A 144,179-nucleotide genomic window follows, 5' to 3' on the forward strand; every position below is an offset into this window, starting at 1 on the left:
ACACACACACACACACACACACACACACACACACACACACACACACACACACACACACACACACATTCACACAATGACACATCAAGTCATTCAGCTCACTGCGCCACAGGGGGGTGAGATTTCAGAAGACACAAACAACTTTGGTTGAAAGCACGGACCGAATTACAAGGAAATAAGGTACAGAAGAGGAAATACGGAATACATATACTGTAATATACAAAAAAAAATTACATTACATTTTAAATTGTTTAATTTTATGTAGCCAGAACCATATAAATTGTGCTTCCTCTAGGGCTCACACTAAGAAATCCCTTTATGAATCCACACATTGGTTATTTATTGTGCTTTATGCTATTTTATGAAGGCCTCCCCTAAAGAGTTCTCAAGTGCTACTAATTCAAACCCAGATGACACCCCAAACTATTTATAAAAGTGCACTAACCGAATTAATGGTTCATCGAATGTAGAGTAAAACATTTAAGTGCAAATAAACGTGCAAGTGTGACCTGCTAATGCTCTCAATGAGCCCAATGCCGTCTGATCCATTTTATCCCGTGTATTAAGGAGATGGTGAACTTGCCTTTTACAGGGACGACAATTAATTGCTTTTGAGTGATCTACCAGTTACATTTAGTGTTAAGTAGTTCTAAAATTGAAAAAGGCTATTCTGCTGGAGATGAGTCATTATCTGCCTCAGTAGAACGCTTGAGACCTGGTGCGTGAAGAAAGGAGTAAAAGAAGGGTTTAGATGGGAACTAACCCACTTTGCTAATAAGATAAAGATGACTAATGAGACACTAATACTGGAATTCTGTCTGATAATGTCTTAGATGAAGATTTTTTTATTTACCTTCTGTGCTGTGTTGTGCTGTGCAAAGTGTAGTCCAAACTAAAAAAATAAACCTACATTCATGATAGTGAAAAGCAAACTGCCCTCTTAAAGTGCCCCTATTATGTATTTTTGAAAATGAACTTTAATGTGTGTAACAGTTCTAACTGAATGAAAACATCCTGCAACATTTTAAATCTGAAAGTGCAGCAAAGTTGTCTCTTAAAAGTAAGAGTCGACTCTGAGTCAATTAAATGAATCACAAGCCGTTTCGTTATGATGTCAAGATGAAACATTAGCATATTGCCCGTCCACTTAATGCACGCGCATTGTGTTTTATATTGTGTACTGGCTAACCGGCTAGCGTTATTACAGTCTGTAAATCAGCTGTGGGCTTCAGTATTACCTAAAACTGTGTCTATTAACACAGATTATCTGTTATTCTTACTTTGAGTAAAGATAAAGGATGGAGCCAGATTTGTTGCACAAACTTTAATGTTCTATCATTATTCACGTTAGTGCTCGGCTAACTTATGTGCTGTTATTGATACAGTTCCTTCATGTGCAACACAATCAATTAGAAACACACAAACACACACACACACACACACACACACACACACACACACACACACACACACACACACACACACACACACACACACACACACACACACATACACACACACACTCACACACACACACACACACACACACACACACACACACACTCACACTCACACTCACACTCAACAAACTCCATATGTTTCCTCATCGTTGATTCAGACTCGTGCTGGGATTGGTTTAAAATCAATGTCATTGTTACAGTCTTAAGTGTCTTTACAGTGTGTAGTCTACTATCACTGAGCTTTAGGAAGTCTCTGCACAAAGCTGAAGTTCAGTTATGGTAATGAGCTGACCACCACAGACCAATCACAACAGACTAGGCCATCTGACCAATCAGAGCAGAGTAGGCTTGTGGAAAGAGGGATTCAGAGAGACTGATTCATCTATCGAGTGGTTTGAGAATCATTGAACATTGTGGTGATGTGCAATGTATATGAGAAAATGAAACTGTTTTTGGACATTTGATGCATGTAAACCTGTTGTAGAAGACCTCCAAAAGAAAATCAGGAAACTTTTAAATAGCATAATAGGGGGGAAAACTTCAAAATAGCTTAATAAGGGCACTTTAAAAACATTGGCTGAGATCGATGTGATTAAAACATTGGAGAATTTATCCAAAAATGAAAATTCTGTCATTATTTACTCACCCTTGCATTGTTCCAAGACTTGTATGACTCTTCTGTAGGATACAAAAGATATTTAGTAAATGCCTCAGTACTTTAATTGTGTGTCAATACAAAACATACATTTTTGTACAAGACATTTTTTCATAAAATTATTACTCCATCAGAACTACTGCAGCATTGTAAAATAATTTAAAATACATTTTAATAACTAAAAAAAGGAACATGAAATTCTAAAATATATATTTGAAATAAAATGGGAGCTAAGTATTGTATAATAAGTTTGGTTAACCATAACTTGAACTTGTTCTAAAGACCCAGGACTTCAGAGAATGTAGGGTAGTAAACAGATTCTCAGGAGGGACAAGCCCAAAGTTGCCTTCTTTGCACATTGTCAGGAATCGGATCTACACACTTCCTTCTCTCTTTCTACACACACATATCAGGCCCTCGTGATGTCTCTCACAGAGACATAACCGGCGTCGAGGGAGCATAAGACCTGTGAAAGGCCATTACCACAGTGTGGCCCAGGCCATCAGCACACTAAGACCCAGGAGAGTGACCCTGCTCTCACACTGAGAAATAAATTGGGTGGACTCACTGACAAAAAGCCATCAGGGCCCAACTGCACACATTAGCACTTCACAGATGACGCCAAGCACACCCATGCCACCAGTCGAACTTTGTTCCCATGGCACATCAGGGACGCCACAAAACATACAGTACCGCTCAAGAGACACAGTAGTTTAGCATGAAATGACCAGGAAAGTTGGTCTACACTGCATTCAACTCTTTAAAGTCTGCAGCTCAAGATGAGCAAAATGCATTTGGTTAGATCGAGGGTCATACAACGCTTCCCTTGAGAGTCACCATCTTTATAGAGTAGCACTCAAAAAATGAGATTATAATGTAAAAAAGAGAAACACTTGTTAATATTTAGGGCCAGATTTACTAAACAGGGAAAATTAGCTCGAGATCGCAATTCCAAAAAGCACCAATGGGAGTGTTTGCACCAAAGTTCTGCATGTGATGACGACCTGCAAATTAATGAACATTATGGATCATTGCTAGCCTGACAAGCCAGACCCACATCAAGATGTTTGGTCTGGAAACTCACCATTGACAGGGCTCAATCTGAGGGGCGGGATAAACGGTTGTCTTTCAAACTCCCTCTGCACGCGATAGGATAGCGCTACAACCAACCAGAGCAACAAAGGTGAAACGGAGCTTGTTGACAGATTAAACATTCGCAGTATCCGGTCGGCTAAACTCCGAACACATCTTCCCTTTTTAAGAATGACTTCAGTGCCGTTCTTTGTTCTATTCTCAGAGGAAAGCTTAACTCCAAGTCTTCCAGAATCGCAGTCAAAGCTGATTCGAAAGACCGCCGCCGTTCGCCAGTTTCTGTGTTTACTAGAAGCACGCAAACGCAACTCGGCCGTCGTCATCGGCCTCTATACACGATGTGATTGGCCCGTCCAGAGTGAGAGGAATACAGTTTAGAAGGGTATTGAGAGTTCCTAGACGACACTTGCGGGCAGATTAAATTTGCTGCGGCTAGGGTGCGTCTAGATTTCTAGGCTAGATCATTTGCCATAATGACCAACACAATCAAACAATTTGTGTCTGGTTCAAGAAATGCTTTTTTGGGGTAAAAACTTGAAAAAAAAACAGTAAATTGAGAAGCGAAAAACTTAGTAAATCACCTTGCGTGATTCATTTAAATACTATTTTCCCATGGAGTTTGTGTCTAAAAGGGAAATGCGTATGCAATAAGGTCAGCCACAATAATAACTTTACGCCTTTTCAGAGCAAATTTTTAATTAGGCCCTGGCCTAAAGAGGCACATTAGCTAGCGACTAACGTCAGAGGCTGCGTTCTTTGTTGCCGCAAAATGTACTCTGCAAATAATTTGCTTTGAACTAGTCATTTGGGGGTGGGGGGGTGCTTTTTCATGCATTCTGACTTATTTACACTGTTAAAGAGTTGGATTCTCATGTTAAACTTGGATACAATTTGAATTCAACGTATGACTGTATTTCTGTGCCGAAAATCTCCTTCAGGATTCGAATACGTTTTTTCTTTGTATGGCCCTGTATGACATCATAAAGGTGGAATTCCATGTATGGCGCTTCTCCTGGGTGAACCCATGTGCACATCAACCAGAACTAGAGCGAGCACCTCATCAACGAGCTTCATTGGGGTTACGGGACTCGTCTGCAGCGCTGTCATTCTGTTTTTAGACCACAAAATCAACAATGTCACCAAAGAAGTGTGTTTCTGGTTGTGAGGAAAAGATAACCTTATTCAGCTTTCCAAATAACCCAGCGTTAAGGAAACAGTGGATGCAGTTTGTTTGCAGGTCATGGGTCGAAACTGCAAGTGGTGAGCCTGTTTTGTTGGCAATCGGTGCACGACATAAGTGCGTATAATGTAAACAACACTAACAGACAGTAAATCAAAAGTTATCCAGGGAGTGTGTGTGCAAGAGATTATTTAGCTCCGCCCACTGCACGCCGTCACAAGTTATTGTAAGGCTATTTTTGGAAAGAATCGGTACAATCAGTATCTGTCATAAATATGATCAAACTAAAGACTCTTCAGACATGTGAAGGATCCAATCCTACTCTATAGGTACTCAAGATTAACATGAGATTGGCAGAAACTGTGTGTGGTATGCTTTTAATCTGCCGCCATAAAATGTCATGTCTTACTTGTCTTGTGATGCCAAGTGAGCGAGGACTGCCACTGGTGACCCCTTTAAAAAAATGAAGAAAGAAGAAAGTGGATGACACCCCTGACTATATACCTCTGCCACACCTTTTTTTTATGTCAGTTCATACGGTTACCAGAAAGCATTACTATTACTACAGAGGTCATTTCAAACAGACTTATCAAGATCAGCAGTTTAACTAATATGTCTAGAATAGATCAATTAATTTAAAATGAGCTTAACTTTGAACTAAAGCTTTATGGGGAACATCAAAATTCCCAATTGGACTATAAGACACTTTCTCGCTCGGGTTCCAAATTGCACCAACGGGATGATCCATAAATTGACATAATGGAGAAATACAAATAGTCCAGCATATCAGCGCATATTCCTCGGGTTAGCTTATACCGGGGTCCAACCTCAGTGAGAACCCAATTACAGCAGCTCCACATTGCAGCCGTATAACATGGGAGAGCGGAAAGAGTTAAAAGAGCCATTACAAATGCCATGGAGCACTTTTAGCGTCTCGCAAGGTTAATGATAACGGTACTTGGCAGCTGAAATGCTCAAGTAGCTTTTATTGTATCATAATAATGAATCAATGGCGTAAAGATAAAATAAAATAAATGAACTCCGAAGTCAATGAGTAAAATGTATGTGCCGCAGCGCAAATAATAAAAAAAAAAAAAGTGGGGGGAAAAATCCTCCGCCAACGGGGCCCTCTTTAAGTAATATCTTATGATGTCATCTTCTTGAAAAATATTTGCCTGCAGGTCACTGCTCTCTGTTTTAAAGCCTTAAACGCTTTTGCTACAGAACATTAAATGTCTCCCCACATTATATGATACATATTAGCGGCAGATGATTTTACACACACAATGCTATCTTACTGTATAGAGCTATATTATCTTTTTTTCAAGTCTGTCCTGGACAGCCTTATTTTTTTGTTTCCTTTGACAATATTATTATTTAGTTGGGTGAAAAAAAATAATGGTTGCTATTTGGGTACCCTAAGTGCTAGTATGTGTATCTTTTGCTCCTCATTTGGGCCGCTGTGTGTTATAGGAGAGACAGAGTGGATGTGGGCAGACCGTGAGGCTGTGCTGATGTTAGGAACGTTGTCTTACATCAATGTGTCTGCTCTAAAGCCTCAGGGCATAGCGGCTGATTACCCTCTGAGTGGACATGCCTCAAACGCTGCATCAAGTTGTCAAGAACTTTCAGCTCATCCACCATTTTTCTTACCCTTTCCGACGCAATAATATTGTAACCGCGACAGAATGAAGAGTGGCCGTGTGAAGATGCCATCGTGGGGGGGGGGGGGGGAGGGCTGGTGGGGGGATGACAAACTGCTCTTGAGAAGAAAAGAAAAAAAGTAAAGTAGCCGAGCAGACGCACTAATGTCTGGATACTGCATTCTGCTCATCAATTGTTTGTTTTTTTTCCTTGGGAAAGTATTTTTGTCAGTACTTAAATAAATACATTTATTTTATTTCAAATTAAAAATGAATAAGACGTACAATGTTTGGACAAGACTGTGACCAAGAGTGTAACAGTGTTTTGTAACAGTTCATATCAGCTTGAAAACTCTCATTCGACCATTATGATATAAAAGGGTCAAAATGGAAGCTAAAGGTTAAAGGAGCTGTATGTAAGAAATGTATTTCAATTAATCATAAAATGGCCCTGATATGTCACTAGACATTAAGAAATCATGTTCATTTCAAATACTTCTATCACTGACAACAGTAGTCCGAACAAGATATTGTCATTTAAATGTTGTTGTTGCAGCCCTTAACTGATGCTGACATGTTGTGTTTTGGCCTGAAGCTCCGCCCTCCACCTATCGACCAATCACGAAGTCAGTAGTGTTTGGGCATCCGGGTTGCCAGATCTGCTCTAGTTACCACAGCTGCAGCTACAAACACTCCTGCTGGATCCTGCAGCCTATCTCGCAACCTCGAGTCAGGGGGAGGGGGAGAGGGGATACACCGCTCTACAGTCATTTGAAAGTGATTGCAGTACCAGTTTTGGCCACAATCTTACATACACTTCCTTTAAAGGTAGAATATTTTTGTCTGATTTATATTGATACAGTGTATTTTTAACACACAACTAATTTGAAGTCAGTACGTTTTCATTTTTTTTTTAATGAAGCAGCCCTGCTTTTATTTAATGATAAAATAATTGAAAACAGTCGTATTTAAATCATATTGCGAGACATTCACAGCCTACTTAATTGCTATGATGGCAAAGCGGCCTACTCGACTATTCAGTTACATAGACACTTCAGAAATCATTTGTTACTTGGTGTTTAAGAAACATTTCTCATTATTATCATTATCATATCTCATTATCTGAGTTCACAGGTGGGAAGTCACGGGTTTGATGGCTGTTCCAGTGTACTTTCACAGGTAGAGGTTGGAAAAACACAGAGTTGCCTGGAATGCGTGCCGCCATGTTCCATGCAGTTTTTTGAGCCTGTAACCCAGCTAACAGGGAACGTTCTCTGAAAGTTCTCTTAAAGATATCAAAAAACGTTCTTGCAGTATTAGCTTTAAAACGTTATTCTTACATTGTTAGTAGAACGTTTTAAAAACGTTACTACATTAAAAAAGTATTAGTCATTACAAATTAGTCATACAGCTTTTTCTTAAACTTCAGATACATAATTTGTCTATCCAGTGACAACTTAATGACACTTAAATGCTATTTTTCATAAATATTATATATATTATATATCAAGTCTCGACTAGTTGAGCGACGAATGCTATGCTAAGTGATGAACTGTGACTTGGAATCTCATATGGTCCGTTTTTTTTCTGGAAGAAAGCAAGGAACGCAGTAGAAAAAAAAAATGTCCATGTAATTAAATTTCACACACTTAATTCCTTTCGATCAGCTCACTTAGCACAGCGTTCGTGGCTTGACTCGTCGAGACTGTTTTCCAAGATGGCGCCTGACCGTAAACCCGTAATGTGTCTTTATAAAGTATCTTCTTATAAACTGTTTGTACACTTACAAAGTTCTCAATGCTTCGGTTTGCATGGAGGGACCCTCATTATGCGACTGTGTTAGTGTGAGGCTATTTTGAGCCTTTTTAGTGGTATTAACTAGCGATTTAATTTCACTTGCCCGGTGCCCCATAGACAAGCATTATAAGCTCATCTGTTTTAGAGATAAAACTCTTTACATTCGATTTTCATGAAAACGCATCCCAGAGAACGATCTACTCAGTAACCTTCTGTTAATTACCCCAAGGGTCATTTCTCACCGGAGTTGTCCTTTAAAGAGTGGGATTAAAGGTGCCAACAAAAACTAAATATGGACCCAAATTACGAGTTCTGTTAATAGTGTGGGGTTGAGAAGCGCACTCCAGCAGTATAAATCGCTTTTTGGATGAGAAATGACCTATCACAATGCATTATTTTACAGCACATGTTTTGAAACAATTAGCATTTAATTTCCTGTCACGTCACATGTATTGGGGTGTACAATAGTGGTGATGATGTGATGTGGAGTAGCATTCATTCACATCAATAATTGCATGACAAATTATTATTATGATTTTTATTTATTAATGACGCTTATTATTAAGGAGAAGAATGTCTTTATTATTATTATTATTTAAAAGAAGAAAAATGTCATTTTTATTATTTTGTCAGTCTGAATTATTCAGTTCCAGTCTGTGCGCAGCTGCCGGGCCTAATCCTGAAATGTCAAGTAAAGCGCACAGGCTCGCAACTGGAGGAATACATGCCTACAAATCAAATGCTTTGGTAAAGTCACACAAATTAAACATTGAAGTCCATGTTGCACAAAAATAAACACTGAAGTTCATAATTACTATGTTGTTGTTGTTTTTTACAGTGGGTCATAATATATCATATCTTTGTCAGTCTGTTTTGTGGTGTTTGGAATTGTTTTTCTGCGTACACCACCTCCTGAGCTGGCGTAGGATTTGAGCGTGCCGTACGCCAACGTCCATATTGATAAATCCCGAAGTCACTGTGACTTTAGGTGTACGCCAGGTGTATGCTGGAATTTTGGTGAACGCACTTTAGATAAATGAGGGCCATTGTGTGTTTGAATAAAGTGCGTAGCCTACAAATCGGTTTATTTCATCCTTCAATTTTACACTAATGTAGTAGGTAGCTGTGCGTACTGTAACCGATACGGTAATCGGAATCGAAGTTTGTGTCAATACCATAGACTGTAAAAAAATAGGTCAATACCCAGCCCTAGTTGAATGTCAAGAGAATAGGCGAATTAATGTAGGCTACTCCTGATATGAACAACAGTCTCTTAATGTAAATGGCCTTGACGTTTACATTCACTACAGTCTACAGAACACTACAGCAAAAAAACACAATGCGTCAAAACGTTCTCACACAGGAAAACACAGCCCGAGTCAAAACTGGAAGCATGTTTAATATTGCTCTACTATTATCCTGAAAGGCATAATTGGAGTTACACATCTGAACTGATCGTAGTTACAGAATCATAGGTCTCTCTTTTTGCATTGAACAATATATACAATGTAAAATAAATACATTTACACAAATGGACATATTGTTTGGAGCACACTGTAATGATGCACATCACAAAAATATACAGTTAATAGTTTTACCGATGTGGAGCACATCTAAAAACTACAGACATGATTCTCACTACAGGTTGTTTCAGCAACTGCTGGGTTGAAATATAATCATTATCATATTGATCATAGAAGCTTCTCAAATGCTCTTTTATTCTTTCCCCTTCCTTTCTCTGGATCTTGTCCTTTCCCTCACTGGTTTCTGTGTTAGACTGCCAGGAAGCCTAGATGCGTTTGGCAGACGCGTCGATGCATGAATAAATACAACCAACACCTAGAATCTCTTCAACATTGAAAAATAGCAGTTGTTTGTACATTTTTTCATCCTTAATCCTATAATCCTATAATTTGCACAATATTCCAATAGATACAGCATTTGATCACTAATTGAATCTCATTGTACAACAACTTTACGTCGTACTGTCATATTGCTTTAAATAAGAAAATATCTCTAAAAAAAAAGAAAAAAAAAGTTGTGGGTACGGATTAATCACGCGTTGATTTCTATGCTGGATAAGTCAGTGTTAAAAGACAGTAAAATTGTCTTTAAATGGTTCGAGAGGTCCAAAATTACACAGTATGTGTCATAAAAGTATTTTGTTTTTCATTTTGTACACTAAAAGCAACTTGGAAAAAATGCATATCTGAAAGACTGAGTGTAGATCAGGATCGCTCGCTCTCGATTTGAACGGAATCTTACAAAACGGACCAGAATTAGAAAGTTTAGCTCGTTATACATCACTTCATTTCCACCGTGATCACCTCAGAGTAAAGACAACACAAAAAAAGGACAGAAAAAAAAACAGAAGGAGGAAAAAAACCGCACCTCATCTGCCAGGAGTTGATCACGTGAAAAAATTGAAAGTGCCAACGTCCTCTTAACAGCAAGACCCCCACCCCCAACCCCATGTTCTGACCATCTGATGAGTTGCCATGAGTGGTGAGATCTAGTCACGTTACACTAACCTTTCCCAAGCACAATCTATTAAGAGTTTTGAATAGCTAATGATAGATACAGTGTATTTATAGAACAAGAAAGCAACTGAAAACCCTCGCTCCCCGTTCGACTTCAAAAATGATCTGTTCTTTCATCTTTTTTTTCGTCATTTTTATTAAGCACACAAAGTCAAAGTGATAGTTTTGAAAACCGAATCTTACACCAAAACAAACAAAAATGTTTCTTCCCTTTGCAACTTTAAAGAGTCAAGATATATACCAATGGAGTTCAGCATGAAGGCCTTATGTACAGCATTTTGTTAAAAGAGAAGGAAAATCAGAAAAAGAGGGGAAAGAAAGAAAAAAGGTACCATCTCAAAGCATATTTTTCATCGCAACCTATGATATACAGTGTTAGTCTACAAGATCGGAGTTACACAGATGGTCTCTTGTACATATAATGCACCTCCTTTTAAATATTATCTTATATATCAGCTTAGATTATATTGATCGTTGATCGGTTGATCTAGCGGTAACTAGGAAGAGTCTTTTTCAGAAGGTTATTTGAGAACCCATCATCTTGCTCTTGAGGATTCTTACATCCAGTATTGTCTCTAATTCTACCCTGTCTCTAAAAAAAAAAAAATGAAGTAAAACAAGAAAAGAAAAAAGAAAGATAGAAGATAAACTGCGATCTCCACGGGTAGTACACTACATCTTTTGCGTGTGACAGAGGAAAGGGGAAAAAAACTGAGATGTTTGAGAAAAAACACAGCAGACATGAAACACCAAGAAGCTGAACTACATTTTTTTTGTTCATTTTTCATTCTTTTTTTTCTTCTTTGATCTGTTCCAATAAAATGTCTTAGGTTAGATTTTAAATCTGTTCATTTACAATATACAATGCTTAAGAATATTCAGAAAATACCCCATACTAATACTGACATATTTCTGATGAAGGCTGTGGATCGCTTGCTTTTGATACTCGAGCCTCTCTGCTAAAAATGTCATTTGGAAGAAGATTACATCACGTGAATGATATTTATGGCGGGCAAAAAAAAGAAGAGAAAAGGACAAAAAAAAGTCAGGACCATCGTGAAGCTAAATCTACGATGTTTCTCCGTCTTCCCTAAGTGCTATTTTGCTTAACAAAGTTCAAATACTGCTTCAGTATGAAAGAATGTCAATAGAATTTCGAGGCTGAAGTTAATATATAATATGCATATATACTTGACTTGAGATAATGGTTATGGTCTTCCTGGCCACATCATGTATGTAATCTATCATCTTATGACAAGCACAGACAGAAACGCGAAAGCTTCTGGAAATTCATAAATGTGGCACTAAGAAAAAAAAAGCAAACAGAATTGCATACATATACATCTCCACTTTTTTTAAACATCTATTGCTTAGAGAAGATAGCAGGTTTTCATCTTCATGGTTCGCAAATCGCGCAACACGGTGGTCGGTAGAAAAACATAACGATCTATTATTAACATTATATGAAGAAACATTGTTTTTGATGACCATACCATATATTTACATCCTTCAGTACAGTAAAAATACACTCGAATAAAACATAATAAAATAAAGTCAATAAATAAATGAGTCTGTTTCCTTGACCGCTGCGATTCATCTTTGCTCGGTATTGCATGAGAGACTAAAGCTTCGGCTATTCCCTGAAAAGATCGAAATGAACTTATTAAAAGAGGCTAGGCGTGTTTGGAAGACTTGAAAGAAAAGGACAAGGGAGTGACAGACACATGATCAATCCGCATGGCTACATAATGGTGAGGAGCAGCTTCTTCAAAGACGTGAAAATCTCCGTTTGGCTATCGCGTTGTTAAACTGCTCCGAGGACCTCTAATGTAATACTGCACATTGTCACTACGCCGCGCTCTTGTGGTAAAGAGGGTCGATTCCTAGATTCCTTCAGCAACATGGGAGCTGGACGGTACAGTTTGGGGAAAGTTTCTCTTGCTGGTGTCCATCTGGTGGACCTCCTTCCTTTGGCAGGGCTGGTCTTTCTCGGCTCCAGTAATTCTCTTTTGAAAATCAACAAAATGTTTCAAAAGCACAAAAAAACTCAGCATCAGATTTTCGAGAAGAACAAGTCAACGGCTGGTTCAAAGTCCCACTGCTGAATAATGAGAGCAGTCTTTTTTTTTTTCACTTCATATTTTTCTCAATAATCACATTTTAAATCATTCTTATATTTATGTATCATTGTCAGTAATTAGAAGTACCGTTACGGTTATGTTTTTAGTTATTATTTGATAAAGTTTATAGACAAAGTTTTCGTGAACAGCGGCAGAGAGTTAGTCAGTGTCTGCCCGGTGAAGGGGCGGGAGTCAGTGACGTACCCCCTCCAGCTCTCTGTTGGTATGCCGTGGGGCCGGGGACGGGGACGGGGGCGGAGTTAGACCTTGGCCTCCAGCAGCTCCAGAAACAGTTTGTGCATGGGCACTTTGCCGTCCTGTTTGATGCTGTAGAAGTGCTGCACTGCCTTGGTGGACGTTTGCCGGAGCAGCGGTAGGGTCATGAGCAGCTTGCCGGCCCGGCGCGGGTCCTCTGCATGCTGGCCCGCCTCGTAGTCCTGCAGGGCCTCGTGCAACACGTCCTGGAGCTTCTGCACAGCTTCCACATCCTCTATATGCATTGAATCTGGAAAAACAATGATTCACCGGACAATGATGAGCAACTTTAGAAATAACTTCAGGGAAACACAAATTCAGGTTTCACATATTCCGCCAGAGCCAATAAAACAATGAATCGCACATCATGTGAATTTATTTTGACCACGCGATCAAAGGGGGAAAAAGTTACCTTTTGTAGCTATTAAAGTTTTAGCAATATATAAAGGTTTAAAACATTAGTGTCTAGAGGTAAAGTTCACATTTATTGCATCATTAAAACTATATTTCAAAATTGTGACGTTTTTGGGGGATTTTGAAAAAAGTCTCATGCTCACTAAGGCTGCATTTATTTGATCAAAAACAGTAATATTGCAAAATAATCGTTTCAAATTTTGTGGAAACTGTCATGCACTTTTTTAGGGATACTACTATAAGTACGGCGTTCAAAAGACCGGGATTTTTTTTTAAAAACAGAAATGTTTTGTAACATGTCTTTGCTGTCAGTTTTGATCAGTTTAATGCATCCTTAGTGAATAAAAGTATTATTTAAAAAAAAAAAAAAAAACATTTTAATGGAATTTTAAGGTAATATAATCAAATATATTATTATTATTGTTTTAATGTAATATATATATATATATATATATATATATATATATATATATATATATATATATATATATATATATATATAAATCTAAGTAGGCCCCCTTCAGTTTAAATAGGCATGACACTTCAGGATGCTAGTCCTGTACTTTTCTTTCTTTCTTTTTTTTAAAAAAAATTCATTTTCAGGCAAAAACCTGAGGATGAAGCCCTGGCAAAAGGAAAGGGATTAAAAGAATGTGACTCATCCTTTTTTTTGCCAGCCCTAAGCTCATTCTCCAGTGATTAAAGGCACACTTGAGTGTTAAACGCTGAGACTGTCCTCGGCACGTGTTTACAAGCCTCTCTATGGGACTGATGAATGGCACGGGCGACAGAAACAGTGTTTGGAGGAGAGCTGATATGGCACTTGTCTAAGCGAGAGAAACAGAGGCTAGAGTCAGGAAACAATACCTCAGCCTGACTGGCATTGTCTGCCAGAAATGTCAAACAGGCTGCATTTGCATTTGCACTCGTTAGTACGGCATTCACGCCCGTTCACCGCGGCAGACATGCCTCTGAGAACGCAATTAGTCTCAGGCAGCTACTATCTTTGCTGTGTTGTGTTCCAGTGGCTAATATAGTTGCACTTTTCCAGCTAATCCAAGCCTTGGATGCTACTACATAGTGATACGATGGTTTTATCACATCACAATGCTAAAGAAAGAGCTTTGTCTGACTTGCTCTTTATAGACTGACTCCACCAACAGTATTGACTTGGTTTTCTACTGTGGCGTGTCAATCCGATCCCGTTCCCTCCGGATAAAATGTCCAAATGCACGCTAGCTTTTGGCAAAGATGTCACAATCAATGCATTGCCTCGAATCAATTGATACATGCACGTTAAATAATAATTGTACGGTCAAGTATTGATAAAAGCGAGACCTCGTGAGGTTCCTCTATTAGTAGAGAGCGTCTGTCCTTTGGGCTGGCCAGCGGGACAAACGTCAGCCTGCTTCAGGCTACGATTCCAAATCCTAACCCTTCAGTGTCTGGAGCCCATCTAGAATTCAGACAGCGAGGTCTCGTCCATCAGTCACATGGGCTTTGACCATCTGAAAAGTGACCTGTGATCCGACAGAAATCCCTGGCAGGAAAGTGCTTACCTGCACCTTTCCACACAAAGCTGCTCTATCAATCTCTCCATCAGTGCTGGAGGCGGCAGAAAAACTCTGGAAAACACACATTTTCCGCACGCTATTTGTGCCTTAAAATTTACTATCAAAAAGACACTTCTCTAGACTCGAATTTGTTAGGATTTCCCAGTAATTGTCAGTAAATGTGTGAATTGGTGTAAGATCTGAGAGGTCATGGACCTGATCCATTTACTTAGATTTTTACCACATGTCCTTTAAGAAGAAACAAAGCTTTCAAATAAATAGGAAAACAATGTCACTCTGACATCGATTGCTTAAGCAATACTGAGTCTATTAAAAGACTGTGAAATACATCAGATCTGAGTGGAAATACCCAGCACCTCCGGGCTTTAGAAAATGGTGGAGTGTATCATTTTTTTTTAGCAGCTGTCTGAAACACTCTGCTCTCCACCAAAAAAAGAAGTGACAAAATGGCTCACCTTTGAAATCGGACATGATGCATGTCTCTCCTGAGAGAAGAGTGCGGAGAGAAGCCGCAGAGAGAAAGTCTCGATACATACAGAGAATGACACTCGAGAACGAGAGGAAAAAAAGCTAGCGATTAGCCTATACATCGGGCAACAGGAAGTCTCATTGTGTATGCTTCAGGAAAAAATGCAGACGTGGACAGAAGACGACATCGGTTTGAATAAATCTACCTCTCATCGATCACTTTTACCTGTTTTTGGCGGGTTGACACGCACGTCAACAAAGCGAGATGAACTGCTAATCGTCGAATCAATTAAAAAAGAATTTCTCAAAATAGTCACGCGCTCACTCGCTCTCTCAGGGGTGCACTTTGGGCAGAACGGCCCCCGGTGTCGGCAGGCCGGGGCCAAACTCACGAGCCGTCATCCGCAAGCGAGCAAGAGCAATCTGCTTTTTCATTTTTCAGCATGGCCAGGCCCAGCCGGAGATTGATCGTCACATATGGCCCCAGAAAACAAACTGTCAATACCTTGAGCGCAGGAGAATTTGAACAAATAGCCGCCCTCCCATTCAAGCTGCTCATTGCGTCCCATTTAACAGATTTTATTGACAGTTTCCTTCTTGTAATTAAAGGGAAAACTACTGGCCAGCAACCAAGATAAAGTTCAAAGATGGGGTCAACACAAAGGGAGCCAGAGGGCCACGGCGCGACTGTCGATGGTGGACAACATCAGAGCCTGTTATTGACATGCAGGTGCATAGTGATGGGCTCCTTACTTAAGAGGCATCTGAGCAGAGACTTATGCTAATTTGCAGACGTGCTTTTGAAGGATTTCAAACAGGGCGGGGAGGGGAGGGGAGGGGTGGGAACAATGTTTAGCGGGGTGTTGTGTGTGCACGTGAACAGAGGAAAACACGAGATAAAGAAAGACTGCGATATTAAGATATCTCCTGCAAAGCACCTGAATAACTCAGTCTTTAACATTCCAAAGCAGGGAGTTTAACTCTTTCTACACTGATAAAAGATCCACTGCCCATCATATTAAGAGGACGAAAAAATAAACATTGTGCTTATGATAGGAAATTCAAGAAGTGCAATTCAAGCTAAGCATGGCGTCTCATTTATTTGCAATATTGCTGTGAATGGTTTTGTTTAATAATCTTGTTTAGGAAAACCTTGGAGAGTATAAATGATCATAAATTGTAGACTTCAATCAGAGCAGACACCATATTTAAGTTGATGCGAATGAAAACAATTTTTTTTTTTTTTTAGTTGGCCAAATTGAATTTCTGTTCATTAATTGCATCAAGTCACAGAAATTCAATTTGGTCAAATGAAAAATTTAGATGTGATCAGCCACTAGAACATTTTCAAATGGAGACCTGAATATTTTTTTAACAGTGAAGGTAATGACAGATAGAAGTGGGTTAGTGACAAAAACAATCTTATTTCTTAGAAATTCTTAGAAATACTCTTATTAATGCTGTTTTTTATATGTTTTTGAAAAACGTTTATACTGTTTTAAAAAAATGAAATAACTTGTTTGCATGTATGCATAGCATCCATAGCATCTGCTCATTTTACCTGAGTTAGCCAGGGCTATAGCTTTAAGAGTGACGAACTCCTCCTTCTCCAGCTTCATGCTCTTGTATTTCTTCACCAGCTGAAGAATGGCGTTATTCAGGTCGAGCAGGCCGGCCAGTTTGGACTGATCCTCATCCATAATGTAGTCTTCAGCGTATACCAGCTTGTCCTCAAAAGACAGCGAACGGTAGACGACACGCAGGATCAGGATCTCCATCCATGCGCTCTGCAGAAGACTCATCTGGTCCGCCAGCGAGAGTGTGGAAAACCCTGAGAAAAAAAGGGAGAGAAAGAGCTTTGTTCAACTCAACAGCGAACACTTCAAATCAACATTCAACGCAGTATACCATATTAAAGCTCAGTTCATTTTCAGAAGTTTTGGTTGTGTTAGTGGGGAAGCATTGACATTCTAGAGGTGTAATACAGAGGAAAACTCCAGTGGGAGTGAGCTAATGCACCTAGCACGAGCCTTGGCTCTCATCTCCTGCTGCGCTGCAGGCCAGGGGGCATCCTGAGGGAGGGCACTCCTTATCTCCCCCAACATGCAGCATGGATCAATTCTTCCCATCACACCAACTGAAAGACTAATTGCTTGCCTCAAACTCCTTCCTCCTCCCCCCACTCTGCACACACTTTTTTCAGTTTCCCGTCTTTTCGCTGGAAGTGAAGGAAGTTGTGAAGTTCATGTTCACGAATGCCTTTTGAAACATGGCTTTTGTCTGTCCATGAGACAAGGAGGTTAACCCTCATGTTCAGTTTGAGAAACATACTTAAAGCTACACTGTGTAACTTTTTTAGTTTATGCTTAGCTAAAAACACTTAGTTCTTTCAAAAATATATGTGCTCATTAATGTATATTAACTTCTTTTAAGTAATAAAGTATTCTCATAAGTTTATAATATGCCTTTGAAAATACATACGGGTGAGGGGTTCGAATGCCGGTCGCCATGTTGCTCCTCCATCTTGAAAGTACGTTAGTCAAAGAGGGACATACCCATAAATTCAAGTTTCGCCTTTCGTATTTTAACACTCGATGACACTCATGGACGAGGTCGAACTGGAAGCCATGTTAATCTTGGACTAAATCGGCCACCGTAGGAGTTAAAACGAAATCGGAATTGAGAGGAACAGAAACTAATATTTAATGGATGATTATATACCTTTTCACCGCTAGATGGGGGAAAATATCACACAGTGTAGCTTTAATATTGAGGTACCACAAGATAGCTGAAGATGTTTTTTAATACTATTATGTAATATATTATAAATGTAATGATGTTTTTCACATGCTAAGTTCAATGTGCACACTATTCAGAGACCTCAAACTGGGGTTCAAAATTTCAATAACGTCTAGCTACTGAATTTGTGTTTTAAGATGGATGTTTTAAGTGAAGTGAAATAAGAGGTTAATTTCAAAATCCCCCCAACTATTACTGGAATATATACATATTATTATATCAATAGAACACAAGGGATAAAACATGGTGAACAAAAGTGCAAGAATTCTTTCCAAAACCAAGGCAGATAGAAAGTAGCTTTTAAAGGGCAAGTCAATAATCTGCATAGGGGTTTGAGAGCTATTCATCAGCTCTGAAGGAGAGGGACAGGGAAAACAGCACCTGTTGGTGTTGGACGTTTTCGTCTCACCTCACTCGTTCTGCTCTTCCAAGAACAGATGAAGCGTCTCTTTTTGCGACAGCGAGGGGGCTAATCTGGGTGGCGGGGAACGGGAGGAAAGAGATGCTCACCAACATCTGTTGTGGAGAGATGCCTTCAGAGAAAGCAAGCAATTTTGCTCATTTTTTTCTCCTCGTTTTTGAAATCTCTTTTCGTGAGTTAATCGCTAATGGCACGGAGCTCATTAGGTATAGGTTTCAGGCTATTGTTTATACCAAGCGCTAATTTATTATCCCTAACTGTTAACATCTCTGATCTCATTAGAGACAGACTAAGAGCTGGTGAGCAGTTGGTGCCTCCCCTGGCCTGCTGGTGCTAGTGTGCTCAATGCCAGTTGGCAGGGCCATCTTCTACTACTTAATAAAATCATCAAAAGGGATTAAGCCAAGAATTTCTTAAGGGGGTCTAATGCAACACCGCTGCATTCTTACGAAGACACTGGCCTCAATGAAAGGTGGCATTAGCTAAAAATAAGAGCACACTCTCTCTGCCTCCTTAGAGGCACATTGAATCCTGTAATGTTGCTGATCATTTGGAAAAATGTCCACTGACATACTTCGGATCTATGAAAATCAGAGAATTTCAAACTGCAACACTCATTCCAAATAATCGAATCATAAGCATAATTTTGACTAAAAAGTATATTGTATTGAGTAACTGATTGGCTATTTAAAAAGCTTCTCATGTTTACGTTTTTCCTCTATTATGAGATTCATTTTAGAAAATTTTTGAACGTTGTGGTGCTGTCTGACCAGCCTCCCGCTGGCTCATTTAAAAGGGCTATCATCGGTACAGTTGATCATGAAAAGAAACGAATCATACTTGAGTCAAGTGAATGATGGAAGACTGAAGACATTGTATATCAAGATAGATCGAGAGATGCAGAGGGACAAAGAGAATGAGAGTGCGAGGGACAAACAGAGAGACCAAATAAAGGCGGGGGGGGGTTGTGGAGTGGAGTGGCAGATGGACGGAGCGCATCGCCTTGAGCTCCCCCTGTGCCACTCCCAGCCCTCCCTCTCAGCCACTGCTGTTAGTAAATAATTAGATTTACACATTCCCCAATCTCCACACATCTCTCCGCAGAATAATTAAAAGCCGGATGATTAGTTTATTGAGTGGAAGGAAGAACTTTTTTTCCCTCTTTATTGAGGTCCATCAATGATTTTATCAGGGGCTCGCGCTTTTACGGTTGTCATGCCAGTGCAGGCATCCAATTTTTCTTATCTCCCTGATTAATACAAATGCTGTTTCAGGACGCATTAATTAACAGATACAAATCTACGTTCTCATGGCCGGATCGATAGAGAGAAGAAAAGAGCCATCAATGTGAATTTACTGCTGATGATGGAAAAGGTTCTCTATTGACATTTACGCGAGGGCAAACTTTAAAGATGCATTTTTTCCCCTTCTTTTCATCTGTTATTTCATTTGACAAAAGAGCTCAGTGGCGACCGTGATTACGGTTCACCTTTGGATGCTTTGCTGCGTGAGAAAGGATCCAAAGAACCAAATTAAAGCGCGTCACTGTCATTTCAGCCGTGGTTAATGCGTACAACTCTTTCCCCAAAGGACATCCTGTAACAAGAGGAAGTTTATTGACTCAGTGCAGGCATGACACAAGACAAGGCATGACAGTCTAAATACACACACGCGCACACACACATTTATATACAAAAGGTATATTCAGATATTTAATAATTTGCCTCATTTCTTTTGTGCTGGGAAAAGCAAGCCATGTATCTCTGGATAACGGTCTCTTTTATTTGGCAGACACAAAGCAGACTGCCCCATCCTGATGACACACAGGCATTATCTGATCCAGCGTTCAATCTCCAGTAAGGTCCTCTCAATTTAACTCTCTTAGCCCGGAGACCAGCTTCAGAGCTCAGACTCCCTCTCTCTCCAGCAGGACTGAAGGGGCTTTTCCACCGGCACAATCTCTCTTCTCTTCTCCTCTTTCTCTATCTCTCTCTTTTCTCTCAGTAAACTGATGCACTTTGTGCTAGATGGGGAGGAAAGGCTAAGTATGTGGATCTGTGAAGGTTACACCAGTAGAAGGTATCTGATGGCCTAGACCTTGTGAAACCTGCAGTGGCTTTTCAGAAGAAATAAGCATTGGAGCAGCGCGTAGCACAGGCTGACAGAAAGAGGCTGCGGTGCAGCCATGCGAAGTTAACCCCTGCCGGGCAGGACTGCTCACCACCAGGCCTCACAGCAACCACCGGCCGTCCGTCTGCCAAATCTTTTCTGACTGCACGTTTACACACTGAGAGGGCCCGCCGAGACAAACACACACACACACACACATACGCAGTCGTTCCTCCTCCTCGTCTACCTCAAGGCAGACTTCACCTAAGCAACGCTGCTTAGCCATCCTATAAACACACGTGCGCTCAGCTCCTCCGTCTCACTCTAAGCAACACCCCTGCTTATTTTCTCATGGTTGCAGGGTAAATGAACACGCTTGAGCAATGAGAATCAGTTTTATTCTGCGTGCCCAGTGCACTGGATGCTTATTTGACGTATCCTGGCTCCCTCCTGAGCTCCTGTGTGAATATACACTCTATTTGCTTTCACACTTTGTCAAGACGATAATGACAGAGTGACTAATCTACTTGTAAAAATAGTACTGGAGAGACCGAAGGTGAGACTTAGTAATATTACTAGTCCAAGTTGTCATATCAGCTTAAGAGAACAGCATTGGATGATAAACAACAAAAACAAACTTACAATCTATAATAGATGCATTAACATCTCACATTGTCTGGAAAACAACACAACTGCAAGAATAATTTTGCTTTTATACTGAAATTACTATTGTTGATTAACTACATTTTATACAATATTACCAGTTCCAATGTGTAGATTTGGACCACCAACAGAAAATGTTCCAAACGAATATAAAAGCAGCAGAACCGTTGTGTGTCTCGGTGCAACACATAACAGTGAGCTTTTTTTCTTTCCTTAAATGAATCAGCGCTTTCGAACAAACTGACTGAATGATTCAATGACTAAGAAATTCACTTATTCAAAAGACATTTTGCCACCTACTGGCATAGCAATACATATATATGATGATGCATACAATGTGAAACTGCTTTTTCTATTTATTATTTCATTTAATAATATATTAGTTCATGTTTAACCGTGTTTGATCTAAATGCCTCTCCTGTACCTGACTTTCCTGTAGCTCAACCAGTAGAGCGTGGTGTTAACAACGCCAAGGGGTTCATGGGTTCGATTCCCAGGGAAAGCAAGAATTGAAAAACATGTAAAATGTCTACCTTAAAATGCAATGTAAGTTGCTTTGGATAAAAGTGTCTGGCAAATGCATTCAAAAATGCATTTTTTATTATACATATTTAGTAATAATAGTCCCCCACCCATATCTTTTCACCTCTGAGCTATTGTGTTTTTTGAGAAAAGGATGTTTCTTTGGAATACATTCAGCCGATTGGTGATTACTCTAAGCTTACAGATATGCCTGTGGTGAGGCTAATGATGCCAAAGTCCATGGTGAGACGGGAACAACCACCATGCCAGTCTCTGTCTGTCCATTTACTGCCCCAGTGAGGCGCTGAGACGCTACACCCTCACCAGCTAAACCAGTCTTCTGCAAAACTCTCCCACCAAAAGCAATGGCAAATATTAGCCTACTGAAGTCTTGCACAAATCAAAAACAACATAAAAAGGCAAACAAGAGTGTTCTGTGTGTGTGTAAACAGTCGGGTCTTTAGTCTCCCTTCCCCCCTCAGCAAGGAGGGGGGACACAGGGGAAGTGATGACAGGAGCCGCATACACACGAACCGCCGCAGCGCTCCTCTTTGCTTTTATCACCGGCCGCCTTTCATCTCTACTAAACAACACCAGTCAGAGAGAGAAAGAGAGAAAAATCACACTTTTTAGGAAGGAAAACACATTAACACCGCCATAGCTGTCCACATCCATTTAGCGGCTAAGCAAATATTCACCTGTCAGTATGAGGCATGCTGCCGTACAGCGTTTACCGTGATCACATGCGCACCGCTACAGTGTTAAACAGCTGCTGGCTTCTGCTCTACCATTCAATAGAGTTAAACAGAATTGAGTGATTTTCCCTCAGGCTTTTCTTTGGGGAAAAAAAATAGAATGGTATTTTGTGGCGTTTGTAATTTTGTTTCTGTTTTGAAAGGGGTTCTTAAAAACCGGCAGCAATCAGCCAAAGGCTAATTCTGTAGGAGGGTGAAGCAATGGGGTCAAAGGTTATCAATTACTGTCTTAATACAAGTATTGTGCACAATCAATCGGTGCATATTAGTACATTTTATAAAAATCTTTCAGTAAAACATCAACTAGCTCCAACCATCTGCCTCCATTTTGGATCCATTTCCCGTTTAATCAGTTGCCTACTGATTATTGCATTAAAAAAGCGCAATACTCCAACAATAAAGAAAAATGTAATTCTATCTTGCTCCATATTATTAGGACACAACTAATAACACAACTAATTTGCTGTTGTCTTGCAGGATTTGCTCCACCCAAAGCAGAGAAGATGCTGCATCGTCATGTTAGCACGGCTTCTTGATTCTAATGCAGCTAATTAGCAATCGGCAGACTTTTTATTGCATACATTAAGGCCGATTGGTGGTGGAGATTAATTCTAAATATACCCAGACAGCTGGTTAAGATAGCATGGATTACTGTTCGGACTGTACTTTTCCACTTAATTGCGTATGGAAACGAGGCAGCAACAAGCACATGTGCCCTGGTGGCGGCCGCGGAGAAGGGCGGCAGCTCCCCGGACTGTAATAAAGCATCCATGGCAGAGGCTCCACAGATGGAGTGACATTAACCACAGCGCCGAAAAGCCATTTCCAACAATGAAATATCAATATTTACATTTTAATTACACCTTTTTCCTATTTCTCCCCAGAGTCTCTTAAGGTTGGTGAATGTAGAGGTGTCTCATAAGGGTTTCAGGAGAAGGTTGATATTATTAATCTCAGGATTGACATGGATTTGGAGGTTTTATTGTTTTCAGAAAAGTTATGTTGAACTAATGAGATTAATAATGTTGCAAAAAGATAAAATAAACATGTCTCCTCTTTCTAATGGGGTTCAGTTTGGCTCATCCCTGTACTTCCTGGTTTTTGTGCGAATGTTTGCGGGAATGACAGCAGTTTTGTCCTATTCCTATTAGGGGGTATTAGTGTAGTTTACACAGAGCTCTAGAGCTCTCCGCCTCACTCCTGCGCCAGTTGGATGCCTTTGATGTGCGACTCCCCTGCGGGGGTCGAATCGGCTCCTGCTGGCAAGGTCCGCCGAACGCAACAGCCGTCGTTCCATCAGGCACAAAAGGATATGTTAGCAAAGGCCACGAGATGCACCAGGCAAGGGCTTAAGTCTGAGCCTCAGACGCCCCCTTAGTTTGCCACGGCGTATAGTCAGGAGCGTGAGAGCGTGTGTGTGCGCATATGGGAGGGGTGTGGGGCAAATACTTATACGGATTCATTTGTTTTCCCATGCTGATCGATAAAGCCCCTTACGAGGCTGTATTGACAAACCCTATCTCATCTGGACGTTGAGGAAAAAAAATAACACAAGAAAGAAATCTTTGATGATACATTCTTCTGCGAAACATGGAATAACTGTGATTACCGCAGCATTTTATTTATATGCTTATCATTGGAGATTAAATTTGGAGAAAAAATCATCCAGATCCTTCTGATAGAGGCCTGACTGCATGGATTAATTTCATACTGGAGGATTAGCGTCTCTCTCAAACATGATCCGGCCAGACAAACAGAAGCAGAGGAATGTCCTGCATTTCCACAAACACTCTGGCGTCAACGACGCACGCAGACAGACAGGGAGTCTCGCGCTTAAAGCGCACCTTAATGCTTCCGAGACAAGACATTACCCCATTCCACGGCAATGAGCACCTTTTAATTTCTGCAAAAGCCACGGCTGAAAATCTTAATTAATTGTTCCATACTGCTTCAGGGTCATTATGCAATGTAATAAAGGCCGTGTAATTATGAAATTTTACAGCCATTACTGAGGCTGATAGCTCGTATTTCATCATCAGGCGGGCCGATGGCTTTCCGGGCGCACGGCTCCAAGTGATGGACTGCACACAGATCTATCAGGCCCAAACAATAAGCTGGCCCGGCTGGCGTAATAGCTACCCACAGATGAAGCAACAGATAAAGATAAACTATAAATCCACAGCACAAACCCAAATGTTGTTTAGTGTCCAGCGCGAGCGACCATCGAAGCTGCATTTTGATTACGCAATTGGAAATAAAGCAGCGATGCGTGTGAAGGAAGTAGTCAGGTGCTGGGAATTTGTAAATGTGTGTGTGTGTGTGAACAGTGAGACAATGAGGTAGGATGGCCATTTATGCACTTAAAGGGATGTTTTTGTCGTTTTGGACCCCATTGACTTTCACTGTATGGACAAAAAAAAACCTCTTCACAAAATATTTTTGACAAAAAAAGAAAGTCTTACGAGTTTGGAACTGGATAAACTGTCCCTTTAACGCACGCACGCACGCACGCACGCGCACACACACACACACACACACACACACACACACACACACACACACACACACACACAGAAATTTAAATATAATAAAAGATGCGAGAGAACCTGCACTGTGACGTATAGCCATTTCAGAACAGAGAGAATAATATAACAGAGTAATGCATGAAAGCATCGATCATGATAAACACAAGGGCTTATTTGAGGAGGGCCACATTTTATGTGCAAAATATGCAGGGAGGAAAGAATGAGGCAAAAAGGAATACGCTGATGCCAGTTTTGCAAGACACAATGGCTCTTCGGCCTTAGAAGTACAGAAGAGGTTCTGTGGAGGGAAACTCTCTATACCTGAGGGACTGCAACAAAAGAGACAGAGGGAAATTCAGAAGAGGAAAAAATGGAAGGGAGAACATTTTGGACACACTGAAGGTAGAAGACATTTAAATGTGAATTTACATTCAAATATGAAATATGGTGATGAGGTGGAGGACACTTAGATGTTGAGACGTCCATGCGTGAGGTTGGTGTGTGAGCGAGAGTACTGTATTTGAACCAGTATTGCTTTTCAATCTCTTTGAATATGGACTCAATCTCTCTCTCTCTCTCTCTCTCTCTCTCTCTCTCTCTCTCTCTCTCTCTCTCTCTCTCTCTCTCTCTCTCTCTCTCTCTCTCTCTCTCTCTCTATATATATATATATAAAATGCATTATTATGCTTTTTTCTTCAAATAATTAATAATAAAATATCAAATAAAAATAAATTAAAAATAAATAAAATAAATATTATTCTAGTGTTACCTTATTTTCTTTAAAATATTATTTATATTTGTATACTATATATATATATATATATATATATATATATATATATATATATATATATATATATTCATATATATATGAATAATAATTAAAAAAATCACTACTTTAGAGTTTCTTTAACATTAATATTAAAGATCATATAAGATCATTATCATAAAAGAGGTCTAAAAAAGTGTCAGTCACTGACTCATTCTCATTCTGTAAATCTGCTGGTGATCTGTTCTGCTTTTTTACTATGTGAAGAGGACACGTTCTCGGTTAAAAACATTGCCAATCACATTATTCATAAGCAACACACTGGGCAATACCATATACGGGCCGTGTCGCCTTGCCACAGCATCGATAATAATTTGCATCATGATTAGGCTCTCATACACGACTGAGGAAATATGTGGCACATCTTCAAGAGCCCCCTGTTTAACTCACATTCTCGTTTGGATGGTTACACGCGAGGTCATAATACCTCAGAGCCGGCCGACAGCTCAAGTCCAGTCCCATTTTCCTGCCAGCTTACTCTCTGATGGAGATGATGCACCCCTGAACTGATACTTTGGGCTGGGGTTTCAGGGGAGGGCCATTTCGAGCCTGCCTGTGAACTTTGCATGAACCGCTAGACAAAAAAAAAAAAAACATAATATGATGACAGGCCTGTTCTACCTCCCAGCAAATTTGCTGTTGGAGATGAGGGGACTGAAATAGAGTTTGGTTTGTATAATTACGTCCATCTATCTTTATATTCCACTAGCATATCACAAATTGAAAATACTAAAAATTGACTGTTCATTCTGATGGTTAATGATTGGCGTAGACACAGCGATGATTTATTGGTTACTTACTGATGTGACACATTTGCATCTTATTAGATGGAGATTACTAGGAGGCCCTTTCAGATTGCAGGACGCAGCCCTTCACAAACCGCCTGATGGATTGATTTGATTTGCAAATGTAATCAAACTAATAAGAGGGAAAAATGAGCAATAATGCCTTGTTTTTTCAACGGGCAATCACACAAGGCCGCCCCCCGCTGGCTGTGGGGCAGACACAGGGCCTGATGGGTTGGTAAGAATGCAGCGCTAGTGAGAGGCCAGAAGGTTACTGTCACACCTAGTCAGCTCTCTTACAGCTTTTATAAAAGCAAACGTGTCCTTTATAAAGGCTGACATGAGAGGGGACAGATAAACACACGCATAATGAAGAGCTTTGTCATGCGAAAACAAATGCGAGTGCGAGCGCAAAGGATGATGCAAATCTGACTTCTGTCAGTTGCATTTCCAACAGGCTAAGACAGATGTGTTTATGTGAAGTGTGGTGTAGGCTGGGCATTGTGTGTGATGGACAGTCAGTCCATATTCTATGATGCATTATCTATTAGTAAAAATGAAGAAAAAAAAGGACAACATCTATATTAATTTCAAGAAGAAAATCAATGCTTAAATATGGTGAGCAATAATCACATGAAGACATCCATCATTTGTTCCTAACATGATCAATTCCTCCTGAATTTGAAAAATATGTAATTAAAAAAAATACACACGCATTCTTGACTATATGTTTTATGGAGACTCTCCATAGACGCAATGATTTTTATACTGTACACACTGTATATTCTATCCCCTACACTAACCATACCCCTACCCATGACAGAAAACTTTCTAGATTTTTTAAATAAAAAAACTACAACAGTTTAGTATGTTTTTTTTTAAAAGACATTTGGTTTACAAGGACACCAGTAATATTCTCATAAACCATGTTTAAGTTGTAATACCTATGTCATTATACACGTGTCCTCACAAAACACAAACACATTTTGAGGCTCTTTTTCATTTAGCCACAATTAAAAGTCTATCATCATCTATCATCAAAGCCTCTATGGCACCATATGTATATATATTTACAGGTGAGGTGAAGATTGTCAGTCACTATTCACTTAAATTGAATCGCACAAAGCTATTTTAGAACTTCCTAGAAATATAGCACACATACCAAAATTACCACAAAAAAAATCTCATTTGCAGCAAGGGTAGTCTAGCAGCTCTCTGTTGGATTGTGAGCTGGAAAAACCAAACTCTGGTCAGGCCAATCACATCGTGTATACAGTCGGTGGGCAGGTTTAACATAATGACGGCAAAGCTGCGACGGTTCTGTGTACTTTTTTTAAACAAAGAAGCTGGCGAACAGAGGTCTTTCAAATCAGCTTTGGCTGCGACTCTGGAAGACTTGTTAAGCTTTTCTTTGAGAAAAGAACAAAGAACGGAACTGAAGTCATTCTTAAGAAAGGAACATGTGTTCGGAATTTTGACAACCGGATACGGCAAATCTATCAGCTAGCTCCGCTTCACCTTCTTCATTGCTCTGGTTGGTTGAAGCACTATCCTATCGCGTGCTGAGAGAATTTGAAAGACAGCCGTTTATCCCGCCTCTCGGATTAAGCTCTGCCAACAGTGAGTTCCAAGACCAAACATCTTCATGTGGGTCTTGCTTTTCAGGCTAGGTCACTATGTCACAATAAGGACAATCTGCTACAAAATTCCAGATTTTGTAAATATACAATACAACATTTGGGGGGAAAAACATGAGGGAGTGTGTAAATGTCAGAATTGTCCATTTAGCATAAACTATCCCTAGGCCTAGTCCTAAACTATACACACGTATTAACACCATCTTCAGACTAATGCGACTTTCGGTAATTCATATCCTCAAATATAGGTTAAGAGGAAAGACACATACACCAATAAAATAGAGTGAGAGATCAGTGTATAGAAAAAGAAGCACATAGTCCACGTATTGACATGCGCACAAAGGAAAAATCTGGGGTAAAATGGGGTAAAAGTAGACTCGGGCATCATTCAGACACCTGAGTTAATAATGTCACAGACTGTAGGCAGCACATCAGTATGAAGATGAGGAACCCATCCAGTATTCTGTGCTGTGGTTATTTGTGAGCTGACACGGCCTTCCCCCCAACAAAATCTCAAACACAACCTTGAGAAAACAACTGCTCATTTCACCAGCAACTAGAATCCTGCTTTGTATAAAATGACCAATTTACAGATTTATATCACTTCAAAGTAATAACGAGAAACGCAATTGAAGAGAGCTTACGCGATCATGACCTTTGAACTATGTTAACACACCAATATATATAAAACGCACATCCCTCTGACACACATTTCTCCCATCTTTGCTCTGTCTGTACAGCCTTTTCTCCGAGTGTCAGACTTAATTTAGTGTGTCTCACTTTGCTGAATGTATCAGGAGTGAAACCCCTGCTAAAAGTGAAAATTTGATTTGCTAAAAGGAGCTTAGGGCATCTATTAATCAATATTTGCAGTGTGTCAGGCTGAGGGTGGTGACAGACAAGGCCTCATTTAGAGATTGGTTGGAGTGGGAATATCGGGTGGGGGTGGGGGTGTCACCAATGGGTTTTCTCCTCTCATCCAGGGCAGAGAAGAGGAGGAGGGTCCCAAAAATCACATCTGGGAAAGCACTGGCAGGCACACCAGCATCGGCGAGGAGGAATAAGAGGGCTTACTCCAGTTTGCAGATAATTATGTTTACATATGATTAGCTCTTCCTCCAGTGGGTTCACGGAGCTAATGAGACAAAACTAGCAAGCACGTTCAGTAAAAATGAGACTGGAGTGAGAAAGAGGGCGGGACTACACAGAGGAAAAGAGTCGAATGGAGCCATGACTCTGTTTTCATGAATAGAACTTGTGAGTTAGCAATAGGATTTGAATGTTATAAGCAGACCATACACTGTGAGATGATGTCACCGCACTGTTTGCACTGAAAAAAAGTCATGAACAAATGACTTTTAATAAATCACTCAAAACGCTCACAAGTTATCAGTTTGGATCAGTCTGACAAATCTGCTAGCTGAATTGGTCAATGAATTAACATATGACTCACTTAATGAACTGTCAGCCTTTATTTTCTGTCACATCAAACTATGTTTTGGGTACTTAAATGTGCATTCAGTGATTTTTTTTATTGTTGTTGACATTTTGTTGGCAAAAAATAGTTATCATGGACTTTGTATTCTGCTGGTCATGTTAAGTAAAAACTGGCGGCCCGAATGTGATTAAAAAACAACAACAAAAACTTTAATTTGGCCACTGATGTCCATAGTATATAATAATAAATAAAAAAATCCCCAAAAGTACTAATTATTTATAGGTTATTAAGTCGAAATTGTTTACTTAAATATACATATTTACAGTTTTATTAATGTTGATTAAAAATCATTGAACCATGAAATTACATATTTTAAATATAAATAATAATAAAAAACATTTTACATATATTAACATTGTATTATATGTATATAATATTTATATATTATATGTATATTAAATGTTTGTATACATATAAACACTTTTTATTTTGGCAATATATTTTATTGTTACTTTCTATCTTATTTAATTTCATGGTTTATTGTATTATTATTATTATCACTATAGAAACACTGGTGTGAAATTTGGATTATTTCAGCACTGCATTACAATGCCAAGAGTGACTGTAAGACCTCTATCTCCACTGTGTTTTTTTCCATCCTGAAGATTAGAGGCTGGGAAAGGGCTCATGGAGAAAGCAAACCTATGCTTTAGATAAATCCCTCGCTCAGCTCCTGATTAAGACATCTCACCGTCTGCCCAGTGCCTGAGACAGGGCCAGAATGAAATAAATAAAGCATAAAAAAACATCCACACATGTTGCATTCACGGCTGCAGCCTTGGGGCAGTTGTGCACGCTTTGCCAGGGTAACTTTAATTGCTATTGTTCGTATCCAGAACAGGCCACTAAGCCCCATATACACAGGTCAACCAATAATGATGACACCTCAATCACGTCTACAGATTGCACTGAGTAAGCACCTCCTGTTTTTTTTCCTAACAAGGTTTCTGTGCGAATATGCTAATCCCACAGCGCATCTGTCCGGCAAGCACGTAATCGTTTTATTATACCCAGAGAAACCTCGCTGCGATATTTGAGTAGGAGTCGGGCTTCCATGACTCTCTCCTTCTCCTGAACCTATTACGAATGCACTGGCCCTGACAATCGAGAGAGCGAGAGAGAGGCCAGGCAAGGGGAGAGAGGGACGGGAAGGTGTGGAAAGCAAGTGAGGGAAAAAAGATGGAGGTGGGGGCGGCAGAGGAATGAAGTGGAGTGTGGCAGTACCTCGGTATCTACATAAAAGAGATTAGAGTCGACAGGGTTCCATTTTACAGCTCAATCATATTGTGTTAGCACACGCTTATCCGCGTGCCAGTGAAAATTGAAAGGGAAATAAAGAAAGAGAGAAAGTCCCTGAGATAGGACCAAGAATGGGTGAAGCCAGAGCAATTTCAGCCTGCATAAAGGGCCTGTAATAGTGAGGGTCCTGTCATGCTAAAAAGCCAGCGACGGTCCGTTCACCGGCCATTCTTGTAGCTCGCTCGTCAAGTCAAGTGCGACCGCCCTCCATTGTGTGCCGCTGTGTCACGATAAGGCATGTCACAACCGTATGACAGCACAGTTTCATTTATTTTGGTTCCTACCGGTTGCCGTGAGGGGACTCTAATTCTATTTACAGATAAAGGTACAGGTTTTTGGTTCCTGTCTTTCTCCACTACAAACATTCGCTCTTTGCAATCCCCATGCAGATTGAAAGCAAAAATAAAAATTACAACCTGAATACAGCATGTTTTCATTTATTTTGATTCCTCCTGGTTGCCACGAGGGGACTAATTCTATTTACAGACAAAAGTACAGGTTTTTGATTCCCGCCTTTTTTCACTACAAACGTGCGCTTTTTCCCCTCCCTAAGCAGATTAAAAAATAATATTAGGGATGCATGATATGAATTTTTTTTAACCAATATGTTAACCGATAATTAAGACCTGCTCATAACCGATACTGATAATTAAGTCCTTCTCGGGGCCGATTCCGATATCATATCGATAACCGATAATTAAGTTCCTCTCGTAGCCGATTTCTATACGATAATTAAGTCCTTCTCGTAGCTGATAATAATACAGATAATTAAGTCCTTCTCGTAGCCGATAACAATACAGATAATTATGACCTTCTCGTAGCCGATTTCGATACGATAATTAAGTCCTTCTCGTAGCCGATAACAATACAGATAATTAAGTCCTTCTCGTAGCCGATTCCTATACGATAATTAAGTCCTTCTCATAGGCGATAACAATACAGATAATTAAGTCCTTCTCGTAGCCGATAACGATGCAGATAATTAAGTTCCTCTCGTAGCCGATTCCCATACGATAATTAAGTCCTTCTAGTATCCGATAACGATACAGATAATTAAGTTCCTCCCGTAGCCGATTCCTATACGATAATTAAGTCCTTCTCGTAGCCGATTCCGATACGATAATTAAGTCCTTCTCGTAGCCGATAACAATACAGATAATTAAGTTCTTCTCATAGCCGATAACAATACAGATAATTAAGTCCTTCTCGTCGCCGATTCCTATACGATAATTACGTCCTTCTCGTAGCCGATAACGATACAGATAATTAAGTTCCTCTCGTAGCCGATTCCCATACGATAATTAAGTCCTTCTCGTAGCCGATAACGATACAGATAATTAAGTTCCTCTCGTAGCCGATTCCTATACGATAATTAAGTCCTTCTCGTAGCCGATAACAATACAGATAATTAAGTTCTTCTCGTGGTCGATTCGGATACGATAACCAAAGATTAAGTCCTTCTCTAGCCGATTCCGATAATTAAGTCCTTCTCGTGGCCGATTCTGATACCGATACGATAACCGACAATTAAGTCCTTCCCGTAGCTGATACAGATAACCGATAATTAAGTCCTTCTCGTAGCCTAATCCGATACCAATAACCAATAAATTCATATTTTTATATTATAATTTCCATATAATCTATGGTTCGTGAACCAAAGAAGATGCACTGATGAAACTGATATTTTAGTAGCTCTGGCCCTAAATATAATGGTAAAAATCCAAAAATCTCAGGGTGCGTCTCAATCAACTCCCTAGTTCAGGAATCAGGGCACTTATCAGGGAATCAGTCTATGGGTTGACTCCCTGATCAGTGTCTTTACTAGGGAGCTGATTGAGACGCATCCTCAGATAAATCAGACTGACTGACTGATTAACCAGCAAGTGTAATTTATCGGATCTAGTTATCGGATTTCTTATATTTATCGGAGCAATAAAAATGATGTAATTTTCACCCATATCACCCGATAATTTATCAGTCCGATAAATCTAGTGCAACCCTAAATAATATAGACTGAATACAGCACCGTTTCTGTTGTCTTTTTTTGGACTGATTTTTTACCAGTGTGAGGGACACTAATTTTATTTACAAATAAAAGTACAGGTTTTCTGTTCCCGCCCTTTTCAAACTTTGCTCTTTCCACTCCCACATGCAGATTGAACACAAAAATAAAAAAAATATAGCCTGAATACAGGACGGTTCTTTCTCTCCTTTGACTCGTCCTGACCGATGTGAGGGACACTAATTCTATTTACAGATAAACTCTTTTTTTTCCATCCACGTCCGCTTTTTTCAACTACAAACGTTTGCTCTTCCCCCTCCCCACGTGCAGCTTAAATGCTAAAATAAAATTACAGCCTGAATGCTTTAATCTCGCAAATGAGATTCCTCACCCTAATCCACATTATGTCATTTTCTGCCTTTTTCCGCCCTCGTATTGAGTTAATATCACATTTCCAAATCCTTCCATCTTCCATAATGCCAGGCTTACAGGAACGGGAGACGCCAGGGTTTTGTTCAGACGCCCGCTCTCGCCGTGTGTTTGTAAACCATATCGAATGTTTTCATGGCCTATGTGAGCATGTAAATGATCAGAGGAGGGAGAAGGGGAGAAGCCTCGGCGCATTAAAAAAGCAATCAGAAAGGAGAGGCCGTGTCTGCGCCGCCAGCGGAGGGAGCTGCCGTTGAGGCGTCTTTAACTCTATTCCACAAAACACAGACTGCTTCATTATCCGCCAGCTCTCCGCAGCGGCAGCTCCAGTAATACTGAGTGATGTTTAAATTAGTTTACAATTTGCCTGCTCCTCGCCTAGGACAGATCGTAAGCGAAGGCGCTCAGAAATGTCAGCGGCGCTCCTAACCACCGTAACAAATTGTTGCCCGTACGCTGCACACCTAATGACTTCAAATTAGCTTCTGTGCAAGAGGCTGACAGTTTGTTACGTCTGTTAGCAACATAGCCGCCGTATCATGAGCCATAAATTGGTTTGGGCTCTCTGGGAGAATGGAGGCCTTCATCAATTTGATTAAAAAAAATTACTGTACCATAGAAACCATACAGATAAACTAGTCGGAAAAGAGAGGAATGCGCACATGGAGCTGTGGCGGAGGTTAACCGTCACTTGTGTGTCCATCTGATTGTGTGAGGTTAAAGAAAAAAATATCATTTGGAGTCATGAGTAAGAAGGGAACTTTATACTGTATCTCACACTTTTCTTTGGACATCTTTATCTGGATACAGTGGCAATCGGAGCGCAAGGAGCAGGAGGAGATGAGAGCCGCAGGAATACCTGCTCCGGAGATGAGGGGGCTCCTTCCTCTTCAAACAGACACAGAATTGCCTGCCGAGGTCTAATCATACAATCATCTCTCTTCTACTGAGCAATCGTTCATAGAATGTGAACTCTGACGCCAAATGTACACTGCCAATCGAGAGACTCCTCTGTTTGCTTTCTGCACAAACGCAAGCTTTGAAGAGAACTAACAAATACATATACTGTGCAGAAAAAAAGAGCCATGAATGTGCTAATGCATACACACAGAGTGGCAGGAGTTCATATACAGCCTGAAACATAACAGACAATTCTAAAAAAATAAATGACAGGAAAACTCATACATTCCGTTAGTGCACTGTGCTATAAAACACAGATTTTTGTTCTGTTGCCATACCTGCTAATGACTGAGAAAAAGTAGAACCTATTAATATTTTGTATAAAAACTGTATTTTGCGTACAACAAATGTGTCTAAATAAACATATTGTTCCTATACTGATTACTATAAAACTTTAAAAAGTGAAAGTTACTAGCTTGACAGGCAAAAATGAATGTGCCTATAATAGTTGCTATATTGCACCACACTATACAGTAGTATACAGACAAAACCAAAATGATTCAGACACCAGATATTTTTTGCGACTAATGCGACCTTTTACACCACAGACTGAACAAAATGAAGCATTGCTTGGTCATTGGTGGACCTAAATTGATATTATCTAATTGTGTAGTTAAATTTAACAGCTGACAGCTGATTGGTTGATTGTAATCCCTTACATACCTTTCTGTCAAAGTTATCTGACATTATCATAAACTGTGAATAAACTATGACAACGAGAGAAAATGTTGAAGGTGTCTGAGTCAATTTTGGTTTGACTAAATATAGGGACTTAGTATAACTATTAGTATACTATACTATCAATATACTATATATTTATATATATATATATATATATATATATATATATATATATATATATATATATATATATATATATATACTATGTAGACTGCATGTAGACTGTGTACTGTGTACTATATATATATATATATACACTTACATACATACATATATATATAGTGACTTACTGTCACTTTTAATCAATTTAATCTTTACTGAATAAAATAAAATAAAAAATGTAGCATAGTGTCATTCTATGTTACACTACAGTATAGTCTGCTGTACTAAACTAAATACATAAATGTGCCACATTCCAGAAGCTCCAGCGGTGTGGCTTCCTGCACACAGGGAAAATCCCATTAAATCCACAGGGCAAGTCTAGGTCAATCTGGCATGGAGCAGCAGAAATAACCTCCCAATCCTGCATCTCGTGCCTGGCAGGAAATTGGCACTCTGATGAGCTTTAAGCCCGTTTTATGGCTTGTGTGGCACTATTGCCCTGGGCCAGTATTAACACAGTCATATCTACAGCACAAAGGGAACTACCACACAACTTCCTGTGCAGCAAATCAATGTGTTATCATGATTTGGTTAAAAGGCTGGATTCTTTTGCTATTAAAAGTGGTTAAATAAATCTCATAAAAGAATCTGAGCTTGCGAGTATGTTCACATGCCGTGAAACTACCACTCTGTCCCTTTCTAAGTTAACCACTCTTACTATTGTCTGATTTCAGAGCTTTCTTTCTCTTCACCTCATTTTTTCTCTCGTTCCACAGTCAGTCACCTATGGGAAGCTCTTTTTAAACAGTGAGGGCTGAAGTGGGCCGCCACTCTCTGTGACCAGGGTCGGCTCAGATTAAATGCAAAAGAAGGGCTTTGTTAAGAAGATTACTGGAAACTCCTCATTCTGTCTTGTGGAGATGGGCAATAAGGAGCCGTAGAGAGAGAGGAGGGGAGGACACTTCAATCATGGTCAGTCATGCCATTATCGTTTGTGGTTAATGTCAGGAATTCTTTCAACGAGGCTGCTGATTGGCTGAAAAGGCAGGAGAAAATGCCTCCCCTTCACTCCTATGGATATCGTGCTATACTGAGGAAGGAATTAAGCTAAAACTAAACAAATTGATCCTTGTTTGCTGTCACAGAGGGTGGAAAAATGCTGACCTAAGGAGCCTGGGTGAGGGCAAATGTCCTTGATTGACAAGGCACAGCTTTGTTTGTTTCAGTATAGTGTTTTGCTCCTGCTCTTACTCAATTACTCAAATATGCTTAATTTTTTCTTATTTTACATTCAGAATATAAAATTCTGAGACCACACTGGTTTATTTTCTGGTTTAAATTTAACTTAAATTTGAAAATAAATAAAAGGTTTAAGGATGCAGAATTTTTTTGGGATGAATATATAAGAACACATGGACCCCACATGGAGTTTCTTTTCTTTTCTTTTATTCTAACATTTTAATTAGATATTTAATATCCTACATAAACTTTTAAAATATTTTCAAACTTAAAATAACATGTTTACACCAAAACATCCAATCCATGGTTCACACTCTGAGTTTACCTGTAGTTGCATATACTCTGTATCTTTGCTCATGTCCTACCTGGGATATGCTTGGCCCAGCCAATGTTGACCACCAGTTCCCTGTCTGCCAGGTCACAGAGCGTGGTCAGGGCTTTGATGTCGCTGTCGGGCACTGTGGGGTCAGGCATGGCGTAGATCTTCTCAGGCTCCGCCACCAGCAAGTGAGACACAATCTTGTTATCTGCAAGGCAGCCAAAGGGGACTGTATTTGAACACCGAGGGGAGAACAAAGAAACAGATTGGGATTATACCAGCAAGGTCATATAGTGTTTGGTTCAGTAGCAAAGAAAGCAATCAGATAACATGAAATATTGGCAGAGTTGTTTTCTTTAGGCGGAAAGATGATGTTTGTGGTACTGAAAAAGCAGTTTTTGGTCTATGAATGAATGCCTGGTGTCATTTGTAATTATAAAAGCATTTTTGGGTTCTTGTTCATAGGTTAGGAAAGAGTTTGATGGTGTAGAGTAGTAGTTCTCAGCCAGTTTTGCTTATATATATATATATATATATATATATATATATATATATATATATATATATATATATATATATAAATAAATAAAATAAAATAAAATTTCAATGTGTAATTTTTTAGAAATGGGCCCTTTTTTTATGTTGGCCAAATACCAAAATCAAAGAGTTGGTAATACAAATAAATAAAATGAAAATTAAATTTAAAAAAGTAAAATAAATGAATTAATAAATAAATAATAAAATAAAAACAAAACAAAACAAATAAATAAATAAAATAAAATAAAATAAAATAAAATAAAATAAAATAAAATAAAATAAAATAAAATAAAATAAAATAAAATAGGGTATGACCTACCCGGTTGAGAACCACAGAAAACATTTAAAAAAATAATAATAATACAAATTTAAATCCATTTGAATCTCACTGTGGATTGTGCTAAATTTTACAAATAAAGATTTGTGTTCAAGGTGTTCTGTCAATCTAATGAGAGAAAGGACACACATTTCAGATCGGATTGCGACGGTGAGGGAGATTGGAATAGGTAATTAGTGACACCCTTACAGTTAAATGAAATTCATTTGGTGTTTAATCATCTATGTCAATGCAATATGATAGACAGACAGAAGCCAAATACAGCACTGCAATCTCTGTGTGTATATCTGTGTGTTCGCAAGGCCCAGATGAATCACTTTGAGCCTAATGCATCTGTGTTTGAGGTCCGAGGACAAAACGGATCACTAAATTAAAAAGCATTAACTTCTGAGGTGTGTGTGTGTGTGTGTGTGTGTGTGTGTGTTGGAGGAGGGGAAGAAATGGATCAATCAGCCCAGCCCTTCTACTCCAGGGAGTGGGGGAGCCTGTAAGTGCTATCTCTAGGTAAATCTTATTTAATGTTTCCCTAATTAGAATCAATGCAACCCAATTTCCAAACCCCATGCCTTTGTTATGTGCAAATAATCAATCAGGTAGGCTGGGACTATGGCTATTCCTCTCTGTTTGTGAAAACAGAGAAAGAGATAGAAAGGTAAGAGAGAAAAGATACAGAGAGCTCAGAGACAGACTGATAAAAGCCTCTATTAATGGGACACTGCACTAAAATACAAAAGACAACTCACAAAACCAAAACATTTGTCTGTACGCAAATTCAAACGTGGAAGGCTTCTGGATTACAAGCTGATAGAAAGCCATCAGTGGGGATTTATGTTAGAAAAAGATATTTGAGTCTATAATTTAATTCAGACCTAAGAAAAGGCAAGTCTTAAACTTGGAAATGCCCCTAGACAGCTATTTTCTGTGTAGGTAATGGGTAAAAACCAAATAAATCTTCAAAACATATTTCAAATTATGATAACAATGGTAGCATAAATGCAGCTTCTTTAGCTCAAAAAAATGTTAATTCTAGATTAAACAAACTTGAATTAAAAATGGCTCTTTTAACTGAAAAGCGGGAAGGAGGCCATATTGAGTGCTTCATCCTGTTCATTTTTCTATGAGTGGTCTGTCTACTCCCCATTATACGGTCTCTGAAGAAAGTCCACATCTCGCTAGCATACAATAGCAAGGGAAAAAAATGAAGTAATGAAAGTGGATGGGAGCTGGACATAGAGAATAAGCTTTCAAATAAGTTGCTCTGGGTGGCTGGAAATAAGCCTGAACCTGGAAGGAGGGATCAGTAGGATTAGGCAGAAGGTTATTCAGAGCGGCGTATTCCTAAAATTATTTCTACCACTGTAATAATTAAGATTATTTCCACTGCTATCATGCATAAAAGCATATTGTATTCCAGGAGAATATGCTACCATTAAGTAAAAAGGCTTTAGGGACAAATCTGTTAAGCGCTGCCGTGCTGTCTCTTTGCAGAGCGGTCTGACAGCGCGGAAGCTCCGGTATTGTGGGTTTGATGTCTTTGCCAGATTGGATTTAATCCGGATTAGGCCTCTCTCTCCCTCTCGTGCTCGCTCGCTCTCCCCTAACACACACACACACGCACAAACATCTTTGTCGATTGGCTCTGTCATATACTACATATCTGTCTGTCTTGTTTTGTGTCCAATTTCCTGCTGCATTGGAAATAAGGCAGGTCACTGTAAGGTGACATTGAGATATTAGCGAAAGATTCTGTATTTCTTCTTTTTTTCAGAAATGTAAACTGAAAGCTATAATTCACCCAAAAAGGTAAACTGTTTACTCAAATATGAAGACTATAAATGTTTTTGTCCATATAATGAAAGTTAACGGGTATATATATATATATATATATATATATATATATATATATATATATACACACTCTAAAAAATTCTGGGTAAAAAACAACCCAATGTTAGGTCAAATATGGACTAACCCAGCAATTGGGTTGTCTTAAGCAAATATTTAACCCAACCGCAGGGTTAAAACAACCCAACCACAGGGTTAAAATAACTTAACCACAGGGTTAAAACAACCCAATTGCTGGGTTAGTCCATATTTGACCCGACATTGGGTTAAAACAACCCAGCATTTTTTAGAGTGTATATATATATGGGTAGATTTATTTTTGGTTCAACTATCCCTTTAAATTAACACTTTTATTTGTATGTGTGTATGTTGTGTATGTGTGTGAAAACAAAAAAATCTCTTCTTAAAGAAAATAAAAGCAAATAAAAAATATCTTTCTAAATGTGAAGGTATTTAATGAACACAATGCAGTTCTTACATGGCTTTTTGGGCGGCAGAGCCAGTTGAGGGTTCAAATAGGGGCTGTTTTCCGCATCTATCCGGCGTTTGTACTTCTGTCTTCCACCGCGCACGCGGTCCAGGCGAACACCTGATGTAAAAGAGGAGACAAGAGAAAAGGCCACATTTACTTTTCACACATTTCAGCACAAACACAACCTCTTCAATAAAGCAGTCAGATAACCTGCGCTGTCACTTTAAAAGCACTGCGACTGGAGCGGGCCATAAACGGCACGGCAGCTGTCAGTGGCCATTTCAGGGATGTGGACAGGAGATGACCAGCTGCTGACAGACAGGGGCACAGTGACTCTCTCCATGTGACATCCGGACACGCACCTGCCCATCTCCTGCTCGTGGCGTGTGTGCATCTTTAGAGCACTCAACTCACAACAGAATAACAGGTAAACAGCAGAGAGCCATTTTTGCCGCGTTAACGCTCATCCTCAAAAGTGTGGGTGACAACAATTACAGGAGACGTTAACACTCAAGAGTGCAGGGGCGTTCAAGTACTCAAGTACTTGTGTGAAGCACCTCACTGTCTTTAAAGGCCGTCCCATTCTCCTTCATCATTTAAAACTCCCGTCGATATTTCCCCCCACAAAGGGCGCAAATAAAGTGTGATGGGTGGGTAATTTATTGAGGCGCACCGGTTGTGAAAACATTCTGAATCCATCCATCGCGACCTACGATTCTGATGAGTGCAGAGCCTTAAAGACCTGTCCCTGCTTTTAATTAATTGACATACAAAAGAGCCTTAATTTAATTATGCAAACCTCTCCAGGGGATGGGCAGTTTCCGTGGAAACCACTTAAAGGTGGCCTAGGACCCGTTTCATGTTGCATGCTGGAGAGGAACGGAATGGACATGAAGGCCCAGTGGGCCGGCCCTCGTTTCACAATTAAAACACTGGAATTCTCGTTTATCCGAATGGCGCTCAATCTGCACCTCCGCTGGGCTTTCAAGGCTTGACACCCTGAATAATTTAACAATGAGATCCTGTCTTATATTGAAGCTCACTGACTAAAATTTTGAAGTGCTGGTTATGGGTTTTTACTTGGCTCGATCAAATGTGAATCCGTTCATTTCAATAAGGATGGTGAAACACACAAAAAACAACAACAAGGGTTTTCTCCTCAATATTTAGATCAAAAAATGTTTTTTTCCGATAGGTAGACTCTTAAAATCTTAACCCAAACCAAATGTCAGCTTACATAGTTTCTGACAATGCATCAAAACTAAAATAGCTGAGGCCACCTAAAATTGAACTCTATTCCATTTATATGGCCAATATGCCTTTTATAATTTATAAAATAAAATAAGGCATTAATCCCTACTAAATAGTGACCACAGCCATAGTATTTCCTCGAATAGATCAGTGTTGCACTGCGATTGCCCAAACACACGAGCGTATTTTGAGATGGCGTGATAATGAGTGTTAATTAACTTTGACCCTGGCTGGTTGTTGATTATGTGACATTGTACTGCAGGACAAAAGCAGATACGTGACCCTGTTAGCTCCCATTTCCACGAAGGAACACGCGTCCCACAGGCTTCGTTTTACACGAGAACGGCGGTCTTAAAAAGATGTCACATTGCTAGCATAACCTCCTCGATGCCAGCACCCGAAATATGCAACAACACACGACTCTCACATGTTGACAGCCTCTCATCTTAACAAGACTGACCCCCCAGCCAGAAACCGGATCCTGCCCTTGTCCGGGTGCTTGGACTGAAGGGTTTATTGGGCTAATTCACTGCTATAGACATGCTTGTAATAGCATCACCTGCAGCCCCGTGCGGCATCTTATATCTCGCTCCTCCATGAAACCTGCATCTGGTCAGATATGTGGCTCTTTTATTAGCCTGATTGGTTGACTTTTCTTGGATCTAGAAGAAGAAGTGCAAATGACACCAAAATTGAGTATGTATAAAGTTTCGTGTCATCTTTGTAGGCCTGCAATGCACTGGAAATAGATGAGGAATTAATGCAGCACAACCCTGTAAGATGGCGTCTACGGTGGGATATTATTAGGCGATCCTCCCTCATTGCTGAAGGAGGAGCCTTCAAGGATTTACATGCTCAAAACAAACAACACTGGAATAAGTTACCCTTTGTAACTGATTTACAGCCAGCTTTGTGGCTTCTCTTATATGGTTAAGATTAAGATGCTGCTACGGGATGCCGACCCAGGGCCGATCGCTACCTTCCACAAACGGCGAGTGTGGCTTTACACCATCGGGATACATCTGTCTGCTGATAGACCTTCTATCTATCGCCACATGACTGTAAAGCAAGCAGGCGCCTGGCTGCACATGATGCGCCGCTGGGTCAGGTTTCACACAGGCGCAGATTAAAAGAGCTGCTGATTGTTTGTTTGGTGGAGTATCTATGGGTCCACGTGCAATGATCTTGATGAATTACATCGCATCATGAGACGAAATCTGCGAAAAACACTCTGATTTCTTAAGAGAGACCAAATAGCTCTTACTATTCAGTTTATGTTAATGTTATGTATATTCTTAAAAGGGTTGACAAAACAATAATAGTTCATTTAAAGGGACAGTTCAACCAAAAATAAATACAATTCTGTCATTATTTAGACACTCGCGTGTTTCTTTTGAAATCTCTAAGACTTTTTTCTTCTGTAGAACACAAAAGAAGATTCGTAGCAGATTGTCCAAGCTGTCCTTTTCCATACAATAAAAAGTAAATGGGGACTACAGCTTCAAGGCAAGCTTTTTTATCGATAATGACTTCAGTAACAAAACTATAATATGACTTAAAGGGATAGTTCACTTTGAAATTAAATTTTGATATGTTTTAGCTTACCTCATGGGCATCCGAGATGTAGGAGTATTTGTTTCCCCAGTAGTTTCAATTTTGATTATTTTAGGTCAAACCGTTCTTGTCTGTGTCTCACATAATGCAGGTCTATGGTCACCACCTCAAAGAGCATACACAGAGAAGTTTAAATTAAACAATCCCCCATCGTAAGTACACACTGATGGCCTAAGACACGAAACGAGCGGTTTGTGTGAGAACAGTATTTTTATCGTTTTTACCTTTACCTGTACGTTGCGTGTGTTTCCTGTGGTGTACAAGAGGTAAAAAGGTTATAAATTCTGTTCGTTTTCTCACACAAACCGCTCGTTTCGTGTCTTAGGCCATCAGTGTGTACTTACGATGGGGGATTGTTTAATTTAAACTTCTCTGTGTATGCTCTTTGAGGTGGTGACCATAGACCTGCATTATGTGAGGCACAGACAAGAACGGTTTGACCTAAAATGATCAAAATTGAAACTACTGGGGAAACAAATACTCCTAAATCTCAGATGCCCCTGAGGTAAGCTAAAACATATCAAAATTTAATTTCATATTGAACTATCCCTTTAAGAAGAGTATATCAGAGGAATACAATCTTTTGTGAGTGTTTTTTTTATTTGTTCTTTTTGGAGGTTGACAGGACCAGTCCCCATCCACTTTCAATGCACTAAAAAGACCAGCATGGACCTTTTTAAAAAAAAGTTTCCTTTTATGTTCCACTGAAGAAAGAAAGCACTGCAGGTGTGAGCTGGCCCTTTAAATAAGATGCTCCTTTAAATGACAGAAAACAGCATCATTTATAATAATAATTTAATTTCCCTCTTTTTGAAATGTCCCTGCTAACAGCTTGAAGCTCACACATAATATAATTTGTATATTCTGTAACTTCTGATTAACTTCATACATCAGTACTAATGTGGGCATGAAATACTGGTAAATATTTTTCACAGCAAATGGTTCAAATTTCACGCAAGCATTCAGAACAAAGAGGTGGAAAAAGAACATTCCATTTCATACTGTTGTAAATCCCCAGTAGATTACAAGATTTTACTGTTTTAATTAAGATGACAAATAGACTAGTTGCTTCGTGGTGAAATCCCTTTTCCCTTGTTTTAAATGATCCTACTATCCTCTCCGCACATCCCCCTACATTTTTATTAGGACCCACAGATGACCGTAAACTTCTTACAAGGCTTGTTTTGAATTTCATAGGTGGCGTGGAATCCTGCAAGGCGTCTGCAGAAATTTACAGGGAAGAGTGAGAGAAACAATCAAACTGGCAGCAACGTGTGCCACTTAAAAAAAAAGACTAATTAATCAGACGTGTCCAGAGAATTCTGATGTCTCGAACTTACATCATTATATTACACCTATTCTTGTTTAGTAGTCAACAGCATGCGTGCAGACACACTCAAGAGGCAAGGAGACTGTTGTTTTGGCCAAGGCTGATGGGGCACTGAAGAGTAAATACGGCAGCCAAATTTCTCACAGCTGACACGCATAAACACTGCGCCGCGTCCACTCAACAAAGGCTTAAGTGTTCACAGGAACGTCAAACGTGTGCTGATAGTTCAGTTTCTTTTTACAGGTGCTAGGCATCACAAGAGTATAGCTCGCTCTCTGATGAATATATATAGGAACAAGCACTTAAACGGCTAACTCTAGCTACCAGAATAGATCTGAGACACTGACCAAAGCGAACATGAGAAGGAGAGAATGTTGATCTGATTTACTTTCTACAATTATTGTGGACAAGATTGTAGTCCAGTAAAACCAGTCTACTTTTGTGCCATTATGGTCTTTAATATCAATCATTTGAATTATAGGTAACACTTTACATTAACATCTTATTTGTTAACATTAGTTGTTGTATTAACTAACATAAACTAACCATAGGTTGGTATTCATTAATCTTTGTTGATGCTAGTTAATAAAAAATCCAGCTGTTAATAGTTTGTTCATGTTAATTCACATTTCACAGTGTATTAACTAATGCTAACAAATACAACATTTGACTTTAATATTATATTAGTAATTGTTGAAATTAACATTAACTAAGATTAATAAATGCTGTAGGAGTATTGGTAATTCTAAAGTAGTTAACTAAGGATAACTAATGAAACCTTATTGTAAAGTGTTACTACACTGTAAAAAATTATTTAGAAAAAAAGTTACCTGGTTGCCTTAAAATTTTGAGTTACTACAATGAAATTTTTTTTGACATTCGACAACCTTTATTAAAATATTAATAAAAGATTTTGTAAGCATATTGGGTAAATGTGTGTTTTATTTCTGATGATGCAGGGAAACATGCCAAATAGTTAAATTTTCATGATTTATTAAATTTTTTATGATGTTCAGATACATACAAATATTTTGAGTTTCTACTCATTAAACAAATTTCCTTCATTGTATCAACTCACATTTTTTATTTCAATAAACTCAAAAATTTAAGGCAACTAGGTTACTTACTTTTTTAAGTTAAACCAACAAAAAACAAAAACAAAATTTTACAGTGTAAATTATTGATATCTATCAATAATAGCAATAGTGCTTATCAGAGTCCAAAATGAATACCACACTTGCCAATGGCTGGAGGAAAATATAGACTATACTCCTTTCTTGCTATGTTCTTGTTTTGGCTACGATTTTTTTTTTTTTTTTTTTTTTTTACAAAGAAGGATAAAAATACTAGAAGTGAAAAAGGTATTTTTTTTTCTAAAGTAAAAGACACCAAAAATATGTTCTTCTGTTTTGATGTCTCTGAATCATAATGTACATTTGCAATATTCAGTCTATCAACTTTGATTAAACCAAAGTTCCAGTTCCTTGTAAAGGTACTATCCACTGGTAACTCTACTATTTACCTGCCAAATACAATTTGTACTGACATTTGGCTCTAAATGGGTATTAATATCAGACCTTAGTGTTCCTCTTCTCTAAGAAAGCATATTTAACAGTCATTAGGCGCTGACAGAAATGAACACGGTAAAAGTATCAGAATCTACTAAGCTGCCAAACTCCATTAAAATGTTCACCTTAACTCTTTCTCTCGCGTAAAGTAGATATTCTAAAAGCATGGCCATGAGAAAATCACAACCCAGTTTCATTCACATATTCTTGCTGGTTCACTTTAGCTAAATCCAAGGGGGACCAAATTGTTTTAGTCAAAGTGAGCTTCCAGTCAGCAGCCCAATCCACCGAAGCCCACATCCTCCAGTCTATTCCATTAATGCTGTGAGCTTTTATATGGAAATAACTGTGACCTATGGCAAAGGGCAAAACAAAGTGTGTGCCGTGTGCTGAGGCCAGCTCAGCAAGCAGGACACCCCATTCTGAGAAAAAGAGCGAATCCCAACTGCAAATGGCCAAGTTTGCACACAAGATGCAAATAGGCCTCGGACAAATGAATATGGGAAAGCAACAGGACTGCTGGTTGCCAGATCCCCTGAGATCTACAGGAATGAATTATTAAATCTTCACCGGGACGATTGAGAGAGAGAGAGAGAGAGAGAGAGAGAGAGAGAGAGAGAGAGAGAGAGAGAGAGAGAGAGAGAGAGAGAGAGAGAGAGAGAGAGAGAGCAGGAAAAGGAGAGAGGGGGTAGACACACACTGTCATCTGAATCTCCTTCTTAATCCAATGAGAATTTATTTTCTCTGCCGCTGTAAATGTTGGTCGCTAAGCTGTGGGACAAGTGCGCACTGTGGTGCCATTCATGCATAAAATGTGGATTTCTATTTGATTTTCTGATGTTTAAGCCTGTTAAAATACAACCCCCCCCAACCCACCAGAATCGCCTCCCCTTGAGTTTCTCTGTAACGTAATTACATTGAGGAGCAAATATTGACAGCATTTGTCTTGAGCTTTGAAATGTTCAAATTCCCAAACAGAAAAAAACAAAAAACACAAGACAAATAAACTCAGAACAACGTCTGGGTTCTGTATTTTGAATTGGCCTGCTACAGAATTTAAACGTTAAGAGTGGTACTTTGAATTCTGGACTATCAGAAGCGATGCTTTGAATTTTTGTCTGTAAAAGATTTTCATTCGTGTCCGGCTTAGCCCTTGACAAGGATTTGCATCCTTTGAAAATGTGCTGACCATCGGCAAGTAAACAGACGTGACCATCTTGACAAACAAGTCAGGTTTGGTGTGAGGGTGAGAGCGCGTCTTCGTGTGTTCAGAAGAAGGACTTAGTTTCGATCAAACGGTAGACACAAATCAACGACACATTCTAGAAGCAAAGAATAAAGATCCCGACCCTCCCCAAAAGACATAATCACAGAACTCAGAAACCAAAAACTATATGAAAGAAAGGAATCTTGTGCAGTTTCACTAAGCTGGTTATATCCTAAAAAGAGTCGCATCGCAGGTGAGCGGGGTTACATGAATAATAGTAAGTATATATATATATATATATATATGAATACATCGATAATTTATATTAATATTATGTTATGTTATTACTGGGGTTCAACAAATAAAATCAACCTGGAATCAAAGTTAACACCATTTACTTAAAAATAAGTCGCATTATAGATGCTCACAAATGCTGTTTTTTATTTTAGCTGAGCTTTTTTTTGTCTTAATATTTCTACATAATATAATATTTCTACATAATATAATTTAAATGAGGATTTTTCCAGTTTTAATAGATGGAATACAGTATTGTTAGACATCTATATGCACAGGATCCCAGGCAGCGCTCACCAATGTACCATATCTCTCTCACTATGTTAATTTTGGGCCAACAGTCGATCCTATAGTACCTGAAAGAGACCCTCCTCCATCACCGCCCACCCCTCTGCACACAACTCTCACTTAATAAAGAGCTATCCGAACAAGCTCATTTATTTTCCAGAAAATTAACTCACTTTCAGTCCTGATTAATGATTTTAATCTAAATGAATCAAATTAAAAATTATATTTCCAAAGCCCACAAAAAGGGGGAAAAAAGACAAGGAGAAAAGACCATTCCCACTTAACAAATGAGCCTTCAAATATTAAAAGAGGAGCAGGAGTGGGTGATCCTAATGAAATGTGTCCGGTGCTTGGCTGCCTCTCCCTACACACAGGCAGATCTGGAGTCGGAGGAAAAAAAAGAGATGCACAGAGAAAATAAAGAGATAGGAGAGGGGGAGTCCCTCTCATTGTCCGCAGAAAATCCGGAGAGAATTACTGAACTATCTACTTACTTTAATTATTGTGTCATGCCCTGTCCATTCTCAACACTACTTTAAATGAGAACGAGAGAGAAACGAACTGCAGGTGCCACGGTCATGTGACTTCAGTGGGCTTTAGCTAGTGAGTGGGCATTGACTGATGCAGACAAATTTACTGCGATATTTCAGGGTTTTTTTGGGGGGGGGGGGGGGGGGGGGGTGCTAACCTGCCAAATGCTTGGCTGACTTAATAGACAAAGTGATGAACGGCGATCATTTTGGGGCGGAGGAATATTGCTGACTGCCGATATTGGAAGCACTTCTGATTGGATCACCATCGGATTTCCCACTTCAAAGAGAGAGACGGGGGGGTAGGGGCGAAATCGGCATCTAGGTCAAATTGGCATGTTTGTGCTTACTTTGCGAGGGGAAAAACACAACTGGAGTGATGGAAAAAGGTGTCGGTGAGTTGAGCGGTGTCACTTGTGTAAAGCTGTTATTGGTTATCGAGTCTTGGCTGTTCAGAGCTGAGCACAATTTTATTATGACCCATCTTTCATCCAGGATCCCCAGTTTAAAGGACACTGAAATTTTAGGGGGGTGGCGAGCGCTGATGGAATGTCATCCAAATGATTGAAATGTTGAAATTCATAATTGGAAACACAGTGCTATCTTATGGCCCTCTCCTTCCACACACACACACGTACGCAGAGCTCCGTCACAGCAGCAGAGGCATGTGTGAGGATGGGCACGGCAGTGGTTTTTATGGTAATTGAGGCAGTTATATGAGGTGGATGTGGACAGCGTCTTTCTTCTGCTGAGACTTAAAGAGAAATAAGCGTGCGTTATCTTCCTGCCGGCAGAGCCGCCCTATTGTTGATTCAATAATACAAGACGGCTCTTATCAGGGCTCGGGGTGACTGATTGGCAGGCCGATATGTTTAGACAATGTGCCGTGTTCAAACTGAATTTACCCAGGCCTCCGGTCTGCCCAGGAGCAAGCAGAGCAGAGCGAATTAACACCACACAATGGACTGAGACTCTTTCAACATCTCTACATGCCCCCCTTGGCCCATGTCTTTTTCTGGACTAAAACCCACGATGATTATGATGATTACTGTGGTTAACGGTTAGAATAAGAATAATAATAGATGTAAATAAAAGCTAAATATAATAGTAATATAATAAATGTAAATGAAAGCACAAAAAAAAAGTCATTGAAATCATTTTGTGAAACATATCATTAATAAAATATAAAAAATGATATTTATTTAAATAATTAAATAATTATTATGATTGCTATTATTATTAAAATTATTAGCGACACAACAACAATAAATGGAAATGAAAGCAAAATTTAATGTGAATGAAGGCACACACACAAAAATATGCTAAGTAATAAAAAATCATAACAAAGGTGCGCCAGGAAGTGCAATGAGAAATGTAGCTTTAGTGACACTAATTAACAAAGAAAAAAAATGCAATCACAGACATTCCTATCCCAATGGGATTAGAGGACACCAGAGTTAGCCGAAAAACTGTAGTTAATTTGCTTCATCATTTTTAACTAGGTTATGCAAGAAAGTGTTTAATTCTTACAGGATTAAAATCATAAAGTATATCTACAAAACAAATTTGCCAGGGAGAACTAGCTCCATCTGAACGGGGCTTTAGAGACAAACGCATCAACGCAAAATCAAGGAGCGTAATTGTGTTTAAATTTGAGGTCCCCGTTTAATTTAGAGACATCAAGTGGTGGGCAAAAGCTGAGGCAGAACGTGGTGTTAAAAACATACGAGTGTGTAGGGGTGAGATATCGGCCAGGGTGCTGGCCGGCATTGTGGGATCAAAAGGAACGATTTTTTGCCTTCATCTGGCCTGATGGTGGAGTAAATGAGAACAGATCAGCGCTGCGGTCTGTGGGCAGGTGGCTGTCGGCCGTCGTCCGTCTCCCAGGCATTAAATTGCTGGCAAGATGGAGGGCCTTCCTTTCCTGTAGCCACACTTACAGATCAAACAGTGACAAATGAGATGTAACTGCACTTGTAAAGCAAGGCTACAATCTGTCAAAGTACAATATCATTTGTGATCTGACGTGGCGACCACGTTGTCTGCTCCTGACGTCTCAGCTTGCTGGGCTTCGTCGTCCCCAGCCAAATCTCGCTGGTTTTCCTTTGTTTCAATCTCTTTTTCATATTCTTTTATAGATTCTTGGGATGCACTGATTGTTCGAACTGAAAAGTTTGCATGATGCTGATTTTTGTTATGGTTTATAGCCATTGTGATGACAAACAGAGTCCTATACTATGCTTTTTGCTTTGTTTTAAGAAAATCATTCAAACTAAACCTAAAAAATAGTTCCAAAAATACATGAATATATGTTTACATAAGATATTTAAATTGGGGGAAAAACATTTCTAGTATCTACCTAATCAGGCCAATAAACATTGTATATAATAGTATTTATAATAATACATATATAGTTTAATGGTATTAAAATTTGTATTATAATTTATCCATCAACAAAAATACGACAGGCAGGCAGATGGACAGACAGACAGACAGACAGACAGATAGATAGATAGATAGATAGATAGATAGATAGATAGATAGATAGATAGATAGATAGATAGATGGATAGATGGATAGATGGATAGATGGATAGATGGATAGATGGATGGATGGATGGATGGATGGATGGAGGGACGGACGGACGGACAGACAGACTCCATTGTCTGTGTTTGTGTGCGGTAGGCTTGGTTATTACCTGAGGAAAATCAGTGCTGAGGAAAAAACTACTTAGTGAGCTGTATGACTGCATTAACAAGGCCTCTCTCTGCCTGAACAATTCCTCGCCTCTAAATGATCTAATTAAAGTCTCATCAGTCGTGTGTCTCGGGCCGAGCCCTCCGCTGCTGCATTCAGACACTTTCACACGTAACAGCATTCCCTGCTGTGCTAGCACTCCCCTCGGCTTCACTGATCCAATGGAGGGCTTCTGATAGATCATCATAACAGACAGTGGGTGTCTTCTGAGGGTGGAAGACTTGTAGAGGGTTTAGATGTTGAGCATGGATGTATGATGGGGGAAGAGGGTAACAAAATTAACCCTTAGGGGTTGAACAGTGATAGATATGAAAATGAGTTCCCCGTTATGACCACATCCCACCCGGATACACTTTCAACACATTCCTTATACACGTACGCAATGAATTATCCAAAAAAGTGTCCCCTTCTAAAATGTAAACATTTATAAGCTTTCAACATGACCGGGACAGACAGATTTTCATGGCAGGTCATAGTCTATCAGGGGCTGTAAGATTGATATGGTATGTGTCACTATGGAAGGGCGTGAGTGCTGTGAGGCAGAGGGTGATGGTGGTCGTCTGATGGGGGAGATTGCATTAGAGCAGAGGACAGGATGGTGCTGGGGGCTGGGCCACGCTGGTTAATATGGGGCAGTGGGGAAACGGATGGTGTTGTAGGAAGGAAGGACGGGTTGCAAACGGCCTGCAGGTTGCTTCAGGTCGGTCAGTGGGAGATGAGTGGGTAATTGCCACTTCACCATGCCCAGTGTGCTCATTCAACCCTTCAAAACGACAGAATCAGCATCTGAGCCTTTTCTGCTTTCTTTTCTTCCATACTATATAATTGGGACTCAAAATGTGAACTGAAGTATGTATTGGGTATATATAATTAGGTTTTGCAACATATATATATATATATATATATATATATATACAAAAATAATATTATATATATATATATATATATATATATATATATATATATATATATATATATATATAGACTTCCAATAGAAGCATATAAACTATAATTTTAAATATTTAAATATTAAACTATAAACTAAATATTTTATATGTAAATATGTAAACTAATATATGTATTTTTTTATTATTATTTTAATGTATTTATTGACATTTAAAAAAAGAATAATGTGTGACTGACCATGTCAATAATTATAATAAAAATAAAAATAAATTAATGCAAAACAGCATCTTTGCTTGTGGTCTCAGACATTTATATGCATTACATATTTAGGTCTTAAATGACATGCCACAATTTTAAAAACATGTCATTATCATCTCACTCCTTCCAACTCATTGCTCTGAAAATATCTGAAGATATTATTCTGTAGGCGTTGAATTCACCTCATCAGCACTTATATAAAAAAAAATTCAGTACAATTAGGCCTCGTGCCATGTAATTAGCCCAAAGCAATTTAAAGACAATGAGTAAATTAAATGCTTTGTAATCAGCTGACATTAATTTTGCATTGCACAGAGTCAGAGCTGCACTGAATCATCGCACGTGATCAGGACAGGGGAAGGTACGGCGTCTTTTAAACCAAGACCCGAATACTATCAAAACAAGTGCGGAAAAACTCCCAAACCTTTCTTGACTGACTGTGCTATGTGTGTGTGTGTGTGTGTGTGTGTGTGTGTGTGTGTGTGTGTGTGTGTGTGTGTGTGTGTGTGTGTGTGTGTGTGTGTGTGTGTGTGTGTGTATTTGTGAGACGTTTAGGTGAGGTAAACACAGTGAATGTAAGTGTGGTGTGAGTTTACAGCTGAGTGATGGGGGTATGACCCACAGAAATACACTCTTCTAAAGAAACTTCATCTGTCAGTCATATCAGTGCTTTAACAGCTCTGTACCGGACAGCCTGGGGTACCGGGAGAGGATAATACTCAGTTTGTAAGCATGCTTGCGTGTGTGTGTGCGCACAGCAGTGATTTTCCTCATTCAAGACATGTATGTTGTGTAGAGACCTTTACCACACTAGGAGCTTAAAAATACAATCTTTCATATGTGTTGGTAGCATAATAGCTAAATATGTGGTCCGCTATCGCATAATCTGAAGGTTCAGTTCTTCACTTTGAATGGCAACCACATATGTGCATCTAAATGGCAACACATAGAAAACAGAAAATGGTAAGCAACATAAAAACGTCTCTAACAAAAACAACGGTCAGATCTGTGGGGATATGGCTGATAGATTAGCACTCTGCATCAAACTAAGCAGGTCATTTCTACACTATTTTTGGATGAGAAATTAGCAGATGCCTACTGATGTACCTGGTGGTAACAAACCTCTGGACAGAAATACATTTATAATACTTTGTTTCAATGCCTGTGACCTATTTTACAGCAAATTAGACAATTGCTTTTGTACATGCTGACACTCATGCTAATTAGACTCGCGCTGTTGTGTTCTGGTGCGCTTATAAAGAAACAGATGTGGCGATAAAAATGTGTCATCATGAATTTAAGGAATTACATTAGAAGATTTGTATCGAAGGAAAAGATTTTGTAAATTGTTTAAAAGAGAAAAATGTGATCTGAGTGCGATAGCTGCATGTCTGGAACAAGTCCAAAGACTACTAAAGTTTATGTTTACATTTAATTCTCTAGGTTTGGAAGAAACAATATTGCATCCAGGGCATGATCCTGAATGCATGTTCACCTTGCTGACTACAACATTATTGGAATTCAAGAATTCCTCTCACCTGTGTGCCTGCTCCTGCCATTCATAGATTACTATTATCAAGCCTCTCAAAGCCAGCAGTTCCACTTTGCACCAAATTTAGCCTCTCCATCCCCCCTCAGGGCTCATGCCAGAAGAGTCTGTCTTCCCAGCCTTGCACACCTACGTTATACTACTCAGTCGCCCCAGTCCACATGGATTGACAGAGTATGATAACATGTATATCACACGTGTGTGTGTGTGTGTAAGGTGTTGTTTCCCAATAAGTGAAGATAATCAGTACAGAGAGGATGATGTTCTGCGCCTTGTGAGGGCAAACAGCAGCCATTAGGTTGTTGCAATGCTACTGGCCTGCTTCCTGACATAAAGAAATAAGGACGTTCTCAACGCGCCAGCTGTGCGGGCATCAGGCCCCTGCCAAATTCCAGACCCTGCCCTGCAACCAAATCAGCCTGGCCGGCTGGAAAAGCACAGTCTGTGGGCTCAGCATGGTCTGTCTATGCAAAAAAACCTGCCGTCTGCAGGCAGCGGTGCAGAACCGGAGATGCCAAGAGCCCAGTCCGACTGGTGCCTTCATGCACAAGTGAAGCCCAGTAAGGAAATTGGTCACAAATTGTGCAGCCCAGTAAGGAAATTGGTCACAAATTACCAAAACAAAGCAGTCAAGAGAGCCAGTGCAGGCAAATCGCGGCCTGCGGCCATGGCCCACTGCACTGTACAGAGCGCTGATTGAATCACATCATTCAAAACGACATGTTACTGTTGCATTGCTATGACAGTCGGCCAGTTGCGTGATTGGTGCGGGTGCAAAAGCCCATAGAGCCATTAAAAGGTCAGCAGGTGCTGGACAAGGCTGTTGCACGTGCATCCCGGTGGAGACGTTCTCTGGGATTGCGGGCGGTGGGCTGCAAGCGTTTGTGATGAGGGACACGCTGAATGCTGGAAGCGGTCCAGACTCTTTTGCCGAGCCACTCAATCACAGGCTCAATCGAAGGCCCTCGCTTCAGCAGCGTCTGCCAGGCCTGTGGAAATACACGTTCACAGCGCTTGCATTTACTGCGCTCAGCAGGGAGCACTTCACAATATCCTTTCGGATACTACATTACACTGCTGTTTACCAAACGCCTGGAAGTGAGGAAAGAAAATGTGTTTGCATTAATGCATAGTGGACCAAAAAAAGTATCTGGACACCTACGTCACACTTAATGTATGCATTTTATTGCATTAGAAATCAAACGGCATCTGATTTTTTTTTTACTAGAGAGCTATATATATATATATATATATATATATATATATATATATATATATATATATATATATATATATATATATATATATATATATACACACATATAAATTTAGTTTTATGCACTTTAAATTCTAATTCTAACAATACTAATAATTATTTTAAGGTTTATAACTGATTAGAACTGATCATATTTTGTTTAAATAAATAATAATAAATGTATACATAAATAAATGTATAAAATCATAAACTTAATGTTATAAAAAATAAAGGTTATCTATATGTAAAAAGTGGAAGAAAAAAGAATACAAATGTAATAATAATTTAATATAGTATATTTTTTCAATATTTAAATTTTTGTTTAATAATTTCAAACCTAACGAAAAAAAAGGAAAAATGTAGTTCTTTCACATAAATGACACTTAGTTTGATACTTCATCTAATACAAAATAATCCAAGTATACTTTTTGTGGCCGCTGACTGTATACAGTACATCACCTAATTATGTGAATATTTGCCATGGACGTGGCAAGCTGCCTTTTGGGAGAAATCGTCATTTATTAAAGTGTCAGCAAAGTGTCCCTGGTGCTCTGTATGGAAAACGAAAGAGCACAGACCTCCAGCTGTCCCTCTGCCCACAAGTGGTTGTGGCAGATTGGGAAATGCACGAGTGGAGGAGGAGGAGGAGGAGGAGGACGGGAAGAGTCCTCCAAAGTCAGCAGCATGTAAAATCTTCCCCCGCCTGGCTGGGGTCCAAACACACAATGCTCATTCTGCCTCCGATTCGGCGCAGGGACTTCCACCAATCCTCTGCGGGTTCCTCGAATGCCTAAAGATGTCATTTAGTTGAGGATGGCGAGCAACCAGGGAGCGGGAGAACAGAGGGATTGGAGGGGAGGGAAGAGCGGTGGCAGGGGAGAATCGAGGAAGGAGCCGAGGAGGGATTTGCGCTACTGTGCCTTCTGTTGCTGCTGGAAAGGAGGTGGAAAAGGCACAACGATGACCTTTCTGTCTCTGCACAGAAAAAAAAAGAAACCTCTCAGCAATTAAGAGGAGTTAATGCCCTAATTATGTGTGTCGTTTTAGGCAGCGCCAGAGGGGATCTCCTAAATAGTAAGAGAGGGTCGGGGGAGGGAGATGAGGGGGGTGGAGGGTTACGAACCCAGCTGTTTCATTCCCAGACCCAACCTGGATTGGAGTGCTATGGCCAGTAGTTTGGGTTTTTAAGCAGGTGCGGAAAAAAGGACAGTTGGCCAATTCCCGAATGAGCCACCTAGAGTTATTTCAGGTGAAGCGACATGCTCTCAACTCTTGAAGCATGCGCCGAGTACGGGAGGAAGATGTGGGCTGTGATACACATCACTACCGCTATCAAGCAGGGCCTGCCAGTCAGTTATGACACTATAATGAGGCTGTCATGATATTCAAATGGCTCCGTTCCGAAGAGTCCATGGTGCACACTTTCCCCTTCACCATGTAGAGTCTTTTTCTGAGAGACATTTCACACTTAAGAAGTTAGACCAAAACCGCATGTCAACGTTATGTGGTATACTATCATTCTGGTATAGTCATTAGTGCTGTTCACAATGATTTTTCTGTTAAGTTGCTTTTGTACTCATATCTAGGACTGAATTAGTCACAATGGCTTGCGAAAGGATGGACAACACTTGGGACAACCTCAAACGGAAGGTGTAGCACGATCGCACATTGAAAGAAAAACAAACCAGCTTTGAGAAAGAGTTGCCATGCTGACATTTAAAAGCACACACAGAGGCGCTATCTAGGAATAAAGTAGGGCAAACTAGAGAGAGAGGGAGAGAGAGGGAAGAGAGAGGGAGAGAGAGAGAGAGAGAGAGAGAGGAGAGAGAGAGAGAGAGAGAGAGAGAGAGAGAGAGAGAGAGAGAGAGAGAGAGAGAGAGAGAGAGAGAGAGACTGCATAATGATATCACCCCCCTGAGAGCTCTCTTTAAGACACTAGCTCTCTATTTTGGGGAGGCAAGAGTGGGGGAACGTGGTGGGTGGAGGGTGGTCTCAGACGGGTCCTCTCCTCAGGCTCTAAATGAATGGCGGCGTTGCATAATCCAACGAGCCTCGCCCGCTGACAGCACGATGATTTATGCCCCCCGTCAGAGGAAGAGAGGGGCGAGAGAGCGAAAGGCAGATGAGGGAGGGATGGAGTGTGAGAGAATGAATGAGAGAGAGTGTGAAAGAAAACAAAGAAAGAGGTAAGGAAAGTAAAAAAAACGAAATGAATGGATTAAAACGGGGCGGAAGGCAGAAAAGAAGAAATGAGGCAAAAGGAGAAGGCGAGGCAGACATCAAGGAAGCAGTCCCTCTCTCTGTCTTGTTCACACCTGGGACGACTTAAGTCAGACAGCTACAAGTTATCATTTCTAGTACAAAATGTATCTTTAAGATTTAATTATTTGCTTTTTATATTAAAATATATATATAAAAAATACAATTTTGAGTTCATTAGAATTAAAAATTTGAGTTAATACAATGAACATTTTTGAGAATCGACCACCTTTATTCAAATATTATTAAAAGTATGTAAAAGTTTGTAAGCATATTGGGTAATTGTGTGTTTCATTTGTGATGATGCCGCGAAATTTCATAATTTTGTGGTCCAGATACAATAATATTTTTAGTTTCTATTTATTAAACCAATTTCCTTCATTGAATCAACTCAAATTTATTTATTTCAATAAACTCAAAATTTTAAGGTTACAAGGTTACTTCCCTTTTTAAGTTAAACCAACAATATTTTTTTACAGTGTACACACACACACACACACACACACACACACACACACACACACACACACACACACACACACACACACACACATTTTTGTATAATCATTATTATGAATACTACTATAGTATACAACAGTTGTATTTTTATTTAATATTTTTTTACAATATTAGATTTAAATAATTACATCATAATAATAATGGCAGCCTGTACCTCGCCAACAAAACAGGATGAGTGGATGTTATGCAAGCAGACAAATTTGGCAGACAAATTTGGACCAAAACACTGTAGTTTTGATGACAGTTGATGTCAACGAGAAAGATCCATCCATTTTGCGTCACAATCCATCAGTTTTAGAAAAAAATGTTTAGCTGATGAGGTGCTTTTTTGCAGTAGCATATCTGACCACTGTGATCATTGCCTGTAGCATGTTCTGTGTCAGTCATGATAATGGTGACAGTGGCCAGCATGCTATATATTTCATTGAAGGGTTTGCAGAGGAATTTTAAGCGGGATTTGATGCGATGAGGCAGGCTTTTGAGTTTTAAATTGCTCTCTTGCTCTGACTAAAAGCAGCACGCACTCTATATGTATGAGTATGTATGTCAGTGTGTATGTGTGTGAGACAGAGAGAGAGACACTTTAGCCTACTCATATCTACAGGCAGGTCTGGTTATTTTGCTTCCATGGCTGCTCGTGTCCCCAGAGAGATGCGGTGGGGAGAGCCACTGCTGTCAGAATCCAAACTCCGGCCTTCGTTAGGACAGCCACTATCTATAACACAGCACAATAATTGGGCGAGCTCTAATTGCCTTCTGTAGGAATTAGATGTTACATATTCGTAAGGTGCATCCCATCACTGCCAACCTACGTTTGCAGGTTTCTTATTTCCCCAACCTTTCGCTCTCATTTGCTTTCTAAGTTTAGATGAAAGCAAATAAAACACTTTATTGTTCAATGAGGAAACCAATATGCATATAGCATGTCCTGTAAATTCTGAATCTCAAAAACAAAACAAAAAATGTAAACATACACTCACACTTCATGTATATAAGGGGCTAAAAGCTCCAGTACTGATATAACAAATAGTTTGACCGATCAGATTAAACTGGAACTGTTGTTTAATAAATTAAAAGTAAATTAGATGAAAAAAATGTATTCATGTATTCTCTCACCATAAAGTCTCAAAGCTAAAGTACTGGCGAAAGGCAGAAGTATCACTCCAAAAGAGCGGGACAAAGAGAGGTATGAGGTATATTAAGTAGCTCGCTGTGTGGAGAAGGTCATCCATCCGTGTGTGCAGACATGAGGGATGAGTGGATGAGAATCTACCATCAACATCATCATCACACGTATGCCCTTTCTCACTTAGCTTAGAGTACGCAAGGTTTTACACAATGAAGAGCATGTAGGTATTTATGAGTGTGTGTATATGCATTAGCATCCTAGTGTATATGTGCTTTCTCTGAGTGCGAGTGTGTGTGATCAGCGCCGCGTGCATCGGCTCGTCTGTGAGTGTGTGAACTGCATCTCTCTAAGTGTTGTGTAATAAGCACTCTCCAGTCCTGATGTACGGCTCTCGTTCCCCTCACGCTGCGTACCGCCGGGTGCTTTAGCTCGAGCATGTTAGGGATGATTCCGGGCTCTGGTCTCAGGCCAGTGCTCTGTCAGGCCCCGTCCCTGTCTCTCTGACTGTCTGTGGATATAATTTTACAGTTGGGTGGCTGGAGGTAGCGACGCGGCAGGAGGTTGGCCCCCAGGGTCAAACAGAGATGTAGCTGGAGGCAGCAATTTCCTTGCAGCTAGAGCGCGCATGTGCCTGCAAGGTGAGCACCTGCACACACACTTGGTACGACAGCACGTGTTTGTTGATACTGAGAGGCTTTGCTTATGCATATGTATGAGCGGTGTGTACAATATGGGGGTGTTAAGCTTCAGGTGAGAGCTGCGTTGTGATAGGTGGACAGATATCATGTTGGGTGGCTCAACTAGCCCTGCGGCGGTTAGGCTCTGCCCGACGAAGGATTTCATCACTTTGGATGCCTGGTATACAGAACTGCAAGTCTGTGTTGTGGATGCGTGTGTGTGCGAAGAATACGTTCTTTATCAGGATTTCTTATCCCCATCCCCACCTCCATGTCTCCCAGGGGTGACAGGGCTAATTTCAGACAGATCTTTCCCCTTAAGCAAGCTGTTGGCTATGGGTAACAAACATACCCCCTCCCCCAAAACCCTCCAACTACAACCAGCGCCTCTGCACGGACACTGACACGTCAGCTCAGCCTCTACCTCACCAAAGCTAGCCAGCCACAGTTAACGTCGACTGACATCTACCACGCACACATAGATGACTGATCTGGATTAAATCTGATCCCAGGCCAGTGAGTTCTGTGCTAAAACACTGAAAACAACAAAACCTGACAAATATGCTAGCATTTCGTTCAAAGTACAAGTGTTGTAAAACCAACAAACAAAATGTTAGCATAACGTTTTATTTGCCGAAAATCATGAGGAATGTTAGTTGTAGATAACAAAATAATATTTGATATGAATTGATATTAGAATTGTGTTTGCATGCCTAAAACAAACTAGAAAAATGGTCTAGTGTAATGTTAAAAGCTAGTTAAGTATCGCAAAACTGACAAACAAAATATAGTTAGCATAGCATTTTACCAACAGAGACCTCAGGCACACAACAAAACCATTTCCAAATATTTCATATGAATTAAGGTGATGTTAAATTGTGTTTGTGTGTTGTTTCAAAAGTAGCTAGTAATATGAATATAAACCAATAAAAAATAAGGTTAAAAAGTGGTGGTTGTCTAAAAAGCTAGTGAAACTTTTAAAAGCAGCTAATAGCTAATGTTAAGTGTTGTAAACCTGACATAAAAACAATGTAAGCATTTTACTCAAGGGTTAGGACTATAAGAATAGTCATAAGGTTGAGTAAAATTGTATTTGTATGCGTGTAAACAAAATAAAGAAAAAAGGGAAAAAATTGTGAGGGACCAAACAAAAGCACTTCACATATTTTATATGAATATCCATTGTTGAATTGAATTGTTTGTATGAGTGTGTTTTTTTCTTTTTTTCCATTCTTTGTGTGTAAAGTGAACATGTTTTGGAAAAATAAGAAAATTGATGCATCAATTTTTCAAATGACCCTTATTCATATGTAGAGGGGGACCTCTGTATTAAATTCAAGCACTTTACAACAAATGGTTGTGCCATTGGGTGCCATTTTGATATATGTGTGTATGGGTGGCTAGCAGCAAGAACAAAAGGCTGCTATTTGTCTGGGTGCTCATGGGAGAAGATGCCATATCAAACATGCAACTACATCCCTCAGACCTTTCTGAAAACAGGCCTCTACTTATCAATTACCTACCTGTCAGCGACACCGGCCGTGTAGGCAAATGTCCCTGCACAGGGCAACAATAGCGTTGAATGAGATTGCCATTTGCGCGTGTGTGTGTGTGTGTGTATGCGTGTACGTTTGAGAAAAAGACGGATAATATAAAAAAGAAACATTTCACTCGGACAAAAACATGCATATGCGCACGCTCTCACACTCAACGCAAACAAATGTGAACCTGTGGGGCGTTTGTGCCTGCTGTTGCTCCCCAGCTGTGTTGTTTTGGTATAATGTGAGCTGACCACTCATGTCCGCTGAAGGTAGGCTGGCCGCAGGGTTTGTGTGTGTGTCTGGTCTCGTGTCTCGATGAATAAGGTGCAGTCTACCTGATCGTGACTTAAAGGGCCAGAGTGTTTGTGTCCACACACACCCGTGGCTTCACAGTGAGCCTATGAGGGCCGTCACTTGCGTCTCTACGAGTTCCTGTGCTCTGAGTGACAGGAGCATAGCCTACCTCTCATTCGCCCTCGCATCTTCCCTCTCCCGCCTATGACCGCGATTCTTTCATAGGCGGACAAAACGGATCTTGTCTGCCTGAGTGAAAGCAAGGAAACGAGATGCCGCGGCGCATTTCTGCTGCTGAAGATATCAGAAAGGACTTTTTTCCTGTGTGAGGGTTAAAGGCTAGTTCAGGCAGCCTCTGTGTAAACTTTTAACATCAAAGGCGGAAAGCCTGGAGAGTCAGAGCCTTTCCACAGGAGAGCGGCGGTTTCAAAATAACTGCTTGTCCATTTGGCAGACCTCTGAGAAAATGCCTCACAGGCCGTCTCTCTAAATAATAACCAGTCTTGTTAGTTAGAACTGAGCCTGGAGGCCGAGACAAAAGATGGTGTTTGGCTGACCGTGAGTGGCCCTCAGGGCAGGAGGCCAACCGGCCCTTCAGCTTCAACCTTGACTTCATTCTAGACCTGTTCTACTTTTCTTCCCTCTCAAAGAAACCAGCGGACTTTCTCAGAATAGCAGATAGAGTGAGAAATAGTCGGACAACAGATAAAATGTTCATTTACTTCCCCTCCCTGACCATTTAAGTTTTTTTTATCACTCACCTTCTCGCATCATGCCGACGGTCAGACACTTCATGAAGCGGCAGGCTTGGCAGGACTTCCTTCTGCGTTTGGTGATCTCACATTCATTGGTGGCGGGGCAGCTGTACTCGATGTTTCCTGTGGCGAGGCATGTAGAGGGAAGGAACAGAGAGTGTTTAATGACTGCCAACCAAAGCCTCATTATTGTGTCAATCTAGCAAGAAAAATCAAGAAATACATTATATCATATACTATTTTATCATAAGAACATATAAAAGCTTACGTTGTTAAAGGGTTAGTTCACCCAAAAATGAAAATTCTGTCATTAATTACTTACCCTAATGTCTTTCGACACCCGTAAGACCGTTCATCTTCGGAACACAAACAAAGATTTCATCTCTCAAGACCCATGAAAGGCACTAAAGACGTCGTTACAAAGCCCATCTCACAACAGTGGTTCTACAATCATTTTATAAAGCGACGAGAATAGTTTTTGTGTGCAAAAAAAACAAATAACGACTTATATAGCGTTGGGCCGATTTCAAAACAAAGTTTCGAACGGTTATGAATCAGCATATCGATTCATGATTCGGATCGCGTGTCAAACTGCTGAAATCACATGACATAGGCGATCCGAATCCTGAAACGATATGCTAAGTCATAACCGTTTGAATATTTGCTTTGAAATCGGCCCATCACTATATTAGTCGTTATTTAGTTGTTGTTGTTTTTTTCGCACAAAAACTATTCTTGTCGTTTCATAAAATATTGAAGAACCACTATAGTGAGATGGGCTTTGTAATAACATCTTTAGCGCCTTTTATGGGTCTTAAAAGAGAGGAAATAACATTGTGGCCAATGGAGGCCTTTCTGAGCCATCGGATTTCAACAAAAATATCTTCATTTGTGTTCCGAAGATGAACGGCGGTCTTACGGGTGTTGAACGACATTAGGGTAAGTAATTATTGACAGAATATTCATTTTTGGTTGAACTAAACCTTTAAGATTTTTGTTTGTTTGTCTTTTAAATAAGTCTTTTATTCTTACTAAGGGCACATTTATTAAATAAAAAATATAGTAAAAACTGTAATAACTTTTTATTACAATATATTTTAAAAATGTAGCTGAATATTCAACATCATTACTCTAGTCTTCAATGTCACATGATCCTTCACAAATCATTCGAATATGTTGATTTAATAACTTGGGGGGGGGGGGGGGGGTAGAGTGAAAAACATCCCATCATACATGTACAGTATATGTGTGTGCAAAGAGTGCAAAAGGTCATGCAGGAAAGCGCCAGTGGGTCTCTTCAGAGGTCATGTGTCATGGAGCTGTGTGTGAAGCTGGGTAGGCAGGCAGACAGCCAGGCAGGCAGGCTTTACTAAAGCTAAACAAAGACCTCCAGGTCACAATTCACCTCTAAGTGAACTTCCAATCACCTGGTGACAACTAACATAGTTCCTCATCCTACCAATCCCCAACATAAACAAAGCACAGACAGCCACAGGTTTGCTATCGCAAGCCCTGGCATAAAGTAGACTATTACAGCGTGTTCTTCGAGCATTATGATGCAGTGAGAGGGGAAAAGGGCAATGATATATGCTTGTTATTGCAATAGTACACAAATAGAATCTGATGAGTAATCTGGCACACAATAAAATAATTTAAATAGTTCCTTGGCTGTGTTATGAGAATTACTTGCCAGATATAGTAATTGAATATAACAAATTTAGGGTTTGGAACAGTTTATGGCAGTGCTAAAGCTCTCAGTGTATGGAGAGAATTTGCGCTATAGAATAACTATTAGAACACACACACACGCACACACACACACACACACACACAGACTCTCACACACACGCATTCATGCAATTAACATAGGGCCCGTCTGGGACCTCCACACTGATGAAATATTTCAGAGTTAATCAGACTTTGTAAACACTGATTTGTATTGACTTCTCTTCTGTGAACTGATGTTTCCTCATTAAAAAGCAGATTAGCAGCACAAGCAGGGGGGCTAAATGCTCAAGACTGCTAATTCAACAGGAAACAGTATTTAAAGTATGCATGTCCATTAAACTGAGCTCCATTATTTATTAGTCAGGTAATCTCCAGAATCCATTAGGGTCTTCGGATTGGGAGGAATCTGTGCAGGTGGAATGTGTGTGGAGTTGAAAGGTGATTCGCATGAGGGATGAGGCTGGTTGAGTGGTCTTAACCAGCTGGGAATGTTTTAAAGGGGGGAAAATCCTTGGCAATCTAATATAGGTGCTTTCCTCCCAGTAGTTGAATGCCAATGGCTGTGAGTGCTGTGTCCAGGTTATCAACACAGTGGAAAAGAGGCTGAATGTGTGTGTGTGTGTGTTCGCTGACAGGATAGAGTGATGTGATTTGAGTTAGGTGGCAGTCGATTAGTGCAATGTCCATTGTCTATCACTCAAGTGCCCATCTAGAGGTTTCAAACAAGATATAAAATGTCCCGGGCGCTTTCTTCCACTGCCTTTCTTCATACTAAACGCTATACTTCCATCATTCATCACTTGCATTCAATGCCAATTGAGCTCATTTCCAGAGAATGGCGACAACATGACCTTGAGCTGACCTTACGCTACGCCCGTTAAGTAAGGAACGGATTTGGGAATGTTTTTGGCTTTCTGAGGTTACACTCTTGGTGTCCCCCTCTAGTTTCTTGCCACTGCCTGGCTATGAGTGGCTCAATTGGGAGGTGATAGATGCAGGTTGTCAGGTGGCATTGGAGGAGTGCCACCGGAACGCCAGCTGCCAGTGATTTGAGTGGCCGTGGCGCCCGTGCTGCCGCCTGTCCCAGCGCCCTCTCCCAAACCGCTGTCCTGACGTCCCTGCATCCCTGAACTCCACGACCCCATTCCTTCCCTCAAAAACCTGCCAGTCTGGAAGTCAATAAATGTCCAGCTGGATGGGATGTTTTTGGAAATCACCAAGAGTTTTATTGGCTAATGGGATGAAACATACCGATATGTCAAATTCCCACATTTCAAGGATTTGGATTGTGCTCAGGCCGAGCAAATGTTTGACCCATTTATTCAGCACCTACTTTGTTCCTCAGACTTCTACACACTAGAAGATGAGTTACTTCCCGGTACATTCAATTACTGCAATTCTCCCGTTTTAAATAACTGATCAAGCTTGTTAATCTGAAGCAGGAAATGTTTCTGATTTCTTTGCAGCAAATACCATTGACTAATAAGCCAGAGCTCATTAGTCCACTTTGGCTTTACCTGTCTAGCTTAGGTGGCGTAAAGCCAGAGGACGTTGAACGTATGGAATTGCTTTGTGCCGATTCTAGGTATTGACTAAGTCCCTCTGCCCCCTGGTCTGCCACCTGAACCTAGCTGAAGTTCTAGCTGAGGGAGGGTAAAAGCCAACCTTGAATGGTCCTCTTGAAAAAGGCCTTGCAGGCCTCGCAGGAGGCGACGCCATAGTGGTAGCCGGATGCGATGTCCCCGCACACCAGACACAGGCGCTTGGGCATGGAGTTCAGCATGTACTCGCATTTAATCTGCGAGTCCTCTGTGATGGTGCTGGAGCAGTCCTCGTAACGCTTGGCTCCGGCTCCGCTGGGACCCAGAGCACCAGTTGGTCCGTAAAGAGTGGGTGAGTCCAAACCGTTTTGATGGCCGTTCATGGTGGAGCTGTAGCTTCCGCTGGCGTCTGAGGAGCCGCCGGGGCTGTGGTGATTTACGCTGTCCGTCAGTGAGGCGGGGCTGGAAGGTTCCGTCTTTATGTAGGAGGGGCAACTCGACTCAATGTGGCGGTCCTTGCTGGACATTCTGCAGAGCAGCCTACAAGGATAAAACATAAAAACAAAAATATCGAAGAGTTAGTGAGGATGACCAACAGTAAATGAGTATGGAAACTAAGCAAATGATTTCTTTGATGTCCATGCTGAAAAGACCAACATATGGTGCCTTAGATGCTAGCAATCTAGTAAATTAATGTTAGTCTAAGGTCTTTTCAGCAGGGGCAACTTAAAAATGCGTTGCCAACACAAAACAATTGAGAAAAACAAAAGAAACAGAAACATACAATCCAGCCCCCCAGCCCTTAAGAGCATCTCTCTATTCTGCACATGGGTCCACCTCCGCCTTAGCCCGAGAGAACAGAGGATTCAGCAGCTAAAAAAAGCCCCTGATTGAGAATTCAGAATTCTAGTTTTTTAGCATGTTAATGACTTCTCTGAGAGGAAACATAAGAGGCGAGGCATATGAGAGCCAGTGTGCCACGGTCCCCTGGGTCTCACTAAAGTGTCTGAGTGGTTGTATATCTACACGGCTGTAAAGAGGAGAGCTAACATCGCTACTCTAGCATAGTGTGCAGCCAATTGAGTTCAAAAGAAATGTGGCAAAACCAACTCAGTCATGTCCTAATAGTTTTAGATCCTTTCGTAATGCATACAGTACATATACACACTCTACAATAAATCATTTCAGACAATTGTTTGCCTTGTTCAATCATTTAATTAATGCACCCTACAATGAAGGATGTTGTGCAGAAGTAATTATATACTAATAATTGAATACAAGAATAAACTTTTTTTTAAAGAAGTTCGGCCCCACTTTATATTAGGTGGCCTTAAGTACTATGTTCTTACATCAAAAACTAAGTACAATGTACTTACTGTATTCAAATTGTATTGCAAAGCCCTTTTGCTGATATTGAGGTGGGATACGGGTAGAGTTAAAGACAGGTGTGGTGGTGTGGGTCAGTTTAAGGGTAGAGTTAGGGACAGGTGTGGTGATGTGGGTCAGTTTAAGGGTAGGGTTAGGGACAGGTGTGGTGATATGGGTCAGTTTAAGGGTAGAGTTAGGGACAGGTGTGGTGATGTGGGTCAGTTTAAGGGTAGGGTTAGGGACAGGTGTGGTGATATGGGTCAGTTTAAGGGTAGAGTTAGAGACAGGTGTGGTGGTGTGGGTCAGTTTAAGGGTAGAGTTAGAGACAGGTGTGGTGGTGTGGGTCAGTTTAAGGGTAGGGTTAGGGACAGGTGTGGTGATATGGGTCAGTTTAAGGGTAGAGTTAGGGACAGGTGTGGTGATATGGGTCAGTTTAAGGGTAGAGTTAGGGACAGGTGTGGTGATATGGGTCAGTTTAAGGATAGAGTTAGGGACGGGTGTGGTGGTGTGGGTCAGTTTAAGGGTAGAGTTAGGGACAGGTGTGGTGGTGTGGGTCAGTTTAAGGGTAGAGTTAGGGACAGGTGTGGTGATATGGGTCAGTTTAAGGGTAGAGTTAGGGACAGGTGTGGTGATATGGGTCAGTTTAAGGGTAGAGTTAGGGACAGGTGTGGTGGTGTGGGTCAGTTTAAGGGTAGAGTTAGGGACAGGTGTGGTGGTGTGGGTCAGTTTAAGGGTAGAGTTAGGGACAGGTGTGGTGATATGGGTAAGTTTAAGGGTAGGGTTAGGGACAGGTGTGGTGATATGGGTCAGTTTAAGGGTAGAGTTAGGGACAGGTGTGGTGGTGTGGGTCAGTTTAAGGGTAGAGTTAGGGACAGGTGTGGTGGTGTGGGTCAGTTTAAGGGTAGAGTTAGGGACAGGTGTGGTGATATGGGTCAGTTTAAGGGTAGAGTTAGGGACAGGTGTGGTGATATGGGTCAGTTTAAGGGTAGAGTTAGAGACAGGTGTGGTGGTGTGGGTCAGTTTAAGGGTAGAGTTAGGGACAGGTGTGGTGATATGGGTCAGTTTAAGGGTAGAGTTAGAGACAGGTGTGGTGGTGTGGGTCAGTTTAAGGGTAGAGTTAGGGACAGGTGTGTTGATATGGGTCAGTTTAAGGGTAGAGTTAGGGACAGGTGTGGTGATATGGGTCAGTTTAAGGGTAGAGTTAGAGACAGGTGTGGTGGTGTGGGTCAGTTTAAGGGTAGGGTTAGGTAAAGGTGTGGTGATATGGGTCAGTTTAAGGGTAGAGTTAGGGACAGGTGTGGTGATATGGGTCAGTTTAAGGGTAGAGTTAGGGACAGGTGTGGTGATATGGGTCAGTTTAAGGGTAGAGTTAGAGACAGGTGTGGTGGTGTGGGTCAGTTTAAGGGTAGAGTTAGGGACAGGTGTGGTGATATGGGTCAGTTTAAGGGTAGAGTTAGAGACAGGTGTGGTGGTGTGGGTCAGTTTAAGGGTAGGGTTAGAGACAGGTGTGGTGATATGGGTCAGTTTAAGGGTAGGGTTAGGTGTAAGGGACGTGCCAACAGTCTTATTACAAACGTAACTACAGAAATTAATTACAGACGTAATTACATGCAGATATTTTTTAAAATGTAAGTACAATGTAAAAACATGTATGTACACAATAAGTGCATTGTATCAAATGATTAATTACAATGTTAGTACATAGTAGTTAAGGCCACCTGATATAAAGTGTGTCCAGAAATTCTAACTTATAAACAATGCTGATCATTCAGATTCATTTTCATTTGACAGGAAATTTCATATTGTCGAGTTACAGACTATAAGTCAGAGCCTGTCATTTCTCCTGCACCAAAATCATCCATCTCCACAAAAAAAGTGCTAAAGGCCTTTTCTTGTGATTGTGGATCAAGAGGTGGGATCCGGTGATCAAATGCACCATGACAGATGAGCGTCTGCAGGGCGGAAGGGAGAGGGACAGTACGGAGAGCTCAGCGCCATCACTCACTTTCCAGTCAATATCAACTTGTTCTACATGACTCTAATCAGTGCGGAGGTGCAAAGCAGTTCCATCATCCTCGCCCATGGCAAGTCACCATACACACTCACACACGCACACACACGCTCGTACGCATCGATGCACAGAAAACAAAAAATAAGCTAGACAGTCACAAACATCCAGTATCAATCCAGTAACACAAACAGACACCCACACAGTCAAAAGCAGAGACTCTTCAAAGCCAAACAAAAGAGCAGGCCGACCACCCCACCCACCCCAAACCGCTCGATACCGCCAACCCATTTAGTTGAACCACCCCTCCACCAACAGAGCCCTGGGAGAGAGGCCTATTAATGAGCGCTGTAATTAATAGATATCTCTGCTCCGTCTTACAGGAGGCTTTAAGGCCTGCAAGAGTGGATTAACCATTTCCCCTGTCAACAATCCAGAGGACCCTGAGCTGGGTCCTGCAGGGCGTAGTGGGGGTGGAGGGCGGCACTTCACCACAGCCGCATCAATTAGCAGCATTTCAATATCTACGTTTAGCAAAATGTGATCGTTCAGGGACTGTTTGTTTCTCTGAAATCCTCAAAGGTTTAGGGGGTTGTGATTTCACATAGACTGAGAGCGAGGTCACGCTTAAACACGCTCCCTTTTTTCCCTTAAATGCATTAGCGGTATGAGGTGTGTAAAAAGCGAGATGATGGCGGAGGAACAAAGACTTTATATAGAGGCAGAAAGAAAAATCACAGAGGATTTATACATGCAACGCATCAGGACCGTTTTAACATGGAGATGGAGGGGGACAAATAAAACAGGCAGTCTGGAAGACCACACAAAGGTCTTTTTAATTAAGGAAGCCCGCTTCTAAATGAGGGCTCTAAAATCCGGTCAGCTTGTAAAAGATGACTTCTTCTGAGGCCCATAAAGCAAGAGAGCAAGAGAGAGTGAGGGAGTGAATGAGAGAGATCTTTAAAGAAACCAGACTATTCAAAAGAATTTTGCAAAACAAGACTAAACAACGTTTCTTTAAAAAAAAAAAAAATTACATTATAGACGGGAAAAAAAAATGAATCAGACTAAATTTGTTAAATATATTTTGTACTATGAACTAGTTTTAGAGCTGACATGGTAAAGACCTAAATGATTAATAGTATAGAAAATTAATACAAATATTCTGGATGCATACAATTTAAATGAATTAAAATGTAATTAATTATTATTATTTATTTTTGTGAGAACAGTAAAAATATTGGCAAGCCAAGTACAAATAAATATGAACTGGCCTAGTGAAATATTTTAGTCTTATTTATAAACGAATTTTAAATAAATTGAATTACTGGATATACTGTAAAAAAAAAAATCAGGTCTCCAATTGAACATTTTTAGGTGACTGATCTCATAAAAAAAAAATTCAGTTGGCCGAATTGAATTTCTGTGAATTAAATTGCATCAATTCACAGAATTTCAATTCGGCCAACAATTTATTTTAAATATGATCAGTCACTACACTGTAAAAAATTATTTAGAAAAAAAAGTTACCTGGTTGCCTTAAAATTTTGAGTTCATTGAAATTAAAATTTTGAGTTAATACAATGAACATTTTTTGAGATTCGACAGCCTTTATTAAAATATTATTAAAAGATTTTGTAAGCATTTTGGGTAATTATGTGTGTGTGTGTTATTTCTGATGACGCAGTGAAACATGCCAAATTGTGCTATTTTCATGATTTATCAAATTTTTTATGTGGTTCAGATACAAAAATATTTTGAGTTTCTATTTATTAAACTAATTTCCTTCATTGTATCAACTCAAATTTTTAATTTCAATAAACTCAACATTTTATGGCAACCAGGTTACTTTCTTTTTTAAGTTAAACCAACAAAAACCACCACAAATTTTTTACAGTGTAGAAAATTTTCAATTGCAGACCTTTTTTTTTTTTTTACAGTGTATAAAGGTGGAGGTGGGGGTGGGGGTTATAGTACTAAAACGATTAACTGTGTCATTTGTTGCAATTCTCAAACTCAAGGATAACTCATTAATGAATAAAAAAATCAAATAAAACAGTTGCCGTAATGGAATATAAAGTATACGTGAACTTCCAGCTATTAATGCATTCTGGTGTAAAAGGCCAAAATGTGCTGAGTCAAGGCACCTGTTTCTGTGTATTGCAGTGAGAGGCAATCGATTATGAAAAAGCTCCTTTTACACTTCCACTGATGCATCACTGACGCACACTCATACTCACAGACAGGTGTCCTGGGGGGTGCAGAGGGCCGCAAAGGTATTCTAGAACATTCCAGTAATGTCAAGGATGCATGTTGTGTATATATACACAGCGTAAAGCCGGTTAAAATCAGTGAAAACACAAGCACCAAAGACTGTTTACATTCACAACATATTCTCTCATTCTATTTTGGGTGACAGAGACGAACTGGTTTTCGTGGGGCGGCTGAGAAACCCGCCTCCTGTCCTGACCCAGAGTGTGTGAAGTCAAACCGGTGGGTAACAAAAGAGGAAGGGGCCAGCAATGTAAGAGCCCCTCGTGCTTTACAGTGGCGTTCTTCAGACTCTCAACAGGAGACACCCTGCTCTATAACTTTGACTGAAAGTTATTAGCGTTCTCTTTCTCTCGCTCTCTTTCTCCTGCTCTTTGAAATTCTACGACTCTATTAATCCAAACCTGCAATATTCACAACTCTCTATAAATTCAATTGTCAGATGGTGGATTTTTATTCTAGGCCGCACTTGAATCCAAAATTAGAGGCAGTAAAATTCACATTAGCTTTAAGAGAAATGGAATTCTAAAGCCTATATTTTAGAAGAAAAGAAAGCCCTTTTCCGACAGAGAAGAGACTATTTGAGAGGTAATGATTTTATCTGTTTTCACCACTGCCTGGCGCCGAGCTTCAATCCCACAGTGTGTCATTAACAAAAGGAGTTCTTATGCTGAAAAGCAGTGGAATTTAGTTTAAGCTTATGAATGGAAATAATAATTGTCAAGTGGAAGGGTAGAAAAAAGGCAGGCAATAGTCAGCCGAGAGACAAGATTAAAAAGAAATACAGCACAAGACATAATCGGTTGTACTTTATTGTTAGGGACATTATTGTGATTTGACGTTATAAATAGTGCTCGAGTTTGTATTTTTCGTGTAAATTATACCAAGCGCTGCCGCTGTACTCATGCTAAGGTTCCAGTTTAAGGCTGTGACCGGGGCAAAAATAAAATGAAACGTTTGGTTTTCTACAGAATAATGCTGCTGTGAATTTGTTGAAGTTATAGCAAGCTAATAATGGAGAAATGACTTTATAATCTCTGAAGCATCAGAAAAGCTGGGTTGAAAATTATAAACAAATCTTATTACGTCTTAGTAATGAGAAAAAACTTGACAGAAAAGTCCATTCCATGAGAACAACACAAAACATCTCAGATGCGCAGTCACTGCACAAAGAACAGAAGTGTATTCCTGATCTTATCCAGAGATCAAATATTTAAGCCGTCTATTTGTTGAAAGTTAAAAATCAGAGTGGATCTGCAACCAAAGAAATTATTGTTTTCCTTTTGTTTTCCTCTAGCTGTCGACTCTCTCTTATTTTATGTGCTGAGGCAAGGTGTCACAAATCAGCGGGAAAACAATTTTGGAAAACACAGCCACTTGGCAATGACAAGGTGTCATTAGCCTGTTTGATCCAGTGCTCTGACAACTATAGAGGCAAACATATAATCATTGCATTAAGGTGCAGCCACACAGCCTCTCTCTCTCTCTCTCTCTCTCTCTCTCTCTCTCTCTCTCTCTCTCTCTCTCTCTCTCTCTCTCGCTCTCTCTCGCTCTCTCTCGCTCTCTCTCTCTCTCTCTCTCTCTCTCTCTCTCTCTCTCTCTCTCTCTCTCTCTCTCTCTCTCTCTTTTTGCCGGAAGCAGTTAGTCTGTGTGATCATGGATAGCTGGAGGCGGCACAGTCTGCTAAATGCTGGAAAGAACTGCCCATGAGCTACTGAATATTTAGAGACGCGGATGTGTGGGAAAATATTTTAGAAACATAAATATCTTTATATTATCATGTGGTTCAAAAGGTCTGGGACTACATTGAAAATATGTATTTGTTTTTCTTAATTTAAACCTAGATGCTTTATTAACAGTAATAAGAAATATTCAGTGATAAAGGATTTTATTTTATTTATTTTTTATTTAAATAGAATTTACTATCTATATATAACTTACTATGTATGTGTTTATATATATATATATATATATATATATATATATATATATATATATATATATATATATATATATATATATATATACACACACACACATATATATATATATACATACATATACTATACATAGTCAAATGTATTGAAAAAGTAATTGTTTGCATTTTTTAAATTGTTATTTAAATAAAAACCTTTCATGCTGATGATAAAATATACAATGGGGGGGGGGTCACTCCTATAAATAACGGCCTTTAATTATGAAAAATATTGATTTCATTACTTAAGTTTCACAAAAGTGAGACATTTGTTTGAGTCAAGAGTGAGTTAAAAGCACATTTGCCCTAGAGAAAGCTGTAGGATATTTAATTAAACGTTAAAAAAACAGGAACTGAACGGCCTCTTTACTGAAGGGATACTGATTTCTCTTGTTCCCGCATGAGAAATACAGACGTGAGAAACAGGTTGCCTTTTCCGGCTGTATAGGCAGATCAATTGTTATAACATTACTGGGTTGGAAAGTAGTAATTCACTTCATTGTCGATGGACGCCTGCAAAATAACACCTCTGATTACATGCAATCAATGTGATAATGACAAAAACACATTTGTACAATGGAGCGAGCTGCCGTAAAAATGCCAGCGGCGGGCCAGTGGAGATGAGGAGCTAACGCTCTGCTGTGTGATAAATACTAGAGGAGGATCAGCAGCCTTAAAGATCACAATACAATAGAGTAAATGTAGAGAGATAAGAACCTATATTTACATTATGCAAATTCTTTATGCAAAAGTATATGTATGGGGGGAGGGGGGTAGACGAATTAAAATCTTTGAATAATTTATCGGCTTTCTGTTTTATAGTTTTACATTTCATTTATAATGTAACGTGCTCTCACACTGTGCTGGGTTAAGATGTCCAAACCTGATAAGAGTCATGTTTGTGTGTGTGTGTGTGTGTGTGTTCCCTGCAAAGACTCGTAGATGAAAATCTTGATGATTTAGGTCATTTTCCTGTGCGGGCAGATAAGTGTTCTGCTTTATCAGGTAAGATGCCCCTCTCAACAGCACAAACAACACACATATACACTCACATATACATCTTATTCTGTATGCATTTAGTTTAAGAATTATTTGTAAGAATTTCAGCAGTCTGACTGAATGTAAGAGGTGAAACTAGAGTTTGAAATACACAAAACAGGATTTGTAAAGTTTGATGCGATCATTATTTCATTATCTGAAGTTATTGCTGGAAGAAGCGAGCGATCGCTCGGCAGTGACAGGCCCTAAAGAACAGGGCAGAGCAAATAAGCTTTGGCATTTTTCAATAAGCAATACGCTTAAAATCGCTGCTTTACCGCTGTTGAAGCGCAGCACCCATCTATTCAACCCCAACAGGACATGAGAGCAGATAAGCGAGGATGAGCCGCAGTCTCAAAGAAATGAAATTGCACGTAAATATAATAAAAAATAACGGGAGTAAAAAAAAAAAACGGAGATTAAAAACACATTCTATTAAACAGATGGTTAAAGAGGATTTTATTCCAGGAAATATGACAAGCGTGTAAAAGAGAGTGGGAAAAAAGAGGGGGAGAGAAATGGTGGTTGTTTTTTGGTGAGCGAACCGGTGAAAGCCATGTCTTTAACCAGATCAGATTCTTGAAATTGGCTGTCAAGGCAGGATTGTCCTGAGTTATAGCTGTCTATCACCCCCGCTCACATGGAGACGCGCCGAGCTGCTGTCGCCTTCCCCTGCCGCAAAGCATCTTAAATTTTCAACACCACCATCTGTTACAAAATCTAATTCACATTCCGCCCATAATCGGGTTTACCTCTGTAATACCCGTTCTGCCACTCTCTCTCTCTCTCTCTCTCTCTCTCTCCCTCCGCACGGAGCCGGTCCCCAACCCTGAACGAAACACCCTCCATGTCTACAGACACTTTCATTAGGGTGAAAGAAGAGCTGCAAATAGTCGAATCATTTTTCAGCATCTTTGATGCTTTGATGATCAACATTCTAACATCACTCTACCTTCACTGACAGAACTATCACAGCTATCGCTTTTCAATCATAGTTGTCAGAAACAATGATCATTTAGTATGTATAATTTACTATATATGTGTTAATATACTACATGCATAGTAAATTATTATGGTCACTGACAATATATAATAAAAGTGTATATCTTTTGTAAATATTATAAATTATTTTTATATAAATAATTATTGCAATAGATAAACTATTAAAAAACATTATAATTAATAAGAATAATAATAGTAATAGCACACAATTTTCATTAAGTACTGCTAATATGAACAATTTATATTTGTATATATTTTAAGGTATCATTCGTATTCACAATATCATGTCAATATTTTGTCATTATTTAAATTTGAAATTAATTAACAAAAAAATTAGTTAACTGAAAATGTCTTACAAACAGCAGATCCATCACCACTTTTCAATAAAACATCCGGCTATTTCCAACAGTTGGTCCCTGACCATTACATTCTGCCCCAAGATTTTTACGTTTTAATACTACAACATAAACACCTCAGCCTAATAATCCTCCCCGTTATAAACCCAAAAGCCCTTCATTTCCTATCTGCGTTTAGAGCAATCTAGTTTATTACGCAACCCGCTAAAATTACAGTAACAAGCCGCTCCCTTGACAAATGAATCATTTTCCGAGTATTTGATCATATAAATAAAACAGTGCCTCTGGAGGCCGAGGAGCTAAATCAGTTGATTCCGTTTATCTGGGAAATGGCTTGCATCTGGGTAACAGCTCACCAGCAGATGGAGAGGTTTTTCCCTGACCCCGGGACCAGGCTTCTGTCTCTCTCACTCCGCTCTGAGATGAGAGTTATCAGCGGAAGGTGTGTGCATGTGTGTGAGGAAGTGTTGAAGGTGGGTGTTCGCCTATTTCAGTAAAGGGATTTATTTTTCAGAGCAGGCTTCCACGAGCGTTCAAAGTTCTCCTGATTCCCAAACAAACCCGCGCCCTTTTGTATTAATGTATGTTTTTCCCATGAACCTTATGCTGGCATAACTGATTGAACTGTAAACAATGTGTGTTTGTGTATCGTATGTGTCTATGTATGTGTGCATGTGTGACAGTACCGGTTTGATGACCAGTGCCGTATGAACGTTCCCTCACAGAAGTGCATGTGTGTGAATCTATGCGTGACTGACCTCTTTTCTGATATAGCTGCTGGTAAAACATCCTGTCTGTTTGGAAAACCATCCACAAAATAGAATTTTCTAAATGCAACTTAGTTATTGTCGCACCCCTCCCTGAATTATCACCACTGACGCACATCTAGAAGCGCAAAAATGAATAGACACAAGATTTCAAACTGTGCTGTGACCAATGTGGATGTTCAGGGTGAGAGCCACATCCTCAAGCTCCCAACATGCTTTGCTCCGGGCCCATGGCGTGACGCTGTAGTTCCTGGAAGGCCCGTCTATAGAGAGCCACAAGCTCCGACAATGCCAGTAACGTGATCCTGATTGGCTTAGAGCGGAAAAGACTTCTTGCATGCGAATGGAGCCTAATTGGTTTGACCCAGACTAACCTGTCCCAAATCCAATCTGTGTAATACATTTGAGGGTCCCTGTCAAAGCACAGTCACCTTCTTTTAAAAGGTTTGCTTAAAAAATCCTGCCTTAGGACACACACCTGAATATACTCCAAAAAGATCAGCGCATGACGACAAGCAGGAAGTTGAGTGTTCAAAGTGACATTACAAAACACTGTGCCTACTGTGACTAATGATATTGTTCATTTGCCCACTAGAGATAATTTGCTTGTTTACAGTGTTACATAACCTAATACTTGTAAATTACAAATGAGGGAAGAACAAATGCTACTGAAAATTCATTTATATATTTATAGAAAATAAAATGTACCTTTTGAAAATAAATCAAAATAAGTGAAGGCACTTTTCTCTCTGACCCTTCCGTAACCTCTAAAGTAATAACCATAAATGACCTGAAATTACAACAGTCAAACAAAGACATTTTACAGAAGATGGCCTGAGAGAGGAAGAGAGAGAGAGAGAGAGAGAGAGAGAGAGAGAGAGAGAGAGAGAGAGAGAGAGAGAGAGAGAGAGAGATAGAAGGGCCTGGTGAGGACTCTTAACTGGTCACATCTGGCTGTATTTTATACGCAAATCAGCCCCCACTAAATCTAGATAAAACTCACTGACTCGTGATCGGAGCAATGATCTTCATACATCTAAATTTATATGCTAATCGGAATCCTTGAAGCATTTAACACATTCCTCTGCATCTGGAGGGGACGACAACCGGCAACCTCTCCAACCTATACCCATAAACTCAACATAAACTTTCCCCATCTATCTAAACCCACGGCGATCTATCTATCTATCTATCTATCTATCTATCTATCTATCTATCTATCTATCTATCTATCTATCTATCTATCTATCTATCTATCTATCTATCTATCTATCTATCTATCGTCTGTCCATCCATCCATCCATCCATCCATCCATCCATCCATCCATCCATCCATCCATCTATCTATCTATCTATCTATCTATCTATCTATCTATCTATCTATCTATCTATCTATCTATCTATCTATCTATCTATCTATCTATCTATCTATCTATCTATCGTCTGTCCATCCATCCATCCATCCATCCATCCATCCATCCATCCATCCATCTATCTATCTATCTATCTATCTATCTATCTATCTATCTATCTATCTATCTATCTATCTATCTATCTATCGTCTGTCCATCCATTGTCTGTCTGTCCATCCATCCATCCATCCATCCATCCATCTATCTATCTATCTATCTATCTATCTATCTATCTATCTATCTATCTATCTATCTATCTATCTATCTATCTATCTATCTATCTATCTATCTATCTATCTATCTATCTATCTATCTATCTATCAATCTATCGTCTGTCCGTCCGTCCGTCCGTCCGTCCAAACATTCACCCACCCATGTATCCACCCATGTATCCACCCATGTATCCATCCATGTATCCATCCATGTATCCATCCATCCATCCATCCATCCATCCATCCATCCATCCATCCATCCATCCATCCATCCATCTATCTATCTATCTATCTATCTATCTATCTATCTATCTATCTATCTATCTATCTATCTATCTATCTATCTATCTATCTATCTATCTATCTATCTATCTATCTATCTATCTATAATTTGTCTGTCTTTCTGTCTATCTATACCAAAGCTCAAGGCAAAAACATATTTACAGATGTCCCTCCATAACCACACAAACACACATTAAGAAAAATAACACAAGTGAATATGACCTGGTTATTTAATATTAGTCTTTGGCACAGTTAAAGGCCCAGGGAACAGCCTAGGTGTACAGAGCACAATGGGTACATCATGCAGCAGTCACATCCTGCGACAACATGAACAAACACTAGACAAACTAGACTAAGACACTGACTCAATGAAGCAAGCATGGATAAATAATAGCTGGGCAGGCAAAACACACACACAAACATACAAGGAAATAAAAGAATAATCACCAGAACTGATTTTGGCTTTTGATGACACTATTATTGGTCCTTTCCTTACCTTTGGTTATATAGAGCATGTGCATCACGCATGTGACTGGCCTCGATGTCGTATTGCTGTTGTGTTCTCCAAGCGCCGCATTTGGCATACTTATCTTCGCTATTAACTTGGGTCTTTGATAAATTCATTCTACAACAAAAGGGAGAGCAAGAAAAGGAATAAAAACGAGGGTCAGAGAGATGGACTGAGGAATTCTGATAAAGAACCATTGAGCCATTAACTGCTGACAGACAGTGACGCAGCTCTGCACACTGTGAGACAAAATATTCCTTCTTTTCCTGACTGGCATTCTTCAATGGATCAGCTGTAACCGTGCTGAGGATCGGAAGAGGGTAAACCCGGGCTCTTTTGTTAATGCCAGAACCTAATTGAAACCTGCCCTGACGTTTTAAATGCACAAACTCATCATTCTACCGGCCGCAGATTTAACAAGTCTGGGGTGTCGGCAGATAAAAGAAGGAATCGGGGAGATCAGCGCACGCCCGTGGCCCCTGTACACATCAATCCGAGAGAGCCTGTAGCTTTACGGGACCCGCCGAATCAGAGGGTTCAAAAAGGCTTGAGAAATGACCATATAAAAACAAACATACAGGGAAAGGTTTGACGTCACACCTGTACGAGTTTTTTTTTAGCTACACATAGACGTTCAGCATTTAAATGGCGATTTAAGGACAAGATAAACGTCTTTAATACTCAAAATCTTGGTTTTAACAAAGTCGCAACTGTAGGTAATCGCATAAATACACAGGGAACACTCGAAGACGCCTCACAAGAAAACAAAAGACTGCGCAGATGTTTTAGGAGTGTCTGCTGCAGATTTTCTTTTATGTAAATAACCCCTCGCCTGTGTGTTAGCACAGCAAAATCTTTAAACAAACTAATGGAAATGATTCGAGGCAACAAAAGTGCCTAAGAATAACACCTGTGCACATTAACACACACTTCAAGTTCTCAGCTAAAACAACAAGCTCTCCATCAAAGACGAACATTTCTGAAACACTAATTTTTGAAGATTCTGTAGAGTTTTTACAACAAAAGTAAAACACCGGAGAGCAAAGGAAGTGAAGTGGTACGAGCCACAGGCAGTGCGGTTGAGTGTGTGAGTCTGCCACACTCTCTAATTAACAGAGGAGGCCCCTAATTCTCCTTCTCCGTTCCAACTCAGCACACACGTTCAATGTCATTAGAGCTGCACAACCCCCAACTGTCCCCACACTCGGACTGATGAAACTAATCACTCAACTAATGCTGTGCTTCAGCGGCTGTCGGAGAGAATGCAGCCACGAAGATCCTGCCATTCTCTGTCTTAGGCTCTCGATCTGACTGCGATGGAGTTTAGCCCTTTCTTGCTGACTGTCCTTTTTTTCTTCAAAAAATCTCATTTGTATTTGTTTATTTTTTGCATTGTAGTTTTAATATGTACTGGAATTAGAGGCCTAATCAATTTGTCAGTATCTAAATCCAATTTACAGGACATAAACAACAAGCGCATAAAAGTAAAGAAAATAGTATGTTTTGAATCCACAACAGGGATTGTCAAATAATTTTGTTGCAATCATTGCTAATTTGAGAGTTAATTCGGGAGTGCTGCACTTTAGAGTGCGTGTTTACCTCATAAACAGTGGGCAGAACAGCGTGTGCTGTGTGTGTGTGTGTGTGTGTGTGTGTGTGTGAGGCTGAAGAGCCAGTCAGAGCTTAGTGGAAAAAAAGCAGCACACACACACACGCACACACAAACACACACACGCGTAATGTGTTGGCTTTAGTTCTGGGCGAGTGAGCAACGGAATCGATAAGCCCCAGCATCACACAAGCCACACGGCCTGATACACTCCTGTTTCTCTCAACTCTTTTTAACGTGACTTTATACACACATACACACTACTGCACTCCCAATGCCAGCACCATTACATTTCTGTCATTAAACACTGGGATGCTTTCTAAAGCTGTGCAGTATTCTTTTTTTTTTATTGTTGTTGCTTCATTCCCATCAGATGTGCAGACAGCCCATGCTGTATATAACAGGACACATCAGCATTAGCAGACGAGGATTAAAAATCAAAAGCCAATAAACTCTTTGTCTTTAGTGGCACAATATTAAACATCTGAAACGAAACCAGAATTTGCATGTAAAATAGTACATTAACAATATTGTAAATACATTTTCTGAGCATATTTACTTTAAAACATATCAAATCTCTTTAGAAGAATAAAAGATCATCTTAAATGTTTAAATCAAAGTAAACAACACAACACACAAAACATGCACAGTAAGACATGCACACATACACGTACATATACAAACACACGCAGTCATTTTCTGAACACTTCCAGAAAAAGATCCATTTCGTCTCGAATGCTAAAGTACGGCTGATATTTCAGAAACAGCATTTGTGACAGAGCGATGTAAATAACATGGTAATCGTGGCCTCTGAGTATGTACAGTAAAATAGTTTATTCAAATATATGAAAATTAATTAGGGCGGTATTGCTGGATTGTTGGGCACAGTCAAAATGTTTCCTTTAATTTGTTTTGTTTTTTTGTTTTTTTTTACAGCATATCCCATTAACCATTTGCTACTTTACTAACATTTAGTAGATGTCATAAAAGAAAAAAATAATAATGCACACAAAAAACTAAAATTCAATTGGCATCTTCTGATAATCTCACCATGAAGTCACAATGAAAACAGATCAATATTATGTAGCTAACACTGAATTACTTCAGCTTTGATTCATATTAATTAATAATATTAGCTTTTAGTTCTATTTTAATAATAATAATAATAATAATACTTATGAATAATTATAATAATAATAACAACAAAAATCGTATTTATTATATTTTATATTATTATTAAAATTACAGCAAGAACTAAAAGCTAATTTTCAGAAATAACAGGCTGGTCAAACAATGAAAACAAGAGTAAGAGCTAAAATGAAGTGTCACTTCAGATCAGTGGGAGAAACGGGCGCTTCTAGAGGAGAGAATGAATCTATAGGGATCTACCTGAGCCCATTTCACGCTACTGTCAAAACGCCTAAGTACTGCATCCATGCGGACAAGGATTAACACGCAGGACAATGAGCTGAATTAAGCCAAGAGTGTGTGTGTGTGTGTGTGTGTGTGTGTGTCTGCGTGTCTGTGTTGCTGCCTTGCTCTGCGACTCACTCATGTGTTGCTATTCCATCTGTGAATAGTGGGGGTCTGATTGATTAGACAGGTGCCATTCTTTCTTATGCAGGAACGGCCGCCCCATGCATGGTAAATGCCATGCCTATCTCTCTCTCCCTCTCCCTCTCTCTCTCTTCCACTCCACCCTGACAGCTCACCCAGGCTGGTTACTCATATCCTACTAATTACCTGGTACAAGACAGTCCTCCAAACAGCTAAACACACATGCATTAAACAATTACACTTATAAACAAAACAAAAAATTCACAAATAATTCCGCAGTAAAATGTTTTGCTATTAAATGCCACACAGCTAGCACTATCACGCCACAGACACTGCCGGTGGCGGCTTTAAATCTTGTCAGCAGGCTTTCTTGTTATTGTACGTCGACGAGCACGTGATTTAACCTTTGGGGGTTGAAGGCTGAAGAACGGGACAGGTGGAATTAAACGCGGGCCTCGCACGCAGGGGTAGCACAGGCAGCGTGGCCGGCCACGCGGCAGATGGACTGTCAGCTTTAATATGACGGAGCGCGTGCAGGCGCTCCAGCCTGGAAGCATGCGGATCTCTACGGGAATGCAGCCGTTCGCCCGCGCAACAGGGGCTGGGAGCAGACGAGAACGGAGCTATGAAGCGCAAATACACCCGTCTGACACTTCACACAAACATGCACCGATCTACTCTTACATCCCGCAAAGTACGCCAGAAAAATTCGGTTTGATACCTGCACATACAACCGCGCATCTAACCACGGGTTCAAAAAGTGCCACAGGCCGCAGTCAGGTACATGCATACCCTGTCTGGAAAAATTACCGCACACAAGCAGATTTGTTCAAAAGCCTCCCATCAGGATCGCTGGGCGAAATAACACTCGTTTGAATCAACTCAGTCAAGCATTTTTCGCATTCTGATGAAAAAGAAACAATAGCTTCTGTTTGCCTAAGCGTTTCCAAGGGACACACTTAAACAGGTTTTAAAAAATCATGTTAAGCAAACACAGAAAGATAATGTACATAAAAATGCAGGAGAAAATGACACAGACAGGCTTGATTCAGCGGCATTTGAATTTCTAATGCAGCACATTTCTCCAAGGATTTCATGATTCTGATTTATTTGTGGGGGGACAATTTGGCCTAAGGGTGAGCATATAGATATTAATACACACGTTTGCGTCATTTAGAAAAATCACCTTTTCTAAATATCCTGACTGAATTAATGCTTGAAATAATTTAATTTGATGCAAAAAAAAGAGAGATTTAAGTTCAGCAATTCAGAGACGTTACAGTCCAGAACAGCCTCCAGAAACACTCCACAGCTGACTGCAAGGTGTCAGGCCTTACACGGTAAGCATCATACTGATCTCATATCACACACACACACACACACACACACACACACACACACGTGATGTATGACAGGAGAAAGCGCAGAGAAATATTTCACTGTCATCCGTCACCCAGCTGGGCGATTCATTTCCCTTTCTCTGCTACAAGACCACTACAATTTCACAATTTCATTGAAGACCAATGAAGCTAAAAGAGATTCAAAAATCCGTCCGGATTTACACCGCTAGAGCTGGAAAAACTTTACCCATCTGGAATCTCTAACACCCTGAACATCCACACATACGTGTGCTCTTGTATAGCCACGCATTACCATTAACAAGCAAATGCAAATGCTTGTTTATGCATATCCATCCTGATTTTCATCCGATATTCTTATGATGCTTTTCTTCTATCACTGACATACCGTCCTAATCTAATTTTTACATGCAAAACCACCACACAAAAGACACATTCATTTATTGTAATGCATCTTCTGGTGAGAAATAACTTAACAGGAAGGGAAAAGCTATCTGCATGCCGAGAGACAAACGGTGAGTCTGCTGGGAGCCGGTGGAAAACGCAGTGGCTAAAAGCACTATTTTTACACCCTTATCTAGCCCTTGTGGACCCTCCTGCTTCTGGAGTGACCACACTCCCTATTGACCTGCTGTAACTGTATCCTACAGGCTCTCAGCCGGCCCGCGCCTGCTCTGCCTCTCTCTGGCACGCAGCAGGCCGAATCATTCGCAAAATAAAGACAGGAGCAAAGGGGAAACGAAGGTCTAAGAATTGCATTTAAAGGAGAGAATAAAGCACACTCCTGCTTATCCGAACGCTTGGGACTAATCGCTAATGGCAGTGGGTCGTTTTTTTTTTTTTTTGACGCACGCGAGCGAGTCTCAGCTGGCGTGGGCCCTGTTAAAACCCTTATTCAACTTCTCGTAAAAAATTGCCGCACTGCATTCGGAAAATCCTGATGGATTGATGCATAAATCACCCAAATTGACAACTGCATCATCAGGCTCCTGCGCGCACGGCCGGCCCTGTGTTTTCATGTGCGCGGCACCTGCGTGCGACCGATTCACACGAGTGTGTGCGTCCGTCCGACGGGCCACTTATTGCACTTTTCAACAAAAGGGCAAAAATATAGCTTCCCTTTTTTCCTTACAACCCCCCCTCCGGCCTCTCTTTTCTCCTGAGTGACAGGCCGCTGGAGGGGCCGGGAGGGAGGGTGAGGGGGGGGCTCTCTTTTAACTGGAGTTAATTACCCTTGGAATGCCTCAGACCCCTTCAAATAAGGGGAAGTGGCAATGCTCTGTCTCCAATAAGCAGGACAGCGTAAAGACAAAGAGTGTCCAGACAGTAATCGACAAGGGGCCACGGAAAGAGAAAGACATGCAGGACGAGCCTCCGACACCTCTCACACAGGGGAATGGGATGGAGCCAAATCAGGGCTGAACGGCAACAAAGGCCTCCCCGCGCACGCACACACACACCACACATGGCAGAATAAATAAATCTGCGCTGTGCATATTGACATCATTTGACAGACGAATTAAGTAAATGATTTTATAAGGAGATTAAATGGAATTTAATTTACACAATCTCTCTTTATTCCTGCTGATCCCAGCCTCTGGGGTTTCATTCGCCTCTCGTACGAGAGAGAGAGAGAGAGAGAGAGAGAGAGAGAGAGAGAGAGAGAGAGAGAGAGAGAGAGAGAGAGAGAGAGAGAGAGAGAGAGAGAGAGAGAGAGAGAGAGAGAGAGAGAGAAAAGAAAGTACGAACGGGTGGAAGAAAAACGCAAAATCAAGTTTTCTTCAAGGGCCACAGGGGGGTTTTGGTGTTTTAAAATCATCCGCAAAAGCGACAAAAGACGACAAAACATGCATGAGTGAACGCTCAGACACCTTCTGCAGGATTCTGTGCTGAACTATTCAGCCCACTGCAGGCCAGCAGTGATTTTACACACATGACACCCGCACTTCCAGTGGACATTCACACTCCATTGCCTTTAAAAAGCTGACTGCTCGCTTCCGGTGAAATTAAAAAATGTCAAGCATTAATCTTTGATGTAATTTTCTTCCTCTCCTTTTTGTTTCTATATATACTAACATTCCAAATATTAACAGAATGTTTTGATTAAAAATTCTAATGTGAACAATTTTTTTTTTTTAAATGCATGACATTTTATGAAAATCTTTTGAGAAGCTTCATGATTTTCTTCACGTAATTTTGCAAGATTTGTCCTTATTCATTCGTTTAACAAAACTGAAAAAAACGCTGAACAATCAAAGCTGTACACCACATATGTGGAAAATGTTTAAATGTATGAAACTAATTTAAATATATAAATATCACATATAAATATCACATATATATATATATATATATATATATATATATATATATATATATATATATATTATATATATATATATATATATAAACTGTTTACAAAAATTCCTCTTTTTAAAATAAAACAATTAACATTTAGAAACCCCAAATAATTTGATAAACTAATATTTAAATAATAATAGCGATAGTAATTATATTATTTAACAAAAACACATTTCTAAAGCTATAAACGCTACCCTAATAATTAAGATAATCCAAAAACACGCCTCATATCATCTCCAACCGTGAATGTAAATATTAAAATGAGCGTGCAGATGTAAATGTACATGCAGACGGTGAGAGTCTGTAATTATGATAATAGCTAAACCAGCACTTGTTGTTATTACCATCATTAATATACTAATTAGAATCTCAGTAGTCAATTTGTGTTAAAATAAAGATCAAACAGCGAGCGAGCGCCAAATGGCTAAAAGGCTGCGAGGAACCGACACTCTTATCTCTGGATTTCCTTTCATGATTCTGAATAACCCAGTCGATCTAATGATCCTGTGCAGGGTGTGTGCCAGCACACTGTCATTCCATTAACAGAATATTTCAACTCTCAAACTTCACTGCACAGATTGACTTTCACAACTACGCTAGCTTATGTTCTTCAGGTGTGTTTATAAATCGCACAAGCGTTCAGGCAGAAGTTGAGCTGCTGGCGTGTTGTGTTTTGCAGGACGGTGGCTGAAGGTTTAGGGGAGCGGGATGGTTACCTGTAAGAGATCTTTCTGACCCTTCTCAGTATCTATGTGTTTTTTATTCTTCTCTTCATCCTGTAGGTGTTGTCAGTTCACAGCCCATTTTTCTTATAAGTGTTCATACGCAGCTCAGGGCAAAGGTTAATAGTTCTGCTGTTCCTTTAATCAAACTTGTACGTTGCACTTGTTCTGCTACAGTGCAATTTTGCCCGATTCAGAAAGCAAAGATTGATGAAATTTACGAGCAGACGTGATTTAGAAAGTTTGATTTTTAAAGCGATTCATTTTTATTTCTTTTATGAAATTTAGATTTTTTTCAAGACCCACTAAGCATGTCGTTTTAATTATGTCTCGCATAAAATACTGCATTTTTTGCTTTCATCTCAGATGATTTTTACGTAAGCGAGATTTAGCCAAACAACTAAATAAAATAGCTGGTATTTAGAACGAAATGAAAGTCTAGAATAAAACTGTCAGCATAGCGGTTGACATCTAAATCAGCGTATTCACGTTTCCTCGCTCTGTGCTGACAGAAGAGAGCGGGACAGAGATAAATATGAAGCTGAGGAGCTGTTCTCTTTACCGGCTCCTGGACGTCCGCTCGTGCCCCGCGCACTCCCTCCCTCCTTCTCTCTCTCTCTCTGAGCCAGCACACCGGCTTTAATACATTTAGCGGGCCACATGCTGTGCGAGCGGTCTGCGATTCAAGCCACCTTAGACCGTTTTCTCCCTTCTATCCAATGGCTTTCGTCTTCCCCTCTACCCCCGGCACTCTCTCTCCCGTTGTTTTCCGCCACACACTCCTAATGATTTACACAAAACACTCTGTACTGTCAAAGCGGCCACATATTGCTGTAATAGTGGATAAGCCGTCAGCTACCGGCACGACGTACGTACGTACGCACACAGCTCCAGACGCTTCCTGACAGCAAAAACAACCTTGACAAGGAGGACTACGGTGACCACATGCACACATAAACACACAAACAAACACAGACACACTGCCAGGACAGGAACTACAGACAAAACAAAACAGTCTAGCCAGATACAGAACTCCAAGTAGAAGGAAATGAAAATGTACCTACTGTTGATCGGAGTGCAGGGAAAAACACTCAGGGAGCGAAAGTTCTACCGAATCCATGTGCGCTCTGCGATCATCGTTTGAGCAAACCTCTTCTATAAATTAAAGTTTTCTCTCTCTCTTTCTCTGGCTTCCCTGTCTCCGCTCCTGTTTCTCTCTCTCTCTCTCTCTCTCTCTCTCTCTCTCTGTACCTCCTCCTCTTCTCTCTCCCTTCCGTGACTGAGCAGTGCAATTAACAGGACCGTTCTCCCGGTGACAGCCTATAGGCACAGCCAGTTGGGACCAAAAGCTCTTGCACTCTTCTAATCAAGGACTTAAAGCCACGATTGCTGCTCATTAATATGAAGCAGGGCTTTGCATATGCAGTCCCCCCGGCCCTCCCGGATGCCAGATTGGTGGCTTCCCAGCCAATTGGAGTGAGACAGGGTAGTGTCTGCGCCCACAGAGAGACGGAGCAGGGAGAGAGGGGAGGGGAAAGACAAAGAGCGAGCGAGAGAGAGAGAGAGAGAGAGAGAGAGAGAAGGAGGGAGGGAGGGAGGGAGGGAGGGGGAGTGGTGTAATGAGAGGGAAAGAGGGTTTAAAGAAGCAGCCCGCGTCTCTCCCTCAGCAATGCTTATCGGCTCGCGCTGTCAAGTGCGGAGATAAAAACCGTTCACTTTGTTGATACAAAACATTGTGAATGAAGCTGCTCGCTGTTCGCTTTGTTTCGTTTGCCACTTCCTTCCTTCCACCTGCACGGAGAACATTAAAAAAAATGTGTGTTAAAAACAATCAGTAAGTTTGAATTTAAAAGTACCATTTGCTCTGCGGTAAGAAAATTAGCTTTTTTGTGTTCGGGGTGCGAATATTGTCGTGCACTTTAAGCGAGTGGGTAAACTGGGAGCAACACAGACCTAAAAACCGTAGCAATCCACAGCAACATCATAACAGCGGCCCATCAGAGCAAATGTGGAAGTGAGGGAGTGGACACACGCTACCGTGACCACATCACTGACAGATACAGCGAGAAAAGGCTGAGGAAAAGATCAAAGGCACCCCTTTGTTCTAGAATGATTGAGCCACATTTGCGGGGCATCCAGGCTGCCGGCACGCGCGGTTCGCAAGTACGTGTGTATGTTTACGCGTGTGTCACCGGCTCGCTGCATTTCCAGCAGCAGCAGGGAAGATATTGCTGGCATCTCAGCACACCGCAATTCCCCACTGATAAGAAAATTCAGGAGCCGCACCGGCCCACAAACCATTGTGCCTGCCCCACCACGCCGCCACAGAAATTGCATCTGACCGTCTTTCATATTCCAAACTTGCGGGGATTTTGGAGGCAGACATCTCTTTAAAATTCTTGCCTTAGGTCTGTGAAACTAAACTAAACCTGTTCCCAGGACCTCGCACACAAAACTAGATTTCTTTGATGGACTTAATTTATAATAATTGTGACAATTTTTTTATATATATTTTTTTTATTTCAACAATCTGTTTAATTCTAAAATAAGAATGATAATAATAGTAATTCAAAAAAGCAGTCAAACTTAAAGTATACATTTTTAATAATATTTAAAAAGAAATACATAAATAAATACAATTTAGATACCGTTTATCTTAGTTTTTTTAACAATCCTTATAATGCTATATATATATATATATAAATAATTATTATTGTTATTTAAACTTTTGTATTGTCATTTCAGATTTAAAAATCAATATAAAAAAATAAAAACCATATACAATTTTTTTTTTTTAATTCTAGACATCTATTAAGGCTCAGGTAGGCAGCAGGTGCGTTGTGTAGAGTAAGATATATTGAATGAGAGATGCACATCAACAATAAAGAGGCGCAGATCAATGCAACGCACACATCACTGAAAACTAATATCTTTCGGGGAAATAAGATCTACTTCTAAACTGCACAAAGAAAAGGCTTGATATGGCACATATAGATACAACTGAGTGAAATTCAGGCTTTTCCCTTTGAATAACAGATGGGCAGAAAAAAAGAAAAGGAAATGTGTTTGAACGATCAGAATCGCATATCTTTGTTTCCAGAGAAGTGTAAAGGACTACAAGAAGATTGTTTTTATGACATGGGAGTCTGCTGCCATTGCTGAAGGACGCTCCGGGTTTAACAAAGGAGTTTCCAAGTAACACTCTACTGTTTTCGACCATCCAGCTCACACACACACATACACACACACACTCACACTTCGAAAGTTACATTTGCTTAATTTATTCATCTGTCTGCTTTTAAACAATGTACAGTCTCTGCAATTTTTGCACCACAAAAACAAGGCACATGATTAAAAAATACTAAAGGAGCGCTTTCAAAGAGCAGTGTGTAAACGTCAGGCAGCCGACTGCCATTTGAAACTGTTTTAATTGCACTGTGACAAACGGAAACGAAGACGATGAGGGAACCGGGAACTGCCGTAATGTTTGAATGCAGATAGGAGGGATACCTGTGTTCACTCGGGTCCCATGAGACCAACAAACCTTCCTCATATAAAGATCCACGTAGATCAAATGCTGAGCGCAGGAGCCAACAGACAGCACTTATCTGCTCATACTTGAGGAACTAAGATGCACACAGAGACTGTCAAAAAAGAAAAAAAGAGCAAATCAGTTAGATGGACACATTAAAAATGTATGGTCTTGCTTTAAAAGCATCCAGAGAAAAAGGTTCAAACTTAAATCAAAGCAAAGCACATGTTCATACTAGCAGATTAAGTGGGGTTTTTCTTGCACAGACAATGCGCTTTTTTCATTTGGGTTTCAGAGCAGGGGTGCAGTGTTGTGTCCGGACGTATTGATTCAATTACAGTGGCCCGCCTGCTTTTGACAACCCCCTACACACATACACACACTTCCATATCTGTGCTGAATGGACAGCCGTTCCCCCAAACACTGGCCACGTGGTGCTGGAAAGACCCAAAACATCACTCCAGACTTCTGTCACCCCCTCTATGTACAACAAAAACTGACTGTAATAGCAACATGCTAACAACATCCAGTTTAAGCATCACAACAATGCTCTCTTAGCACCATAAAGTTATTCAGAATCGAGCCTGGCTTCGCTACTACACGCTGTCATTAACAGCCTTTAATCCCTGCTGCCCCGCTGAATACATTTCAACTTAAGTATGCACGACTAGTCTGCGCTGATTGAAGCGGCTGTCGATACGTGTCAATAGCTGCCCATCTTTTTCATTAGCAGTTTTAGCACAGCACCTCTGCATCCATTGTTCCGACGGTGTGTGTTTTACAACGAGCCACGTCTCGCTTTCAAACCGAATCCCATTCTGCCACAAGAGACGGACGAGCATTCAATTCACAAGCCGGCAGATTGAAAGACGAGCTCTGAGATGTAAAAACAAAACGCATTAGGCGCTAGCAAGGACGGGTGTGCAAAGTCTCAAAAATGGATTTGAAAAGACTCCAGCCTGGCTTTTGTAAGCGTTCGTGCGCGTGTACGCGGGAGCGCGAGAGCATGTGTGTGTTTTTTATTTGTGTGTGTGAAATGTTAAAGACAGGGATGACCCTTTTGGTCACTGGCTGTTGACATGTGGCTAAGAATTATCAGGGCTAGCTTGGCAGAGCATCAATCACGGCAGTCAATAGGGGAGGGCAAGTTCACTTAGGTCACATGTCAGCGACCAGCCGCCGAGCATACAGTCAATGCGCCCGCCGCTGGAGTTGTTTAAAATCAACTTGTCAAAAATTGGGCTGTAATAAATTCAAGAGGCAGGATGCTTATTTGTAGCCACTTGGGTTAGTACAGGGCGTCTCAGAGTGAAAGCTTTCGAGCTGAGCAGATGAACCATACTACAAACAAAAAACAGCTTAAATTTGATGTTTTTATATTCATGTTCATTTATATATATATATATATATATATATATATATATATATATATATATATATATATATATATATATATATATATATATATATATATATATATATATATATATATATATATATATATATATATATATATATATATATATATATAGTGCTGTCAAATCGATTACCGTAATCACGATTTATCGCATCCAAAACAAAATTTAGTTTTTACATAACATATGTGTACTGTGCATAATTATAATGTATATATAAATACACACACGCATGCATATATTTAAGGAAAATGTATTATATTTATATATAATATAAATTATATACATAGTATACATGCAAATATTCCTTAAATACATACATGAATGAGTATGTATTTATATATAAATATGAAAATACTACACAGTACACACACATATGTAAACACAAACTTTTATTTTGGATGCGATTATTAAACGTGAAAGCGCTGTATAAGACACCACATTGCAAACTTACACTTGCATAGATTTATCAAGGAAAGCCTTAAATCAAAAAATTATTCTTCAAATAACAGCTTCTGCTTTCTCAAACTCTGAAACTCAAAGTCCTTTGCAAGAGAAAATAGACTGAAAAGTGTGTGTGTTTGTGCCTGTCATATGAGAGTGCTGCAGTGCTCTTGTATTGCGTCTTGATGGGGACACAAAGGCAGGTTGGCAGCTGTGTGCCGGGAGAGCCCTTCAGTCTGCAGTTCAGCAGTGGTCAACAGAGGGAGCTACTGGCTGTGCGGTGGTCAGTGTGTGTGAGAGTGTATGTGTGTGCGGTCTGTCTGATGAGCGGAGAGCTCATCTGTGTGTATGTGTGTTTGTCCTCTGTTGTTTTACCCCAGCGCTGTCACAGAATGGATATATTTATGGCTGCCACTCTGGTCTGAATTGCCTTGTCATACAAGTACATGAAGGAACATTTTAGGACTCAGACTTAAGATGGGAAATAGGAATTTAAATGCATAGTAACAATATGGAATCCTACTACCAATATGATTACATTAACTGTACTAGATTATAAAAAAGTCAAAAAATAAAAAGGTCAATTTTCAGACTGATTCATCTATTAACTGTTTTTGCCTTTCAACTTTGACTTTCAAGTCAAACCAGGCACATCAAATATGTAATAGTTTTTATTAAGTTAATTAGTTGTGATTTACAGTTGAGCCAATAAAAATATTAATTTCAAATAAATATAATATAGTAATGCTAATTTGTTTTAGCTAATAAAATGGAAAAAAGGAAATGAAATGCTTAACAAAAAATCTGATTAATGCATACAATTTAATTATGCAATAGAAATTACAGATATCAATAAATTTATATTTCTGTCTTTTCAGTTATTCTAATATAAATTGAATTTCACCAAATTAAGTAAAACAGACAAGGATTTTGATATTGCCATCTTTGTGGGGACATTTTGTCCTCATAAGGTAGGGTTTACCTGGACCACACACACACACACACACACACACACACACACACACACACACACACACACACACACACACACACACACACACACACACACACACGGCTGGTTTACTATCTTTGTGGGGACTCTCCATAGACGTAATGGTTTTTATACTGTACAAACTATACATTCTATACCTCTACAGTGCCCCAAACCCTAAACCCATGCATCACAGGAAACATTCTGCATTTTTACTTTCTCAAAAAAAAAAAAAAAAAAACCTCATCCTGTATGATTTATAAGTCTTTTGAAAAGGGGGGACCGCTGACTGGTCCCCACAATCTAGGTGATCTCAGGTTTTACTATCCTTGTGGGGACATTTGTTCCCCACAATGTAATATAAACAAGGGCGCACACACACACACACACACACACACACACACACACACACACACACACACACACACACACACACACACACACACACACACACACACACACACACACACACACACAGTTTATGGGGTCATTCCATAGACATAATGATTTTTATACTGTAAGAACTGTATATTCTATACCCTAACAGTAGCCCAACCCCTAAACCTGCCTATCATAGAAAATACAAAAAAAAAGCATCACTTCGTACCAAAAAAAAAAAAAAAAAAAAAGTGTCCCCATATGGACAAGTATTTCAGATATTGCCATCTATAGTCATTTAGTCCTTATAATGTAGGGAATGCCTGAAACACACACACATCCACGCAATTGCCAATTCCAGTGTGCCAAAAGGTTGGTTTAAATAACTGCTACGATACCACTTTCAAAAGAATTGGGTGGGTGAGTAAAACTGCTCTATGAAATCACTGTCATGAAGGGGAAAGCAACACAAGGTTACTATGGTAGCGAATGAGTGAATAGCTAAGTAATCTAATGGCCTATCAGCAGGTACAATTGTCACATGAAGGAAAGTGCCAATTTCAAAGCCCCCCTGCTTGGCAGGGTGATAACAGGCTAGCGGGGGCTCCAGGGACAGCGGCGAGCCCGGTGTGCAGCATTTGCTAACCTCTCTTTGATACGGCCACTGCTGTTTCCTGTTTCCACCCTCTTCTCTCTCCTCTTGGATCTCTTTAGCAGTCTGACTACATGCAGGACACCCTAAATAAACCACAAATAAATACATAAAAAAATTAATCCAGAACACCCAGAGCTCTGATATGCCCATTAAAGCGATGGTATTTGCAGTTCACCATGTCTGAAAATGCTCAAGACCTGTTTTATTCTAATCTATGGTTACAATTAAGACACTTCCTCGTCATTCTCCAGGTCTGCTGGGATCATGTTTACTTTCAAATACATGACCAGCATATAACTGATATACTTTGAGCAGTTATAGAGACAGTACAGTGCATGAAACGGTTGTCACTCCTGCACACGTTTTTTTTTTTCTTTTCAATGTAAGATAAGCTTGGGTAAACATGAGCACAAAATACTGCTGTCTCAGAGGGTTATATGTTTGCATCGTGCACCTGCATGAACCACGCTGTGTTCCTGCCACTGATTACATCTCTATATAAAGCTGGTTAAAAAGCTTGAATTAAAAGAGAATCTAAATATTTTCCAAGTATAAAATGAGTAGTATATTTAAAGACATACACACACACACACACACCCTGGACAAAAGTCAGAAAAAAAGTCAGATTTAAAGAGGATTCACAGCAAATTACTGAGGGATAAAAACCTGGTGTTGGGCATCTAGTGATAAAATCTGGTGTTAATTTACAAATATTATATGCTTTATCACTTGTTTAGTGATAAAGCACAGTGTTTCCTTTGGGTGTTAAAGCACAGTGTTTCCTTTGGGTGTTAACAATCAACATCTGCGCATGTGCAGAGCATTTTAAATTTCCCAGCTCATCCTTCGGTCTCTCCATCTTTATGGATTTCCCTGCACACACAACGGTTACAAGGACAAGGTATATAGTATTATTATCTTATCAACTTGTGATTTATTAATGAGCTTGTATAATGAGTAACGTAGCCGATGTGGTTGACTTAACTCTGTTAGCGTTTTTTATTTTATTTTTTTACCTCAGTTTAAATTTAGCGCGCTTTTGATCCGCCATTCAGTTTAACATAACTGAATTACCCCCACTAACAAACTAAATTCGTTAATGGAGGACGAGATTTACGTAAGTGACTTAATTTCGTTGTACTAATTTTGTAATAATGTAGCAGCATTAACATTATGTGTCATTTTTTAACTCACTGGACTTGGATAGTTATTTCTTCTCATTTGGCATAACGTTAAGTATCTTTAGGGCTTCCAACCTTTATAAGACCGTTTATATCTTTCACCCCGTAACTACGAGTTAATTCTGGTGTTTTGAAATGTCATTCAAATGAGAAAGCAGACGTTAATCGAATGAATTAATTGCTCTTAATTTTTTGTTTCTTGTGTGACGCCGGGGCTCGATCCCTTGCCGAGCACCCACGGATAGCACGGTCCATCATTGTCGGCGCTGCGCATACTGATCGGCCTGCAACATTTTGCGAGTGAAATGCTCTGTGTGTTCTAGCAATCTTCTCGTGGTACTTTGATAACATACGCCGACCATTCTGTACAGCGCTCCAAAATGTCGAAAACATGTCGTAGGACACGCTTTTCTTCATGAACTGCTTCAGTCAATATATAGAAACTCAAGATCGAGTACGAGTGTGCAATGTCGTGGAATGTATGATACGCTGTTTTTTGCGTGCATATGAGACGCAATTTATGGCGTATTATACATACGAACCCCCCACCCCACTACCCTAAACCTACCCAAGAGAGCGTATCATATGCACGCCGAAATGAGTTTTGGCGTATACATTCCACGACATTGCACACTCGTACTATTTGACATTTTTCGTCTTATTTTGTATTAGTTTAGCAGACATGCATTAGTGCCCTTCCATGCGCGATTTTTTCTGTACTAGCCTTTTCTAGTTGTAGCATTGTAAATCTGTAACAGTAGTGCTTATGTTTTGAATATAACGTTTTCTTGCTATGTGTTGGTATAAAAATAACCTGAAGTAAATCACAAAGTGACCTGATAATTTTGAGTCTTTTTTTTTTTGCTTTCTGCTTTGGAGGATTTTTGTTTCATGGAATATTGTTTATTATTGCAGAAGGAAACCACTTAAGGCCACAATCTATGCCCTTGGCATTTTTACTCTACAAACCTAAACGATCCTGAAAGGAAGACAGGCTATGTAAGTATCTCTGCTTGTTGATTGAAGATGTTTGAAACTTTTTATCTTAGATTTTTTTTAATGTGCTTGTTTTAACCAAATTTGTCTCTTTAACAGGAACGATACTATGTGTTTGGATCATTTTGAGGAGCGATATCAACGCCAAGATCGTGGGATCGATGAATTGGGAAAGCAAGAACTGATAAAATGTAAAAATGCGTACATTGAATGCAATGTAAGTCGCTTTGGATAAAATTATCTGCCAAATGTAAATGTATTAATTTATAAAGGAATAGTATTTTTTATCAGAATGAATTACAAACCAGACAGTTTTTTAACATTAAGGTTGATTTAATATATACAATGTTGAATTTTTGTATTTTCAATTAAAACATTACTTTTAAGATATTATAGCATTGGAGTATAACAAGAAATTGTTTTATTCAATTGTACGTGTGACAACAATGGCTTTACTGTAGCGATTCCCGGCGAAAGCAAAACTGACAAAAATGTTTTTTTTTTTTAATTAAAAATGGTATTGAATGCAGTGTAAGTCGCATTGGATAAAAGTGTCTGCCAAATACATAAATGTAATGGAATTGATATATTACAATTTCAATAAATATTCAAATAAATTTGTAGTCACTTGATTTTTTTTGGGGAAAAAAAAAATAATATATATAAATTGTTTTAAATTTCATTCACAGTGCCATTTTAGTATTTAAGTATTTACATTAAATACACTGGGTGTGTGAGATTAATCACCATAAAGTGTTAAATGTACACTTATGAGTAATACATTTCTCAACACCTTGAGTGACAAAAAAGAAACACTAACACAGTGTTTGTATAACGAACACTTTCGTCAGTGTTGTTTTAACACTAGCAAAGACGGACCTGTATGTTCACCCGGAAAGTGATAATTTTAACACCCGTGGTGATAAATCTCCCAACATGTTTTTTGCTGTGTTGAAAAAACGTTTGGATTTAAATAGGAAAATGCTTAAAGGTATAGTTCACCCCAAAAAGAAAATTTGACTTGTATCTGTTTACCCCCAGGGCATCCAAGATGTAGTTGTGTTTCTTACTTCAATAAAACACAAATGAAGATTTTTTTAACTCCAGCCATTGCTCGTATTATAATGCATGTCAATGGGGTGTTTTTCTATGAGTATATATATATTGTATATGTTAAATGTTGCTTAAGACAACCCAATGGCTGGGTTAGTGCATTTTCAACCCAACTTGGGTTGTTTTTAACCCAGCATTTTTTAGAGTGTATATATATATATATATATATATATATATATATATATATATATATATATATAGGTCAAGGTCAAAAACCCAGTACAATCATAGATATATATTTACATAGTTGCCTCATTCGACCGTTCCATGTTCCGCACAGGCACTAGGAATATATATATATATATATATATATATATATATATATATATATACATATATACATATATATACATTTGGGTTGCTAGGCAACGTGGGGGAGAGGACGCTGGCGTTGTCTGTTCGCCGCTTCTCCACCCACAACAAATCATGTTAATGTACTATTAGATTTACATTTTATTTTATTTCCTTATGTTTGTGACTAGTCTAACAGTCAGAGCTACAATTGGGACTGTTGCTGATTGCTGGCAGCCACTGAGAGGTCGTTGTTCGTCGTTTCGCCGTTTTCAACCGCTTCTCTAATGTTTACGTTTGAATTGCTGCAGTTGGTTTCTGGTTTGGAGGACATTTGATGTTGCTCACTGGTGGTCTCCCTTGGGCTTGGGCTGCATGGTGGCTGAAGTTTGCACCGGGCTAGCGTCATCCGGGCTCTCGTCGTCGGCGTCCGGCATGATGTTGGGATGTTCTGCTTCTCGGCTGCGCCGTTGTTCCGTCCTGCATTGCGACCGTGGAGCGGCTTGGACATCTGCGCCGGCCCCGGTGTGTCCACAGAAGTGCCCGGAGGAATGTTCTGCCTCCTGCATGGTGCTGCAGCGATCCCCATCGTTTGAATCATCATGAAGAAGACCCATCATCTGGTCTTCAGCTGTCGTGCCTCGGCGATGTCATCGGGACACTGCCGCTGGGAGAAATCTGAAACATGGAGTGGACCACAGTGTGCTGCGGAGCTAACAGTGTGCTGCGGAGCTAACAGAGACTTCCACCATCAGCTGTTTTCTGTCCACCATCAGCTGTTTTCTGTCCACCATCAGCTCTGTTTCTGTTCACCATCAGCTCTGTTTCTGTTCACCATCAGCTCTGTTTCTGTTCTGTTTTCTGTGTTGGTTGATTGTTTGTAGTATTCTATATTTTTACTTGTTATTCATTTTTTGTTGTTATCCCCCCCCCCCCCCTTTGTTGCACTTTGAGATTCTTCGGAATGAAAAGTGCATTATAAATAAAATCTATTATTATTATTATATATATATATATATATACATATACATATATATATATATATATATATATATATATATATATATATATATATATATATATATATATATATATATATATATATACATATACATATATATATATATATATACATATACATATATATACATATATATACATACTTGATGGAAGTAATGGCACTGGGAATACTAGAGGTTAAAAAAAACTAAACATAAATACTGTTCTGTTTCTCGCAGAAACCGATCGTTTCGTGTCTTAAGACATCAATGTGTCGTCACGAGTAGCAGGGTTTAATATGGATTCATATGTGTTTATGTTTTTTACATTACATTACACGAGCAACAGTTGGAGTTAAAAATCTTCTTTGTGTTCTACTGAAGATACAAACACACCTTCATCTTGGATGCCCTGGGGCACTAGCAACTTTTTTTTCTGGCTGGGCAGTGTACGTGTATATGGTGCAAAATGAAAAAATAAATAAATAAATAAATAAATGATTAAAATGATGGACTTATTAAATATTCCTATTGAAAGTGTCCCTGCTCTGCCAGGCTGTGGCCTTGGCCTCTCAGGCCCTGTTCTGAATGGAGAGCTGCCATCACGTCAGCATGGCCTGTTTAACCACATCCCTCTCATCACGCCAAAGCTGCTCAGCACCACACTGCGGCCCGCGTGTTTTATTTACCAAAATATTTCAAGCATCTGGTCTGAACAGGTAATGTGTTGGTTGAGTGTGTCTTTGCCATGCATTGTTACTATTTTGAGGCACCAATAGGAGTAGAAAATAATATTACACATCATCTGGATTTAAAAAGTCCATTTATGTGCTACAACTGGTACCAAAGAGAATAGCTACAATACTGATGGTTTTCAAACACACCCTATAGTAATTCTGTTTGGTGCTAGTAGAGGCACAGAAAGCCTTCAATATGTTTCACAGGTCATAAAACTGTATTTTGCAGTATTTCACCAAAATCCAATATTTGATCAAATTAAAGGCGCAATATGTAGTTTTTCTCAGCAAGAGGTTGCCTATAAAAACAAAGGCGTAGCTTGATGATGGCGTGATTGATCGCAGAATCTTAGGGGTTGGTGTCTTCACTTCACAGCCGGTGGAAAAGAATCAGGACGGGACTCGGGCACAAATCACGTTCATGGATGAGATTAGTAACGTAACTGTAGCATGAAGCAGAGCAGGGCCGAGTGCTGTTGTAACAGAGGCCAGCTAGTAGTAGTTGCTGTGCGAGTTAACCTCACTCCTCTGACCTCAAGAGACACTCAGCCTTTAGCCTCCTTAATAGAGCATCCGACTCTCTTGCAGGCGGACCAGGGTTCGAGTCCCGGTCCGAACAGTAGGGGGTTACACTGTGGGAACTGAATGAGGTCACAGGAGCGATTGCTAATGAGAGACGAGCGTGACGCAAGCCTCGACAGTAGCAGAATATGTATTACGCCACAGTTCCACACTTCCGCTTTTTCCGGTCAAGCGTATGTAACACAGCCTTGTTGATCGTATTAGATAGTGTTGAAAATTATATTATAACGTTACTCTGTGCGTTCGTTCTGCAGCTGCTATGAGACACTTGTTAGCACACTGCAGTAAGTTAGATCGATATTACAATATCACATTAATAAATGCTGGATGGCTTGTCGGAAATCGAGGGTAACGCTGTAATGTATGACATCACTGATCCGTTTCCTGATTAAAATAACTTATTTCTCTGGATTTTAACTCTTGGAAAATTTCTTGGAAACATCTGGGATAACGTAAGTACACAAGTCAACAAAATATATTGTGCCTTTAATATTTAACTTTTGCATATTTGTTGCAAAAAGTGCCAAGTATCAAGCATTGTTTGATTGGTTTGTGCACTTCATTTATAGTCATACAGCAGCTTTGTGTGATGAAAAGACCAAAATAAAATGTGTTTTTTAACTAAAATTCACACTTACATGCATTAAAACATGGTGCCTCAAGACACGCATGCCAGATTTAATGTCAGTGATGTCAAACATCTTTCTTATTTCCACACCAATCGCAATATATTTGACAGTTCGGAAATAAATGCAAGAATAATTAAGAGCTAATATCTACAGCAAACTGCTTTTCAACTTACATTTTGGTCTGTTCTGTTCATAACACAAAACTGTCATATTAGTCATAATAGTATAGTGTATGAACTACTATACTTTTGTCTTTCTGGACCGTATAAAACACCATTCTCATTCCCATTTCAAGCAAAAAAGAGCAGTGCTGATATTCTGCTAAACTTTTTCTTGTGTACTCTGCAAAAGAAATAGTCATACAGAGGTTTGGATTTGGAACAACATGAAGGTGAGTAATGACAGAATGCTCATGTTTAGATAAACTAACCCTTTAATCTGAACCGATTTGCATAACCCTCACATCAAAGAGAATTCAATCACACATGAAACACCCGTGACTCTTCCTGTCATTACAAAGCATGTGACTGTCCAGCTTTCCATGCCTGTCTTCTCTTCTCAGTTCTGGTTCAGCTCAAGACAGTGACCCCCCCTCAGCCCATACAGAGCCTGCGCTTCTGCCCGCAGCTGTTCCTCAAAGCTGCAGGGATTTAGAGAAGATCTCCCTCTCCGTTAACACGTGGATCTGCCCTTTGGAGGAAAGGCGACCACATTTGCTGGCCTTTGCGAGGTGGCCCGCAGGGCGTCCTTCTCCATTAGGGGTAGGTCAGAGGGATTCTCGCAGAGAGAAGGACAGTTGGGACAGGTGTACATAGATTGCAGGGATTAATAGCTAATTATGTGCAAGGCTAATTCCACTTCATATGCTTTACATTTACAGCATACTGCAGTTCTATGAAGTGAATTCATTGAGAATGGATTGTGCCTGTTGATAGCACCATTTTTTTGTACATAGTTGGCCAGTTCATTAAAGAAAATATGCAACTGTAAGATAACAGCGTCAACATACTTTTTTGCATATTAACGCTATTTCAGAGTAGTGATTCTCAACAAGGAGGGGGTCACAAGGTTTACAAGATGAATTTTTAAAGGGGTGTTGAAACACGATTACTCTTTTCTAACTTTAGCTAGTGCATAATGTTGCTGTTTGAGCATAAACAACATCTGCAAAGTTACAACGTTCAAAGTTTAGATATTTGCTTTTAACGAAATCAATTTCTAAGGAATACAGCAAACGGCTGGTAGGGATTACAGACATTCCTCCAGGGTTACTGACATCTCCAGCCCCAATATTTACATAAACCCCTCCTCCGAGAATATTAAAGGGGGGGTGAAATGCTGTTTCATGCATACTGAGCTTTTTACACTGTTAAAGACTTGGATTCCTATCCTAAACATAGACAAAGTTTCAAACACTAAGTTGGACGTTTGATGGAGAATTTCTGTGTCAAAAATACTCCTTCCGGTTTCTCACAAGTTTCTGAGAGTTTTTTTCGAGTATGGGTCCGCTTGACGTCGACAGAGCGGAAGGTCCTTGAATGGGCCATACGGGCTCTTCTCCCGGAAGGGTGCACGCACGCGTGACTAGAGCGAAAGAGCAAATGCACGCCCATAAACACTGCTTTCAAGGTGCAGATCCACTCGTCTGTGCAACACGTCTGTCGCGCCACGCTCCACTTTATTCCTATGGGTGACGTCAAACGACTTTAATGCGCCCGCACAGCATTCAAGGAAGGCAGCGCTGCATTTGAACCGATTTGAACACAGAAATTACGAGAAGGGTCACAACATCACGCTTCAGTCGTGTCGCAATAGTGGATCTCCACAGTCACTGCTGTCACAGGACTTCACGAAATCAACAAGTGTGTTTTTGACGGAGCGGTCCCAGCGATAAAGGTTCACGGTCGTGCTTTGGAAGCAGGGGGTGAGAAAAACTGCTTCAAATGTCTATGTTGTTGGCTATCGTAGCGTAAGTAAACATCAGTAAACAACACGATCGTGTATAGTTAATTTATCAATGGAGCATGCGATGTATGGTGTGTGTTTAAATACATTTGTTTAGCTGACTAATATGTCAGTTTGTTTATTGTAAAACCACTCAAACATAAACCTAGGCTAGGGGACGTTCTCACAAAGCGTGCTTCTTCATTCAAATGCGCTAACGTTACTTCATTGTTTTTTTATACACTGTCTGACGTGCAAAACCGTTTTGCTTGCTACTGCTAAGGTTTAGTCGCATACAATAGTCCATAAACCAAATCATGTCATAAACCACGAGTAAACAAACGCAAATGTTGACAAGCCACTAAATACCGTACATACCACAGAGACAGACGTCCTGCTGCTGCTGTTTCTCCTGTTCAATTTATTTCAGCCTCTGGATCTAGATCATATATGTATTAGTTGAATCTGATTGATAGCCATGGTTTATTAGAGTAACGTTTTCTTTTCCATGCATGACGATGTCAGCTTTCAGACGCTCTCGTGCAGTAGCTCCGCGCTCGTCATTCTTTAGCTCCGCCCACACGATACGCCTCCAGGCGCTCGTTTTTTCTGGAAAGACTCGGAAGGAGCCTATCTTTCTTTTATAAATATAATAAAACTAAAGACTTTTCGGAGATATGAAGGATGCAATACTACTCTATAGGTACTCAAGATTGACGTGAGATTGACTGAAACTGAGTGTTTTACCCCCTCTTTAAATTTGGGGGGGCGAGGCCATTTTTTTTTACTGCTGTAGAGAAAAGTTGTTGTGGTATAGGCTGGAGTGTTGTTGCCACAATGCTGACAGAACACTGTTATTTTCATCCGGATTGCAGGTCCACTTTGTTCAGCCTTTCCAAGGACGGGGGAGTTAGGGATCAATGGATACAATTTATTATCATAATTATTACCCAATTCTTGCTCTCTGGGCTGCACATTTTACGGAGGAAAGCATCCACAATCTTCGCAAGTTCAATGCTGGATTCGCACAATGGCCTGTCCTAAAAGATGGAGCAGTTCCAACTTTGAAAACGGGCCACAACCTAAGTGTGATTCATTTTTCGTCTACGTGTTTTCCTGTAATAGTTTGTATTGTTAATTGTACGTTGTAAACAAAGTAAACAACTCTGTTTGGCACTGCAAACCAATTTGTTAAATGCTCATTCATACTTAACGTTATCCGACAAACACCTAACGTAAATCTCAACAGCAAACTTGGAATTAGTTTCAATAATTCTTTGATTAGTAGCTTTAATGTATTGTTTATCTACAGGCCTGCTAAACATGGTTCTGTGTTTGATTTGGTTACGATAGTAAAGCCAATGTTTAGTATTTGTTAATAGTTCTTACGACAGATAATTGGCTATAATAGTTCTACAAATACAAAAGGTGACATTTAGTAGCGATCAATAAAGATCTGCAGTCTTTACAGATTACAGGTAAAGGGGTTTCCGAAAAACGTGCACTAGGCAGTTAGCGAATCACAATACACTGGGCCAGTTAACCAATCTGAGCCCATTGGGTATTTTTAAGGGACCGGCTCATAGAACCCGGAAACCATCAGACCGTTTTTACAAGGAGGGATAGAGCAGTGTAGAATGAAGGTAAAATATAAAAAAAAGATTGCAAAAAAAGAATGCACGTCAAAAGAATGTGTTTTACCACCCATTTAATATGAATGATTTTATATAATACATAATGTATAATACATACAACTCTAAAAATATAGGTGTTCAATATGAAAAGTAACATATTTATTGTTTTAATTTGTCCCTTTAATAATTGTTGTTTTTACTGAAGAGTTTGTACTGAAAAAGTTTTAAAAAAATCGTCTTTGATAGTGAAATTATTCACAGTTAATTATTGTATACTACTGATTGTAGAAGTACCTGAATATTGGATTTTGTTTAGTGAAGGTAAGAAGTTAGATAAGCTGAAATTCATCATACACAAGTGGAAGACAGGTTTGAAAGTGTGTAACTGCAGTTATATTTTTAATGAGAATGTAATTTTTAGTCTAAAACTATATTCAAAAATCTATTATTCTATATTGACATTTGAAAATAATATATCAGTCACCTAATGCACAGCTTTGGTGCTTTAAAGGAGGGAAATATAAAATATTCCAAGTTGAATTGGCAACAAAAACAACTCTAAATATGGTTGCATAAATGGAAATATCAATTTCACCACAAATAATACTTTAAATTATTAAGTTAACTTTTTCTTTCCTCACCATCATGTCAACTATTTTAGTACAGCTTCAGAGGACATGGAATATAGCACACAAGCTATGGAATATTTATATCACATCTTTTTGTCATTTTCAAGCTTGACAGCCTCAGCATCATTATTCAGTTTCATTATTTTGAACAAAGTAGGGTATTTTTCCTTTTATGTTGCGCAGAAGAAAGAAAGTCAAACAGGTTTGGAACAACATGAGCGTGAGTAAATGATGACATAATTTTTGAGTGAACTATTATTTAATCAGACAGAAGTGAATTTAGATAGCAGTGAACAGAAAGCAAAACTGTTTAGTTGATGTGTCTTAATTGGTATTCTATTCCAGTCAACATAAGTATTAAGTATCATAATTAATGATAATTTGATGCAAAATCACTTTTAGAAAGTGATAGAAACACACATACGCTCTCTCTCATAAAAGTCCCTCCTGTGTGGAAGTGGTAATTGACTTCTCAGAGAGAGCTAGTGGGCGGATTCAATCCAGACTATAGCCACATCTTCATACTGCTTCACCAGGACCAGGCTGCATGGGAGAGAATTCTTAATGAGGGCCCCCAACGCCCTGCGGGAGCCCAATCTCTGTCTCTCTCTCTCCCATCTCTCTCTCTCTCTCTCTCTCTCTCTCTCTCTCTCTCTCTCTCTCTCTCTCTCTCTCTCTCTCTCTCTCTCTCTCTCTCTCTCTCTCTCTCTCTCTCTCTCTCTCTCTCTCTCTCTCTCTCTCTCTCTCACACACACACAATCTAACTGCATACTCCATACACAGGTCCTGATTCTACACCGACCTGCACTAAACACTCTAACAAAAGGGCTTGGAAATGCTATTGCTCTCGAGCGTTGGGACCCCCCACACACTGAACCACCGGCTCTTATGGTGGGATTCTATGGCACGCACACACTTTGTCAAAAACAGAAATATATATATAAATAAATCAAACACCTGGAGAGCAGGGCAGTACAAAGCTTGAAAACAGAGCAATGATTGAGGCTAGACAAAGGGGAAGCGAGAGAAACGCATCAGTGATTGCGTGGGTCTGTATTTGTTAAGTTTTTTTTTCCCTTCAAAGCGTTGCTCATTTTAATAAAGGAGATCCCCAAGTATCTCTAAGTGCCGCAGATAAAAGAAATCATTTAGTGGCTTAAAAGACTATTAATGTGAAGAGCCACACTTGTCTCTTTCTCTCTCCAGGCCTCTGAGGAAATGTCATTGAGCCTGTTGCATCACAATAGCATTGAGAAGAAAATCTTGCATGATGGAATCTGAGACGTGTCATTTCTTTGCTCATATATGTATGCTGGAATCTGTGGGGTCCAGACAGATGTCACAATAAACAGTATTAACAATATTAACTTACACTTATGCAATCACGTGGTAGTTTGTTGGAGAGTCCGAGTTTGAAGTTTGAGGATGGATTCCTCAAGATATTTAGTTTTAGTTTATATATATAGTTTTAGTTTTGGTGAATTATAGAAATCTTGGAACATGGAATTCTCCCATCTCCACTTGAGAATAACCAGTGGAATATCACTTTAATCAATGCCATTTTGAAAATTATGTCAAATTTAGGGTACTCTGGGTTGATTGCTTTGCCCAGACTTTACCAGTTTGAAAGTAAGAATCAAAAAAATGTTCAGAGTTGTTTCAAATATGTCTCAATGGAACATCGAATCTCAACCCTCCACATATCTTCTGATTGTCATTTTCTAAATGCCATACATTTGTTTTATAAACTCAACTTGGAGCAACTTCGACCAAATTTTAACTCTGGTTTGTTAGTTTACATACATTACGGTTTAAAGGTGTCATGAACTGACTTTTTTTCTTTTTTTAATACTGTTGTCTGAGGTCAACTAATGAAGTTTGTGTGGTTTTTACATTCAGAAACATCATAACTAATACGTAATAGGTTATTTTCTACATTGGTTTTGAGGCTGTCTTCTGAACGCTGGGTTTTGATGGGCGTGCCGCACTGGAGGCTTGGAAGTAAACGCCCACGGCTAGGATTGGATAAGATTTGCATATTTAATGAGCTTCAACTCTGCTGTCATATCTATGGGCCTGTCAGTTCACATGAGGGAGAGATTATTAAAGCGGCAACTGCAAAGATTCTCTCGATCAAAGGGCTCGTAAACGTCTTTATCAAACAAACACAATGATTTATTTCTCATCTACCCGCAATTGATTGGAATATTATTTCTGTATTACATGGCCCGCACGATTGGTCGATATAAGCGTGAACCGATAGTACACACACACACACACACACGCGCGCGTGACTAGAGCGAGAGAGGAAATGCACGCCCATAAACACTCCGCACCGCGCTCCACTTTATTCCTATGGGTGACATCAAGCAACTTCAACGCTTCAGCACAGCATTCCGGGAAGGCAGCGCTGCATTTTAACCGATTTGAACGCAGAAATGACGGGAAGCTTCACAACATCACTTCAGTCGCGTCGCAACGTGGATTTCCACGGTTACTGCTGTCACAGGACTTCACCAAATCATACCAAAGAAGTGTGTTTTTGACGGAGCAGTCCCAGCGATAAAGGTTCGGTCCTGCTTTGGAAGCAGCCGGTGAGTAAAACTGCTTCAAATGTCTGTGCTGTTGGCTACCGTCGCATGAGTAAACATCAGTAAACGACACGATCGCATGCTTCGTCATTCAAATGCGCTAACGTTACTCCATTGTTGTTCTATGTATAACGTTACACTAGTCTGACGTGCAAAACCGCTTTGCTTGCTACTGCTAATGTTTAGTCGCATACAATAGTCCATAAACCGAATCATGTCATCATAAACTGCGAGTAAACACACACAAATGTTGACAGGCCACTAAATACAGTACATACCACAGAGACGGACGTCCTGCTGTTGCTGTTTCTCCTGTTCAATTTATTTCTGCCTCCGAATGATTCTGGATCATATATCTATTAGCTGAGATCGATAGCCATGGGTTCCTCCACGCTTGAGGACGTCACCGCTTTGTTCGCACTTGTCATTCTTTAGCTCCGCCCACACGATACGCCTCCAGGTGCTCGGTTTTTCCGCCTCCAGGCGCTCGGTACAGCCTTTATTTCTTTTATAAATATAATAAAACTAAACTTTTTTGTTTATAGACTTTTCTGAGATATGAAGGATGCAATACTACTCTATAGGTACTCAAGATTGACGTGAGATTGACTGAAACTGAGTGTCCCCCCCCCCCCCCCCCAACAAAAAAAAATCTGATTTATTTCATTCGGGCTTTGAAGGGTTAATCTGGGATAAAAACAAAAAAATCTAAAAAATAAATACAATTTAAAAAAATCATACAGGTCTCGAACGACATTTTTAAATGTGTACAAAGGTACTATGCACTTGCAATACTCATTTCTGTGTTTGCATTCTTGCATACTCAAGTATGTTTTTAAGCTTAGAGTTAAATACAGCTGAATACTGCTCTTCACTGCAGTACACACACAGACCTGGCCTCTTCGGGTTGTGTTTGTGTGTATGTGTCTCAGAGAGTCCACCCATCACCCCTTTGGTGTAGGCGATGGAGTGTGACGGCTCGTTAAAGAAAAACAAAGCCCCTCACCTTCCTTTATCACTAATATGCACCTGGAGAGCTGCCGTGCTTTATGATAAACTCGCACAGCCAAACGCACACTCACACAAACACAACCGTGTTTACACACCTTCCCAGAATGCACCGGTAGCACAGCCTTGTTCCAGGGGCCACAGTAAACAACTAAAGTCAATCTGTTTGCGCTAGTTTACTGCCACAGCTCAACTCCTCTGCTCACAAACAGTTTTCCGCCAGCGATGTCAGTGACTTATGGACGTGATATGAGTTTTCTTCCGTTTCTCTCTTTAGATGAGTAAATCAAGACTGGGGCTGCAAAGCATTGTGGGAAAACTATTGTCGCATTGAAATCAAACTAAAATGAGAATGTTTTAGCAGATAAAATACAAAATGAATTATTAATTCTTGGCAATAAACCAGCATGATTTATGACTATTTAAATCTACATACGGATGAGCAAACGGAGTTACCTGTGTATAAGCATCAACGCAAACCCTGACCTCACTGGGAAGAATCCCACTGCCACGCCTCCATAAAGTGCTCCACAGATCCAGTTATGTCCTCTCTCTTGAAACTAATACCGTTTCCTCCCCCCTCATCCACTTCTATCCCCCCTCCCCCACCCAGGTTTGATAACAAATATTCCCTCGCCTAAATTAGAAATGTGAAGTAATTATACCGGCGGCCCTCCTACGGGTTATTCATAGGAGTCGACGGTCGTAAGAGAGCTTTCTTTATATAAATAGGTTACTTCAGAGGGTGACTTTAATTATGTTGGTTTCAAACAGAACATGAGTGCAGTATTCCGGCGGGATTAAGCGTCTCTGGCTCTTTGTTAACTGAGCACAAATGTATGCCAGCAAGGAGCATCTGCACAAGATCTCCGCTAAATTTATTCAGCCGCCGCGCACCTCCACCGGTGAATAATTCCACTAATAATAAAGATTGCGAGAAACAAGAGGGGGGAAAGGAAATCTACATTCAAGAGAAAAAAAGAAAGTGTGTGTAGTTTTCAAGGACGACTTAAAAAACAAAAAACAAGTTTAATCTGTTTTGCATGGGAAAAAGGTATTCTTGTGTTTTGTTCTGTCTGTGAGTGTGTGTGTGTGTGTGTGTTAAAGTGCACGTCTCGCTCTCTGCTGCACGGTGTTTGTTCTATCTGTGTTGAAAGAACCGGTGGTCTATTACTAGGCAGTAGCGTTTCTTTTCTTTTTTTGCCAGTCTAAATGTTTTAAGGTTTTCAAATTGGAGGCCGTAGGTCTGCCGAAAATGTAATGAAAAAAAATTAGGGCTGTCAAAGTTAACACGCTAAACTATGGAAGCATGTTTCTACCACAGAATAAAAAAATAGAAAAGGTAATGCGACTTTTCATCTTGCAATTCTAATTGCGAAATGTACACTTGCAGTTGCAAGAAAAAAGTCTGAATTCAGAGTTTATAGTGGTTCATTTCGTCAGCTATTTTCTAATTTAGTCTCAGTTTAAGTCCTGTGTAAAATGTGCTTTTTAGTTTTTATCATATATTTAATCATCCTTGTTCTCTTGTTGTTTCGTTTCAGTCGACTAAATGTCTGAGCATTTTAGTCTAATTTTCGTCAGTGAAAACAAAGTCACGTTTTTGTCATGCTGCATTGATAATCCCAATTATTGTACTCAAAATTATAAATCACGATGATTGTTGTCATTTGAGAAATGTATTATTACATTTCATAATTGTTGCAATTTCACCAATAAGCACAAATTTAAGAGAATGTCGCCTCATATGCATGGTTTGTTTTACCTCATCTAGTTTAATGATTTATAATAGGTTATTTATCATATAGACCTAATTGAAAAAAGAAACTTCTCTTAAAATGTAAAACATTGAAGTAGAAATACATTACTTTGTATTTTTTTTTTTTTTTTTAAGTTTTTCTATTAAAACAACAGCAACAAAAAGTGTTTGTATTGTAATACATGGAGTGATCCATGCTTGCATTTACAGTTCATCACTGAGAAGGTTTGATGGCATATTTAGGCTTACAGACAGCACAAGCTGCTTATGAGATATTACAGAACATGACTAAATGACACAATTACTATTATTAATATTATCAATGTTGAAATCAGTGCTTTTTTTGTCAAACCTGATACTTTTTTCATTTCAGGATTCTTTGATAAATAAAAAGTTCAAAATAAAAAAATTGCCTGTAAACATTGTCTTTTACGGTAAAAGTGTTTTCTTTAATGCTTACCCCAAAATTTTGAATGATATTAGTGTCTCACTGTTTTAACAAGAAGTATGCCTGTTTTAACATCCAAACAACAACAATATGCGGTTTTAAATATATCATCTCATAGTTAAATTTGAAATATTTGTAAAAATAAATATGATCAAATTGTCCTTATCCCTTGGGCAATTAATCAGTAGTGTTGATCAGATATCACCCCGTGTTCAATGTACAGTACTGCAGACACCTCTGCTTTTATATACAGCAAGACTGATCTGAAAGTCTGATTAGTAGTAACCGTTTTCTAAGAGGCTAAGAACAACAAAACCATCTACATTTCTCAAGCAGCAATATCACAATATCAGCAGGGCAGAGCTTCAGCCTGGCTCTAATGTTTCACATTCATACACAAACAATATCCATCTGTTTGACTGCGGCAGAATTTATAGCCACCCCATTGATTGCTTTTGCCGGACATGATGGCTGTAAATTGCAGGCCGTTTGGTAAATGCGGGCAGTTAGAAGTGTACAAGTAATTATTTCACGGCTGCTGATTGAAACATAATTCCAATATGGCCTTCTGAAAATGACAGCATTCCCAAAGTCCTCCGTTTTAATTTGGAGGTGATACTAATTAGGGGGAGCATTATAGGACTTTTTATGTGATCTCTCCAACGGAGCCCCAAATAATTAAAATGTCAGCAGAAATAAATATGCATAAACAGCTCGTAATTTCAGAAATATCGTCCCACGTCGTTCGTGGCTTGCGGAAAAACATTATTTATACTTTTCCAGGGAAGTTTATGTAGCATTTCACAGAAGTTAACAATCTAAGACGGTTCAAATAAACTGAGGGGCTAACCACGAAGAGTGAACCTTATTATTGAGACCGGCAAGTTACAGATATGATCACTTGTTTATAATACTAGTCTAATTATTATGCAGTATTCTTTCGAAGAACAAGAAACAACTGATCTTTTTTTGTATTCGAAGAGTTATATATTTGGCATTTTATTTGTGTCATATGTCAAGTTAAAGTTATAAAAGTCCAACGTTAAGCTATACTAAAGGGACACATGGGACAGCTTAATCAAGGCAAGTCACAGAAGCTATTGATGAATGATTTCAATTAAAAGGCTGTGTGCTCATATGCCATAAATACACTATTGTAATCAGAGCCTGTACAAAAGATAGACACATCTTTAATCTCAGACAATTCCACCGTGAGACATGGAGGTACAGGCATCACACACAATGCTTGTGCTGATATGAAGCCCAAGTTGTGTACCACTGAGGAAAATATAAAATCCCGACAACAAAAGTGTGGCTCTGATACATGATTTTATATTTCCATGGTTGCTCTGTCTTTTTTGTTATGAGAAGTATGTGGGGCGGCTCGGGATTCCAACACTGGACCTGTAAAAGGCCTTTGGGGTTCCGTGTTAATTGTTTCACGTAAACCACATTTTGTAGTACAAGCAACGCATGCCGACATGCTGGTGCTCAGGTCAACCCTGCACATAGATATGAACGATTGCAATAAAATATTAATGGGATATGCAAAGCAGCCAGGGAAATCACCACCGGTTTGGCTGAGGGAGTAAGATGGGTCTACGAAATAAAAGGCATAGAAGATAAGAGTGATGTAATGCACATGAAGAACTGAACAATGACTCAACAGCTGGCTTCTATAACATTTCTGCTCTCACAAACAACACCAACTGTACACAACCTGTTAAAAAGCAGGGGACAACATGATCTGGGCCAGTGAGACCACATAAAGAAAGAGGGAGAGCTGAGTTCTGACCTTGTCAACAAATGTCCAGCGTATATCCGGTTACCAGCCCTGCCACTCTCAGCTCTTTCACAGTACAGAAGCAGAAAGATACATAGAGAGAGATACAGAGACAAAAAATAAGAGCACTATAGTGGCAATAATCATGTTTAACTCACACAGCGATGTGCGTAAATCACAAATAAGTGTTCACGATAAAAAGGTACAAAAAACATTTCTTAAAGGGGTCATCTAGTGGTACATGCACTTTTACAAGTTGATTGTATGTAAATGTGTATTGGCAGTGCCTGTACACAACCATCCGATAATGATAAAAATATATCAAGTGTTTTTTTTTTTTTTTTTTAAATCTGCTTATATGTTTTCTCCTGTCGTTTGACAACGTGACGTCACACGGTCAGATGCCCCTCCCAAGACGTTTCAACTCAGACCCGCCCTGAGTGTGATGAGCATCATCACAGTCCGCCATTGTTGATAAGCTGGAGCAGAATGGTGTCTAAGCGATTGTGGTGTTCTGTTCTTGGGTGTAATAATGAACACAGCAGTCATTCTGATGTTCCTAAAGCTGACCTGCTGAAGACGCAGTGGCTGAGTTTTGTTTTCATCAATGCTTTAATGTTTGCGCGAACCGCGAAGCATTTCTCACCAGACTGCTTTATAACCGAGGGTCAGTATAAAGCAGGTTTTGCAAAGAAGCTGCTCCTGAATAAAGCGTCTGTACCAGCTATTCGTGTTCCTGCTGCCCCTCCAGAAGAAGTGAGTGTAGTTTGAAACGCATGCATGTTTCGCGATGAATGCGGCTAAAGTCGGTAAGTTAAATTACATCATGCTTTCTATGTATGATGTTCTCAATATAATTCATAATCCCACGTTTATAATGAACAACACATTATGGTTATTGTGTTATTACAAACTGTGTACGCTGGATTTAAAGTTAACGTGGATGTGGTAACCCTACACTAAGCTTAATTATGTAGATGGTTTATAACGGTGTCTGTTACTGTCAAAAAAAATTGTGTTGTAACAGTTATTACAATGCACAGATAACGTTACGCATCACTGACAAACTGACATTAACAGAAAAGTTTTTATTGGCATTAGGTGTAACATCAATCTGTCAATGAACTAACGTACACATCAGTAAACACATAGCATTCGTATCTCACTACGCTAACGTTATCCTGCCAGTACATAAACATGGTTCAAAGTGACATTACGTTAACCAACCATTCAGAAACGTCCTGTTTAGCCTTTATTGTCGAATTTCGTTAGAGCTGTCATCTTGTCCTGTGTCCGGTTCAAATTGATACAGTTGCACAGAAGTATCCTCAGACACTCCCGTCGCCATTCTTTCGCCTCTACTGTTGTCAAGGGCAACAGCTCCACGTGTGTGTGTGTGTGTCAAAGAGTCCCACAGAACAGAGGGGCGGGGTGAGCAAAGCTCATTATTATTATTTAAAGCCATATGCCCTGAAATGGCTTGGTGAAAAGAAACAGAGCTGTTTTTGACCAGGTAAAATGAGTGTTTTCTTAAAATACTAATGAGAATTTTTAATTAAAGTTTATTACAAAGTTTTTATTTAGACACTAAAGAATCATATTAACTTGTATAAAAAGGGCATTATATGACCCCTTTAAAAATGTACTCTTTGCATTAATGTAGACTTCATATAGTTTTGAAAAACTTTTATAGCATTTTAAAGAAATGTCTAAATTTACTGCATGGCTTTGAAAATATTGTGGAAGCAAAAAGTAATGACATTCTTAAACGTATGAGTGTACAAATTTTAAACATTTCGGAAAAAAATTATGAAATATTTTTTAAGGTAAAAAGTTTTTAAATTCATAAATATAACTTGATTTTTACCCCACATTTTACAACCTTCAACAACCATGGACCAGATTTACTAACAGATCATGCCAGCGCAAACCCTTTTTTGGCGTACAAAAAAAAAAAGTCAGGATTTACTAAAGACAGTGAAAAATTTTCACTAAAAAGCCATGAAAAGTTATTTTGCGGCTGACCTTATTGCATATGCATTTGTAGGGTTTTCCTTTTCAGACGCAAAATGTGTGGGCATTAAAATGAATCATGCAAGATTATTTATTAGGGGTTGCGCTCATCAATTTACTGGTATTTCCTCTATTATTTACCGCCTAAAAAAGCATGTCTTAAACTTATGCTGCCGTTGGTAGATTGCGTTGGTCATTATGGAAATGATGCACCTGCATCTGTTTTGCATGAAGGGTGAGTGCATCATGACAGAATTTACATTTTTGGGGGAATTATACCTTTTAAATACAGTTAGCTGAACCTTGGATAAGACCAACTCTATATTGCAAATCATATTGTTTACATCAACGATACATATGCTTGCATTTCTATATCGCAATATCTTGATATAATGATGTAACGTCACACCCCTACAAGGTGCTAGTAGCTTTAAACAGTGTCACAAATTGAGCTGTTAAGATCACTATGAACGTTCAACTTAAATGTGCAAATTCAGCATTATATCCATGACATGTATGTCAAAAAGATTATAAGTCTCTCTATTCTTAGTAGCACGGTTATCTTCCTCTCATTCAGCTTCTATCCTCTTAGTTCTAAGGGAAAGTCTACGCATATATAGGCACGGGGCCCAACGCCACTTTCATCTCCAGGCACAGGACTGGAGACGGGCATATCTGCTGTTGCCAGGAGCAACATTTGGTTCACTTAGAGAGCCCAGTGCCTCCTGCTTTCTCTCCATTTCAGATAAAGCCACTCAGCTAGATTTCCCCTCAGAGATATGAGCAGCCACAACTTGGCCTTCAGAGAAGCAATGCATCAGCCAACAATAAGCAGCTACAGATATGACCAAACAACAAACGTCACGATTTAGACACAATGGAAAATTGGCTGAGCGTAAGACACATCAGAATCCAGGTTAAAGCGCAGTGTGCATGTATGTAAAAATGGTACTCAATGCCAAGATGGTGTTTAGGTTTGGGTTCATTTTCCTTTTAATTACTCAAATGAAAGGATGCATCGCACGATGGCGTTTCTTAAAAATTAGCATTCTGTTTAACTGATATTGAGCGGCATTGAATATCCTGCATCATGGCAAATTAAGTTAGCAAAAAACAATAACTATTAAAGATTCATAAACAAATGACTCATATGAGCAAGTTTTTTAATTCCTCTGTCAAAAAGATTAAAAAAAAATTCTCTTGAGCTTCTAGTTAGAATAGGTCAACGAATAACTGAATCAGTTCTTGAAATACTCATTGAATTTGTACATCACTGAATCTGAAACACATCACTGAATCACACAGCTCTTGACTAACTCGTTGAATCAGTCAGAACAGAATCGCTCTAATGACTTACTAAATTAAAGCAATTCTTGACTTATCCATGCAATCATCTCTTTCATCACTGAAATGTTACAAATACGTGTTAATGTTCCTGTTTATTATTAATAATCTTGTCCCTCTTCAACATTTGACTTAAATCTTTCCGTCTTTATTCTAGCACGGCTGCCTGGTTCTATGTAGGGCAGCTAAGAAACACTCCCTGTGATACTGAGTGTAAAATTATACCTAAGTGTTCAGAGTGAGGGCTTTTTTCTCTCTTTCTGCTAACATGATGTGTTAAGCATGGTAGTGTGAGGAGAGATAAAGCACTTCCTTGTTCATTTTCATGCGCTGCCTTAAGTAGATCTCTGGGGAAGCTTTCGGCCTCAGAGGAGGCAGCAGGTATGAGATTCCTCTGCTTCACACACATCCAAATGTGTCTCAGTTCTTTACATCTCACATAACATGCTTATCCTCTCTCAAGAAAAGACAAATATATAGCACTGGGAACGCAGAGTGAAGCTTTTTCACGAATTCTCCCTGTCAGTTCCATCACCAGTTGTCTGAGGTCACCTTTTTACATTCAAAAACATAACTAATAAGTAATAGGCTATTTTCTACACTGGTTTTGAGGCTCTCCAAAACGCTGGGGTTTGATGGGCGTGTCGCACTGGAGACTTGGAAGTAAACGTCCACGGCTAGGATTGGATAAGATTTGCATATTTAATGAGCTTAAGCACCGCTGTCAGTTCACATGAGAGAGGAGAGATTGAGGGAGAAGCGGCAACCAGAATGATTCTCTCGACCACAGGGCTCGTAAACGTCTTTATCAAACAAACACAATTATTTATTTCTCATCGACCCGCGACTGATTGGACAATTATTTTTATATTACACATAGCCCGCAAGATCGGACCGCGCACACACATACACGTTCGGTGCGTGCACCGCCCTTCAGATGTCAACTCGAGAGAGAATAGTAGAACAAGAAAAGAATATAATGAGATTCATCGTCCTGCCGGGCTTTGCGAGCCCTGGCCCATACGTATCTGAGTCCAGCGTGCTAAATGTATGCTCTGTTAGAGACGTACACATAAGCAAAACAATCTATAAACATGCAATACTATTACATATAAAAACACGTTTTATTCACATACGTGTGTTCCACCATTCCTGTCGGATCCAAATTCACCATCAACCAGAGATTTGATGATCCCGCAGTGAAATGAAGTGAACATGTCTACCCCACATACTGGAACTTTATTAAAAATAAATTAAGTATAACACATTCCTAATATTATGATCCGAAGGAAGCTTATGCAGCGACTGTGTTCTTCCACAATACCTTGCTTGCTATCTTCCACATGTTTACTGCTGGCTAGTGATCGACCGAACAGCTCCATGAGTCGGTCCAGGGCTACTGAATTACGTGTTTCGTCGCGCAGTGACGTAAGAATGGCCGTTTTCTGGGCCTGGTGTCTATAAAAGCATTTCTTTGACTAACAAGAAAGTTTTCAGCTCTGAAACTTGGATAATCTTGTATATAAAAAGCTCAAGGGAAAGTTGATTTCTCAATTCATCACTCCTTTAATAATGTTGGGGTTTAACTAGCTAAAAGTAGCATTCCTACCATTTTTGTAGTGTGACAGTAGCTGTGCATCATCACAAAACAATGTAAAGCTTTAACACAAATGGTATTTACACAACGATGTTTTAAAAACATAAAATGTGTTCCTTCGCGTTTTTGCAAAGTTTAATGTACCGATGAAAACATTGCCAAAACGATCCTTGTTCACATGAAAACGACTAAAAACACTGTATTATACCATGTCCTAACTACACGCGACTCGATAAGATTCCAGCGAAAAGCAACTTGTCTGTCCACAACAGACGCGACTACGAGATGCAACAAATAACTCAAATACCACAGCCAATCAGAACAGTGTGTGGGGGCGGTCTCTCAGCAAGTGCAAGGCACCAGAGATTAATGCTGCCTTCATGTGCTATTTTAATTATCAAAAATAAGAGTTTCCTAGTTAAAAATTGGACATGAATGCCCTCTCAAGTCAAAATCGAATTGCAATGAGCTCGTAATCACAACTTCAGAAGTGGCAAGTATTGACATTTCCAATAGAACGTGAAGGCAGCATATTCTCGAGGGCACTCACAAGGAAATGGATGAGTAGCCTACATAATCAAATTCACAAATATTACACCATTTACATACTAAGTTACTAAACCAATCTTTGTCATAGAATATACTTGTTCACAGTTTGAATGTTCTTGTTTCCATTTGTTTAATATTTTCAAGATCTGACATGAATTACCATTGTAGCTTCTAGTACGACTAGGTTACAAAGCTGGGAGCACTAAATGATATTCAAAGTCAAATGACATGCTGCGGCGTCACATGAATAGAAACCGTTTCTAAAATAGAATTATCGCGTGTCGCTGTCGTGGCTGGTTAGGACAAAAACCTGAATTAACATGGAAAAGATACCTTTTATCGCGTGTCACGGCGTGTGTAGTTAGGACACGGTGTTATGCAGCCTGGCCAGTAGTTGGCGATGTCTCTTTATAAAGAAACACTAACGGCCGTTTCACACCGCAAGCGTGAGCGGCGCGTGAGCAGCGCGTATTTTTTTCGGCGCCCATGTTAATCAATGAGTGCATTCACACCGGGAGCAGGAGCAGCACGTGAGCGTCAAGCAGGAGCGTCGCGTGAGCAGCAGTGAAGCGGGGGTTTCGGCTGCGAGCCTATTTTTGCTGCGCTGCTGACGCTTCTGACGCTCAATTAAAGTGAAAGCACACTTTTAAAGGACAAAACAAATGTGATTTCACACAAAAAGTGCCTAAAATGCACACAGGAAGCACGTGTAGTGTATTTGAACAATAACTGGAGTATGTCAGAGAAGAAAACGAAGAATAAAAATATCTGTGGAAGATTTTAGCAATTTAAACTTGTTTTGATTATTCAGTTTGGGTGAAAGTATTGTTATGATTATAAAAAATAAAGTAAACTAGCCAGAAAATATAACAAACTTTCGTTTAGTTTAGTATTTAATACTCAGACAGGTAAAGGCTCTCGGTCTGCAGCTGCAGTCACGGTGCAAAGCGAAAGCACACTTTTGATGGACAAAATAAATATAATATCACAAAAGCGCTCAAAATGCAGAAAAAGAAAACGAAGAATAAAAATCATCTGTAGAAGATTTACCCATTTAAACTTGTTTTAATTATTCAGTTTGGGTGAAAGTATTATAAAAAGTAAAGTAAACTAGCCAGAAAATATAATAATTTATTTTAGTTTAGTATTTAATACTCAGACAGGTATAGGCTCTATCATTGTGGGAGCCGCTGCTGTGACGCTGCACCAACGCTTCCAGTGTGAATACTGTCGCGCGTCTGCAGCTGCAGTCACGGTGTAGTTACGCTGAAGTGCAGCTCACGCGCTGCTCACGCTTGCGGTGTGAAACAGGCGTTAGAGCATATAACTGAACATGTAATGTGCATGAGCATGATGTCACAGTTTTCACAAATCAGCATTATTGTAGTGTGCATGGAGACGACAACAGTTTAGCACCCAACACCCAAAAAAGTGCACTTTGCAACCCATTTAAAAAAGTTAGCATTTTCAGGTTGTTGTTTGTCAAGCAGCTTTACAGCTTATATATAAAAAAATAAAATTTTTATATATATATTTATATATATATATATATATATACACACACACACACACACACACACACACACACACACACACACACACATATAAAGCAATATGAACTTAAACATATATAAAGCAGAAAAAAATCAGTTCCAACAGCAGTCACCTATGCCATTTACTGTTTTTTTTTTTTTTTTTGTGTAGTAATATACAAAATAATATTAGATTTATTACAGTAATTTTATGTAACAATGTTTTTAGAAATTGTTTAGGGTTTTTGACTGTTTTTTTTTTGTGTAGTAATATACAAAATAATATTAGATTTATTACAGTAATTTTATGTAACAATGTTTTTAGAAATTGTTTAGGGTTTTTGACTGGTTCATATAAATATTTTCATGTTTTATTCTATATAAAATACAGTAATACCCACAGTTATACCCACAGACTTGTCTTTTAAAAGGTGGTCACTAACAAGTGGCTAAATGTGACTACAGCAGTCGTCAGGACATTAAACAGATAAACTTTCACAGCCTTTGTTGTGTTTATAATTGAGCTCTTGCAAACTATTACAAGTTGAACTTTCAGGGTAAATGGTTTTAAACAAGGACTGAAAGAGTTTAGTGATGGTGACATTACAGTCTGCCAAGTTCGTGTACAGCCTACGTTTAGCTTTTGACTTCTGCCGATTGTTTTTACACTATCTACACCTGTGAATATTATCACAATGAACAAAAAATTTAAGAATCATAAGCTTTTGTTAATGACAGACCTTATTTTCGGCAACAATCCAAAAGCCAATGGAAAACTCCTATTGAGTTTTTGTTGAGGGAACCAGGGTGATACCAACTTCTGGGTTAGCCTACAAAAATACGTCATCCCTACACCACTCAAAGCTTAAAGCAGATAATATTACTTTTACTACATTTACTGAGGAGTTTTAATGATTTTAAATGAATCGTTAACCCCCAAAAAAAGTAATGTCTGAGCTGCATTTTCCACAGAAATTAATGGGGAACAAGGATTGTCAAGGACAAAAAAAGCACCATGTGACGTCCATACGTTCCAAGATTTAAAGCATTGATAGTTTTGTTTGAAGAATAGACTGAAATTTAAGCTGTTACTCACTGAATATCTTGCTTGACAGTCATAGTCACCATTCACATTCATTGTGTGGAAAAGAGCAGTGACATTCTGCTATAAACAACTCTTTTTCTGTTCTACAAAAGAAAAGAAAGATATGTAAATGAAGGCATTAGTTCCCTGTAAAAAAGAATTTAAAACCCTCACAGGCAGAAGACATTACACAGGCTGCGAATATGTGAACGTATTGAGACCGCTCACAATCGGTAACCCCTCTGACACTCATGTAATCATGAGGCAAAATCAATGACGTGTCCAAAAGCATAATTGCCACTCCTAAACTGCTTCAGTAGCAATATGCTGTTGACGAAACCTGCAGCACAGCAAAAAAAACCTCCTCTGCTGTCCACATTCTGCATCTTTTATCTGAGAGAACTATGTGTAATTCCTATGTAAGGAGAGATTTGTGATGCAAATCCATGAATATGCAGAGCTTTCCCGATAAGATGAACCGTCCTTCGACAGAGTCGTGATGTTCGGCGGCTCCTCACATCTTTAGTCTTATATCAGGTGCATCCCCACATCCCGGGCTAAATACGCCATTAGCGCTGATCAGTGGGTAAGATAATCCAGGTTATAAATATGAGGCTAGGTGAGAGTGCCTTTGGGCTAATGCTATATGAATAAGACATGGCCTATATTTTTGTCCTAGGCATAGACATGGTTTATGGGACATAGCCCACATAGTGAAATCCAATCAAAGGCACAGTCACAGAACCCTGCGTTGATAGGAGCTCCAACCCGCGGTGACTTACAGCCACGGTGCTACGGCGAGACTCCAGCAGCGAGCGGGGGAAAGATAGAAAGAAAAATGACACCATATGTACGACGGAATAGCATTTTAAAAGACCACCCTCACGGTGCACAACAAAGACTAACACTCTGCAATTAGTCTAATTAATGTAAAACAATGGGCCGCATGGCCACTTATCAAATTGATTGTTCTCCCTTTCGAAGGGGGAGTGCAGTAGGCCTGGCCTTGTAAAGGGCGACTAATTTCGGGAGATGATTGGAGTTGTCACGTTGCTGCGGGCCAATTACCTCCTGACTCCGGTCACGGACGGCAGGCGAGATAATTAGCATGCGTTTAAGAGGCGCACTTACCGCCCATATTCTAATTAGTTGTGTGTTGCCATAATATGGAAAGTGAGGGTGGACATCTCTAGAACTTTAGAGATTCGGAGGGGGGTTTGAGGGACAACAGTCCGTCCCCTCTGATCGTAATGAGGGTTTTTTTTTCCTCCTCAGCCCTTCTCAAGCAGCTTAAAGGAGCCACTTTTCTCAGAGTCCTATAAACTGTCTCCCTCTCATCTGTAGCCGCTGCAAATCCATCATTAATCCTTTCAATTAATTTATTCTAGCGGGCTTCTCCCAAGCTTTAGCCTCCGTGATTTCACATAGTACAGAAACCACAAGCCGCTACAGAGAGATTTGAAGAGCTACTCTGTCAGTGAGCATATCATCACCTAAAAATGGTAATGGAAGGCAAGTTAAAATAAATAAATACATAAAAAGACGAGGGTGGCATTTGCCAGAATGATTGTCCATGTCCTGCGGGATGTGAGCAACTCTTGTTTCTTGTGTGGCTGACCCTTGAGAGAGGATTCGCCTGCTGCTTTTATCCTCCACATTCTCTTAATGGCCGTTTTACACTTTTAATTAATTCCATTTGACACCATTGAGACTCCTCATATACATGTTAATTGCAATAGGAGGGATGGAAGGAGGAGGAGGAGGAGAAGGAGGAGGAGGGGTAGTGTAGTTTTTGGTCGAACACTTCTCTCTCTCATCTGTGCTTAAAATGCATTTTGAGAAGGAACTAAATAATTGACTGAAGGGTTTCGGTCAAAACTAGCAGAGAACACAAGTCTAAATGGTATTCGCTGTTGCTACAGTGTGACGTTTTCATCTTAGTCTCAGTTTAAGATATGTTCTTCATCAGGATAACATGTCCTGTCCATCAAACTGACAAAGGGCTTTTCCATGATGAAAAACAAGAGCTCCGGGCTATATTAAACACATTTTACATTGTCGGTAAACAATGTTTAGAGAGCAAATGGGGATTGTCCTTTGTCTTCTTTAGAAGGATGGTTCATGATTCCCAAACTAACACTAACATTTCTACTATTTTCAGTTAAAACACACGTCATTTTCATACTGCCTTAAAATCACTGATCCAACAATACTCAAATGTTTTCTGGAGCAGTGTGAACTAGCCTTTAAGGTGGATATGCTCTAAAATTGTGTGATGTTTCCAACAGGACGATTGATTGATTGACTGATTGATTGATTGATTGATTGATCGATCGATTTACATTCTTTGTTTAAAGGATTAGTTCACTTTTAAATAAACTTTTACTGATAATTTACTTCCACCCAAGTCACCCAAGATGTCCATGTCTTTCTTTCTTCAGTTGAAAAGAAATTAAAACATTTTGATGAAAACAATCGAGGATTTTTCTCCATATAATGGACTTCAATAGACCCCAAACGATTCAAGGTCCAAATGACCTTGAGCAAATGACCTTTCAGTGCAGCTTCAAAGGGCTTTAAACGATACCAGACGAAAACAAAAGGTCTTCTCTAGCGAAACGATCGGTCATTTAAACAAACAACAAAAAATGTAAAAGTTTCATAAGCACAAATGCTCGGCATGCTCTGGTCTGTAATGCGCGTTCGTGACGTCGCATAATACGCAATTACGTTGAGTGTTCATAAAAACGAATATGTGTATATGGTCCTCCTTCCGCACATTTGTAAACACTGACTCAGTACTTCCGCCTTCATTCAATCATAATAGGACGGGTGAGCAGTTAATAAAGGCCTCCTCTAAAAACATTCTACATAGCACTCTTCGTGGTCACTGAATAGATGAGGCAATATTTTTACAGAATAAATAGATATTGTACAAAAAACTGGTATACCGGATGAACTGCTGCCCAGCACTACATTTTACAGTGCAACTCTATTCTTTTAATAAGACACAAAAATAGTAACAGAGTCTATTGTGCTCTACTCTTTTTTACTCCATGCTATTCTACTATGATATATTAATATGCAATAGTAACTGGCAAATGATTTCATTCTCATGCTTTCAGCAGCCTCAACCACTTTGAAGATGGAAATTCAGCTTATTAAATATCTTGCAGCTCTAATTAACTGCCTCTACATGTAAATGATGACAGCCGTATTATCAGTTATTATCAGTTATTGCACCAATGACAGTCGGAGAGGAAGAAGCTGGTTTGTAAACACACGACGGCAAGCGGCGGTAAATCTGGCTTAATACAGCTAAACTGTATCACACACAGCGCGCACCTACATCCTGATCTTTCTGTAAACACTGCATTATTTCCCACCCTACACTTCTTTTTAATGTGAACACGCTGCGCTCTTCAACAGGACGTGTTCGCTGACAGCTCCTCATTCAACTCTCCTGTAATACGGCAGTTCCAAACGACAGGCCGACGTGTCTCGGCAGAAGTGAGATTTAAAAAGGGAACGACTGAGAGACACGGAGATGGAGGAGATGGCGAGTGGAGGCTGACAGGAGAGGCAGGAGCCAGTGCACTTGGAGGAGCTGTCTAACAAGGTGCTGAGCACAGAAACCCAAGGGAGTCTCTGCTCTCTTACCCCTCAAGATTAGACGCCCGCAGTCAAGCAGGACATGAGAACAATGCGAAGGGGCGCTGGGGAGAGGGAGGTCCCCGAAAACAAGTCAGTCTGCGTGTCACTTTCTCTCTCTCGTTCTCTCTGTGTGAGCACATCTCTAAACATCTCCTTATGTCAGGACAAATTGCTCAAGCTTCAAATCTTATTCTCTGGATCCTGAAAAGGCAATAGAGAATTAATATATGGCAGGGGTATGGAGGGAGGGAGAGGCTGGGAAATAAAGACATAGTGATAACATTTATTCAGCAACATGTTTAGAGTATTCTTGTTTAGTTCACTCAAAATAATCAACTCATCCTACTAAATAATCTTTGTTCAAGCTACTTTTTACATTTACATTTTAGGCCCTATTTTAATTATATAAGCGCATCGTCTGAAGTGCATGCCACAGGTGCACTTAGGGCCCGGCATAGTCAAAATGGGTTGTGCCCGGTCTCTTAATGAGTCATGAGTGTGTTTTGGGGCGTAACGTGCAATAAAAAAAGTCTCATCTCCCATTCCCTTTAAAAGCCAGCGCTTACAACCATGGCAGATTAGCAGTTTACATGGTGGAATTTGCGAGCGGAAAGACTGAACTCTTAGCCTGACGTGGTCATACTCAATTCTAGTCAGAATAAGAGTTTGAAACTGCTCCATTGGGCTGTGATTATGGGCCGTGTTTCAACCAAACTAGGAAAGACATCAATTGGTTAGACCTACAACCAATCAGAGCAACGGAGCGACGCATTTGTTGTCAAACGTCAACAGAACCCAACTGCACTGTGTTGTCAAGTCTGCGTTCTCTTCGGCTGGCATCCAGGCTACTGAACTCTTCTCCAGAGAAGAGTCTCTGCCCACCTATATGTGCATATTACTAATGCGCCCTTTAAATAACACAAAAAATACTGCATTAAGTTGACTCAAAATAGCAACGTGCCAACAATGGGCCCGAACACCCCTCGTTTCAGACCAGCAAAAGATGGGCAAACAGATGGACGCGAGTGCATTTGCTATTTAATCAACGTGGCGCTGGACATGAAAATGATAACTGCGCATGGCTGAAAATAGCAACAAAAAAAAAACACAGGTGTATGACAGGTTGTATTTTTTTTTGTAATATTGTACAACATAGTGTTCAATTCCATTCAGAACACTTTCAACAACCTGACAGCCACAGCAACATGGCGGGTTTCCTCATCTTGTTCATTCCTAATGCTTGACTCAACCAAAGGCTATAAAGTGGCTCAAGACATTTCAATATCTTCCTACTGACCAGTTGATGAAATCCAGATTGCTACTTTTGCTTGAACACTGGTATTTGCACCACTGGCACATGCTCCAGCTGCCACCACGAGTTCATCTCATGTGGCTGGAGAAAAAAAGAAAAAAAACTCTAGTGGTCACCTATATTCTACCAGTGGCAACTGTAAAACATTGTTCTTTATGGTTTTGCAAGTGAACCACTGCGCTTTAGTGGCAGACGTTTGTGTAAGCTGACTTTTCAATTTGAGAGTGCTGTTTTGATAGAGTGGTGGGACTTTATCTCTGTCTTACTCTTTCTGTCTGACCTTACTCTCCCTGTGATCACTCTTTCCTTCAAAGCCATTAGGGTCAGATTTCGCTCACCTTATATAGGAAGACGTTGCCCTTGAAGAATACATGGAGTCCTTAAGCCAATGTAGACTCACCAACTAGAGTGCTTTAAAAGGATGTGTAGAGGAGCTGTCTGCAGTGCACACACACACAAACATTCACAGCACAGTATTTGCATTCAGTCAGGCCTCGGCCTTCATCTTTGACGAAGTAAACAATGTGGCTTTATCTTATACAAACTTTTCACAGTTTGTATAAATGAAAAACAAACTTAAATTTCAGTTAGTTCATCACACAAAGCTATCTCCTGTATATAAGAATATGTAATACCATATTTTGACTTCAGAAGACATAATGCACAAGTAGTGCTTGTGTCATTTTTAAAGCTTGAACCGATAGTCTCCCAATTTTTTACTGTTCTTAAGTTTATGAAATGTGCAGTTTCGTGACCTGTAATGAAGCTTGTAGAGGCTTGTGTTAGGTAAGATCAGATCTTTACCCCACCTGATGACCCCTGAGGACGCAAATCTCGTAAATGCTATTTAGCTCTAACACGATAAAGCTCTATGAGCGGCCACTTTAAAATGAGATTAGCACAAACACAACACCACTTCCTATAGGGTTAACTTGAATGTTTTTTTTCTACACACCTACCATGACCCACATTTGAACTAGCTGTCCCTGCTTTTGAGACACTCTGTATGCTTCAGCAATCTGTGCGGACGTATCCAGGGCCCTAGGGATCATTCTAGGCTCTTCCGCAGGGGGTAAGAGACTACCCTAATCATCTCAGAGATTACAAACATAGACAAAGGCCGAGGCAGATCGTCTGTCTCGCAGCACGGGTGAACCGGCAACATGGATTTAAGGTGTTGTACACACGCACAGCTAATGCCAACCATAGGAAAACTAGCACATCGGCATTCATTACTTTAAACCAGATCCGTGCATCTGGAAAACTGGCTACAAATTGGCTTCAGGTCTGAGGGAGGTAGACGAATGCCGTGCCGTACCCATAATCCACGGCTCAAGTGGCACACCCACACAGACTACACGGGCCACAGAAACCGATCTCTCCGCCACATCAATATATTTCAACTCGAGCACCGAGGAGCAACAGGGAGATCAGCAGAATGGGGCGAAATAATAGAATATTCATCCCTCTAATCCATATTCAATTCTTCTGTCTCTCCTCTTTCTGCCTCTCATTTCCCCCCCTCTCTCCTTGGCCATGCATATGAGGTCTGGCTGTGTATCTCATTTAAATGAGTCTTCTGTCGCTCCTTTCCTCCCTCTTCCTACGTTAAACACGCACTTTCTGTTTCTGCCCCGCTGCACCACCCTGACAGGGCAAGTGCTTCCTCCTACTCCGGTAAAAAAAAGAAAGAATGGAGGACCGTGCAGGTCAAAATCAAGCAGTGAACAGAAAGACGTTTAAGAAATGCAAAATGTTACCCTGAAACAAGACCGCAGATAAGACGAGAGGGTGAAGTAAACACCAGGCGTCTTCACCTGAAAAGATCCCGTGGATGAATGAGGTCTGCTCAGCTGTGCATTTGATAAGACTTGGAGAAAACGAGGCATCTCACAGCCCACCTCTGAAATGAGAGATATCTATGGAGTTTATTTTGGTCTAACGCAAGACAGTGTGGATAATGTGATATTACCTAAAAGAGAGAGAGAAAAAAAACTTAAATCAGTAGGGAAAATGTACAGCCATTATTGCAAAATAAACCCCAGAGCAGGGGGGTTTGTATCACCCTGAAGGGTTTTATGATCGGTTAACTGAACACTCATCCCTCTTATTATAGCTACTGACCAAATGAAATGTGCATGAAATAATAATTATAAGGATACTCCATTATAATGTATAAAAAACAATCTGCCTATAACAATAAGATAATTACTACAATACTGAAGTCACTTATGTAAAAGGATAAAATGGATTAACTTATCTTCCTTAATTTTTGTAAAATAACAAAGTATGTATATTTATCTTAGCCCTAATATAGCAGTGTCACATACTGAGATCATTTTCATAATAATCGATACTGGCGGTATTCTGTTTGTATGAAACAAGAGAGAGTGAGTTTGCGGTGTGATACTAAAGTCAAGAAAGTAGCACCAGTTTCAGTTACCCTGATGAGCGTCTCAGCGTTGCACGACTATGAACATAAGGACATTGTGGACCACTGAATGCTGTGATTGACCAATCAGAATCAAGTATTCCTTATATCCATGTAACAAAATATAACACAAGATAACACAAGTAACATTTATGAATGCAGCTATACTAGTACATTCATTGTATAAGCTATATTCATAAACGAATATTAACCTACACTACTGTTAGTGTTTGGGATCTTTATTTTTTTACAGTCTACATAAGTCCCTTATGTTTACCAAGTCTTCAGTTAATTGATCAAAATACAGTATTATTATGAAATATTGTGAATCTGTTTTATATTTTAAAGGTGCACTATGCAACTTTCCGTCCGCTATAGGGTGCCTATTCAAAACAAAAGTGTAGTTTGATGATGCCAAGTTTGAGCGCAGCATCTTGGGACATGTTGTCTTCACCTCACAGCCGGTGGAAAATATGACTCAGGCAAAAATTATGTTCAGGGATGTGGTTATTAACGTTACTGTTGTATGAAGCAGAGCAGGACTGAGTGTTGTGGAGCTGAGCATGGCAGCCAGAGCGAATGTTACGCGAATGCTTCGCGAGCAGCAGGACTTTTATTATGACGGGATTGGAACACAGTTGCCGGGCGCCCGCTATTTCCGGTCATGAGTATGAGGTAATGCAGCTCTGTTTATCATATTAGATACATAATCTAGTATATCAAGTTTGTTTAAAAAGATGTTATGATGTTACTCTGTGTGTTCCCTCGGCGGCTGCTGTGACACTTGTTCACACTGCTAAGAGTAAAGCGCTTCTGCCAAATAAAACCAGAAACCGAGGGTAAACCAGTTATGATGCAATTGACAGGCGACTCCCTCAGATGCTATGCTGAGATGTCCTGGCTCCTTGGTTAAAATAGTAATTTTCTCACAATTTACAAAGAGTTTGAAACATTTGGGATATTGTAAGTACTCAACTGAACAAAATATATAACACTGGCCTAGTGGTTTGTGGATATTTTCCTGCAAAAATACTACATAGTGCACCTTTAATATACATATGCATTTATTTCTGTGATGGCAAAGCTGAATTTTCAGCAGCCATTACTCCAGTGTCACATGATCCTTCAGAAATCATTTGGTGCTCAAAAAATGTATCCTTTCTGAATAAAAGTATTCAATTATTTAAAACAAACTGACCCCTCACTTTTAAATGGTAGTGGGGAAAAAAAACACTGTAAAAATGTTGTTCAAGGTGTTTTATCACAAACAGTCTTTCATAGGCAAACCTCTTCACTGTGTCCTGAGAGTGGTCTTGCCCCTTCTCCATGTCCATATTGTCCTGTTCACATCAAGAATGAAACAGCAACTAATCAACATGTCCCCTTCCTCTACTTTCTCATTCTCAGTATGGAACATCCCCCCACCACTCCGGGTCTCCATCTATCTATCCGACTAACTATTCCTCTATCATCCTCAGATTACAGGATAAATGAACGGAGCCATTACTGCTGTGCGCTAACAGGCCCTTCAAGTGCACGGTGACAAATATGGATACATTTCAGGACCACTGAAGCCACGGAGGAATAATTTTGTAGATTTCATCAAGAGTTCTAATTATGTTCCTGTCAAGTCCAGAACGCAGCAATCCATAACTGAGGAAAGCACTCATAGACGATCCGCCGCACGGGCGTAATTTATGCCCCGCAGAAAAAGATGTGGAGCCTTTTGTGTATCAGCATGCACAACACCTTCTGACTAACAAGAGAAGATGGAGGAAAAGAGGAGGAAGTTGAGTGAGTGATTGGAGGAATGGGGGGGGCCCACTTTGTGGCCGCATTAAAGGGGTTTCATCTATTAAACCGATTTTTTTCTCAAATATTTCCTGTAACAAAGGCTTTGTTTTCAGTGTGGGACTTTGAGAAGTCTTCAGCTCTTCAGTCGAGAAGACGACAGCAGGAGGACGGATCTGACAGGCCAATGGAGCTTGAGCTATTACTGAAGCAGCCACCGTCTGCTTTTGTCAGTGCATTGAAACTGAACAGACCAAAGCAAGCACAAAAGGTTCACAAAAATGGAGAAAGGGGAGGAAAATGTACAGGGGAAAAAAGGGTGAGAGGGCATTAAGGAGAGAGGGAGGGCATAGGACTCCTCAAGGTCTTTCCAGTTGCCCAACTTCATCCTAATGAGATCTGCCTTGATTAATGGTGTCAATTTGGCAGAAAAGAATAAAAAGGATGTGGGCATTATTGTGTGTTTGATGCAGGTAATGATAGGTAAGACTATAGGCAAAGCAGTCAAAATCCAGGTAAACTTCAGTCTCAAAATTCAAATGTTACAAAAGAAAGAGATGAGCCAGTTGCAATATCTTATAAAGTTAACAGGAATATTAGTAGATGTTTGCAAGTAGGGATGCACCAATATTACAATTTGGGCCGATACTGACAATTCTTTATATTTAAAAGTTGATAACCAATTGATTGGCCGATAAATCTTAATCTAAATTCTTATATAATTTTAAGAGATCCTGATTACAAAAACAGAAGTCTCACCATTAAAAGACACGTCCCAAAAACACAATTAGGTCTACTAGGTCTAGGTCATCTAGATCTATTCTAGGTAGGAAATAATCATTTTGAACTATTAGCATTAAAATTGCACATGTATTTTTATTTGTATGCCTAATATGTCGAAAACAAAACATTTCTTCACACTAGGCCTGTCACAATAACAAATTTTGCTGGACGATAAATTGGCCAAGAAATGATTGCGATAAACGATAATGTTGTTCTAAGACATTTTCATTTAAAATAATGATAATGGCATAATAATGCAGGTACATATTTTCAAAGATCTATAAACTTTGACTATTTCAGAAAGAGAATGTGTGTGTTTAACATAGGAAGAGGGAGGAAAAGAGTGACAGAAGACTATTTAACACTAAAAACGGAAAACATTTTAAATATCCACAATAAATGAAGAAAACAACCAAAAACAATAAAAGCAATGGACTCTCAGTCTGTTAACAAAAAATATATTTTGAATAAATACCAAAAACAATAAATCAAATGGATGAAAACTGCAACGGATGATTGTGTTTTAGGTGCAGATTAGGGGTGGCACGGTTCACAAAACCCACAATTCGGTTTGTATCATGGGTTTCCGTTCTGTATGGTTCTTGTGGTTGTTGTTTTTTTCTTTTTCTTTTACATTTACATTTACATTTACATTTACATTTACATTTAATCATTTAGCAGACGCTTTTATCCAAAGTTTTTTTATCCAACTTACAAAAAGGGGAGAGCAATAGAAGCAACGAAACAAACAAGGCCAACAACCTGCAAGAGCTGTAAGAATTCTCAGTTAATCGAGCACAGTACACCATTTTTTTATTTATTTTTTTGACAAACAAAAACACAATTTAATTGGATAGTTAAGTGCTAGTCTTTATTGGTCAGGTACAAGTGGAAAAGATGTGTCTGAAGTTCTTTTTTAAAAATGGCTACAGACTCGGCAGCACGAATTGAGATCGGCAGGTCATTCCACCAGGTGGGAACGGTCCAGGAAAATGTCTGTGAGAGCGATTTCATGCCCCTTTTGGGATGGAACCACGAGGCGTCGCTCACTCCTAGAACGCACGCTTCTGGAGGGTGTGTAAGTCTGAACAAGCGAGTTAAGGTATATTGGTGCAGAGCCAGTGGTTGCTTTGTAGGCGAGAACCAGTGCCGTGAATTTGATTCGAGCGGCCATTGGTGGTTAAATTTGAATTTGATTGGCAAACGGCCTTTTAATTGTTAACACTCCAGAAATTTACTTCAGCATATGATATATAGCTTAATTATCCACAATTTAGGATACAGTATTAACGAAAAATTTTATATCATGTAATCATGCACAAATTGAACTTGACCATCTCTGAGGAAAGCTAGGTGAGATTTTGATATAGCAAGAGAGAAGACATTGCTTTTCATTTATATGGCAAAGAACGGATATTGTGTATTGCTATCTTTACAGGAACTCATGTGCCCTTTTAGCACACAAAGATTAAACTGACGAATTAACTTGCATTTATCAAACTGCCAACTTCAGTGTAGCTTTAAGTCTTGTTTATATTTGACGCGTCCTCACAAGCGCGAGGGTGCGCACGGCAAAAATGGCGTCAATGCGGAGTGTGCAAACCCCACTTTGCTTGGCGGTGTGAACGTCAAATTTTGTAACTTTGCGTGCAGATCCGCAACCGAAGAAGCACGAGTTCCAGGCAAATCTGGCCGAGCATGTCATCACCCAGTCTGCACGTCGAGTATAAACACCTCATCAAACGGACGAGGCACACACAGTCAGCAGACGAGGAAAACAAACAAGCCTGTGAATGGAAATTATCACAGCCGGAAAAGTTAAAGCTCATTTTTTTAATCGTGTGATTTATTGACTATCGCGACATGCCTACTTCACACTCAGGAATTCCATGAATCACGCCAATGCATATTTTCAATTCAAAATGGCCATATTTGAGAAGAAAATGCATAGTAGTATGCATCACTGGAGGTTACTGTCGATCGCTTGACATGTATTAAACGTTTTGCTTCTTACCTCTCTCTCTATCAATGTTAAGCTGACTTTTTGCACTAGAATTCATTGTGGTTATGGCCGTCATGGCGAACAGTGCGCTTTTTAAAAAAAAGCCCAAACTAAACCAGTTACTTAAACTTAGCCTTTATGTTAAAATCTAACACCAAAAGAAAGCTGGAGGTACAGTAAGTGATTTCTGATAAACGCTACTAAAAATGGATCGGACCGAGCAGCATAACACACTTGTAGCCAATCAGCTGTAGGGGGCGTGATGGGGGAGGAGAGAGAATGAGAAAGAGGGAGATTTGAAGAAAGACTGTAGAAAGAGAGATGGCTGAGATACATTACAAAAGAGAAAGGATCAGAGGAATATCACTGGAAAAAAAAGGCTCACGATCAGGCAAGAGCTTTAGGACCAACGTTAACATTAACATTGTCAGCATTAACAAGTGGACAAACTTTCCAGCGCTGGACAGACCTAAGCAGGAAGGCCTGAAAATGAGATGTGAGTAAAACTGGTTTTGCTATGATTCACACAACCAAGATATGCTGTTGCTGTACTAGAAACAGGACAGTTTTGAGTGCCTTGTTTGTCTGGTGCTGGTGTCCTGCTGGTGACTAACAACAAACTCTTGCCTGTATAAACTCTTGTGTAGTGCATGTTCCATTTTTGTTCTTCCTTGTCATTCGTTCATCGTCTTCATTTTATTTTCTGCAAGGCATTATTTTGTTTCACTTCAGCTATGATGAAGAGACATCCACACTGACATTGTATGTTTGTGCATTTTGGGGACAAAGCAATGAAGAGAGGGGGGTGTTTGTTTGGGCTGATTTTAAATATCAGCAGAAATTGACCCTTTGTGAAGCCACGCCTGAAGACCGCCACAGGCCAAACATGGCTTTGCAATCATAACTAGGCGCGGAAGGTCTGTCAAGATTTTGAGCTAAGGGAAGCATGCAGAAGAGTTGTGCGTATGGATTGGATTGATGATATTTACAGCATTAACTACTTGGAACAAGATGATTGGTCCATGTCGCATCTGCAGCTAATGAGCTTGCTGCTTTTTAAATGGCAGGTTACCATTTACGATAGCAGTTTGCAACACGCTTTTGGCTTTCATCTAAAACCCTCCACCTTCCCTAGCTCCACATGTATGGATCTGCTAAGGGTCATTTATATATATTCTGTGCAGCAGCAGTGCGTCTTACATACTCACAGCAGCGAATTGGGTCGGAAAATCAGAAAATCTAATTATTATTGTGTCTTTGTATCTGAGAATTGTGTGTATGCTGGTCCACAGTGGTGGTTAGGGTCCATCTATTTCTGAGCTGATGACATTTCCTGTATCAGGGGACCCCATTAGAGGAAAGACCCTCCACTTCACCCCCAAAAGGAAGAGTGGGGTTGTTTACACCTTCAACTCAGGATGGATGAGTCTCAATTGAGTCTCTGTGTCATAGTATAAATCCGAGAGAACCTTTATGTATACAACAAAGAGGCAAAGGCCCTGACATTTGCCTGTTTAGTTGACCTTTTGTAACTAGTCCATTGCCCCCATGTCTTTGTCAACCTGCTTACGCAATGCTAGGATTTTCATCCTATATGTAACAATATATAAATATATAGCAGCATATCATGAAAACAAAAGTAGATCAAAACTAAGATTTAGTTATGACATCACAATCAAAGGCACATTAACATATATAGGTAAATACACATTTTCCTATATACATGATTTGACGTGCCATCTTTGCTGTAGAATCTGGTATACACGCTAGGAGCACTTTGAGTGTGTCAGATCTTAGTTTAACCTTCATGACATTGCTGGAGTCTCTCTCCTCCCACAAACAGCCTATTCAGATGGGCAGAGAGGAGAGGCTTGTTTTGATATTCTAAATTGAACCACGAACTGAATTTATGGTTCCAACATTTCTTGAGACAATTGTGAGATTTAATAAAGGGAGGTAAATATGCTTTCTCTCTCTCTTTTCTCTCTCAATGTCCTCATAAACACACACACACACACACACACACACACACACACACACACACACACACACACACACACACACACACACACACACACACACACACACACACACACACACACACACACACACACACACACACACACATACTCTTACAAATACCCACACAGAGCAAACTGGGTGCTCTGATTGAATTGGATCATTTATCAGAGCACAAATATTGTAGGCAGGCTGATGATGACAGAAGCAATCGCAGACTGCTCTCTGTGAGTTCAGCTGTTTCGTTGCTGGTTTCATTGGCTAGCGGGCAGCCCTCGTCCAGCAAAATGAACCTCTCCATGTTTGGTTAACAGGAGAAATAGGATTTGATTTGAGAAGGAGCTGTAACAATGTCAGTCAAAACCGAAACAGCAAGCCCATGTGTGCAAGTAAAGGTGAACGACATCAAGTGATTTTGAAACTACTTTATATTAGGTGGCCTTAACTACTATATACTGGCATTTGAATTAATCACTTGATACAATGCACTTATTATGTTTGTGTACATACATGTTTTTACATAGTACTTACTTTTTTTTTTCAAATACCTGCATTTAATTACATCTGTAATTCATTTCTGTAGTTACATTTATAATTACACTGTTAACACCTAACCCTACCCTTAAACTTACCATACCTGACCCTAATTTTACCCATTTCCCACCTTAATATCAGCAAAAGTGTTTTGCAATAAAATTTAAACAAAATAAGTACATTGCACTTTTTTATGTAAGTACTTAGTTGTTAAGGCCACCTAATATAAAGTGGGGCCGGGATTTTAATATTACAAATTTAAATACAACTTGCAGTTTTTGCCAGGGTTGTGCAACATCCAGAATTTAATTAAGAAGGCCTTTTAATGGCAATATTCCTGAATCACAAAGTTATAGGAAAATATGCAGAATTTGTCATTTGAATTTGAATCCACAAAAGCTTTCTATTTCAGATAAATGCTGTGCTTTTTCTGTTGTTCTATTCATTAAATAATAATAAAATGTACACAACTGTTTTCAACATTAATAATAATAATAATAATAATAATAATAATAATAATAATAATAAATGTTTATTAATCAGCAAATTAGAATGATTTCAGCTTTGAATCACAGAAGTACAAATTATTATTATTACTATAATTTTTTTTATACATATCAAATTCAGAATATTACAATTATTCATTTCAGAAGAATGACAGCATCCTGTATGTCAAACTAAAATTCACATCCATGAACATTTTTTTTGACCAACCCTGATGATTGCACACACTCCCATGTAGAATGCAGAGTGTGAGATGTGTGCAGCATTGTGAATTACATTCATTCATCTGTGAATTTTTGATCAGTGTGTGTCATAATAGTGTGAGGCATCTTAAAATGTGAGCAGAGTATTTATTTATTTTATTTATTTGACCAGAATTACAGATAATTTATTGGAAGTGATTATGTCAGGTTGGTCAAATAATTTTTTTATTTTTTTTTATTTTAATTTCGCCCAGCCCTGGTGTTTGCACACACTCCCATGTAAACCAGAGACAGACATCCTCTCTATGCTCTTCAGCGACCGGACCCCTCCATCTCCCCCCCCCCCCCCCCCTCTCCAATTCTTTCGCTCCCACCTCCTTCTCTGCTCTCGGCTCAGTCAAGCACAACTAAGCCAGCATGGAGGCACAATGAGGCCATTTACAGTAATCATTTCTTTTCACACTTGCTGATGCTCTTAAAAGGTGCAAGGGATCGTGAACTACCTCTATCCGACTCCACATGGCAATATCCTGTCCAATTAGAGGTGGCGACCACAGCGGCAAACACAAGGCGTGGTCAGTTGGGATAAACTAACCAACCACTGTGCATATCCTCATCCATCTGTGAATTTAAGATCGGTGTGTGACATAATAATGTGAGGCAACTTCAAAGTGTATTCAATTTATTTTTAGGGTGTTTGTTATATATATATTTTTTAATAAGGGGATTATGTCAGCATGGTCAAATAATTAATCTAGATTTTTGCTTTACACATCTGTCTTAGCTTAAATATTTTACAATTCTGTGAAGGCAGTGAATGCAGAGACATTACCTCTCTGAAACATTTCTAGCATACAGATGTTGTGGAGCAGTAAGATCTCTTAGAAAAGTTGCATCTCTAAATTCATGCCTTCTAAAGTACTAATAACCACGTTCAACAACACATTAAAAGACAATTAATGACAGACTTTAATTATTATGTTACCATTATTATGAGGATAATTATATGTCTCCAATTTTGTGCATTGAAAAGTTAGAGTTAATTTTACTTATTGTAAATCTATGTACACAAACAGAATGACCTTTATGAACTAAACACTTTACAGTAAGAGCTTGTGTTAACATTTGTTAATGCATTAAAGGACAACTCAGGTGAGAAATAAACCTAGGGGTAATTGACAGATGGTTACCGAGTAGATCGTTCTGTGGGATAGAAGAGTTCTGTGTAAAGAGTTTTATCTCTAAAAACAGATGAGCTTATAACGCTTGTCTATGGGGCACACGGCAAGTGAAATTAAATCGCTAGATAATACCGCTAACAAGGCTCAAAATAACCTCACACTAACACGGTAGCATAATGAGGGTCCCTCCATGCAAACCGAAGCATTGAGAACTTTGTAAGTGTACAAACAGTTTAATAAGAAGATACTTTATAAAGACACATTACGCGTTTACAGACAGTAGCCATCTTGGAAAAAAGTCTTGACGAAACGAGCCACGAACGCTGTGCTAAGTGATGAACTGTGATTTGGAATCTCATATGGTCCTTTCTTTCCGGAAGAAAGCACTGAACGCAACAGAAAAAAACAATATAAATAAAATGTCCATGTAATTAGATTTCACACGCTTAATTCCTGTCGACCAGCTCACTTAGCACAGCGTTCGTGGATCGACTCGTCAACTGTTAACGTTAGTTAATAAAAATGTTCATGTTCATTTTCATGTTAGGCCAAAGTACATTACATTAATAGATACCAGTTTTGATTTAAAAATGTATGTTGAAATTTACATTAACTAAGATGTTAATAATGTTCTACACGTATTGTTCATTGCTACTTCATGTTAATAAATATAGTTAATGTTAACAAATGAAACCTTTTTGTAAAGTGTTACCATTTTGTAGGTGCAATATGTAAAAATTTTGCAGTAAAATATCAAAAAAAGCACCAGGCCAGTGTTTTATATTTTGTTTAGTTTAGTTCTTACAATATCCCAAATGTTTCCAACTATTTGTAAATGGTAAGAAAATTGCTATTTTAACCAAGGAGCTGGGACATCTGAGGGAGTCGCCTGTCAGTTGCATCATATCGGCGTTACCCTCGATGTGCGAAGGGTACGAACGCACAGAGTAACGTCATAACATCATTTTAAACTAATCTATCATGATAAACAGAGCTGTGTTACCTTATGACTGGAAAAGCGGAAATGGCGCCGGCGACCTGTTCCCTTCATAATAAAAGTCCTGCTGCTCGCAAGCCGCGTGTTGCATAACAATCGCTCCACGGCCTTCCTCAGCTCCTTCAACATTCGGTCCTGCTCTGCTTCATACTACACACTCTAAAAAATGCTGGGTTAAAAACAACCCAAGTTGGGTTGAAAATGCACCAACCCAACAATTGGGTTGTTTTAACCCAATGGTTGAGTTGTTTTAACCCAGTGGTTGAGTTGTTTTAACCCAGTGGCTGGGTTAAATGTTGCTTAAGACAACCCAATTGCTGGGTAAGAACAACTCAACCATTGGGTTAAAACAACCCAATTGTTGGGTTGGTGCATTTTCAACCCAACTTGGGTTGTTTTTAACCCAGCATTTTTAGAGTGCAGTAACGTTAATAACCACATCCATGAACATGATTTCTTCCCGAGTCCTATCCCGATTCTTTTCCACTGGTTCTGAGCTAAAACTTGGCGTCATCAAGCTACACCTTTGTTTGAATAGGCGACCTCTAGCGGATGGAAAAGTTACATAGTGTAGCTTTAAATAAAAAGATAAAAACAAGATCCCCATTCTGATTCAGTCGTAAGCACTTTTTGAACACAAGAATGTCCTGTTGCAGTAACAAAGTTCATGTCTGTCAATATAGCACATCTTTTCAGCAGGGACGAGAATTCAACATATCTTGAGCTGTCCACTAACAATTATGCCACGGCTGTAACAAACTATGCATATTTTAAAATAATAAATCAATTAATCAGTCAGCAGTGTACTTACAAAAACATCCCATTGAGCGAATGTAAAAACAACCTCCCCCTTTCCCTCCTCACAAAAGATTTCACCTCTCCAAATTATCAATTTTGACTCTCTAAGAGGGAACAGCCACTCAAATAGACAACCTGGGGATACTACATATAAATATACATAAGAAATTAATAAAGCACCTGGGATTGCTTTGATACAGTGGCCAAAGACCCTGATGAGAAGAACCACTTAGGCACATTGAGGTCAGCACAGGTAGCGAGTGCAGAGCCCCGCTCAGGTTAGCAGACTCAAAGTCAGGCTAACATAATCTGAGCTCCAAAACTCAGATCACACTCTGATGATCCAATTAAAGGGAGGAGACTATACAATCAGGCCGGCCGCAGGCTAGCTAACAGACGCAGAGGCGCTAACATCAATTTCTTAAGTGCTTCTAAAGGATTACGAATGCCAGGCTCTGCCTTAGGGTGGGAACATCTAACCCGTTCCTCCACGCCACATTACTGTAATTGGGTAGTGAAATTACAGCAGGAGGGGCCTCAAAGGGAGGTTTCCGCTTAGGGGAGATTGTGTGTGGTTTTGACTTTGTCTTTAGGAAAACCTGGATGTTTTTTATATACTGGAAGTCCATGATTTAAGTTAAGATCAACTGACAGCATTCAGTTGATTACCAAAAATATTAATTTCAGTTGTTCCTCTTTTTGTTCAATAAAGCTAAATCTTGGTTAGGGTAAGGCACTTATAACTGAGGTGAATAAAGCCTAATTAAAATAAAATAAAATTTGCAACTGTTAAAATACGTTTCAATATTATAGCCTCAAGACATAAACACTTGCATACAAATAATTTGACATTTATTTTTCCACTAAAGTTATATCTAATTTCAAATGACTAAACAAATTATGAGTTAAACTGTTTACATTCAAAATATAAAAGTTTGTTGTAAAGTTTATTCATGTAAATTCTGTTTAAAAAAATCAACATCTGCTTTTAAACCCTCCTAAAATACCACATTCACATAAATTATAAGTGTCTCACTGTAAACTTGATTTTTGCTTCTGTAAAAAAAGAAAAAAAAAAAACTTAACTTGTACTGAAGATCTTAACTTGTACTGAACTCAAAATATCCCTTTAAATCAAGGTGCAGTGTGTAATTTATGTGCTAGCATCACCAAACAAAAAATAATGACTGTTTTCAAAGATCCCCCCCCCCCTCCCTGAAAACGCCTCTGCTCCAATTGGTCAGGCAATCAGATAGCCCCGCCCCCCACTTATAACATTGGTACAGTCAATATTGCTGTTGCTGGGCAGGATGCTCAATCAAATAGAGCAATGCTTTGATAGCATCACAATGTTTATACGTTGAGAGAGAATCAACTTGCTTCTTGCATGTCTTTACATACTAAGATGGGATAGGAGAAAGCGATTTAACATTAAAAATCACACACATCTTCACATTTTCTTTGTGTTTTCTTGTCAGACTGCTGAGCAGCAACAATTTTTGCCTTAACTAGGCTGTGTACTCACTCACTGTTTTATATTTGCTTTGAATAGTAAGCTGAGCTGACTGGTGACGCATACAAAAAGGCAAAAATGCTGCGTAATATGTGCCTTATAATGCATATTCACACAAAAAATAAAAAATACAAGTATTAGCATACACTCTGCATGATAATACAATTAAATTGTACCAACTTCTCAATAATACAATTGCTTGTTCAGGCTATTATAGTGAATGCTGAACTGGTGCCGTTAGGTTTTATTCAACCGCTACAATAGCTCTCAAACAGAGCATAATTATAAAATTGTCAATTTGACATATTCTTCCAAAAAGCCAATAAAGCTTATCTAAACAGTGAAATTGCCACTTCAGATGTAGTCAATTTGTGCAGCCAAAGAACAGCACTGGAGAGCCGTTCTCCATATTCAGACGAGCCAAAACTGTGTGTGTTATTCCTCTATTCCCCTAATCTCATTCTAATCTGCTGAACTGATAAAGGCCAGACACCTGACTCCATCAAGAGAGTGTTATCTGGGGTGTGAAAGGGCACACAAATACTCACACACCACAAAAAAATCTTGTTTGAATATTATAAAAGGCAAAAAAAAAAACTTGTTCTATCTACGTGTATCTACATTAATACACTGATTAAGAAATGACTGAAAGGGAAGAGCCCATATTCTGGCCGCAAGCACCTCTTTATTGAGTCAACTAATACCAGAAGTGTTTGTTTAAATAGCATATTATCTTCAATAAAGCATTAGGAAGGAAATAATATTTATGCCTTATCAAAGAGAATTTCCAGGGCTTTTAGCTTTAATTATTAGCAGATCTCTTACGCACTAAGGGCCGATAACAAAGGCGTTTCTTTGCCACATTGTTGTGGAGTGGCAATTAGAATGGAAAGCCTCGGGCCACTCTTACTGTGAGAGTGTGTGTGTGTGTACACGTGTGTCTAGGTGGGACGTCAGATTCGCGCAGGCTAACCCATGACCGGTGGAGCTGTTTTATAATTGAGGTCCCGTTGCCTTGAGCACAGCGTTTGTTAGGACCGTATCTGATACTGGGCTTTGAATTAGACGGACGGTGGAGATGATGAGCTGCAGAAAAGGATGGAGCGCAAGCTGAGGACGTTTAAAAAAAGCATACAGGGATATACTGACTGAACGGAACATTATATTCCAGCTTTAGCATTGTACCATGTTCTTTGCATTTCTATTTCCAGGCCAGAAAGTGGTTCACAAAATATAAGATCGCTTTAAAAGCAGAGCAACTGAGCGACTGGCCTTCAAGATAGTTTCCAGTCAAGAGGATATTTTGACTACTTTTCAAAATGGTATGCTCTACTTTTATAGATGGTGGGCTTTTTTTAATGAACACCAATATTAAAACAATACTTTTTAATCATAATTTTGAAGTCACCCTCATATTAATAATCTTACGATCTGACATGAATTGTTAAAACTACAAATATTTTATATAGTCTCAATTAATATGAGGTCACAATCTGCAATAATAATAATAATAATGATAATAAAATGATAATAAATAATAAATAGTTTTACTATGTGATATGAATAGTTAAAAAAAATACTCCATATAGTCTCAAATAACACGAGGTCGTAAAAGCTGCAAAAATAAATAAATAAATAAGGATGAAATAAATGTTGTAAGTAACCTTAAAAAAGTAAGTAACCTGGTTGCCTTAAAATTTTGAGTTTAATGAAATTTATATTTTAGTTGATACAATGAAGGAAATTTGTTTCATTAATAGAAACTACAAAATATTATTGTATCTGAACCACATAAAAACATAATAATAAATCATAAAAATAGCACATTTTGGCATTTTCACTATGTCTTTACAAATAAAACACACAATTACCCAATATGCTTACAAAATGTTTAATAATATTTGAATAAAGGTTGTTGATTCTTTTAATGTTCATTGTATTAACTCAAATGTATAATTTCAGTGAACTCAAAATTAAGGCAACCAGGTAACTTATCTACATAAAGTAACAAGATGTGTAAAAATTCATGGAACCAAAACAATAACTATATCTATCACCAGTTTAAGGCTACAGGAACTTACTTCATGTCAACTAACAATTTGCAGTATTAAAAAAAGGTACTTTGCATACACTATATTATATCAAACCCTTAACCATCTTTAGAGCACAGAGACCCATGACGTCATATGACCCACCAATAAACCAAACACAGAAAGCTGTGGAGAGTAATTCTACAATAAAGTGTCTGCAAATATATATGAACAGTCCTATGGCCTTTAAAATCTACTAAAGCATCTGTTACTATAAATTGCTGAGGTAAGCTTTAACCTGGCCAACCGGCTAGGTGAACTTTAAGTGTCCATTATTTGCAACTATGGTGACTTCAAAATGACTAAACCAAGATAAATCACTTTGGTGAAAATAAACTCTTTTTCTCTGCTCCAGCCCTAAGGCATAAAAGTGAAACTAAATGAACCTTTGAAACTGCATCTCAGGGGATAGTCACTATGAGAAAAAAAAAATCCCTCTATAAGATTTTTAAGTGCTGCAATTATTGACAAGGACTATATCGCCTACACTTCTTTTTCTTTTTTCACTTCTTTCCTCCTCTGATCAGGACGGGGGGAAAAAGCACGAAACCCCGTGAGACATCAGCAGCTGTCAGGTCCTTTAACAGCTGCTATGAAGTAGTTTACAGCAGAGCATTTGCCACTATCCCCAGACCCAGTTAAGAGGGCTTTTTAAAATCGGCTCAACCAAAAAAAAAAAACAGCTCACACACACACGGACACACACTCATACATTAATCAAGCAGGGCTGCGCACTCGCCGCAATACATCAATTACCACGCTTTTTAAACAAATTCCGCCTCTACGACAGACACCTTATTAGGACTTGGACTGGAAGTGCAGGGGTATGAGTAAAAGTCTATTAACGCGGACTCCGTCGCCGCTATTGTCGGCGAGTCCACAAACAAATTCAAACCCCGCATTACAATTAACAAGAATAGAGCGAACGGATTGAGGGGGGTGGAGGGAATGAGATGGCGGATGGCTGAAAATCCTTGTAACGACTTCCAGCTTGCTAATTTCACAAGCTAATAATAAAAAAGGACATTGCTATGCACGGGCCGCCCTCCCTCTACCCCGCTCGCCGCGTCTCACCAGAGAGCTGCTGCCATTGTTCACATGAAAGACAATTAGACCCAGGAACATCAAACCTAAAAATGACAATCTGCTAACCAGCCCTGGGTATTGAAGGCATTCTCCTCTCCATTTTCTGGACTGATAGACAACAATCCTCTGAAGGCCTCTTTTTAAAGAGGAGGAAGAAAAGCAAAAGCTGGGAGGAAAAAAAAAAAACCGAGGCCTTCTCACTGATTTATGCATCTCTATTCAGAATTTATTAACCTGACTGCTGCCAATTGAAGCTCTGCCACTCTTATAGCCCCGAGCCTCAAATTCCTGACACGTCTAAAGAAATACACCAATAATGGCAGGCACGTATTTCCATACGGAAAAAAAGGAAAGGAAGAAGAAAGAAAGAAGGTGGGCATGACAGAAGGAGTGTGTTCGTGAGTGTATGCGCGTGCGGTTGGGAATAGGGTTGCGCGATTGCAACAAGTCCCCTGATCATCCCTCCTCCTGTTCCGGTTGGACGGTGAGGGTCAGGTTACCAGAGCTCTCAGCAAAGAACCCAAACCACACCGTTGGCTTTTTCCTCCCCTTCCTCTGGAGCATCACTCATAATAGCTCTTCTACTCATGTCACCAGGGATGCCATAATATTGAACCAGCGACTTCTGCAAAACAAAGAGCGCTCTTAACAGACAGCACTGAGACTGATCAGGGAGATCGGAGTAAAAATTTTGCGTCATTGTAAAGAGCGAGACGACGAGAGACCGTCATTTGCCAAGATGCCATGGGGCCGATCCTGAGCCTCAGAGTTAATGTTCGCTGAGGAACCAAACTGGGCTGGGACAGGCTCACTGGAGGTCCAGGAATAGAGTCGATCGATAGGTTTGACTGAAAGAATGCACATTCTCCAGGGTAAAGATTGAGAGGGGCTGAGATCTGATCCCCGGCTGCCGTGAATGGGGCTGGAAACTGGATTCCAACGCAGGGAGATGCTAGAGCTAAGCTAAGATGGTGAGGTAATGTGGCAAATAATAGACACACGGTGGGAAAAAAGTGCAATAATGGGACTGAAAATACACACTCTTACCAGTTAAACCATGGCATCGGCCATCTTGCCATTCATATTGCCCTACTGTATGTAAGTTTTGAATGGAACCTTGAGAAAAAGGTACAACAAAGAAAAAACTGAAAGTGAAATTTGAGCGTCATCAACACTAAAGTCTTTGATAATAAATTGATAAATGAAACAACAAATAAACATCCACAGATGATCTCGAACAGGTCTGGGTGAATATACTGTATGGTTACACATGGTTTGGCAGTGCAAGGATGATCAGCTGTCCTTCCGTCTCCCTGTAGAACTCTCTTAGGTAGGGCTGTGCGATATTGAAGAAAAGTGCGATATGCAATAGCTTGTTAAATAATGCAATATTCAATATGCGATACGA

At 39.6% G+C, this 144,179-nt stretch overlaps 1 protein-coding gene across 2 annotated transcripts; it reads right to left on the reverse strand.

Moving 5' to 3' along the window:
• Nucleotides 1-9,203: 9,203 nt before the first annotated feature.
• On the reverse strand, nucleotides 9,204-87,396 carry esrrga (estrogen-related receptor gamma a). 2 transcript variants are annotated; one of them, XM_067455208.1, is made up of 8 exons: nucleotides 87,081-87,396; nucleotides 78,398-78,526; nucleotides 65,335-65,750; nucleotides 61,948-62,064; nucleotides 39,967-40,077; nucleotides 36,816-36,977; nucleotides 16,757-17,026; nucleotides 9,204-12,989 (listed from the first exon to the last, which is right to left on the reverse strand). In XM_067455208.1, exons 1-8 carry the CDS (start codon nucleotides 87,134-87,136, stop codon nucleotides 12,745-12,747), a joined length of 1,506 nt encoding a protein of 501 aa, XP_067311309.1. In that variant the 5' UTR covers nucleotides 87,137-87,396; the 3' UTR covers nucleotides 9,204-12,744. The 2 variants fall into 2 exon arrangements, with proteins under 2 accessions (XP_067311309.1, XP_067311308.1); XM_067455207.1 differs by having other exon boundaries at nucleotides 36,816-36,998; nucleotides 87,081-87,394.
• Between the last annotated feature and the right edge of the window lie 56,783 nt (nucleotides 87,397-144,179).

This window comes from Pseudorasbora parva, chromosome 10 (assembly GCF_024679245.1).
Source record: "Pseudorasbora parva isolate DD20220531a chromosome 10, ASM2467924v1, whole genome shotgun sequence".
Classification (NCBI taxonomy): domain Eukaryota; kingdom Metazoa; phylum Chordata; class Actinopteri; order Cypriniformes; family Gobionidae; genus Pseudorasbora; species Pseudorasbora parva.

Bases quoted from the DNA above. Each gene is read 5' to 3' on its own strand.
- esrrga (XM_067455207.1), bottom strand. From the start codon at position 87,136: ATGGATTCGGTAGAACTTTCGCTCCCTGAGTGTTTTTCCCTGCACTCC. The intron at 78,527-87,080 runs GTAGGTACATTT...CTTTTGTTGTAG, and splicing joins TCCCTGCACTCCGATCAACA to AATGAATTTATCAAAGACCC. The intron at 62,065-65,334 runs GTTGGCTTTTAC...GCCTCGCCACAG, and splicing joins TTTCAAGAGGACCATTCAAG to GAAACATCGAGTACAGCTGC.